The 123,370-nt window shown below is 35.9% G+C and overlaps 1 protein-coding gene across 1 annotated transcript; it reads left to right on the forward strand.

Moving 5' to 3' along the window:
* The first annotated feature begins 3,382 nt into the window (after positions 1–3,382).
* Positions 3,383–114,232, forward strand: LOC131143772 (nuclear cap-binding protein subunit 1). The gene is made up of 19 exons (XM_058092085.1): positions 3,383–3,770; positions 3,978–4,037; positions 5,020–5,076; positions 15,189–15,260; positions 35,210–35,272; positions 50,704–50,880; positions 52,027–52,155; positions 54,209–54,275; positions 59,485–59,684; positions 79,871–79,941; positions 83,893–83,977; positions 84,737–84,805; positions 84,902–85,020; positions 95,622–95,760; positions 108,204–108,704; positions 109,347–109,646; positions 110,405–110,583; positions 110,659–110,770; positions 113,344–114,232. The coding sequence occupies exons 1-19, from the start codon at positions 3,687–3,689 to the stop codon at positions 113,461–113,463; spliced, it is 2,604 nt and encodes an 867-aa protein (XP_057948068.1). The 5' UTR covers positions 3,383–3,686; the 3' UTR covers positions 113,464–114,232.
* Positions 114,233–123,370: the final 9,138 nt, after the last annotated feature.

Below are 123,370 nucleotides of genomic sequence, written 5' to 3' on the forward strand. Positions count from 1 at the left end.
TAAGTAAATGTAAGCTCAGTGATGTGTATTTTTGTGCAAGCTACACTTAACAAGATATGATCGTTAATATGCTCAAGAGTATTTTAAACAAGCAATACCTTGGAATTTAAATAAAGCACAAATCAATATTCCAAAGATATGAATCAGATAGTCAAACTAGTTCAGAAAGATTTTCCTCAATGAAATATGCACAATACTAGTTTGAAAATGTTTTACTTATTTGAAAAATATTTGCACAACAAAAAATCAAGCTCTTGGACACTTGCAACAAAGATGCAAATATCCTAAGCTTACTAGGTTATCCCAACACAAGATTTATAGTATGAAAATCTGTGGGATAAACCTAAGCTAAACTCCCTAAAAACTATATCTCAATCACACAAACACACTCGGAGTAATAGCAATACGAGCACAACCAATATACTCTCACAATATTAGAATGTATCAAGGGAATAGAAATTTGAGAGTATTTGGGCAAGAATAGGATTTTGAAGTAGAGAGGATTTTGTAAATGATTGTCTGCTAATCTCTCACTAATCCTCACAAATGAACCCATATTTATAGGCAGAGGTAAAATTATAACCGTTAGGGACCTATTGGGTATTATTAGAAAAGTTCAAAAATACTTAAGTACATTTAACCCCAATTAACTTAATTTTACCGTAGTTAAATAATTTTTAACCTGCCGAGGTTCGGGTGGTTGAACCTTGGTTTGATCGCCCGAACAGACTCATTTAGAAAAGACTATAAAAACAGTTCGGTAGCCCGAGTGAAGGTTCAGTAGCCCGAATCAAAGTCAGAAAGTTTGCTTCGCAAGTTCGGGTGCCCGGTCCTTTGTTAGGTCGCTCGAACTCTTATGTTCGGTCGCCCGAGGCTCATTTTGAACTATATAGTTTGGTCGCCCAGGTTGGTGAAAAGCATTCTGACATGGGTTCGGTCGCTCGGGGACGATAAGGTCAATACAGGTTCGGTCACCCGAAGCCTGGTCAAACTACTGACTTTCCAGCAGTTCAGGCGCCCGAGGAGTTTTAAACTCATGAGGTTTGGTCATCCGACCTCTCATATACTTACCCTATTTTGTCCAATTTTATTTCAATTCTTTCCCCTGATTATGTAAGTGATTATAGGGACTATTTTGTGCATTTTTCGTAGGGACCTAGGGTCTTTTCAAGTACGCCAAAAAACCTGGCGTCGGTCAACTGAAGGGTGCCCTAAGGTCATTTGGTCTCTATGGTTAGTCTATGGCATTTCTAAGCTTACACACCGACATGCATGACATGCAGAGATTATTACAGACCGATATACCTAGTTACTATTACAGACCCATATTACAATCATTGATTTGACAATACAAATTAAAGTCTTCAGGGTCTTCATGCTTTACTTTCATGTGCCATCAATTTGATCTTCCTAATATGGTCTTGCACACAAACTTGTCAAACGTTAAATACCAAGAGTATTTGTCATTATCAAAATTGGGTGTGACCCATGGGGTCAACACATTCCCAATGAGTTCAGTCTGACGGCTAGATCAGTCATATCAAGGACATGTTCGTTCATTCCTCGACTACCATTAAATTTCATGGTGATAAGTTCAACAATAAATCTCCCTGCAAGGGACTTGTCTGCTGAACGAAATTGATCTTCCACAGCCTTAAAATATTCCTTTACATTTTGAAGTTAAGGAAGTGTTGATTTAATATTGTTTTCTATATACATCCGCATGAATATAATACTTAATATGTTTGACCTTTCCCATGACCTATACAAAGCTTGCTACTCTGAACTGCTTGTTTAAGTAATAGCAACTGATTTATTTATCCGCAGAGCTAAGTCTAGATCCAGAACACCAAGGTGAAATTGAATCTGTTCATTTCAGTCAGAAAAATTTGTCTCATTAAAGATCGGAACAGAAGAAGTTAGCGAATGTAGTGAGATAGGAACAAACACTACGATAAAATGATCACAACATTAATGCTTTGAGTAAAACACTTTCATTAGTAAATTGTGTCCAATCTTTGGATTAACTTATGCAATATACTAACATTTATTGGTGATTTTCACGCACTTAGATATAATTTATAACCCTTTAAAGTTCCATTGGTCTGTCACCTTTGGGCATCCATCCCAATCTCACTACCATTCTTTCAATTATCTTGGCTAATTTAATGATTACTTGAAAGTTGGTGCACCTTTGGGTCAACCATAATAATCAAATAACCATTCTATAATAATTTTTGCAAAATCATATTTCAATTCAATGTTTATAACTTTTCTTAACAAGATCACTTTGGTGACAACATGCTAACCATAAAATAAACATTGATTGATACCTTACTCAACAAAAATTGTCCAAGCTCACAACAGATAAATAAAATCCCAGGATAAGATTTTCATCATGAAAGATATATAAATTCGACCCATAACATTTCAACCCTTGCATGCATAAATACATTTATTAATCCAACCTAAGTGAGTCCATACTAAATTCAAATACTAAAGCATGCATAATGAAATATTCCCTAATTGCTATAACATCGTTTGCTGAGGTGACACTGATGACATGACAGTGGGCCCAGTGATGATTGTGCTAAATTATACCAGGTAAATTTTCAAGTAAATGGAGGGTTATAATGAACCGTTTAAGTCTCACTTTCTTTGATAAAATTTTTTTCCTTAAATACGTAATTAGCACAATATATCACTACAGAGGTGATGATGATTTTGAAGTCATGATATAACAATCCAATAAATCCATCGACTATATGCCTCCATCAATATTTCATTAAATCTAACAAACAACATGAGAATTTTTCAAAATCAAATGAACAAACATTATGAACGCTAAACATTGCACAGTTAACAAAATGAAATTTTATATTAAAGGAAAAAACATGATAATTTCAACCTAAACTCTGATACCAAATGTAAGAATTTATTCTGTTATTTTTGTTGAAATTATAGAATGTTTAATTATCATGATATTCACATATTTTCCTTTATGCTGAAAACTAAAGAATCCATAAACAGACATACTTGGATGAGTCATGATGTAAACTAATCTTTGAAAAAGACTTGTAGGAATCGTTTCTCTCGCAAAACCTTTTTTCTATTTCTATTATTCACCAAATCATATGAGTAAACGAATGAGAGAAAGACCGGTGGATATATATATATATAGCTATTATCTTGCTTTCCATAAAAGTAGACTTTAATAGAAAAAAAACACTTCCACTTCCTCATTTAACTCATAACATTTTGAAAGTCCAAAACTACCTTATTCTATTCGTCCAAAATATCGATGGCTTTCCATTTCATGTGTACTTTGTGAATCGAGCGTAATTTGCATATATGTTAAAAAAGAGAAAAAAGACAAATTGGCGAATGTTGCGTACAATGGGGACCTTAGGGTGACGCTCTCGAATTCCAGCCCATTTCGAGCTATGCTCCGAGAACCAAGTTCCATAATAAAATCCATCCCGCGAGACGTTTAAACCCTCTCCGAGTCCCACCTTCCCTCCCTCCCTCCCTCCGCCCTTTAGGTTCTGTAGATTATCTTCTTGAAAAGGAAAACCAGTCTTTGCCGTCAATCTCTCTCTCTCTCTCTCTCTCTCTCTCTCTCTCTCTCTCTCTCTCGCTCGCTCTCTGTAGTTTTCTCTGTTGAGAGCTGTGGATAGCAGGTGGAGATGAGCAGTTCGAGAAGTCTTCTTCTACGGATCGGCGATAAATGCCCCGAGTATGGCACCAATGCTGACTTCAAAGAGCACATTGTGAGTACTGCTTTACTTTCTCTCGCTCGCCCTTCTGCTTCCTTTTCTTCTCAGTATTCTCAAAACCCTAGTTTTGCATAGTAAACTTACCGTGTGTTACTGCCGAACCCAATTCCATGCTCTCTCTGCGTTTGTCTCTGCTGCGGCATTACCATGTGCACTGCACGTGATATGCATGTCATTTATATTTCTAATATGTAATTGCAGGAAACATGCTTTGGCGTAGTTCGCCGGGAGTTAGAGCACTCCAAGGATGAAATTTTGCCTGTAATGTTCTCTTCTCCCCCCTTCTTATCGTTTTCCCATTTCTGTTTGCATTTATACTTATACATTAATATTTTTCACTGCACTGTACTATGATCAAGAAATAAAATTTATAGTTGGACAAACAATAAGTTATTTGGGGGCCCTTTATTAGGAATTTCTCTGTGATGCACATATATATTGTTGCACATGCATGAACGAATGTATGAATTATGCATGTATGTATGCCAAATAGTCCACTAACGCCTAGGTGGTGATACCTTTTTGTGTGGCTCAATTTTAAAAAATAATCTTGACCATTTGATTGAAAGTTCATCTTATTGCATGAAAAAATGCGGGCTCCATTTGATGATTAGTGAACCCCTAGTCAAGGTGGTCAAAATTCTATTTATATTTTTAAGTATACTCAAGGATTTTGTTTGGTAGTATAGATTTTGGGACTTGTATGTGGATTTGTGTGGATTTGGATGCAATGCGATTCAATTTTATATTGCATTCTGTTCAAATCCACAAAAATCCAAAATTAAGATCTAAACTCTAGATTCCCAAACTTTTGTTAAGTTTCATTGCATTGATCAAGCATCATCCAATTTTTATGGAACTCATATTCAATGAGAATCTAGGCATGGGATATACTTTCAATTCAATGAAGGACATCTTTTTAGCTGTAGGCCCTACAAAAAGGAGTCACCAAACATTGGTGACACCAAGGAGAGGTAATTTTGTTTTTAGTAACCAACAATGTGAAATATTCATATATATGAAGTAAACCTAGTGGATGTTCACCGTGCTTACTTCAGTTTTAATTGTTTGAGACTTTCTTACTAACGTCTTCCATTTTTTCCTTAAATTAATTTGGATTAGGTAAAATTTGTGTATGTCCTTCTTTTCGACCTCTTTTTCTATTTTTGGTTTGCATTGCGGGAATGTTGGATTGATTTGTTGATAATTGTTTTTGACGTGCTGATATCTTTTTTTGTGACAGTTCTTTCTCCAATGTGCTGAACAATTGCCTCACAAGATTCCTTTATATGGGACATTGGTGAAGTTCATATTCATCTTTATTCTCTTTTTAAATATTGTGGTTTTCCCCTTCTCCTGCATTTGTGTGGATATTTGGCTGTACGATTTGTGCTTTACATTTGAAATGTGCATGTTTGTGTTTGAAGTGAAATTGTATTGTTATGAAGCAGCTATATGCAGAGTGCTTTGAGAATCTTTTCACCTACTTGGTACCATTTTTGACCTCAGTCCCCTTGGCCCATTTTTTTTTTTTTTTTCAAAAAAAGTGGAAGGAAAAAATTTTGCATCTTTGGAACTTTTCAAAGAGTTCAAAATGGATTTGAAATTTTACTAAATGAATCATGGATCTACGCATGATTCGGCTGAAGTGTCTGATTCCAGGAGACTATGGAAGTTGGATTTGGATTGTAGTTTTAAGTAACAACAACATAGCATAATGGTAATGGATGTAGCAGGACATGAATTTATTTCAAGCATACACATACTTGTCTACACTCTGTTGTGATGCACTCAACATCCTAATCACTTTACACATAGTCGGTCTCAAGCTCGGGTAAAGGAAGAGGGTTGCGTTAAATAGCTGATAGCTAGCTTAAAACTTTTTAGATCTCTATGGTATGAATCCTTACCATTGGGGCATTCCCATTGAGCTATGTATTGCACTTATGCCACTTGGGTGTAGCAAAAAAATGGACAAGGGTGAGTTATGTCATCTTGAAGTGATGTGCTGTGTAATCGCTTGTGTATGGTGTCAAATATGTGAGGGTTTGTACATCATTTTGGATGTGGGCGGGTAAAGAAGTTAGTTCACTTGGGTTAGATTAGAATAGAGGGATTCTTATGGGAAAAGCATAGAGATAGTTGACTTTAGAAGAAAAATTAATGTAATTTTCCTTTAAGAAATTGAGTGGGTAGGGGAGAATGCTAGAGAAATTGAAAAATTAGGATTTTGAAATTGTTACATTGGAAAAGGGAAAAATGTAAGAATGGGTAGGAATTCTTGTAGACAAAGACCTAAAAGATAGTGTTAAAGATGTTAGAATCATAAAAATCAAGATGGTCTTAAGTCGAGATATTAAATGCCTTTAGTGCTTATGCTCCTAAAATAGGCTTAGTAGAAAACCTTAAAAGATAATTGGGAAGATATGGGCTTTATTATAGTTTATACCAAGTGCTGAGAAAATATTCGTAGGAGCTGTTTGGCGCCCTTGTCGCTTTTTAAAAGGACCTTTTAAGGAATTGATGAAAAAGAGATGATTGAGATTGTTACAAAAACTGTTACCCCCCCACAAAAAAAATGTGAAAAAGGAGTTCTTAGAAACAAAATGGTGGCTTTGGGTGTTAGGTAAACAATTTGTGAAGTTCTTAAAAGTACTTAAAATGACTGAAATGGATATGTATTTTTAAGGAATGTAATTAATGCATTGGTGATTTTGTTATATTGGGAACTAAGGAAAACAATAGAATTGAATAATTTGTGGGAAAGAAGGATAGCTTCTAGCTTTTAAAAGCTCCCCCTCAAAAAGGGCTAAAATATGGATTTTTAAAGCTGGAAAAGCTTTTTACTAAACACGTTACACTTAGATTTTACTTTTAAAAAGGAAAAGTTGAGGGAAAAAAAGGGTGGCCAAACTCACACTAGGTGGTGGAGTTTGAAGGGAGAAAATAAAGTAAAATGTAAAGATAAATTGAAAAAGGGTGATTGAACAATAGGGGATAAGATAGATGTGATCACTCCGTGGAATAGGATGGCTAACACTATTAAAATAGAAAAATAGATTTTAGGTGAATCTAGTGGAAGATTCTCATGTAGTAAAGAAGGTTTCTCCTGTAGTAAAGAAGGTTGCTCGTGGGCTCAAGATGTCCAAAAAGCTGTAAAGGTAAAAAAGAATTTGCTATAAAACATGACAAAATTGTAGAAATATAAAAAACCTTGAAAGCATAAAGAGACAAGAAAAGATGCAAAAAAGACCATTAATGAAGCTAAGCATGGAGCTTATGACAATTTATATGCTAGACTAGATACAAAAGAAGGGGAAAGAGACACATATAAACTTGCTTGAGCTAGAGAAAGAAAGTGAAAAGATTTAGGTAATATAAAATGTATAAAGGATGAGAACGATAATGTTTTGGTTAAAGAAGAAGACATAAAAGCATGGTGGCATAGATATTTTAATAAGCTGCTTAATGAAAACCAAATTGAAAGCTTAACGTAGAAGTGAAAAATGAGAAAAAGACCCCCGAAATTGCTTATAGCACTTATCACTTAAAATTAGTACTTTTACAAAAAAAGTGGCGTTTGATTTGTACTATAGCAAACATTTATTGCAAAAAGTGGTTTTTCAGAACTATTTTTTGAGAAGTAATCTAATATGACTTTTTGGCCATTTATAATTGGCACTATTCATAAATGGGGTCAATTTTGTAAATATAAACAAATTTAATGACTATTTTATAATTTAAAAAATACATTAGAAGCTAATGAAACGTAATTCAATTATAAAAATATATATTTTTTATTATTATTATAAACAAATTTAGTGGCTATTTATAAAAATACATTATTTCATTATGTATTATAATATATGAATTATTAATGAAATATAATTCAATTATGGAATGAAGAAGAAGAACCATCTATTAATTTAAACTAATGTTAAAAATTTAAAATACTAATTAAATTAATAATATTATTTTAACATAAATTAATATGATAATGATATGTTATAAATGTAAATTAAGAACAAGATTATTGTTAATCAAAGAACAATATTATATTATTTACTTATTAAAAATATTTAAATGTTAATTAAAAATAACAGTTAACATAATTATTATTTAAATTGCTACTTAAAAATTAATCGTATATTATTTTGTTACACATTATAACCTATTAATTATTACTAACATATAATTAAATTATGGAATGAATAAAAAAACCATCTATAAATTTGAATTAACATTAAATAAACTAAAAATTTTAATTTAGTTATTAATACTATTTTTAAGATAAATTAATGTAATAATCATATGTTATAAATATAGATTAATAACAAGATTATTGTTAATTAATAAATAATATTATATTATTTTAGTTAATGGAAAATATTTAAATTTTATGCTTGGAAGATCAACAACAGAAGCTATTTATCTTTTAAGAAGTTTAATGGAAAAGTTTAGGGAAAAGAAGAGGGACTTGCATATGGTTTTTATTGACTTAGAGAAAACTTATGATAGAGTACCCAAGGAAGTTCTTTGGTGGGTCTTAGAAAAGAAGGGAGTTTGCGGTAGATATACGAAGGTCATTAAGGATATGTATGATAGAGTAGTGATTAGTGTTAGGACTATAGGAGGAGAATCAAGAGATTTTCCAATCACAATAAGTGTACATGAAGGTTCTACTTTGAGTCCTTATCTTTTTGCTTTGGTAGTTGATAAACTAATTAGGAATATCCAAAATGAGATCCCTTACTGTATTTTGTTTGCAAATGATATTGTGTTGATTGATGATAGTAGGAGCAGAGTGGAATCTAAGCTAGAACTTTGGAGTGTCACATTAGAGTGCAAGGGGTTTAGGATAAGTAGGAATAAGACAGAATATATGAAATGTAATTTCAATAATTTAAGGAGTAGCAATGGAGAGAAGATTAAATTTGATAATCAAAAGATTAATAGCACTAATAAATTTAGATATCTTGGATTTATTATGCAAGCTGAAGGGGAAATTGAAGAAGATATAGTAAATATAATTAAAATAGGTTGGATAAAGTGGAGGAGTGCGTTAGATGTGTTGTGTGATCGTAGAATACCCTTAAAATTAAAAGATAAGTTTTATAAGACGGATATAAGGCCAGTTGTGCTTTATGGTTCATGATATTGAACAACTAAGTAACAACTTGTACAAAAGGTTAAAGTTGTTGAGATGCGAATGTTAAGGTGGATGAGTGGTTTAACATTAAAAGATAAAGTAAGAAATGAACATATACGCAATAATTTAGGCATAACACCGGTTGAAAACAGGATAAGGAAAAGACAGCTTAGATGGTTTGAACATTTGAAATGCAGGTCTAATAGAGCACCTGTGAGGAGTGAAATTGGAATAGCTTCCCAAGAGGGGGGGTGAATTGGGTTTTAAAATTTTTATTCCCCTTCTTAGTTCTTTTGAGTTGTAACAATAATGAAAACTTAAACACCATCACAATCAACACAATAAGATCAATCACTCAATCTTTGTAACAATAGCCCTATATAAATGTGAAAATTTGCTGAACTTGTTATAAGCCCTGTATCACAATTATTCTTCTTCCTAATGTTCAGCTTTTAAATAAACTTTCATATTAATAAGTCAAGGATGATCAACCAACGTAGTCCCTTTCGGTTTCCACAATCAATGCTGATCAATCCAAAACAAATTACCTTCCGGTCTATTTAACAACCAAACATTCAGAATTGAATTTTAAAGCAACCGCACATATTATATCTTTTGCTGAAAAATAAAGAGTAGGGTAGAGAAAGAAGAACACAGGGTTTTTTACGAGGTTCGGCTTCAACACAGCCTACGTCCTCGTCCTTGGAAAAACCACCAAAGGATTCACTATTACCGTTCCTTTACCAGGCGGAACAAGACCAGTTACAAACACTCCTTGGGTAAGGTTAGAGCCTGCCTTCTCCAAACAATATCCCCTTGTTTGGTCCAACGATTTAGCACTCGAACCGTCAATTAACCTGTTACAAAGATATAAAACAAGGCGTACAAGAACTTGTTCATCAAAGATCTGATTAGTACAAATTGAAACACTATGTACTTCAATAAATTCAGAACATGAATTTCAGAATGAAGCTCTTAGAAACTTATCACCGTAGGTATCTTTCAATGGATCAATGGATGAAAGAATCAACAACTTGATGCACAAACTCAGTGAGAAACTCAGCAAAGCTTTCAGAGAATTTCGTGAGTGATGAGAGCAATAGCACACTTTTAGAATTTTAGTAGACTTTGAGAGAGAATGAGAGCTGAATTGATTTCTTGGTGTCTAAAACAATGATCCTTGAGGGTATTTATAAAGGTAGAAAGACTCCTTGCTTGTTGCCTAAGTGTACTTAGAGTTGTTTCCAAGTTTTAAAAATATTTAAGCTTCAAATAATTTGAATTTCAAAAAATATATCCGTTGGAAATTTGAAAACTGCCGCGAGCCAGACGACTGTGAAGTCCTGGTAGTCGTTTGTCCATATATTATAACTAGAAAATTCATAGGCAAAGAGGTGGCAGTCGTCTGTCCCTTGATTGGCAGTCGTCTGTCACTAGAATAATGTAATTTTAATACAACTCAGTAGGGTGGCAGTCGTCTATCAAAACCTTGACAGTCGTTTGTTAGACTTCTGTCTTTAGTTAAAATACTCTAAGTTTGCCAGTCGACTGTCAACTGAATTTTCCTCATTCCGACATATTTTTAAGTTCTCTCTTCTTTGCTCAATTACTCTCGGAATATGAACTTTGTTTAACTTTGAAAAACTTGTTCCCAAGTTTTATACTAAGGTCTCTACGTCTCTTTGCCTAATGAGCTTCAAAATGAAAAATTCATATTTGAATACACTTAGAAGTACTAATAGAAACTTTATCCTAAGCTTATTTGACATTTTCTTTGAGTCTTTTCAATGCTGTTCTTCAATCTTTCAAACTTCTATGAGCTTTCATTGTGGATCTTTGGTATTCACATGTGACTTTCCTTGTTCCATAATCCTTGTAAGATTTTAGGTGAGATTTGAACAAATCATCTTTGCCTGTAATCATATCACTTGAAAAATCATTAAATAACTTTACTTTGTTATAATCAAAACCAAGAGTTTGTAAGCCTAACTAGGCCAACAAGGAGGAGTGAGTTAGTTATTGTTTTTGACATGAAAAGGGGTAGGGGTAGATCTAAAATAACTTGAAATGAGGTAGTGAGGAAGGATTTAGCAGTCCTTAGTCTCATAGGGGAAAATGCTCTTGATCAGGTGAATTGGCAAGAAAGGATTCATGTAGCCAACCCCATGTAGTGATACTTGAGGCTTGTTTATTGTTGCAGAGAATATTTAAATTTTAATTAGAAAATTAATATAAATATCATTTAAAATTTTAATTATAAAAGTAGTAATATTTTTATTTAAAATATATTTTAAAATACATACTAGTTATTATTATTCAATTTTGATTTGAACAAGGATTGTTTATCAACATTAAATAAATTAAAAATTCAAATTCAATTAATAATATTATTTTTATTATAATTTAATATGATAGTAATATGTTATAGATATACATTAATAACAAGATTATTATTAATTAAAAATGATAATCTTATATTATTTTTTAATAGAAATATTTAAATTTTAATTATAAATAATTAAAATAATTATTAATGAAATTGTTAATATATATTAATATTTATAATTAAAAAAATGTTTAAAAATAATCATATAGCATTCTATAATAAAAGGACGTATCCAAATACCACTTATTTTAAACACAACTAAATATCACCTATAATTTTTTAGCACTTTTCTAGTTCAACACTTATTTTCACTTATTAAATTTAGCACTTTTTCTGAAAAGCACTTCTACATAAGTGGTTCCAAAGTATCCCTAAAAATATGAGATTTATTTGCAAAATTAGAGTCACTAAAGTTAGGATGACTTTAAAGAAAATGAAAAGTGAGAAATCTATATGATTGGATAACATCCTAATTGAAGTTTGGAAATGTCTAAGGGATCATGTAAGTGTATGGTTAAGTAATATGTTTAGAACTATTATAAAGACCAAGAAAATGTTGGAGGAATGGAGGAAAAGCACGTTAATACCTATATGCAAAAAGAAAGGTGATATTCAAAATTGTAATAATTATCGTGGATTTATACTTATGAGTCATATGATGAAACTGCGGAAAAGGGTAGTTGAATAAAGGATAAGATTAGAAACGAGGGTCTAAGAAAAATCAATTTGGTTTTATGCTTGGGTGATTGACAGCAAAAACTATTTATCTTTGAAGAAGATTAATGGGAAAGTTCAGGTAAAAAAAAAGAGACTTGCATATAGTTTTTATTAACATAGAGGAAGCCTATAATAAAGTACCTAGGGAGGTTTTATGGTGAGTTTTAGACAAGAATGGACTATGCAGTTGGTATATTGATGTCATTAAAGATATGTATGATAGAGTAATGGCTAGTGTTAGGACTGTGAGAGGAGAGTCTAGAGAGTTTCCAATCACAATAGGTGTATGTCAAGGTTCTACTTTGAGCCCGTATCTTTTTGCCGTAGTGATTGATGAACTCACTACGAATAATCAAAACGAGATCTCATGGTGCATGTTGTTTACATATGATATTATTTTGATTGGTAAAAGTAGGAGTAAAGTAGAGTCTAAGTTAGAACTGTGGAGAATAGCTTTAGAGTCTAAAGGTTTTAGAATAAGTAGAAATAAGATGGAACATATGAAATGTAATTTTAGCCATGTAAGAAGTAATACTGAGTAATAGTGGAAATAAGATTATACTTGATAATCAAGAAATTAATAGCACTAGTAGATTTTGATACCTTGGATCTATTAAGAAAGTGGAAGGGAGAAATTGAAGAGGATATAATACATAAAATTAAAGCAGGTTGGGTAAAATGGGGGAGTGCTTGGGCATGCTGTGTGATCGATAGAACGCCCTTAAAATTAAAAGGGAAGTTCTATAGTACGGATATAAGACCAACCCTGCTCTATGGGTTAGAATGTTGTGCAATTAAGGAATAACATATCTAAAAAGTGAAAGTTGCTGCATGAATGCTAAGGTAGACGAGTGGTATGACAATAAAGGATAAAGTAAGAAGCAAGCATATTCACTGTAAGGCGTAGCACCAGTGGAAGATAAGATTAGGGACATGTGGCTTGTATGGTTCAAGCATTCAAAACGCAGGCCAAGTAGTGAACCAGTGAGGAGGAGTGAGCGAGCTATTGTTATTGGTATTAGAAAGGGTAGGGTTATACCTAAAATAACATGTAATGAAATAATTAGGAAGGATTTAATAGTGCTTAAGATGATTGAGGAAAATGCCTTCGATTGTATGAATTGGCAGAAAAGGATTCATGTAGCCATCCTCACCTACTGGGAGTCTAGTACATAAGGCTTGTTGTTGTTGTTGTTGTTGTTGTAAGATTATATTTTTTCTTAACTAAGAGGGTAGATCGTTAATCATGTAAAGATTGTAAAGTTATCCCAAGTAAAGGTCGTTGATTGCATTTTGTTTTTGGGAGAAATTTTCCATGATCATGTAAATTGATGAAAAAGGATTTGTGTAGCCGACCCCACCTAGTGGGACTTAAGGCTTGGTTTATTATAATTGTTGTTGTTGTTGTACATCCTTGTTTATATTGGTATATTTGCATGTTTTAAGCCCTTAACCATTCTTAGAAAGATTTTCAATGCATTTAGGGTCCTCTAGATCTACTTACTAACATGGTTTACTGAGGATAAGACATTTTATACTGGCTTTTGAATGATTTTGAGAGCAAATGATATATATATTTTTCTCATCTCAGAAATCACATGAGTGATAAGTAAATCAATAAAATAAAATATGTTAGCTTGTAATATGTCATAATCTATGAATCTATTAGGCACATAAAACAGTAGAAAACAAGTTCCATCAAAGTAGTGAAAAAATAATAAATTTTGACCAAGTATAACCTAAGATTTAACATTACAATATTATAACCACAAAGTTTATTGTTAAAAAATATGTTATTAACTTGAACAACACAAAAGCTGGGAAGGATAAGATTGTTTAAGTTGATCAATTTAAGAAAGGGAGATCAAGTTTCTAATATTATCAAAATAATAAAAGTGTTAATAGTACATTGTTCAATGTTCATATCAAATTGTTAATAATGCACCTCTTGTGAATTTTACAAAAAATTAATAATTTTGTGATTTTATCATCTTTGTTATGACCTTCGCCTGCCCTTCCTTTTCACATAGTTGATTTGAATTGGTTTATGCCCATGGTTTCTAAAATTTTGATCTGGATCATATGATCATATTTTATCAAAATGATCCTGAGCACATATAGAATCGCTAATTGGTAGGATTGGAGTAGGATCAGTAGAATTGTAGTAGGATCATAAGATCCTGCAATACATCATATTTTTAACCTTTTGTCAAATTACTTGTACCATAGCCTTGTATAACTTGTAAAAGGGTTGGACAAAGTGATTTAGTTTATCTATTAACAAAATTAAGGACTCAGAAATTTATTTTAGATTGATGTTCATTAAGTGATTCCAACATCAAACATCAATATTTAGGTTGAGCATATGCATAGATATTTAATACATTAACACATTGGGTGGTAATAATGATGATTATGCTGATCTTGTTGATATTGATGAATCAAATACTCGTTTGAATCTTGATACCAATTTCGAGCAAGGGTGATAGTTTTACTTTTGTTATTTGTTTGGTAATTTTAAATATATTTTAGATGTTCATGTTGTATGGTTGTTTGTTGACTAATATGTGGTAAAATGATGTTTTTTTTTAGTCCCCCAAGTTTTTATCCTGTTTTCATTGTAAGCTGATTTGATTGTGTGAAGAAATCAACAGCTTGAACTCTTGAGCTCTTTGTTACATGTGGCTCTACCTTATAAGCTACTTGCTATTTTTAGTCTTGGAAACTTTATGGACAATTTTTGAGGTTTATAAAATTTAAATTGTGAAAAATAAATATAAATGCAATTTTAATATTTATTTTATGTTGCCAGTAGAATCTTATGTCCAAGGATCCCATCCTGCCAATTAATAATTCTGTGCAGGATCCGGATTAGCAACTTTTTTTATTGCTGGGCTTTCTATTGCAATCTGCAAATGCCCAGAAAATTTTGAAGAGAGGAAAACCTATTTTCTCTTTATTAAAATGCCATCTCTTGCTATTATATATATGCATGAATCTTATATGCTTAGCATTTTATGGACTTTCCTTGTACTGTTTTTTAAGATCTCTTGAAATGGATTTTTTCCACATGTTAGCAAAGTGTAAGGATTCTAATGCTCTCTCTCTCTCTCTCTCTCTCTCTCTCTCTCGCTCTCTCTCTCTCTCTCTCTCTCGTCAGATTGGTTTGCTGAACTTGGAAAATGAAGACTTCGTTAGAAAAGTAGTGGAGAATACTCAAACTAATTTGCAGGTTAGCAAATCCCATCTTTACAGGCAGCAAGCTTGATTTTTCTTATTCTTGAATTTTTAGGTTTTTAGTCTCGATTCAGTTCACAATTTGTTCCTTTCTTAAGTTTTTCCAGCTGATTTTGCTATGTCAATTTAAAAGTAGGCTTGATGTAGGACAGGGAGAAAGGAAGACAAGGAGGAAGAAAGAGAGAAGGAGAAGTAAGGGGAGGAAAAAGAAGAAAGAAAAAGGAAGAAGGAAGATGGAGATTGAGCATAGAGAAGAAAGAGTCGATTGGAAGTTTTTATGATTGAATTTGAATTGCCAATTCTCAATTGCCAAATATGAACTAAATCTTCCTCCGCACCCACACAAGTATTTGAATGCTATTGCTAAGTGAAGGAAATTTTAGTAAAACAAATGTGGCAAAACAACTGTAGTTAACTAGATATTACAAAACAAAAATAGTTTGCACATTTAACTCATAAGTCATAGTTTTCCAATCCTGCACTTAAAAAATAGGTGTGTTGAATAGGTGGTCTGAAGCCTATGCCTGAAATAGATGTGTCAGATAGGCATTCTATGTGATTGAAAGGAATTCAACTTTGGAGAGTCCGACGGGAATTTCCATTCTTTATGTATTCGTTTTTTTGGATAGAGAGAGAGGAAGTACATTGATAGAGAAAAATGAACAAAACAGGAGAATAAGTATTCCTCCTAAAAAACAGAAAAAAACAAAACTAGAACAGCAAAACAATTAATACAAAACAACAAAACAATCATGCTGATCATCTTCAAAACACATTCCCTTGAAACAACCATCAGCAACAGCCCATAAAGATGCCAAATGTTGAATCTTATCCCAAACCAAAACCCAAGAAGTCTTCTTCCCCTTAAAAAACATCCAAATACCCCACGACAAAAAACAAACTGCATCTCGTTAGAGCAGACCTGTCTTTGCTCCTTCCAAAACCCAAAGAAATAGCCACATTTCCACTCTGGATTCTGGCTAAATCCAACTTTCCTCGGTAGGACAAAAAAGCTTGTTCCAAATCATCCAAGAGAATGAACAATGCAAAAACAAATGCGAGGCAGTCTCAAAACTATCAAAGCAAAGAAGACACATACTGAAATAATGCCGTAGAAGGCTTCCTACTTTGCAACATATTGTTAGTGATAACTCTTTTAAGAGCAACTAAAAGCCCTCATTTTAAAGGGAACTTTGGGCCTTCAAAATTATATGAAGAAAGAAAAATGCATGTTCTTGAGTCAAGGACTCAAAGAAAGAATTGCGAGAAAATTCTGTTGAAAGACTCCAACACCCTCTTCCTCACATCCTCCCTATTGGAAGGACGACAACCCTTCAACCATGTCAACATAGAGTTCAAGTGTCCTAAATTATCAGAATCCCCTTGCAGCCCTTTGGGAAGGAACTTGTACTCAAAAACTTCCTTAATGAGCCCTTTCTTCCTCACATCCCCTAGTCCTCTCACAGTCCAACTAATTATCTTCATAATTTAACAAGTTTACCCTTCTTCCAATACCCTTAACTCCCCCATAATTGATAGAATTGGCCAACTTATTCAAATCCTTTTGCACTTTATTTTTCTCCTTCTTATAGGTCCTAGGAAAGACCACCACTTTCAATTCCTCCTCGAAAGGATTCACTACCTTAATACCCCCATCCCTGGAAGGTGTTCTTGTGGGTCACAGTTTCCCCTCTCACTCTCCAATGGATTAGTGGTCTATTAGAATCCTCCCTTTGGCATAAATTATTTTTAGTAATTTGCAGCATATTAGGAACAGATAGAGTATCATTTTGAGAATTTAAAACTTTTATTTTTACCTTATTTGATTCAATCACAACATTATCCACATCATTATTAGAGGCAGACACAATAGGGACAATGAGTTGACAAAATCCTAGTGAGAAGGGACATTGTTGGAGTGGTCTCATGAAAATTCTTTCTGTAATCCATGTAGCATCTAAAGCAGGTTGGCCCTCCAATAAATCAAATACCATTGAAAGCCACCATGAAGAGAACTAGCAAATTCATTATCTAGAATAGCCTCCCCTTTATTTTACGGGTTTGAAAAGTGGGTTGTGCAATAAAAAATTTTCAGTTTGCTAGAAGATAAGTGAGAGGTTCAAAGGTGCCTCAATGATGTATTATGCCTCAAACAAAGGTCAATGATCATATGATTAGGGAAATCAAACAATTATGCATTAGGTCCAAGTTTTCTAATGATGGAGAATGGCCAATGGCACGTGCACATAGGTTTTTGAGGCATTTTTTGATAGAGTTAATGCCTTCTGCGAACCATGATATTGTCATCCGCATAAAATTCTTTTGCGCTACCATGCAACATCATCGCTAAGTTTATAGTCTATAATTTCATAATACATCTATGCCTAACCTTAGCATGCAACCAATGGGTGTGACAAATAGAACTTAGAAATACAAACATGTGGTTGTAAATGGACAAAGCCAACACATGCATGGATATCATAGGTCGAACACTTCACATGTTGTGAAGGGCCGTGCGACGCTAGCTAAGACACTCTTGCTTAACTAGTCAGCCAAAGTATGCCATGGTCTACCACAAGAATACATTCACAATAGTTGAATGAAAAGTAAGTGGAAATTGTAAACAATTCATGTAAGCAAATGACAAGTAGGTGGTAAACTTGAAACAATGTAATTCATAAAACCTCCATAGGCAATGTGTGTTTAGCAAGGAAGGCAAGTAGTCTAAATGCGTTTAACAAATGCTAGTGAGTTTTTACAAGACTGATGAACACTCACCTTCCCCTAAAAAGCTTTATATGCTATTTTAACTCTGATACTAGGAAACATCAAAATGACGGAGAAGTCATACTCCCAATTTACACTAGGTCATAAACATACTCAAAGGGTAAAACCTACTATGCACACAAGATGAGCAGTTACATGCAAGCATAATGCCTTGAACAAGCTTGACTCTCGACATTCTCGCTCACTTATGTGTACATTCGTTGTAGACTTTGACGTTAGGTACCCTTCAACTTTGTCCATGAATGGTTTCAAGTCTTGTGCTGACATCTAACTGATTTCTTCGTCTCCAAGGCCTTTCCACTTCACTGAGAATTTGTGTTGCTTCTTCCCTAATGATGTGAACTCTCTGTCTGCAAGAATGACTACAACTTCTCTTCTATCATGTTGCGCTCTTCAATGGTGCTTTGCTTGACTGACTTTTGCTTGTACCTTCAGTGTTGGTGTTGAACAGCTTGAGGCAGTTGACGTGAAACACATGATGCACTTACATCCAAGCCAAAGGATCAACCTTGTAGGAGGCAGTCTCGACTTTAGTCAAGATGGGGATTGGTCCTTCATATTTGCGAAGTAGTCTCCTATCTTGACCCCGTAGTGACTTGATCTATTTTGGATGGAGTTTAACAAGTACCAAGTCATCCACGTTGAAGTGCAACGGTCTTCTCCCATGATCTGCCTATTGCATCCATTTGGAATCTTTCTCTAGGTAAGCTCAGGCGATCTCTGCATTCTGTTTCCATTCTTTGATGAAGATGCATGCTCTTGGACTTTTCCTCTGTATAGATCATCCACTATGTTTGTGTGAGGTAACAACGACTGCTGGCATGTAACATGCTCAAAGGAGTCATGTTGGTTGTTGAGCTCTTTTGAGCATTGAAATAGAATTGAGCCACGTCGAGTAGTTGCACCCAAATTTTTTCGTTGGCAGTGACAAAATGGTGCAAAGACTCCTTTAGTAGCCTATTGAATTGCTTCGTTTGTCCATCTGTCTATGGGTGGTAGCTTGAAGAGATGTCAAGCTGTGAACTAAGTTATGTCTAGAAGTTCCTGTAAGTATGGCATCTCGGTCGCTGAGAATTTCTTGGGTTGCATCCCAATACTTCACAAGATGTTTGAAATACAATTATGCTATCTTCTTTGTCAAAAAATACTTTGGTGCAGCTACGAAAGTATAGTACTTTGAACATCTATCTATTATTATGAGTATGGACCTTGCGTCTCTAGCTCTTGGTAGGTTGGTGATGAAGTGAGACTCTTTCCCAAGGTCTCATTAGTACTTGAAGAGGTTCCAACAACCATGCCATCTTCTTTTGCTACACCTTGTCTAGCTGGCAAGTGAGACAAGTTCGGGTATACTTGATTACCTCATCATGCATGTGTGGCCAGTAGTACCGCTACTTTAACAATGCCAAAGTGCAATGCCATCCTAGATGGCCTGCTCACATGGTTCATGACACTCAACAGTGTCCTCAAATCACTAGCTCAAAGCACAAAGAGCTGGTTACCATGTGTCATTTGTGATTCATCTTCTAACTAGAATTGGTGTGCTTTGCCATTTTCCATCAACTTCACTAGGTTTTGGGCAACTAAATCTTTGACAAGGTTTTCCTTAATACACTCTTGCATCATCGTGGTAACCTTGCTTATTGTCAAGTGTGTTACTTTTTGTAAGACCTCACAAGCTTGACCCTCCTGCTTAGTGCATTTGCGACTTGGTTCATTCGACCGCCTTGTGCTCGAGTGAGAAATCAAACTTTGCCAGGAGTTTCTGCCAACGGGCTTGCTTGAGGTGATAAATTTGGCTATAGTGATTGACTTCTAAGTTATCTGTTTTCACCAGGAACTTTGATCGAAGCAAGTAATGTCATCGCGTGCGAAGGCAATGTGTCACCGCTAGCATCTCCTCTCTTGAGTTCTGTACTTTTGCTTTGTTTTATTAAGCTTATGACTCTTGTACACAACAAGATGCTCATCCTGTAATAAGACTCCACCAAGAGCATAGATTCATCTATCTGTACTCTTTACTTTGAAGGGCTTCATGACGTTCGAAAGAGCAAGTACTAGATCTCACATCATGGCTTCATTCAAGTTGTCATGACACTTCTTTGTCCAGTTCCACTAGTGACCTTTCTTTAGTAGTCCTGTTAACAGGGCAGTCTCCTCGAGTACGCCTCCACAAACTTGCGATGATAGTTGGGGAGTCCAGGGAAGGAATGCAATTCCTTCACTATCATTGGAATCTTCCACTCTTGAATAGCCCTCACTTTTTCCATATTTAATCCGGATACAACCTTGGTCAATCACATAATTGAGGAATTTGATGCCATTCATAGCGAAAGAGCAATTTCTCTCTCTTTTCACATAAAGGCTATTCTCCTTTAGCCAGTCGAAAACCTTCCATAGATGCTCTTCATGTTCCTCTAGAGTGGAACTGTAGACAACAATGTTATCTAGGTATGTTGTGACAAACTTGTCAAGGTACTCATGAAATACCTAGTTCAACAATGTGTAGAATGTTGCTAGCTTACTCATCAACCCAAAGGGCATCACCAAGAAATCATATGCCTCATACTGTGTCATCTGAGTAGTCTTTGGCTTATAACCATCATCTTCACTTGATAGTAGCTTGGCGGCAAGTCAAGTTTGGTGAAGTACTTGGCATGACTTAGTGGATCAAACAAATAAGCAATCAATGGAATGAGATACTTGTTGTGTACAATCACCTTGTTAAGTGCGTGGTAGTCCGCACACATCCTCATGTGCCCATCATGTTTCCTCTGAAATAACACCAATGCTCTGAATGGTGCTTTGGAAGAACTTATATAGTTTGCTTTCAATAACTCATCAAGTTGCTTCCTTAACTCTACTATGGAGGTGCTATCTAATATCACCTTTTAGTAGGAGGCTTCAACTCGGGTAACAACTCGATCTTATGCTCCACACCCCCTTGTGGAGGCAAGTCCTCACAACTTGATATTCATCCAACATAGCTTAGATAGCAGTAGGCACACACTCTTGGCCTACTTCTTCGTTCACCACCAATGTGGTGAGATTTGTCTAGTCACCCCTCCTCAGACCCTTCTTGAGCTGCATGGCTGAGAGGAGCTTCTCGTCGTCCTTTTTTTCTGCCTCTATAATTCCATTCCAAATATCAATTGGAAATCATCCATTAGCATGATTGTGAAATTTGCATGTCCCACCCAATGTCCAAGCTTCACATTTACTTACTTGGCTACTCCTAGAATAGGTTGAGCTTCGGAGTCATTCTCTAAGTTCAAGTTGAGTCCCTACACTTTTATCTGTGAGACAAAGTTGTGGGTAGCCTCCGTATCCACCATAACATGGGTGTTCTTCCTATTGATCCACAGATCCACAAACATTAACCCTTTTGCTTGGATAATTTTTTGCTTCTCCATTGCGTTGAGTAACTGCATTGCGCCCATCCTTAGACTTCCCTCCTCCTCCTCATCTCCTTGTGGCCCCTCCGCAATGGAAGCTTGCAAGGCATTGAACAATGATTTATGAGGGCAATCAACAACTCTATGTGGGCCTAGACATAAGAAGCATGCCATCTTATCCGTACCACTAGTTGTGTTAAACAATTGAGTCAATGAAGTTTCTTTTGAATTTGATGCCTTGGTGTTTGCTTCCCCACTTCTTGGTTTGCCTTTCTTGAAAGACGTTCCATTGTTTCACCCATACCACTCTCTTTGGACATTGTGGAACTTTTTTCATTGTAGTCAATTAAGCATTCTTTGGTAGCTTGCACGATAGGCAAATCTTGAACTCTTCATTGATGATGTTCTGCTCTTGCCCACAGTTTCAACCCCTCAAGAAAATATTGTCTTCATCTAACATGCCTCAGATATAACATCATAGTAGAAAATTATTTCACATACTCCCTGATTGTACTAGTGTACTTAAGGACTCGTAGTTTATGCTGACCATTGTACTCAACATTTTCAGAAAAGAATTGAGCTTTAGGCTCTCTCTTAAAGTATGTCTAACAATCGATGACACACCGTCCATTCTCTATTTCATCGTACTTGGTATGTTACCACACTCATCGTCACCACTCAAGTACATTGTTGTCACGGATGCTTTCACCTCCTTTGAGTCAGTCCTTGCAGTGTGGAAGCATTGTTCCATGTCAAATAAGAAGTTCTCCAACTCCTTAGCATCACGAGCATCCCCATATGCTTGGGGTTTTGACGCTTTTGTCTTCCATACTCTATCCCCACAAAGTTGGAATTTCTCATAGCACGAACCATTAGGTTCATCTTTGCATTTGGTTCACTTGTCTAGATTTGTAAAGCTTCTACTATAGTGTGGAAGTCTTTTTGATATCTCCATAATGGAATCCTATTGATGTTTTTGTCATTCCTCCAATGCATCAACATGGTCAGCAAGTTTAGCAATGTCCATGGGTACATTTTTGGCTTTCTCAACTCGTGCCTCTACCACTTCAATTCTCTTGGCATTGGTTTACATAGTCTTCTTTTGATGCTTCAGACAATCCCTAGTATGAAGTCAATTGAATTCACAAAGCAATTAACTAAGCTTTGAAACCAACTATCATGTGCTAAACACTTCACTCCTTGTGAAGGGCCATGCGACACTAGCTAAAGCACTCTTGCTTAACTAGTTTGGCTAAGTATACTGCGGTTTACCACAAGAACACATTCACAACAGTCAAGTGCAAAGTAAGCGATAGTAGTAAGCTGTTCATGTTAACAAATGACAAAAGTGATAAACATTGAAGCAACGTAATTCATTAACAAGACCTTCGTAGGCTATGTGTGTTTAATGAGGGCAGCAAGTAGGCTAAACATGTTTACAAATGTTAGTGAGTTTTACAATGATCGATGAATACTCACCATTTCCTAGTGAGCTTTCTATGCTGTTTTAGCTTTGGCACTAGGAAATGTAAAACTGATTTGAGGAGTCGTACTCCCATTTTACACTAAGGCATTGGCACACTTGATGAACAAACCTATACTGCTATTTACATGACAGTAATCCACCCCATGCAGGCAAGACAAGCAGTTATACGCATAATGCCTTGAAGTGACTTGGTTTTGTAGCTATGTATATATATGCACTCAAGAGGACTTGCTTGCGAGTCTATTCAGAGAGTTGTTATGAGCAAACTCAATGGTGCATTGCACTATGTTCTAATTGCACAATTTTTCTCTCACAACACGCCTAAGGAGATCTAACGATTTTAGTTTGACTGTTAGTTTGGAGAAGAAAAAAAGATAATATCAAATTAGTACTGTACATCTTTCAAAGTGTCTCCTAAAAATAGCCAACAAACTTGATATCTCTAGCAAACATTATGGAATTAGGCAAATCATGACAACCTCCCTAAACGACTTAGTTGCATGTGATGTATGGGAGGTCTTGTTACATGGAATAAAATTTATAATTTTGGATAATTGATCAACTGATATAGTGATTGACTCAGGGTAGGCTGTTCAAGATCGGGTGTACAAAGAGAACAAAAAAACTTTTTACTTTGTGGAATAGGAACGAGCCAAACTAAATTGCTTTGAAAATTGACCCCAAATAGACTGAATTTGGTTTAGTAGTGCTAAAAACTTAGTCGACCAGTTTGTATAGTTAAATCTACAGTTGCTAGTAAAAATTCACATAGATACAAATCTACAATAAAATCACTAAATAGTCATATGAGTAATGTAGTTTTCATGTAATACATGGTAAAAAGAATATTTCTTGTGACTATGTGGTTCAGGGACTTGTCGTTGAGGATGGCTAACTGACTTAGCTAATTAGCTGAATGGGGAGTTGAGGTTGAGGAAGTAGGAGGACTAAGAGTTTGAATTTAATGAAGAGAGGGGCTAAGGTGTTGAGGAGGCTAGTTGGGAGGTTGACGGAGGAAAAGACTAAGATTGAGAGTCAAAGACTTGAGGTCTTGAGGAGACTAAAGATTGTGAGAGTGATGAACTAATTGGAGAAGGAAGAGCCCTTAGCCCTAACCGTAACCCTAACCCTAACTCCTAAGATTGAAAGGAAAGGATTGTGGGGAGGGCCAAGGGGTTGGTCAATTGGGCCTTGGTTGGGGCATATTACATATACATATTCCATTTTACCCTTTTTTTTTTGGCAAGAAGTTCGACCTTTGGGTGGTCTAGTTTTCTAAAATCCAAAACCAATCATTGAGCCAAACATTTTTTGAATTCGAAATAGACAAATTGAACCAAATTGTTTTTTGCTTGGATTCAAAATGTAGACTGACTTAATTCGGTTTGGTTAGGTTGGTTTGAATTGATTTTTGAACAACCCTAAATCATGGTGTTGGCACTTGGACTTTGGGTAATTGAGGACCATAATCCATATTCAAGTCCCTCTTAGGTACTTGTGACCAAGAAAAAGGGGGGTATAACAACAATTATTATGTTTCCTAAATTTAGGTAACTGACGACACCTAGAGACTATGCCGGCTGCATCCCTCTTCAAAGAAGTCTAATAGAACCTATCTTGAAAGGCAATTGTCCTATCTATACCCAGTTGACTAGTTAACCCATCAGCATGTGACTCACAAGCTAGAAATCCGTGAAAAAAGTGTGGGGAATGCTTAATCTAATGCTCTGAAATAGGTAACAGTCATTGAGAAAAAGCCTTCTTTGTATTGTTGCCCCAATTCACTTCCTGAGAAATGATCTTAGAACCAAAGTTAAGTCAAAATACTCATGCTTTGTGTGCTCAAATCATATGTTCTCGACATTCATTGCATGAAGAATGTTAACAATTCTATGATATTCTCGACATTTTTGAATGATGTTTGAAGATAGAGGACAAGTGAAACAAATGTGTATTCATTAAGCAACTTTACACAACTTAGCACTCAACTTTTCTTTTCTTGTGAACTTGAATGCTGCAAAACTAGGCAGTTGAAATAGAGGACAAGGTATGCTCTAGGGTTTATCTCTTGACTTAGACTCCAGTTAACCTACCTATGAGGCATGCTGCGCAAACTTCAAGGACTTTAGCAAAGTTTGGATGCCTAAGTTAATCTCTTGAATTGCAGCTAAAGGGGTCCAATGAAACTCCCTTAGGGAGTTGTAATAGTGCAAAAACACCTACTCAATTATCTCTTGACAATTGCTAAGCCATAAAGGTTACAAACTTTAGAAATTGTCTTAGGTTGGGCCCACTTCTTAATGGCTCTAATCCTATCATACCCTGCACAGAAACTACAAAACCAAGAAAGAGAACATAGGGCTGCAAAATGGTGTACTTGAGGTTAGCATACAATTTATCTTGCCTTGGAGCAATAACAACCACTTGAAAAATGAACAAGTGTTCCTCCCCATTGATACCACCAACCATGCTTTAGTGGAGGTGTTTTGGCACTTGAGCTCTCTCTTTCTCCCTCTTCCTCACTCTCTCTTGGAAATAACCCATCTTTTATAGTTTTACTTGCTACTAGTAGAATCCTTTCACATACCGTTCCTCGCGCTTAAGCTTCTTAGGTATTGCCTATCTTTGGGTCCTCTCTAGAATATCTATTACTTGTGTATAATGAAGGCTCTCCTCCCTTCACAAGAACCCCCTCTACAGCCAAGCGACTCAAGTGTGAAGAGTGATTATGCTAGGTAATGACTAAGGGAAAATTAGGTACTCAACAAGAGGCTTCCAATGCTAACCTATTGCTAAACCTACCCATGATACTAAAAATGTGGTGCACTTGGATGTTTTTCTTGCTGAACTCCAAGAATCTTAGGATGTTGTTATCTACATGGACCAGATGATGCAAATGTTACAAATTTCTTAAGAGAAGGTGTTTGGTGTTGTCTAGAAGAAGGCGAATACTAAAATTGCTGATTGAACTATAAATATCATTAATTAGATAATTCTTGTTTCCACCTCATTTGACAATCTTGAGGGACTATTTTTGCTCCTTTGCCTACTTGTCTTTATGTGGGAACAATGGCAACTTTTCCTCATGGTTACTGGGACACGATAACATAATGTTGCTAGGCGAAGGAGATCTACTTCCTCAAATCTCATGATGGTCTCTTTAGACCCTCTTCTAGGTATTCTTATCATTGCTCTTACATCTACCACACCTTCCCCACAAGTTCAAAATGGAGGTTTACTACGCATGCTCTTATGAACCTCACTAATGTGCCTTTAATATTCTATCATATCAAATTTTGTCCCATACATTACTAAGGAGGAGTTGGGCATGATTTTGGAGAGGAAGTAGGAGCCTAGGAGTATGTTATCTCTAGTTTGGATTTTTGTTTTCCATATACAGCTTTGGTAGTTTCTAAGCCTTATTTCAAGTTTTAGCTCTTTTTTTTGTGTGGGCAAAAGAGATCAATATTATTAACATCCGAGAAGCAGAGTACATGACTTAAAGAGTACTGGGGGTCCTCCCCTAGAGGTCTAGAGTACAAAAAAAGCATAATGCACCAAAGGAATAAAAACAATACTAGTATTAATTACAAAAGAACTGCCTTTCAATCTCTTATGAGGTTGGACAATGATAATTCCCCCAAAAAAAATCCTAAGAGTGCGTCCAGAAGGAAGCAATAAAAGTCGCTCTATCCTATAATAGCCATGAGCAGGTTGAGCAACCTTTTAAAAGCCTAACATTCCTCTTAACCCACAAGGTCCAAAGGATGGCTAAAACAGCCACACTCCAAAGAGCTCTACCATTTCTATTCTTTCCAAAACCCTTGAAGTTAACCAAGTATAGTTCTCTCACCTTTCCTTGTGCCACTCACTCTTCCCATGCATATGAAAAGAGTGTGTTCCAAAGCTGTGATGCCACCATGCATTGCACGAAAAGGCGAGCATGTATTGCATTCTCAACACATGATGCACATGTCGAGATTGAGAGCCTTATAGGGCCTTCTCTTGTGAAGCAAATGGTGCATTTTAACTAGGGGTGAGCATAATTTGGTTAAAACCGAATTAACCAAGTAAACTCAGTCAGTTTGGTTCGGTTTGATTTTCATTTTCATTGAATTTTGGTTTTCGATTTGATTTTTGGGTTCAGTTAATTCGGTTAACTGAATTAACCGAATAGTATAAATTAATAATAAATAATTATATATTAAAATATTTTATATATTATATATATACTAAAATTTTATTTATTTATTTATATATTATATATATTAAAATTTTATATATATTATATATTATTTATATTATATATATATAATATATATTGTATATATATATTATAATATTAAATTGGTTAAAATCGGTTAACTGAAATTTAGTTCGGTCGATTTTGAGTTCAGTTAAATGTGGAATTTTGGTTGGTTAATGAAATTTTTTTAACCAAAATTTTTTGGTTAATTCAGTTAATTAATTGAATTAACCAAACTGACCGAATGCTCACCCCTAATTTTAACTCTTTGCAGTATCACAATCCAGACAAATGCCTGCATCTTCCTTGGAACCTTAGACATCCAAAGAATATGCTTCCAAGAAAAAAAGTTAGGTGAAGGGATTTCAAAAGGTGTGAGAGAAAGGATTTAGAAGTGAACATACTTGATGAATCACCCTCCCACCCTCTCTCATCCTCACCTATGGAAGGAATATGTTGGTCCAATAAAGAAAGAAGAATAGCGAGCTTGCAACCTCTCTTCCATTGAGATTCCTTGAAAAATTTTAAATCACAAGAACCCCCACAAAAAAAAAGGAATGGAGGAGTTGATGGGAGCGTTATGTAGTGATGAAAGCTTAAATAAATGAGGAACCTTAAGCTCCAACATGGAGCCTCTTGCCCAAACATTCTCCCAAAAACGATTTTTTTACCATTACCGGATGAAGGGAAAAAGCTGACTAGCTACTTGGGACATAGATTTTCGAGGGACATACGTAAGAGATAATGCCAATGTTTCTCATCTCCCAGCCATTCCATAGGATCCTATACTTTCTCTTAATCACCTTATGTCATAGGAATCACTTTCCAGAGGGAGCTCCCAACCACTTGCCTATAAGGGAGATCTTTTTGGATACCACATTCTTGATGTCCAAGGCCTCCTCGAGCTTAGGTTTGCTAACCATGGCCTAGTTAAGTAGATGGTCTCTTCTACCCTCTTTTTGACCCGACCAAAGGAAATCTCTCATCAGCTTCTCTGAAGACCTAGCTACTTTTTAGGGAATTCAAAACAATGAGAGGTAATGAAAAGGGATGTTAAAGAGTGAGGCACAACCTCTAAGTGAAAAGTATGCCCTCTTCTAACCCTCCAATCTCCTAGCCACCTTTTGCCAGTATAGGATCTCAAAAAGCTTTGGTGTTTGGGTTACCTCCAAGAGGGAGGCTGAGATAGTATAGGAGCCAATCACGAGAATTAGAACCGACTAGTAATTTGAAATTCTGAAATGCCTTGTCCCCCATGTTGATGTTGGCAATGTCACTATGGGAAAAGTTGGTTTTATAGCTCGAAATTTTCTCAATGATTTTGTGCAACAAACTAACTTCCTAGAATTTTGTTAGATTGTCCACACCTCAAGAATGAGTAGGTGGTCAGCAAACTTGAGGTGTGAGATCTCCACTCCTCCCTCCCTACATTGGAGACTGCTAATCACCCCACTTCCATGAGTGTGGAGAAGTATATCCTACTAAGGGTGTTTATAACTTTTGGGTGAACAGAAAGGAGAGAGTAGATCTCCTTGTGTAAGACCCCTAGAGGCCTTTATAGGTTGACCATGACAATGACAATCAAATGGGTCTAGCTTAGGCAACCCTTGATCCATCTTTCCCATGGGTCCCCAAAGTTTTTTTTTGGCTCATCACCTTATCTAAGAACTCCCATGATCATATCATAGGTTTTCTTAAAATCCAATTTAAAGAGAACCCCCTTTCTCTCCTCCTCCTAACAACATCCTCTACCACCTCATTAGCCACTAGCATATCATCCAAGATTTGTCTATGACAGATAAATGCGATTGTGCTATGGTGATAGCCCCCCCTAAGACTAAGTCCAAGTCTATTAGCAAGGAATTTAGATAGTATTTTATATAGTCATGTAACTAGACCGATCAGTCTGAAGTCCTCGACTTTCCTTGCTCTTTTGTTTTGGGGACCACAAAATTTTTGGATATCAACTTCCAGCAAACACCTCCCGATTATCTTGAAAGAATGCCATCATGAAGCCATCTTGTGTTTTGGGGGGGGGGGGGTCTTGTCTTTGCAAATGTCAAAGATCGTTTTTTCTAATTTCTTCCGCCTCAAAAAGCCTTTCCAACTATCAAGCAGGATTCTCTTGAACTCTAGTCAAGGCCTTCCACCTTCAATCTATTTGGGGTCTTCGTAGAAAGCAAAGGTTTATAAAAGTTAATGATCACCCCTCACCACCTGGCCTGAGCCTAAAATCAGCTCCTTGAGGTAACTTTTCCTCCTCCCATTTGCGACCTTGAGATATTGACCCTCACCACTTGGCCTAAGTCTAAAATCAGCTCCTTGATGTAACTTTTCCTCCTCCCATTTGCGACCTTGTTTGAAATAACTAGAGTCACAGTCTTCTCCTTAACCCATTTCTCGCTAGACTTCTGACACAAGCTCATGCCCTTTCTCAAAAAGGAACCTCAAACTTACTACTAAGATTGTCCCTCTTGCTCTCATCCTTCTCCTCAAGAAGATTGCACTCTTCTAACCTATCCAACCTTGTGATTTCAAATAGGATGCAATTTTTTGCATCTATGACGTTCCCAAAAGTCTCTTTATTCCAATATTTCAGCTTAGATTTTAGGAATTTCAACTTCTTCATGAATTTAGACCCTCCTTCCTACCTCTCTAGATGACAATTGCTCCACTAGTCTCTAACACTTTCTCAGAAGGGTGGGTATGTGAACCACATGTTCTAAAATGGAAAGGGTGGGACCCACCTCATTGGGTTGGATAGTAAGAGGAGAGGGTAGTGGTTAGGTGTGGGTCTAGGGAGGATTTGCTGAATGAGGGTGAAGGTTTGGGGTTGATTGCTTGAAGAGAACAGTGTAGAAATCTCTCTTCTCCTGCCCTAATGTTTTTTTTATATATATTGTGTGTGTGCCATATCATATCTTTTGTGTTTGTAATGCACTATTTTTGAAAAATATCTTTTTGGAGCTCAGGGCTGTGTTGCTTTATAAAATTTCTTACTTTGCATCACTTTTTCTTCTACATTAAACAAATTACACAATAATTTTTTCCGAGTATCCGAATGACTTCCTATGGGCCTAAATAAAATGCTTGAAATGACGAGTGTTTACTTCTAACTTGATGTGCACAATCATGAATTAATTGTTGACTATCTTGTTTTGAGCCTTTACAAAAGTTCAAATTGCCAGCGTGCGTTCCAGGATTGGTTGTGGAGACATTTGGTAGGTAGGTCCTTCCTACCGGTCTCATTTTTGAGATGTTTTAGACAATCATGGCTAGGTGGCTCGAGTCAAGGTTTTTTAAAGAACAGTTAGGACTCTGGACCCCCTTAGCCATTTCCTAGTTGTTGGTGTCTGTGTTGTGTTATTGTGAGATGTATTTTTTCCTTTTAGCGCACCCTAACCATGATTTTCACCACTCCGTTTGGCCATCACTTCATCTTTTTCTCAATGGTTGAGTCTTGATGGGCATTCTTCTGTAACGACCTCAAATTCTCAATATATATAATGTAACAAATAAAATGAAAAAGTCGACCCGAACCTGTGGGTAACAGGGACACTTGTTAATCACAGCGCTTAGGTTAGCAGCAGTAAGTATAAAATCTCAAACATCCAACCATAAAACATAATACCAGAGTTATCTACATTCCCAAATTACTGTATTTATTTACATTCTTCCAAAATATTTCAAAATACATCTAGGATCCCATAACCAAAATAATTCTGATCCTAGTACATCGCTTACCCTTCTAGTAGGGAAGCTCCAATCACTCAACGACGGCCCTGATCCGCCGGTCTCTCTGAACTTCCTGAAAATCGTGTAATGTTCGGGGATGAGACACTTCTCAGTAAGGGAAACTAAACTAAATACAGTTGTGTGGCAACATGAATATTTAAGGCACTTATACATATACAGTACATTTCATAACTCTATAAATATTCATCATATCATACTGGATAATCATATATTTTCATATTTGTTAATAAATCATAACATACATAAAACATCTGTTATAACTGTAATATTGAAAATATACCTTGGATGAATAGCTATCTGGTGTCATGTATTATCCCCCATGACGGGTTGTGCAGGCCGAAGGCGGGATTCGACAATGGTTGGCTGACCACTGCCGAGTCAAAAGTGTCTGTAAGTACGATGGGCCCGCTACACCCTAGTTCGGACTGTCAGGTGGACGTTCACACTCTATTGAAAGTCACATCGACTATCCATCTCCCACCCCTCCGTGGAGTGGTTAGCACTAATTTGATCATAAACATCTGATCTATGAGCTACGGTACCGAGCCCCTGAACTGAACTAAACTAACATCCGGGTTTTGATAACATATAATACATGATCATATATAACATCATTACGGTCTCGTGTCAAACATATCGTAATTACGGCCTCGTGCCAAACATAACATAATTACGGCCTCATGCCGAACATAACATAATTATGGCTTCGTGCCGAACATAATATAATTACGGCCTCGTGCTGAACATAACATAACTACGGCCTCGCGTCGGAATCAATTCAGGTATATACATTTTGAAAATAAATCAATTATCATGCATTCGTCAAAATCATCATAACATAACATATATTTTCATAATACTTGAAAAAATACTTTGCTCATAAAACCTTTCATATCATAATACGTTTCATGTTAAATAATATTTATGCCACACATGCGCTGTATAAAATCATACTTCTTATTCTAAAATTGTAATTCTCTGGCATCTCATACATACATATACATTTCAACATAATAGTAGTATTTCCTGAACATACATTTCATCCATAATATCCAAATATAACATATGCTTTTCTGAAAATAAATTTACTCATAATTAATAATAATTTGCACGGAAAGTAACTGCTTTAGTTTGTTCCCTTACCTGACTACTAAGAAAGCCCTTAAAATATCCTGGTCTACCCTCCGTAGGATTTCCTGATCAATACCTTGAAACTGAAAACTCTCAGTATTAAACTTCAGTATTTCCATGTGTACATCATTTCATAACTATCATAAGACCAAATTTGACTTAAAAAGCCTTACCTCAACTTAGGGATGATTTCCAACTTACTTTCACCAACGATCCGCTCTGGCAGATTTGGAGAGAACTTCTCTAGGAGCGTCGTGGTGACTTCGGATCGTCTATCCGGCATAAATCTGGCCCAAAATCAATGAGAGAGAGAGAGAACCGAACGGAAGAGGGAGAGGAGAGAGGTTGCTTAACAGTGAAGTTAAAAATCCGGATTTTGATATTTATAGAACAGGGGATTTGTCGACGAGCCACGTCATTCGTCGACGAATCCTTTAATAATTTTGTCGACGAAATTCAATCCTCGTCGATGAAATTCAGTCGGCTCAAAACCTCTCTCGGTATTTCCTCGTCGACGAAATTCAGTCTTCGTCGACGAATTCTCTTATACCCTCGTCGACGAATCCCTTGTGTTCGTCGACGAGTCCTCTGGTAATTTCCTTTCCTCTTTATTATTTAAATTCCATTTTTATTCTGGTTGTCACAATTCTTTTATTTCATGAAGACAACACAAGGGTGACAGCACACAAATGTTTGCCTCTCCCTAATAAATGCCACTAACTAGGCTTTAGTAGGGGTCTTTTTGGAACTTTAGCCTTTGAGTTCCCCCTCTCACTCTCTCTTTCTCTCATTTGCTTACTGTAAAAAATCAACTTAATTTTTGGAATCTCTCCAATTCAAGGATTTACTCCAACCAGCATAACCCTTCATTTACCAACACACATGCACTTCCTTGCAATTGCTTGGTTCTTCTCTCTGGGCCCACGCTAGACTTTACTTGTGGACATGATGGCACTTCTCCCCTTTCAAGAAACCCCTCTACAACTGTTATTTTTCCCCTGCATGAGAAACTTGGTCCTAAGAAATGCTAATAATTTTCCTAATCATCTAATATGAAGGGAGCCTAGGCGCAATGGTAAAGTTGTTGCTGTGTGACTTGGAGGTCACAGGTTCAAGGCGTGGAAACAGCCTCTTGCAAAAAATTCAAGGTAAGGCTGCATACTATAGACCATTGTGGTCTGCCCCTTCCCTGGACCCCACATACATGGAAGCTTTGTGCACCCGGCTGCTCTTTTTTTTTTTTTTAAAATCTAACATGAATGAAGTTAATAGGTGAATTTCTTACTCCGAATACTCTAAAGACAGCTCTGCAATTGCACTTTTGCTTTTTTTACAATTTTGCAGACATTGGTCCCAATTTTTTGTACTCTGTCTTCAATTTCTCATAGCAAAAATGAATTTCTCACAAAATTCGCTTCATTTTCTTGCAGACATTTCTCAAAATATCAGTGTAAAGTCTGAGTCGTGATGCTGACAGTGTTATTTTTTCTCTCAATATGTATTTGGTACTCTAGCACAGTATTTTTTTCTTTTGAGCAGAGTTAGAATCTTGTGAGGAAAGGTGAAAATAAATAGAGTCCTATTTCTCCTGGGTAGAGCCAAAATCTTGTGAAGAAAGTTCAAAATACTTTGTATGGTAAGCACAGATGTAGGTAAATTTATTGCACTTGGAACAAAATGAAACTTCAAATGAGGAAATGGGGCTGTCCCACTCTACTAGCAAATGCGTGGGTTGCGTATGCCACCAAAAATGAGCACTTTGATTCTGATGGTTGGGCTGTCATGTAAATTTTCTAGTGAAATGGTATTCAAAAGTAGGCTACCATCCCATCCCCTTTCGAGACCATGAACAGTGCTGTAGCCTGGGTCTGTTTCTATGATTCTGAAAGTGCTGTGTCTGGCTGTGATCCAAAAGATGCTTGTATGTGACAACAGTTTGAGCAGCAGGAGACTGGAAGCAAGTTGAATTGGCTCTGATTTGTGTTTATGATGGCAGGAGCAAGATAATAGTTCCAATTTTGTATTTAATACCAAACTTGATGGTAGGGCAGAGAGAAAGAAGGACAAGAGGGGAAGAAGAAGAAAAGGAGAAGAACAGAGGAAGAGAAAGAAGACTAAAGACGAGGAAGAAGGAAGATGAAGGTGACTGAATTCACTGATTGTTCCCCAACACAACTACAAGTATTAAACACCCTACAATTAAGTAAAAGACATTTTACTTAACAGCCCTGAATAACTAGAAATTACAAAACAGGCATAGTTTTCACTTCAATTGATAACTCCTAGCTTCATAAGCCTATGCCTAAAATAGGTGTGATGAATAAGTGGCCCGAGTAGCATTGGCAGTCCTCTGCCACTATGTTCTACAATTTTCCATTTGTCAGATACATGTTTACTTATATTTTGTTTCTTTAGTCACAGTAATTTTTATGAACAATTTATAGAATGTGAAGTATGATTTTTTATCTTTTCCATGGTTCTATTTATCCTGCATTATATCTAGCAGAGAATGTGAAGTATGATTTTTGCACTATTAATGCCGCACGCACGCCCATTTCTGCTATCTTTTTGGAATTGTGTAGTAGTGTTTGGAGAATGGAGGACCAGGTTAGAATGGAACCGTACAAGGGTTTTTGTTGACTTGAAACTTGTAAAAGAAGCTTGAATCTTTTTTAATTGCTGCCCCCATAGAAAAGAGACACTGTTTACTTCTGAATTGTCCATGTGATTTGAATTTGATAGGTTCCAAAGTTATTTTTATTTTTTATTTTTTTGCATACGTTCCTTCAGTATTGTTGTCTGCATGTATTATTTACCATTTTAAACGTGCTCATATAACCATCTTTTCTTCTAGAAATATCTTGCCTGTAGCTCATGAAGGTGATACGTGTGTGTGCACGTGTGTTTGTGTTCGTTAGTTGATGAGTTGATGATTTTAAGTAATTTGAAAATACAGTCTTTGATGTTGCTTCACAAGTATATAAGAGGGAATTTTTTTTCCCCCTGCTTGTCTTGTCCACATGTGTTTCTTTACCATTATTGTGCATCCTATTTGTTATTCTTCACTCTGCTTGTTGTGGTGTCTGCCCCTGCCCTTTATTGATTTCTCTCTGTCTGCTGTTTTCATCTTTGTGAAATTTCAGAATGCCCTAGATCTGGGAAATTGCAACCAGATTCGGATTATGTTGCGGTTCCTCACTGCTATGGTATGTATGATGCTGCAGTTTCTTGTTGATCAACAACTTATAATAATAATAATTATGTTATGGCGTTGTTCTGGAGGGATACTAAGCAAGATCATTAGTAACATTATTTATGCATTAGAAACTTGGGGTTTGAAGGTGAAAGTTAAAGCTTTTGAGTCAATCTTTGTGGTTTGTGTGGAAGCTGTGGATAGAAAGGGGATATGATATGAATGGCATCATTGTTTGGATTTTGACATTATAATTTTATATTTTTGGAAGGATACTACCTTATAATTGTTTTACCTATCTGTTCCGACCTTTTAATGCTTGAGGGGAAAAAAACTATTGTTTTTACAATCTATTCCTAGTTTCCCTCCTTTCTAATGCTGAAGGGAAAGAACTATCGAAAAATACACTCTTAAAATTCTTTTCACTTCTTTTAAACTCTTGAAAAGGTCACAACGGGAAGGATTGTTTATGTTTCATTTCTTTTCTTTGGAGTTTTAGGTTTGGAAGGATGCTACCTTATCATTGCTTTCACCTATCTGTTGCCACCTTTATTGCTGCTTAAGGGAAAGCACTGTCAAATGACATACTCTTAGTATATTTTTATTTTATTTTGAACTCTTGAAAAATAAACTAGGTGATGTAATTTTTTTTATCTAAAATTTTCTTTTAAATGTTTTTTCCTAAATCCATGTTTCAAGTGAAATTTAAGTTACTTATTTTTTTTATTTACCCCCCCCTGTTTTTTTTTGAAGGAATTCTGCATTATCATCTTTGTTATGTGGAACAATGAAGTCGTGCTTTTTTTTTTTGAATTTTTTCTTTGGGTTGGTTCATATAGCTAACATCTTACAGTACAGTTTAATGTTTGTTCTCAAGTGTGGTATTATGTTATTGAGTTTTACAAATGATGTGAAGTTTAAGTGTTTATGAGTTTGGTTTACCAATGCTTGATGTGTTAGTAACTTAGTATTGGGTTAGTGTTGTGTCTCTCAAATCTTCATTCTTTACTCAAATAAATTAATAATAAAACAATTGCTGGAAAATTTATATATAAATAACTTGTAGATTCATATGGTTGGTGGGTGAAGCTGGGGGAAAGAAACTTGGGGCACAAGGTAGTTTTAGCTATGCTTGGGTATATAGTACTTTGAGCATTAGGGCTTGGATTTTGGATATTTTTTTATTTGTCATTTGTTTGTGTTCATTTCTGCTGGTTTTATTAAATTATATTCCATATATTTTGTTATTGTGGGATCTTAACCATGGTGCAACTTCTCCATTTAAGGTTTGTTGGGATGTTTTCGGTAATGAATCATTTTATACTCTGAAATCTGTGGAAAGAAGATCATCCGAGGTGGGGCTGTGTTCCCTGGAGTGCTATTTTGAAGGTCGATAGTGGTGCTTTATGTCTCAACTGTTATGGAATGAAAGAGGTCCATTTTTGTGCTTAGAATGGTTAGGGAATTTGGATGGTATTGATCTATGCGCAGACTGGAGGGAGCTTTTGCACCTGCATGGTGCGCTTTATTTCAAGCACTAAAAAAATAGCATCTTTGTGCAATGAGGGTGGTTCCGTGAGTGATGGTATGTTTGCTGTTATGACTGGTTTGCTGATGATCAAAAGAATCACTGTCACAGATAAAGGGGGGGATTGATGTGGTGGAAGATGAATGGTTTCTTTATGTTTTGGTTTGTTTGTTTTTTTTTTTTTGTTTTGTTTTTAATAAAGATTAGCAGAGCCCATGTATGCTCTGGCAATATATGTTTGAATTTCTCCAATGCGGAGGGGGTGCATAATCGCGGGAATCTTGCTATAGATCAGCAAACGGTTCAACTGTTAAATATCAGTGATTTAAATGCAGTACGATTAAGGGGGAAGGGAATTTAATGAAGAAGAAGAGAGGGATTTGTTAATATGGAAACATTATAATAGGGGAAGGGCACCACTAATAGTTAAAGTTAAATGGGCTTTGCAGATTTAGGCTTGGGGTTTTTAGGGATATTTAGGGAGATTGGCCTACAACAAGTAATGCCAAAATGGGTCTGGGCCTAATGCATTTAATGACAGCAAGAGACCAACCTAGTTGTGGGTTAAAAAGGGTTGGAGTGGTCTGGTGTTAGTGGAGGGGAAAGGTCGACTTGCAAGAGGTCTTGAGTGGGTTGTTTACCGTAAAAGTGTTCTAGAGAGGAACTGTTGAGATTTGCATGGAGGACCCTCGGTTGGTGAGATTTTATCCAAATTGATAACTTGTTTAAGATGGTGAAATTGACAACAATTGAGTTTGGGTGACCTGCCGAATTAGCGTTTACCAATGGAATATAGTGGGTGGAAACCGCATTGTGGCCTGCGAGTTGTGAAATGGAGGTTGGGAAGGGCTTTTATCACTTATGAAATTGGGAATTTTGCCATTTTAGTGGAATGTGATTAGCTTGACTCAAGTGAAGTCCCCTGCCCCCAGAGGGAGGGGGTGCTTGGTTAGGAAGATTCGACATAATGAGAAGTCTGTTGCACTGAAGACCAATGGGGCGAATTTCTCCTTTGACTTATCCCTTTTGTAGACGAGGATGATGAATTTGGGAGTATGAGTGAGTTGGAGAGAGGATTATTGCTTGATTAGCTGATGGTCAAGAATGATTTTTAGAGATGAATTTGTTCCTTTTGAAGTTTTGAAGGAAACCGAGGCTTCTTGCTTGAGCTCAATAGATTTGGAGGACTTTGGTCCTGGGGAGGATTATTGAGAATGCTCTGGTTGGTGTTGGTCATTTGAAGGCAATTGTTGATCGTGTTGCTATTATAGTTGACGAGAAGACTTTGGCTATCATCTTGTATTGTGATGTTTCCTCTCATACTTTGCATGCTGTTGTAAAACCTGACAGTGTTTTGGAGTAGTTTGCTTTGAAATTTGTTAAAAAAGATCAATTTTTTAAAAATCTCTATCATTCTCCAAAAAACTTATCAATTTATCACATATATCTTTGTGGTAGAGGTAGGATGCTAATGTGGGAGGTGTTATTTCCATTTGTCCTTTATGGGGGCGTTTATTTCATGGCATCTTTTAAGTTTCCTAGGAATGTGATGCTCATGGCATCTCATTCCCACATTTGTTTGAGCATGGGAATTTGATGTGGCGGGAATGTTCACATTCTTGGGAATGAAAGGATTCCCGTGAAACATGGGCATCCTATTCCTACTTCCCCCTTTATGGGTAAGTTTCATGGGAATCCCATTCCCATGGAAATCCTAGTTCTTGGACCAAATTGCTCTCACTATTTTAGTAGATTTTTAGGCTGAAAAATATAAATTTTTTTTTTCATATATTAGTTACACATATGTCAAGGGTATAATGATCATTTTCTTAAAATATCTGCCAGGATTCTTGTGCTGAACCAAACATTGATATGGGAATCCTGTGTGCATTCTTGAGAATCTTACAAGTTACAATGTGAACCAAACAAAAATATTCCCATGAGGCAGTCATCCTATTCTCAGGAATGAGATTCCCATGAATGTCATTCTATGGGAATATTTTTGATGCCTCCAGCCAAACGACCCCTTTGGGGTTGGGAGAGGCCATGGACAACCTTAAGCCCTCTTGGGGGATGGGTATTAAGTTTGTTAGTTCTTTAGGATAGGAGGTTAGGTTGTTAGTTACTTGTACATTGTATGAGAGGAAAAAAAGAGAGTTCATAAAGAGCTTTGGAAAATCTTGAGATTTTTAAGTATTGCGGGGAGGTCAAGGGGGTAGAATTGTTAACTTAAGAGGGTGATTTGTTGGAAGGTCAGAGGCTTAGGTGATATTAAGAAGCGAGGTCTAACTAGGGATGTTTTGTCTAGTCTTTTATTGAGAGGTTTTTTCTTTCTTTCCTTTTTTTTTTTTTTTTTTTTTGGGTGGGGGGTGGGGACTATGGATATTCAGAATGTTAGGGGTAAGGATTAGGAATTCCTTCCCTCTTAGGGTGCAATTGAGAGTATTTTAATTGTGTGGGACCATAGTTACCAGAAAATGCTGACACCCTAGAGAACCGTGATGTGGTGTAAGCGTTCTGAAATGTGGTACATTTTTGTTTTGGAATGCTAAATCTAACGATCGTAAGTTATAATTTAATATTTTTCACATGGCATATTTTTTATTAGTTAGTCTTAAAGTGGGGAATTATTGTAATATAATTCCATTTTCTGTTGTTATTAATATATAACAAAAGAAAATCTCATCTAGATTCTGAAAAATTTCAACATCCTCCCCTAAATATGTAAGTGTTGGGACATATTTTTCACCAGTATATCTGTACAAGTATTCCCCTGATGTTCCACATTTTAGAGCATGTGCCAACAGTGACGTATCATGATCCTATTCCCATTTTAATGTTCCAGGCAACACTATGGGACACTAAATTGGTTTCTGAAGTTGATTGTTTAAGTGGTATTTTCTCACTCTCTGTGTTGCTGAAAGTTAGAGAGAGGGGTTAGTGATGGTTTATTTTTTATGGTCCAAATAAACCTACATATTTTTTTTCTTCCATTTTGGAAAGATTGTATGTTGTTTTTGGGTTCTGTTGTTGTTAGTTGATTGTCAGGAGGGACTTTAATGTAGTTAGATTTCTTGCTGAGAAAAAAGGGGTGTCAAAGTTATTGTGTATGGGGAGTTTCTGTAATTTTATAGGTAATGCGGGTTGAGCTTATTTTGGAGAATGCTTTGGATTCTTGCTTTGTTAGAGGGAAAGGGCAGTTTGGATAGGTTTCTATTTTGTAGATGGGAGGATGAATATCTTAATCTTACCCAGGAAGTGTTTTCTAGACCAGTGTTTGGTCATTTCCCTATTATGTTGGAGTCTAGGAAGGTTTTGTGGGCCCCTATTATGTCTTTTTTTGAGAATCTGTGGATGGTCCATCATTCTCTTCATTTTTTGGCTAGGGAGACTTGAGGTGAGTGTTCTGTGAGGGGTTGGGAGGGTTGTAAGTTTAGGAGCAAACTTACGGGAGTAAAAATGTTTTAAAGAAGCGGAATTGAGAGGTGTTTGTGGATATTAGAATGAAGAAGTTTCATTTCTTGGGTGATTTGATGCGTTGGATAGAAAAGAGGAAGTTTAGGAGCTTTTGGAATGAGGAGGTTGCTAAGCATGTATTTTTGAGGAATGAGCTTGAGGATGTGATTCTATAGGAGGTTAGGAGTTAGGGGCAGAAAACAAAATTCAAATGAGTCAGGAGGGTGATTTTGATTTGTTCTTTTATATATTGCCTAATGAAAACATGAGACATAACTTTCTTAGAGAATTGGAGTTGTGGGAGGGGAAGTGGTGAGGGACAAGGGAAACCTTAAAAGTACAACTACTTGGTAAGGTGTTGCTAAGAGACAGTACAAAGTAATACAGAAGCTATTCCTTTCACTTGGCTTGCTCTTGTAGCTCACTGGTTGGAGTCCTTTTGCTGCCCGCGAGCTCAAAGCAGCGGGTCGACACTGCCATAGGCCCGCAAGAATCCATTGGGACTCATGATAGGGCAGCGGATCGGTGGGATGATGTCGGATCCTATTCAAAACGAGAAAAGGTGGATTCGGGATCGGACTTGGGTAGTTGGCAAAAATTCCTCAACCTATCTTTGGATGAAGAGGGAAACTCAACTGATTGTGGATGAGATTGCTGGAGGTTTTAGGAATCTATATACTGAGGATTATTCTAGGTCCATGATCAAGGGTTTTGAATGAAATCTCATAATTACCCAAATGTCTTGGTTAGAGAGGCCTTTTGAGAAAGAGATAGTGAGGGTAAAGATGATGTGATTAAAGATGGATAAGGTTCTAGGTCTGGATTTGTTTCACATTGCTTATTTTATTTATTTATTTATCATAAGAATTAGGATGCGGTGAGGACTTCTGATGATTTTTCATTAGCTTTATGGGGATGAGGCCTTGGGGCTGCCTTTATTATTTTGGTGCCTAAGGGATACTATGGAACCGCTTATTAAAAAGTGCTTTTCTGACCGAAGTGCTGAATTTGATAAGTGCTAAACTGGAAGGTGCTGAAAGTCTTATGTGCTGTTTAGTTGTGTCTGGGAATAGTGGCTGATTATAAAAGTTAATGTTTAGATACGCACTTTATTGTAAGTGCTATGAATCTGCATTATTATTATATGAATAATATTATTATATTCCCAAATATAATTAATATATTATAATTTAGTTACAAAATAATATATGAAATTAAATTATGCTAATAGTAATATAGAAGTGCCTATGAATGTAGCCAAGGCTCTAGAGGCTGATGCCTGACTTCCACTGGTTGGGTTATTGGGAGAGTAAAAGAGACCATCTAATCAGTTGGGAGGTTGTTAGAAACCCAAATACGAAGAGGAGCTGGGGCTTGGCAATGTGGTATTCAAAAACATATCCCTAATTGGTAAATGATTGTGGAGGTCTGCCTTAGAAGGTAGTTCCCAATGGCATATGGTGATGAAAAGTAATATGGGCTCCATCAAAATGGGTGGGTGTCTAGAGGAAGTGGCATAATTTCTGATGCAAGTCGCTGGATTTTTGTCTCCAAGAAGTTTCTTCCTTGTTGATGACTTCAGCAAATTCTTTTCCGAGTGCAAGTCTTCTAGAACTGCTCCTGCATTAAGCCCCTGTTTAAGCTCATTGTCATCCAGCCCCTTTATGCTGTTGAGGACTACATTCTTTTTCAAGTTTATGTTGCTAAAAATATTCCTGTCCCACCATGTTTCAGTTTTTCTTTCAGCTCCTTCAATTTCAAGGCAACCACAAAGCTTCCCTTCCCTCCAAGATGCAGATCAAGCCTCCATTGCTTGACCTGTTCATCAAACCCGTCATACTTGAGCCACATATTCTCAAACTGGAAAGGAGTTGGCTTAGACTTAATTCTTCCTGTGCCAAGAAGGACGGAAAAGTGGTCCGAGATGGGTCATGGGAGCAATAACTGGGTAACCTTAGGGAAATGTTATTCCCAATCTGTCAATCCTTGAGAATGAGGGAGTTCCCCTGGAGTTTGATCACATGAAAGGGCTGCCAATGAAGGGGAAGGTCAATGACGGCACAACCATTGGTGAAGTCATGTAACTCCTGCATGCTAGTTGTCCGAGGTTCGCCCACTCCTTTCCATGTGGATATTAAGCCAAGTTGAAATCTTGCCCTTTGACCCAAGGTGCATCCCATTTGTCTCTAACCTCCAGTTGCTCATTCCACAAAAGATGCCTGGAAGAGCCTTCACCTGGAGCATAAACCCAGTGAAAATCCACATAAAGTTATCTTCTAAGTTCCTGAACAGACAGGAAGCCAAGAAGGCTCTGACAGAATGGTGCATCAGTTCCACTACATTATCATTCCACATTATGAGAATTCCTCCTGCATTACCAGCAGCTCCAATAGCAATCCACTTACAGTTCTTGATCCCCATAAGCTGCTGACTGTACAGTATTTAAATAATCAGTTTTAGTTTCCTGAAAACAAATTAAATCTCGTTTCCAATCTTTGAGGAATGAATTTTACCGTCCTTTTAGCTTTGTCAATAAGTTCACCTCAGCCACCCTGCTGCTTCCAGCCTCCACTAGATCTGAATTCCTTCCAATCCTGTAGTTCACAGAGAATTACAATCTCTTAGCTCCCTGTTTGATCCTTCTTTCCGCTACTGCCCTGAGGTTTTTAAAACCATGGTGTGTACACTGCCAGTATGTTTTTTAGTTAAGGTGTGTTCCAATCTTTTTATATCCTTGGTTATTTATTTTATCTTATTATAATTTTTTTAGGTTGTTGCATTGCTGTGTCTATATCTTGTGTTGCCCATGTTGCGGTGGTCAATTGTCTTTCTGATTTAGTTAGCTGCATGGATAATTATCCGAAGCAGAGAATAATATTACAGAACAGAAAAATACAGTCTTGAATCAAGCCCTAATGAAAAGAAGATGACCCTCTTACAGTCCAACCCTGTAGCATCTTAGATACCTTTTCTGCCAGAGGGTGATAGGGTCCTGAAAGGACAGCTGTGGGGGATTACTGCCTAAATGAATAGCTAAATATGTGAGGGGTCAATTTACATTACAAAGCTTTGTTAGAGAAAATTGAGAAACAGAACTCTGCAGTTCTCAGAGACTTATTTTTTTGGGTTGAAAAGAAATTTTATCAGAACAATTAGGAGAAAAAAAAGCACAAAGAAAAGGACAACAAGTCCTCAAACTGGAGAAAATAATGCAAAGTAAAGATAGAGATAATCTCTTTCTAGAAAAGATAATAGAATTCTGTTCCAGCCAAATCTCTCACAAAACAGAAAAAAGAGCACTCCTCCACAACTTCCCAGCATTGTTACCCTTCCGGAAAGTAACAAAAGTAATACTCGAGATCTGTTCACCCAATTCCTGACACGTCCAAACTTCACCAAGTGCTCTGAATGATCAACTCCACAGATCCCAAGCAAATGAACATGCAAAAACAAATGGGGAATGTTCTCTGAACTAAAATACAGAAAGCACACACTAGGGACCAAGCCTCATAGGGCTTCCTTCTTTGCCGCAGATTGTTGGTGTTAACTCTTGTAAAGGCTGTCTTCCGGACAGATGCCTTTATCTTGGAAGGAATTTTAGCCTCCCGTATGCACTGACGAAGCTTATCTTTCATTTTCCCCTCGCTTTGCCCACAACTTCTCTGGCCACTGTAGTTGCATCCACAATCTTATGCCTCCTATAAGAGGCTTGCATCCTAGAAATCATAATGATTGTGCATATGATCTGTAGATCACTTGTTCACATATGCCATTTTGTACTTTGGTGGACACGGTAGCTGCAGAGGTGGTATATTGACAAGTATTGAAATAATTGTTCATTTATGCCAACATTTTACAAAAGAGTGCATATTTATTTACGGAAAACTGAATCAAGTATATTCCTGCCAATTTGGATTTACATATTATGAAGCAGTGGCCAGTGGCTTTATAATTGGAATTATTCATAAACCACAATTCATTTTATTCATTTATCGCATGCAAAATGAATTATTACATGGGTTAATTTCTTTAGATTAAAAATTCATTACCCTCTTCATTATTTTTCTTGGTTTGTCTCTATTGTAAATCGAATCGCTTCTCTCTGATGTTACTAAATGCTCAAACATAAAAAAAATGGTTTTGCCCTGAGTCTAGACTCTGGGGAGTTGCCACATCCAACACCACCCTTTTGTCCATGTCAGAAGGTTTAAATTGTTCAGGAGCTTTATCTGTGGTATATGTAATAAATTTATGATTCCAAATTTACAGTAAGGTCAAAATGGGAATAAATGATTTTCCTATTTATTTTTTTGATGAGAAATTTAATTTAGTTCAAGAAGCAAAAAATGCTAGGAGTAGGATGTGATGCTGCCTATAAGATGTCAAACAAAACTTAGTTTCATTCTCTAGAACAAGCAGAGAAAAGGAAAAACAGCTTAAACCATCAAAGCTGAGGAACAGTTACCTAGAACGATGGTTGGAGACACCACTGGTCCATGGCTGATTCAACTAAATCAACGAGGGAAGAGAGGGCATTTCAAATGTTGTTAAACCCTCCCGCCAGAAGATCAGCTCTTTCATTTGCTGATGTAAACATCCAGTGAAATTCCCTTCCAAAAGACTGGGTGATGTTCAAGGACCTCCTATATTGTATCGCTAGTCGCACTTCCAAGGTCCCTGAGACCAAGTCTTAATGCAAACAACTGATGAACCCAAGCCTCATAAAATAACAGCTGTGATATAATTGGAGCATGTGTGTTGGGTTTGGTTGCTTTAAGGGAGTAAGTTTTTCGGATATTCAGCGAGATTGGAGGAATCTTTTGTTCTGAATTTTGTGTTTTTTTTTCCAGTTTTGTTTCGTTATTTTTTTTTTCTCAATTTTTCCATAGTTTTGATGGGAGAAGTATTTTTCTCCTTTTTTTAAATTCTCCTCTTATCAATAAAATCCATTCTTTTGTTATCCAAAACAAAAACCTGAGGATGTATGTGTTAATGGTTATTTAGTCATTTAGCATTATTATTATGTGTCAGATTATGTTAATGCGTGTGCTAGTAAGGGTATTATGGTCATTGGTACTGTACTTGACATATATTATAAATAGAGGGATAGACTTATCATTATAGTTAGTTCTTCCATTTTACCCAAATATTCAACATGGTATCAGAGTAAGATCTGACCTAAACCCTAATTGCATGACCGCTGCTAAATCAAATCCTAAACATCATAATACCATGCAGCCTGCTGCTGTAGAAGGCTCATCAGCATCCCCAAAGTCCAGGAGCAGGCTCAGCAGTTGCCAGAAAAAACAGCAGTTGCCCGAAAAATCCTGGACACTGATGTCCTCTTCAACACTTCAAGGAATACCTCATATTTTGAAAAACTGACCACATAGCAAGCCACAGAACCTGCCGATCTGCCAGCCCTCAAAATTTCATAGCCAGAGGAGCTGCCATGCGCTGGCTGAAAGTCGGCAGTGTCGACCCCAAGCACTGATGCGTGAGACACATTTGAGCAACCATTTTGCTCTGATTTCCTCCCAGATGTCTTGAATCCTTCCTCACACCATAATACCAAGTTGTTTGTCATTTTTTAGTCCAAAGGTATCACCTTTTTTAGTTGCTTATGTGCAGCATTCTGGGAATGATTGCTTGCTAGTGCCTGAAGCTGTTAGTCAATAATTCGTTTTTATTTTTCTTGTTCATTGTGCGCTTGTGGTTTTCTCTGGTTTTTGAACATTGTGTTGGGATGGCGTCCATAAATTCCAGGAGGATGTTGTTCGCTGTGTTCATCAGATTTTCTACTTTTCAGAGGCTGTTCGGTACTGTTAGAGCTGTGTGTTGGTTTCTTGGGGCTGTGTCTAAGTCTCTTGGATCAGTGGCAGCATTTTTACATTGATTTTGTAGGGTTGGGCTGTGTGTTATAGGCCGACTATTTTCACACCTTTGTGAAAGGGCCGAGCGGCGCTAGCTAAAACACTCTTGCTTAACTAGCCAGCCTATCGTTTACCAACATTCATCCACGAAACACTTTCATTAGCATTCAATCAAATAGCAGTGGAAACAGTAAGCAATCATGATAGCAGCGGCAAGCAAACAGTAAACATCGAAGCAATGCAATTCATTAACAACACCTCCGTTGACATTGCGTGTTTAGCGAGGGAGGCAAGTAGACTAAACATGTTGACAATAGCTAGTGAGTTTTACAAGAGTGATGAACACTCACCCTCCCCTAAAGAGGTTTTTATGTAAATATCATCATCGCACTAGGAAACATCAAAGTGATTGAGGAGTGATACTACCTTATTTGGCATACAAAGAAACTACTAGTAGAAAATAACCCTACACTAGTATTTACATGATGGAAACCCATCCTAGCACACGAGTCAAACGGCCATAGGCAAGCATAATGCCCTAAACAAGCTTAGCTCGTGATATAGTGCTATGTCCAGTTGTTGGTGACTCGTTCGTGGTTGAATCAGTGGTTGACTCATTTGTGTTTGGTTCGGTTGGTCTGGAAGCTTACTTGTGGTTGTTTCGTTGGTCCAGATGTTCACTTTTGCAATTCCAAGAGCATTTGTTTGTTGCTGTATCGGGGTTGTGTGTGTTGGGATGGCATCCTCAAATTCCAAAAGTGTGTATCTGTCGTCATGCATTTGTTCAAGTGAACACCAATCTATAATTATCTTGGAGGAAGAGTATTCAAGGTTCCTACAATATCAAACATCCCAATAAGCATCTCATCACATTGCGTCTTTTGCTCAGAAGGATAATCCTATAGTTTTGTATGTCATTTGCTATCTCTCCCACTAGTCTTTGGATTACTGACTCTACTGCTGACCTTGTGACAAGTGTAACCAACTTCTTTTATACTCTCCAGTATCCTAAAATTCTACATCAAGTTACCCTTGCTAATGGGTTGACAATTACAGTTAAAGGGGTAAGAACAATAAATCCTACTCCTTCCATCCCTATTTCTTCAGTTTTATACATCCCTAAGTCTCCTTTCAATCTCATGTTAGTTTGTAAGCTTACAAAGGCACAAATTGTTTCATAGCCTTCTTTCCTGATTTTGTGATTATTCAGGATCTGAAGATAAGGAAGACAATTGGCCTAGGAAGTTAGGCTCGTGGACTCTACTACTTTGAGTCGCTTTTTCTCCTATTGCCTACGCAATTGCTACTAAACTGCTTCAAATCCATTGTCGCCTTGGTCATCCATCCTTGAACAAATTAAAATTGCTAGTTCCTACCTTGAGTACTTTGTCTAGTCTTGAGTGTGAGTCTAGTTAGTTGGCAAAACATCATCGTGTGGCCTTTGCTTTCCGAGTCAACAAATGGGAAGATAATCCTTTCATGCTCTTTTATTTTGATGTTTGGGGTTTGAGTCATGCCATGTCGAAATCAGGGTTTTGGTAGTTTGTTAGATTTGTTGATGACTACTCCAAGATGACTTGGTTGTATTTAATGAAAGATCATTTTGAGTTGTTTAATATATTTTGTGCCTTATGTTCTGAAATAAAGACACAGTTTGATATGCCAGTTAAGGTACTTTGTAGTGATACTGCTAAGGAGTACTTTAGTACCAAATTCAGTACCTATATAACTAATTCTGGTATGATCCATCAGTCATCTTGTGCCCACACTTCACAACAAAAAATTGAGTTGCAAAACAAAAAAAAAAACATATTCTCAAAGTCACTTGTATCCTATTGTATCAAATGAATGTCCCCAAAGTTTTTTGGAGTGATGTTGTGCTCATTGCTTGCTCTTTCATTAATAAATTGCCATCCTTTGTCCTTGGTGGTAAAATCCAATATTCAGTTATCTTTTCTAAGATTCCTTTGTTCTCCCTTCCTCCTTGTATATTTGGTTTTGTGTCTTTTATTAGTCAGTTAACTCCAAGAATGGATAAGTTGGATCCTTGTGCTATCAAATATATTTTTCTCAGGTATTCCTATACTCAAAAAAGATATTGATGTTATAGCCTTACTTTACATTGAGTCTTTGTTTTTGCTGATGTCACCTTTTTTGAGTCTACACCATACTACTTTGATTCATTGAGTTTTGTTTACCTTAATGAGTCCCTTCCTTTGCCCTGTCTTCTAGATCCTAACCTAATATCTATGCCCAATCCTCCAACATCTTCATCCAGTTTGAGTCATCTTGTTGCTTGGATCATCTCAATTTGCAGGTATATACATGACGACTCAAGAGAGGAGAGCCTCCTCTAGCTTCGACTTCTACGCATTTAGTTCCCTCATTAGATGATCCTATTTTTCAAAGATGTTGATCTGCCCATTGCTGTTCAAAAAGGTAAACGTAGTTGTATTATACCAAACATCCAATCTCTAATTTTGTTTCTTATGATTTCTTGTCAACGTCATATTACTGTTTTGTTAGTACTTTGTCTTCTGTTGCTCTTCCAAAATCAATTTATTAAGCCCTATCCCATTCTGGGTGGAGGAATGCGATGATAGAAGAGATGCATGCGCTATAGGATAATGGTGCTTGTGTACATCTTCCTCCTGATAAGTTTGTGGTTGGTTTTCGTTGGGTGTGCAATATGAAGGTTAATCCAAATGGTTCCCTAGCTTGATTGAAGGCTTACCTTGTTGCTAAGGGATATACTCAAGTGTATGGTTTGGACTATTAAAACACGTTCTCCCCTAGCCAAACTCACCTCAATATGTTTGTTCATCTCCTTAGCCACCACCTGTCACTGGCCTCTACAGCAGTTAGACGTGAAGAATGCTTTCCTACATGGTGATCTTCATGAGGAAGTCTATATGGAGCAACCACTTGGGTTTGTTGCTTAGGGGGGCTTAGGCTTAGTGTGTTGTCTTAAGAAGTCACTATATGATTTAAAACAGTCTTCGAGGGCATGGTTTGGTCACCTTAGTGCTGTAGTACTTGAGTTTGGCCTTCAACAGTGTGCAATAGATCATTATCATTTTGTATTTTATTGTCATACTCCATCCGGAAGGATTCTTCTTAAAATGTATGTGGATGATATTGTGATTATTGGTGATGATGATCAAGATATTCAAAGACTAAAGCATTTCTTGAACACTAAGTTTCAGACGAAGGACTTGGGACCATTGAAGTACTTGGTTATAGAAATATCCATATCTCATATAGGAACTATCTTGACACAGAGGAAGTATGCTCTTGATTTTTTTAGATGATACATGGCTGTTGGGGTCCAAACCTGTTGATAAACCCATGGATCCCAATAGTAAGTTAATGCTAGATATGAGCAATTTGTTGTCTAACCTAGGATGGTACCAGAGACTTATTGGAAAGTTGAATTATCTTATAGTCACTCGACCATATATAATCTTCGCAACAAGTGTTGTGAGTCAGTTTCTCGATTCCCTGATAACAAGTCAGTCGGATGCAGTAATTCGTATTATGAGATATCTCAAGGGTGCATGAGGGGGAGGTCTCTTATATTAGGATAGGGGGCACACCCATATTTAGGGATATTCAAATGTAGATTGGGCTGGGTTGCCTTCTGACTGAAGATCCACAACCAGGTACTATATCTTTGTCGGTGGTAATTTGATGTATTGGAAAAGTAAGAAACAAATTGTGGTGGCTAGGTCAAGTGTTGAGTTAGAGTAAAGGGCTGTGGCGCACACTACATGTGAACTTGTTTGGTTGAAGAACATGTTGAATGAATTAGGTTTTCCACATTCTCAACCTATGGAGTTGATGTGTGATAATCGAGTTGCTGCTCATATTGCCTCCAACCCAGTCTTTCATGGGCTGAAAAAGCACATTGAAGTTGATTTCCACTTTATTTAGGAGAAACTTGTACAGAAGTCATTCCAACCACTCATATGAAGTTTGAGGTTTCAACTTGCTGATTTGCTCACTAAAGCTTTGGGTGGTGTTAGTGTGAAATTCATTTGTAACAAGCTAAGAGCAGATTATTGAAATAGCTTGTCCTTATTTCCTATCCAATGCTTCTGAATGCAGTCTCAATAAGTAGAAATATGTAGCAAAGACATCAAACTAATTTATATTGCCAAAACAGTGTACTCTGGTGCATATGAGAGGTGGTAAATTGGTTAATGATTTCTGTGAAAATTCATTTGGGATAGAACCATCTGCTCCAGTAACATGTGGACTCTTAGCGAGGAGCCGCATCTGGTTGTGGCTTGCCTTTGCGACAGTACTACATCTACATGTGTTTTAGTGCTTATGGATCCAACCATGAAAATTATATGCAAAAAAATTACTTTTATGTGATCATTTTAATTAAATAGAGATATCACCATGCATGTGTCATACACCTCGGGATTTTTTTTCTATTGCAGTCAGTTCCAGAATATTGGCTGTTTTTGATCATTTAGGATGTCAAAGAAATAACCCTTTTTGACCTTATTTGGTTATATGCGTTTTGCTTATTGGTAATTCGGTTTTTATTTATTTGTTTGTTTATTTTTGTGTACTTAGATGTGCAGTAAAGTTGTACAACCAGGCTCTCTTGTGGTTGTCTTTGAAACGTTATTATCCTCGGCTGCTACAACTGTGGATGAGGAGAAAGGAAATCCTTCCTGGCAAGCACGTGCTGACTTTTACGTAACTTGCATCTTATCCTGTCTCCCTTGGGCTGGAATAGAACTCGTTGAGGTAGTGTTGTTTTTATTATTTTGATAAATAAAATCCATCATTGAGGTGATGTTATTCGAGTGCTTGTCAAGTACGAGTGTGTGTGTTGTTGTAAGTGGCAAATGAGATAATACTATTATACTATTATTATTGTTTTGATAAGTAAAAATCTATCATTGAGGTAATGGTATTTGGGTGCTTGTCAAGCAAGACTACGCAGTTGTGAGAGCATTTCGCAACTCTATTTGTAAGTAAGATAGATTGTTGACCAAAAGTTTATTTTCACCTCAGAATTTTTTTTTCTTCATTGTGCATTTCTTGTTATTAGTCATTGAGATAGATTATAGGATTTGTTTTTTATTTGCAGCTGTAGTGTAATCTATCTTGCATAAATTCTGAAGTTGGGGATGGAGCTTCTATATTCTTTCTCGTTAATTTTTAATTTGGCTGCTCATGAATTAGTTAAGACGCATGAGTGGAAAGAAAGTGAAAAATGCAAATGCATGAACAAATTGTTAGTGAGTTTGATAAAAAATTTGATGCTCTTGGGTCCAAGATTTCCACTCTCTGAAATACTATTGTTTGGAGTAAATGCTAGAATCTTTAAAGGTACCAGTTCCAGTGGCATGCTTTGGGGCAGAGTGGTGGTCCTTGCATCCCTTCGCTGCTCAGAAAATGGACTATTTCATCATGTTTCTTTGGAAGACTTGCAATGAGATAAATCCCCGTCAGTCATGTTGATAATATGGCTGGAGCGAAACAGGAGGGCTTTTGACATGAGTATGAATAATTTATTGAGGATGATAGTGAAATGATATGTAACATTTCACTTTTGTATATGACTTGGGTAATGCAGATGGCTTACTTTTTGGACCCTTTCCAATGAAAACAAGCTTACTTATCAAAATCTAAAAATTCCTTTCCAATGAAAGTTGACTTGGTCCAATAATCAGTGTGTATTACATATTTTGAATATTGACTGCATCATTTATTTGGAGTGCATGGAATCAATATTGGTCATTCTGTGGTTGGGGTTTATATTTTTCTTTTTTCTCTCCCATTGGATTCAAATCTCATATCTGTGTGCATTTTCATGGTTATTTGTTTGAATGTGCTGATTTATAGATCTGCAACTTCTGTTGGGTAACCAATCACATTGTTTTGCAGCAAGTTCCTGAGGAGATTGATAGAGTTATGGTTGGCCTAGAAGCTTATTTGAGCATCAGAAGGCATTCTTCAGATGTTGGATTCTCCTTTTTTGAGGATGAGGAAACTGGGAAAGCTGCTGATGGGAAGGTATAGTTGTCTTGTAAGGTTTGATTAAGAAGTGAATTTTTTAGCTGCACGCATATTTTGTTATCTTTCTGCTCTCTTTTCTTGAAACTTCATTTCGCTTTTGAAAATTCAAAGATCAGGTTTATCGTTGCGGTTTTATGTAATTTCTTGTAATGAGACTTGGCTTGTGTCCTGCTAGCTATTGATTGAACACTATCCAACAGTGTACACACTGAGCAACTGTGCAGTCTATGGATGGGAGTCAAAAGGTTTTTTTAATGCTACAGCTTGAGCCCACTCTAAATGCCATTGAAAGGGTGTTTTACGTTATCTACTTCTTTTATATTATTCAGGATTTCACGGTGGATTGCTCACATGGGTTACTAGGAAGTTGGATTCTTTGCATAGATTTTTTAGTTATATTTTGCATTTATCTGTTTCAGTTCTAGTTTAAATCTCTGGACATCAGTACTCAGTAGCAAGCTAGAGAAGCTCCTTAAGATGCTTGTTTTGCCTGTTCTGTAAGGCAAAGAGAATGTGGCTACCTTATGTTTTCTATTCTATTGTGTTGATATGTGATTCATCTTTTCTGGGGTGTGGCGCCTAGGGTTCTGGCTTCATTGCCAAAATCTCTCTTCTCTCTCCTCTCATTTGTGTATGAGCGTGTAAACAAATTTAAGCTCACTGCTGCACTTATCCATTGCAAACTGGCTCTTATGCCCAAACCATTGGTTGACTTGGTTCCCATCTCTATTGCTGATACAAAAATTGTCCTAAGCTGGACTCCAATCCTTGAATACCTGCTACTCTAGCATTTACAAAAAAAAAGCACTTCAGAGGTCTCTGGTAGTCTCTGGTGATCTTTCTGGTACTTGGGACAGCTTTTGTATCAGTAATAGAGATGGGAACCAAGTCAAGCGATGATTTTGGCATTGGAAAGAGCATTCAGAAAAACAAAAGCACTAGGAGGTTTTCGGTCGTCTCTGGTGATCTTCCTGGTGCTTTAGTCTGCCCCTATTCTGAGCAAAGTAGAGAGAGTTCTAGGGTTTAGAGGGAGGGTAGATGCTTTCTTTTATCTCAATCTCTTATCACATAATGTTATATTAAATTATTTTCTGCCATGAAATATCAATTACTTGCTTTACTAACTTTAATTCCATAATTTTTGCGTGGAATCCTGGGTCTCAAGATGTTTTAGAGAGGTTTGGCCTAACTAGGGTTAAGCTTTCCTTTGTGAGCTAGTGTAGCCCATGAAATGTGCCATTTCTTTATTTTTTTTATTTTTGGTTTATGTTGCTAAAGCAATGGATAGTGTGAATCCTTTTCCTTCTTTTGGCTCACGTTCCTAATCAGAGGCTAGCTGTTGGACTTTTGGTGGCAGCCCATCTTATAGAGCCCTTCTCTCTCTCTCTCTCTTTTGTGCGCATGGACTAGAGTTGGTTTTTTCCATTGGTATTTGGAGTGGTACACCTCAGTCTGAATTGTCACAGAGAAATGGGGTTCCTTCGATGAAATACTGGATTGAATGTGTGATGTGGTATCTCTTAAGTAGGTAGACAATTATTATGAGATGTATTATGCCTCATTTTTATGGAAACAATTTAAATGCATAAGCATTTTCTAATCAATGGATGACTGATACAAAATGTAGCATCCAACAAATTCAATTCTTAATTCAAATGTGAACAAAACTTTGAAATTAGAGACCCTGTCATCCAATTCTGCTGCCACTCAATGCACAATCTAGCATTCACTTACCTAATTTTAAATTTCACTGTAAATAAAATTGGCATATAGGAGCCATTTATAGGCTAACGGTGCTAGGAGAACATGAAAAATAATTTTAGAAACCTAGGAAACTCAAATGCTACTTTCCCTAATATTTGATATTAATAGCCTAAAGTAAAAATAAAACTGCCCAACTAAAAATACCCTAAAAAAATAAAAATGAAAATCTTGCATACTCTCAATAACCTAGTTATATTTTTCTGTGAATTGATGCAAAATTTTTGTTTTTTTTTGGGGTTTAGCTGTGGTCTTGCTTAATTTTTGTTCTTATCTTTTTTATGTGCAGGACTTCTTGGAAGATTTATGGGGTCGTATACAAGTTTTATCAAACAATGGGTGGAAACTTGATAGTGGTCATTTTTTAAACCTTTATTTTTCCTTTTTACTTGACTGATTTCTTTCCATCTGGCTTTATGGAGTTTTGAGCTGGCATGTAGCAAGTGATTTACTCTCTCTCTCTCTCTCTCTCTCTCTCTCTCTCTCTCTCTCACACACACACACACACACATATACATACACACAACAGACATATATTTATTAGTTCGTTCAACCAAGGTAAAAATTTGAAAAAAATCTAACACTCAGGGTTAGCATTGAACTTTTTCTGCTTTAGATCAAATTCTCTTGGTGAAACAACCTTGCCAGTTTGTGAATAGTTAAGTTCTCATCTTTTGGTAAACTGATGAGAACTTTGTGAATTTTTTACACTTTTGTTTGGTAACTTATGGCGAATTTATTTTTTGATCATTATGGATTTTTAATTTTACCTTGTATAATGGTTTTTGGATTCATAATCGTTTTACTTGTACTATAATTTCTTAGGAAATCAGATATCATATCCTAAGGACTAATACTTATCACTAACAGCTCTAGATGAAACTTAAAACTGGGTTTTATCAGATACCAATCAATAGTTTGAAGGTCTATTAGTTTTTTCAAGGCTTTGAAAAATAAGAAATTGCTCATTTGATAATGCAATGCAATGGAAGCCCCTCGAGGTGGGTTGGCTTTCCTGATATTTTATACATTTCTCTGTACTAATCCCTAAATAACTAGCAATAGGTCCATGCTTTGTGGTGGAGTGAATAAAAATTGGATGCTGTCAATGAATTTATCAAGTGTGACATGATAAAATTGTTTATTTATAAAAATTGCATAAATGATTAGCATGAAGTTCAAATCATTATTACTGATAAGTAAAATAAAATTAATAATGTACTTAATTATTTATTTTTTTCCTAAGAGTTAACTCATCCCATTAACTTTAAGTCACATGAGGTGCTAAGCCTTATGAAGAATAAAATAAATTAGTTAATAATTTTAAAGAGCTTTGTAAAGCTATGCAAAGATTTGTTCATAACAATACAACGGTACCTGAGCATTCTTCAATGAATGCAATATTCTTCTGTTTCACCTAAATATGTTGAACTTTTAAAGAAACAATATCCAAATTTAAAGATGTTATAATATGTTAATTTTTTCCTAGGTAACTGGAACTGCATGGGCATTTTTTTTTATTCACCCATTTATAAGTGTGTTAATTCAAATCCAAACCCTTTAAATACTCATTAGATACCTGGCCCAGTAGCTTATTTTGCCACTGTTAGGGGGAGAGAATGAGTAGGATTGCAGTAAAAAAATCTCATTTGCAAGAGTGCCCTATAATATAACATGCACTTATGGAAAGAAAAAGTGCAATATTTTTCAAAATTTACACCTAAGTATGTTGAAATATCAAGAAAAATGTATAAACTAAATTTTTTATAATTTGATAACAGGTTGTTGGACGTCCATTTTCGACTTGGTTAAATAATTGGACGGGTAGGGACATTTTTTTTATTGACAGGATTATTTTTTTTTTGATAACAAAAGAAAAGGAGAAATGCAGGCCAAGCAGCACACTTGTGAGGATGAGTGAGTTAGTTATTGTTTATGGTTTGTGTTCAATCATGGCTTATGTTTTCAGTGGCTCTCATTGGACTGTTCAGATGGAAGAAAAATTTTCCTATCTTCGTTTATAGAGTGTAGGGACAGTGATTTCATTTTGTTGTTTGAATGAAATCCTCTAAGCAATCAATGGATTAGGGTTTCTTGGAGGTAGCGTAGTGGTTCGCTATGATCTGTCTTCAGTGCTTGGTCTGATAGGGAGGTTCTGTTGTAAAACAAGATATTCAAAGGTGGATTATTGGATGGAGGTTATGTTGAGGAAGGTTAAGTACTTGGGATTAGGGTTGGGATGGAGGTTTGTTTTGGGAGTGAAAATGAAAACCTGAAATTTTTTGGTTTTGAGGGAGGATGAACTGAAACTCTTGAAAATTTCTTTTCAGGCAGCCACTGAACTGACCAAATCTCTGCATGCAAGCTGCGTCAAATGTGTTGATAATTTCATTGTTTTTTCGGTTAATACATGAACCATCTTATAGATGCATATATGCATGGAGATAATCATGCATGTGGGTATGCACGTGAACTTATTCTCATATTCTTTTTCTTATGCATGCTTGATAATCATGGAGTTGCCTCTATTTGCCGCAATCAGAATCATGGCTTGTGGAAGGAGAGTTGGACCTGTGAGTTTCATTTGGGATGGGAGCTGCAGCTACATGGAGGAAGAGGAGCAGTCCATGTCATCAACAGACTCGTTAGGTTGTCGTTACTCAGCAGAGCTGATGGAGGCTGGAGGGATGGGAGGCGCAGGAGGAGCATCCATCAACGAAGAAGATTGGAGAGTGAAGAGTCTGAAGGACTCCAAAGGGCTTAGAATGAAGCTGGGGCTGGGGGCTGGTATAGGTTGGGCTTGGGCTAGGAAATAGTTCTCAAGCTTTCTTAGCACAATCAAAAACGAAACCAAATTATTTTCAGTGACCATATTTTGAACAGAACTGAACTGTATAGACCAAATTGATTTATTTTGGTATGGACCGAATCTTGTGCAGTCCTAACCCCAGGTGGTGCTTGTGATGAAGGTTGGCGGAGTTTTGTGAGGGAACTTCATCCATTGGGGGTGGATTCAGGTAGTGAAGGTCGCCATACAGTGAATGGAACTACTGCTTCAGGGAAGCAGGCATCTCGATCTTGGAAATATGTCCTGTTGGCAGTGAAAGAGCTATATGAAATAACCAGAATATGACAAACTGAAGAGGTTGGTATCCGGCCTAGAACAGATGTGTCTGGCGTTTCGCAAGAGCCAATCCAGGGTTTGAAGATGGGATGGTCAAGTCTGTGCCTGGTCTCTTACTATTGTGTTAGATTTGGCCATTTATTGAGTAATCTGGTTTCTTCAGGTTTAGGCCTGGTCTGCCTGGATTGGGCTAAGGTGTCAGTCTAGGAGTAAAATGAGGCTTGTTGTGCCCAAGATAAGTTAGAACTAAGCAGGCCTCCTATGAAGCCCAAAATTCAAACCAATGTAACCAAGGTACTAAGCCCTATTTTAAGGTGAGGAAGGGTTCTACAAAGCAGGCCCATTTCCCTTTTTAGGGTTTCCAAGTTGGTTCCACTAGCAATCTGACCCAAAGCTCATGTCATAATTTTGGTGGGCTGCCTATGGACTCATTCCCTTATCCGAAATAGGCCTAATTCCGATCTTCTATTTCACAACCAGACAAACAGCAATCGTCGACTCCCCCTTCACAGGGAACAGATATCAACTCAACTTCTCTTAAAGGACAAGGGTCAATTAAACCTAGACTCAAATCAAAGAACCTAGGGATTATGGTTGATGTTTCTATACCTTTAGTGAGAAAGGAGACTTGCGTAGAGGAGGAAACAATCAATGAGCCTCCAATGATGGCTGTTTAAAAGGGGGATCTTACAAAGGACCAAGGACCTTGTGTGGATGAGATTCAAGGGAAAATTGATGTTTTGGGAGGGAAGTCTTTTGGTATAGGAACCATATTTGATAAGTTTAGAGGCCATAAGGTTTATGCTTGTTGGAAGCAGGTCCAAATGGGTGTTGAAATGAGAAAATGATAAGGCAAAGCAGCAAATTTTGGGGGATAGTACCAAAGATAAGGAAAGAAACAAAATGAAATTTATGAGTTGTGGAAGATCCAAATGTTCATAAGGGTGCTACAAGCGAGAGGGCTAGCAAAGGTTAGTAAAAGAAGATGTGCGGGGATCTCTCAGATATTGAATTGAAGTCGGTAGTGCATTTGATTGTGATGGGGGGTTGTTTTTCAATGACTTGAGAATTGTATGGATATGGTTCTGACGTTCTTTTTTGATAACAAAAGTTGTTCATTGATAGAATAGGAATGTGCAAACAGGAGAATAAGACATTTCCTTCAAACTTTGAGTTACCCCAAAGAAAGCAAAAAGGGAAGACAAAAAAAAAAAAAAAACACACACACACAAGAAACGATCCAAAATAATCAGCATGCGCTATCAATTCAACAAGGAAATGCGTGTATGCATCATATGTGGCACCATTGTTGATGGAAGGATTGGAGGGGATTTCTATTTTTTGAGGCTGATGGAATGGATGAAAAGCAACAGTGTGAGAATGGAAGTTCTGCCTACCCTGGTGGAGGAGATTTCTGGGAACGATTTAGAGGCTCAGCAATTGATGGATAAAATGGGTTTATGGCTGTCTAGTGTAAAGATGGAATTCTGCCTACCCTTGTGGAGGAGATCTTTGGGAAGGATTTGGAGGCTTAGTAATTGATGGTAAAATGGGTTTATGGTGGTCTGATCTTGTAGGAAACAAAGTTTGACCCAATGGTGATAAAATAATGTGAAGAAGGATGAAGGGAACTAGCAAATTTGAGTGCTGTGTGAACTATGATTTGAAAGGATTTACATAGGGGTTTTCTTGGTTAATTATGGTTAGATTTTTATTTTTTTTTGTTTTTATTTTTTAAAATTTTTTGGAGGAAATCTGTCGTCGCCTAGGTTGTATTTTTTATTATTTCTTTGTTGAAACATCTTTCTTACCCAAATAAAAATTGAACATGTTTACCACTTACTAGTTGAAAATTGGTGGAAAAATTTCATGTAGCTGGCCTCACCTAATGACACTTAAGGCTTGGTTTGTTGCTGTTTAACACCCACTAGTTACTTTGCCGATCCACCTATTTTGCTACTAATAGGGAAGAGACTATGATTTAAGGGGTTTTTTTCTTTCTTTCTTTATTTTTTTGATAAGGAATGCTGAATATAACATGAACTCATGAAAAAGGAAAAAGAGTAAATAAGACTTACTGACTGCTCTATGGAGAATTGCAACCGTTCTTCTTCTTCTTCTTCTTCTTCTTCTTCTTCTTCTTCTTTTGTGGTCTTTTAAGATAAATATGAACTAATTTGTGAAATTGGTGATTTTTAACGTGAATTTGCTTCTGCTATACACTCAATTAATATATTTCTTCATGTGTAACATGACTAAGTTTTATCAAGACCAGCCAAATTCTTTGTATCCCTTCTTCTTTCTGTTTTGTAACTGGAGTGGCCATAATATTTGAAGCCTTGGCAGGCCAACTTTTCCCACCTGGAGATCTTTAGGTTTATTATTTTTTTAATCTCGGTTTTGTTGCTGGACTAATATTCTACTTTTTAAATTATTATCAGTTCCGAGACCACACCTCTCATTTGAACCTCAGCTAGTTGCTGGAAAGTCACATGATTTTGGTCCAATTAGTTGTCCTGAACAACCAAATTTGCCTGCAACGCTTTCTGGAATCACTTTTGGGATACAAAAGCATGATGCGGAGTTGAAATATCCTCAAAGATTACGAAGACTTAACATATTTCCTGCAAATAAATTTGAGGTAGTTTAGTAGCTAAAGGAATTAACAATACTTCTATTGACAGTTTAATGTTTAGCTGTTCACTATGGTGTTTAAGTTGTGTTTTAATCTTATGCTCTGTTGGTATGTATTTCCTGTAGTCGTTGTTTTTGACATAGCCATGCCCCTATTTAACGGATAAATTTTATTGAGTTGCAGATGTCGTTTTATAAAATCGCGGGTGTCTGTGTAATGGTAGTATTGTGATCATTTTGAACAGTATATAACACATAATGGATGCTGCAGTTATGGATTTGTTTATTAGACTACAAACTTTTTAAAATTTGTACATTCACAGGTGTAATCGAAGACAAACTAAAAACTACCCAATTTACGTTTTAATCCATTTTTTTAGCAATTGAAGGATGTAGATGTAAACAAAAAACAACAACAAACCAAGCCTTATGTCCCATTAAGTGGGGTTGGCTGCATGAATCCTTTTCTGCCAATTTATACGATCATAGACAATTTCTTTCGACAAATTTAGGACTATTAAATACTTACTATCTCATTCCAAGTTATTTTAGGTCTACCCCTCACCCTTCTACTGCCCCTCATAGTAACTAATTCATTCTTCCTCATTGACTCACTATGTGGCAAGTGCCAAACCATTTAAGTCATCTTTCCCTTATCTCATCTTCTACAAGAGTTACGCCTAACTTACTGTGAATATGTTCATTTTTTAATTTATATTTCAATTTTATACCACTCATCCATCTAAGCATTTTCATCTCGACAACTTTTACCTTTTGGATATGTTGTTTCTTAGTTGCCCAACATTCTGATCCATGTAACATGGTCTTACAACCATCTTATAAAATTTTTCTTTTAATTTTAAGGGTATTTTACGATCACAAAGCACAGTCGAAGCAATTCTCCATTTTACCTAACGTGCCTTAACTCTATCCATTACATCATTTTCAATTTCTCTTTCAACTTGTATAAAAGATCCAAGGAATCAAAACCTACTAGTGCTATTGATTTCTACGTCATCAAATTTAATTTTTTCTCTAATATTCCTCCTACTATTACTAAAATTACATTTCATATATTCTTGTTCTTATTTCTACTTGTCCTAAAGTCTTTAGATTCTAAAGCTTCTCTCCACAATTCTAAATTAGATTCTATTCAACCCGTAATTTCATTAATCAAGACAATATCATCTACAAACAACATACGCATGAAAGCCCATTTTGGATACTCCTAGTCAGTTCATCAATTAATGAAGCAAAAAGATAATGGCTCAATGCAAATCCTTTATGCACACCTATTGTGATTAGAAATTCTCTAGTCTCTCCACCTATAGTCCTAACACTAGTCATTACTCTGTCATACATATATTTAATGACATTAGTATGCCTACTGCATACACCCTTTTGTTCTAAAGCCTATCATAGAACTTCTCTAAGTATCCTTCCTCTATGTCAAAAAATACCATATGCAAGTCTCTTTTCTTTTCCCTAAACTTTTTCATTAATCTTCTTAGAAGACATATAGCTTCTATAGTGAATTTCTAAAGCATAAAGAGCCAAATTGATTTTTTAAGACACTCGTTTCTAGCCTTAATTTTTGTTCAACTACCCTTTCTCACATTTTCACTGTATAACTCATAAGTTAAATTCCATAATGGTCATTACAATTTTGAATATCTCCTTTGTATATGGGTATTAAAGTGTTTTTCTTCCATTCGTCTGACATTTTCTTTGTTTTTATTATTTTGTTAAATAAATTAGTTGACCATATAATTCCATTATCACCTAAGCATTTTCAAACTTCAATTGGGATGTTATCCGATCCTATAGCTTTTCAAATTTTCATTTTTTTAGTGCAAACTTAACCTCGTTTACTCTAATTTTGTGAATACATTTCATATTTTTAGTCTTTTCCTCATTAAATAGCTTACTAAAGTAACTTCGCCATCTTTCTTTTATGCCTTTCTCCTTAACCAAGACAATATCATCTTCACTTTTTATACATTTTACATTGCATAAGTCCTTTCTCTTTCTTTCTCTAGCTCTAGCAAGTTTAAATGTCTCTTTCCCCTTCTTTTGTATCTAATCTAGCATACAAATTATTAAATTATCTATATTTAACTTCAATAATGACCTTTTTTGAATCTTTCCTCGCTTCTTTATACTTTTCAAAGTTTTCCATGTTTCTACATTTTTGCCATTTTTTATACCAAATTCTTTTTGTCTTTACAGTTTTTTGGTCTTGATCCTACCAACAACTTTCTTTGCTATTTGAAAATCTTAAAATCTCTTTTGCTATCCTTTTAATAGAGCTTGCTATCCTACTCCAAAGAGTGATTGTGTTTACACCATTCTCTATAGTCCAATCGCATCTTTGATCATTTTATTTTAAATTTTAGTATATTTTCTTTCTTTATATTTACCTTTAGAATTATTTTTCTAACCAGTAGAAGGAAAAAAATTTTCAAATATGAATTTTGGTCTCCAACAGAGCAGGCAGTTTCTCTTCAAGTAGTAAATATGATGAATGCAGTTTATAAATTATGTTCAAGTTTTAAAAGCTTGATATGTTTTTACAAGGCACAAAGTTATTGTTAAATTAATTGACAATCAGTTTGAAGGCATTAACAGCCTTTAGCACACAGTAACAACCAGTAATGGACCATAATGGGAGTTATGATACCATCACGGACCATGTTGGGTGATACAGATGTGAATCAGGACACTGATGAAATATTGTCCCGTAACAGTATCAGAAAGCATCAATACTGTTGTGTATCTCCAATGACCTAATTTTTGGAACAGTGACTGTAGATCAGCTTGTTTATGGTAATCATCTGTAGTCTAGTCTTAGCTATGTATCATAACCACAGTTGTTAGAATCTTATGATTCACAATTTGTTCCATACAATTTTTTTCAATTCCAATTTAAATTGGTTTGAATCTTACCAGTGAATCTGAAAACAATTGAGTCGATGCCACATATATTGGTTTACCTCATGAATCTAACAATTCGATCTGTATCCATTGTTTCACACGATTCTAGACCTATCATAAAACAGAATTTCTTTTCATTATTGCTTTTATTTTGCACAATTACCTTCCATTCCTTGTCTATGTCAGTTTTTTGCTAAAAAAAGAGGAGAAAATAGATCTTTAGGTCTAATTTTGCCTTTGACAACACCACTCTTCATTCTTGGATGAGTATAGTGTTGTGCCATTGGAAAATAAGGGGCAGAATACTCAGTGGGTAAAGTTGTACTCATGTTTCGCTCTGTAGTTAACATTCAAAAGTTGGTTTTTTAGTAGTTTGTTTAAATTTGATCTTTTTTCAAATTTAATTACTTTTTTCTTTTTGATTCAAGAAAGAATATGCATAAAAGTTATTTTTTTTAAAAAAAAAATTATTGATAAACACCAAAACTTGAGTTTTTCTTATTATTCTTGATCCCTTCCCTTAAACATTTCATTTTTTTAGATAATATTTTTTGATTCATTCCCTTACCTTTCATTGTTTAGGGAAAGCTTATACATGAAGTATGCTTTTTTTCTTGTCAAAATTAAATTTATTTTCTTATTTTCTTCTTGTTTGTAAATCAATATATGGATGTTGTTTAGAATTGGTTTTGTAAATTTGTACCAAATCTTATGATTTGATTCGATTCTTGATTCCCTAAATTGGAATTTCATTTCATGATTTGAATCTCGATTTGACAGCTGCGATCATAACTTCTTTCAACTCAGTGCTGTTAAATGAAAAACATGATAAGTGGCTGATACAATGAATTCTTTAACTTGATTTGTGAAGGGCAGTGAAATTCTTTATATAGTTTCCCAAACCTTTTATAGATGCGTAATTGATCTTGTCTGTAGAATAGGCAGTAGTGTGTGCATGTGTATTTGAAAGATGCAATCTCCTTTAAAGTGATACTTGTAATAAATTGCGTTTGCATTATTTTATAGTTCTTTTACTTCTTTAGAATATTTTTTTCTCTTTCTGGTTTTCCCATTAATCTTCTTTGACTTTTTTAAGGATGTTAGTTTTAAGAATAGGAGCTTTAGGGCTCCAATATTTTGACTGGAAAAGATCAAGGAAGTATTAAAAGTGTCTAGATATGTGGAAATATCCTTATATTTTTCGGAGGAGGTTGAACTACCCTTGCCTATGTTATCTTGCTGGTGTCTGTTGTATTATTCTATATTTAGTGTGCCAATCTATGTTGCCAAGCTGATTCAGGATACATAGGTATTTTTCTGTCATCCCCAACCACAAGAAAAAAATTGGATAGAGAACATTTAATTGTTTTTTTGATAGCCCAAGTAAGAATTCATTCCGCCTATGTACAAGCAAAGGCAAAAGAAGAAACAAAAGTATTGAAACAACTGTGTGACAGGGTGTCCAAGAAAACAAGATTTGTAAGGCATAAGCCATCTATCCTTGAGGATTGTGAGAAAAGTAGTTTTTACTTCAAAAGGTCTAGCATTTCCCTCTTCCTGTCTCTGCACTATCCAAAATATAGTGAGTGGGATTGACTTTTTCCTTTCCATGTTCGTAGGTATACTCTTCCATGTCAAGATTTTGTTTCCCACAGTATCAGCAATGGCCCAGAACCCGCCTGTAAGAACAGTAGCCAGATTCCAAAAAACTACTGGTGCATGAGCAGTGAAACATTTAATACTATGGTTACAGCACCTTCTTTGCGCAGAAAGCATCTGTTGACCAAATTGAAATTCCTCTTCTTAAGGTTATTAGGAGTGAGGATCTTTTTGAAGTTGCTGCTCAGTTGAAAGGGGATAGTGAGGACCATCATTTCGACCAGAGAATATAAGCCAATGGATCAGTGCATGTAAAATATCAAAATATAGTTTCTCTGTTGTGGAGGTTCAGTTCATTACAGGATGTAAAACTTCTTGGATGAAGAATGGGTTGGGTAATTGTTGTTATGGCGTTATGGATTTGTAGGAGAAGAATTAGACGCTGAGTATGGTTATGATGAGGAATCATAGCTCTTTGTAACCACAATTTTAGATATGAGCTACTAAGGGTAAAGAGGCGGAGATGGGTAAGGATGGGATTAAAAGTGTTGAGGGTTGTATGTGGTGAGTAGGAGATTAGGGAGCGGAAAATAAATACTAGAGGTGCTGGTCTTCTTCTCACTCATTTTCTAAAGTTGATTTTTCTCTTGTTCATAATAAAAAAAATCTTGGATTGGGGCTGAAATTGTTGATCTGCCCTATTTTATATATTTGATAAGGTTAGTTTGCCTTCAAGAAACGAAGTGGGTAGGGGAGAATGCTAGAGAAATTGAAAAAATTAGGATTCAAACTTTGGTATACTAAAAAAGAAAAACATAAGAATGAGTTAGGAATTGTGGACAAAGACTTAAAAGATAGCGTGGTAGATGTCAAAAGAGTAGGGGATAGAATTAAGAAAGTCAAGATGGTCTTAGGCCATGAGATAATAAATGTCATTAGTGCTTATGCTCCTCAAGTAGGCTTAGTAGAAAACCTAAAGAGATAATTTTGGGAAGATATGGATAGTATTATACAAGGATATTGGGGACTAAGAAAATGTTCATATGAGAAGATTCGAATAGACATATTGGAAGGGATAATGAAGGTTATGAGAGGATACAGGATATGGATATGGAGATAAAAGTGAGTTTGGGGATATGATCTTAGACTTTGGCATGTCATATGATTTTATTACAATTAATACTTGCTTTAAAAAGAGAAATGAACACTTAAATAACCTTCAAGAGTGGACAAAATAAAAATCAAATAGTCTTTTTTTAACCAGGAGGGTAGATCGCTCATTGTGTAAGGATTCTAATGTTATCTCAGGTGAAAGTTTAACTACAAAAAGTTTTATTGTTAGTCGTTAGATATATGTATTAACAAATGGAAGAGAAAGGATAACATAAATGAGTGCAAAGAGAATGACGTGGTGGAATCTAAATAGAAAAAATATAATAAAATTTAAAGATAAAATGATCAAATATGGTGATTGGACAATAAAGGATGGTGTAGACACAAACACTCTTTGGAGTAGGATAGCTAGCTTTATTAAAAAAATAGCAAAAGATATTTTAGGTGAATCAAGAGGAAGATTCTTGGATAGAAAAGAAAGTTAGTCGTGGGATCAAGAAGTCCAGAAAACTATGAAGACGAAAAGAACATAGCCAAAATGTAGAAACGTGGAAAACTTTGAAAAGTATAAAGAGGTGAGCAAAGATGCAAAAAAAAGGCTGTTAATGAAGCTAAACATAGATTATTTTATAATTTATATGATAAATTAAATACAAAAGAAGGGGAAAGAGACATATTTAAACTTGCTAAAACTAGATAAAGAAAGAGCAAGGACTTAGGTAATGTAAAATGTCTAAAAAGTGAGAATGATATTGTTTTGGTTAAGGAAGAAGACATAAAATAAATATGGCGAAGTTACTTAGTAAACTACTTAACAAAAACAAAGTAGAAGGCTTAAACCTAGAATTGATAGATGAGGAGAATGCTAAAAATATGCGATTTATTCACAAAAATATAGTTAATAAAGTAAGGCTTGCATTAAAAAAAATGAACAATGAAAAAGCTATAAGATTGGATAACATCCCAATTGAAGTTTGGAAATGTCTAGGTGATAATTGAGTTATATGCTAACCAACTTAATTGATACAATTATAAAAACTAAGAAAATGCCAGATAAATAACTATCATAGAATTAAACTTATGAGTCATACGATGAAACTATGGGAAAGGGTAGTTGAACAAAGATTAAGGTTAGAAACGAAGGTCTCAAAAAATCAATTTGGTTTTGTGCCTGGGTGATATACTACAAAAGTTATATATCTTTTAAGAAGATTTATAGAAAAGTTTAGAGAAAAGAAGAGGGACTTGCATATGGTATTTATGGACTTAGAGAAAGTGTATGATAGAGTACCTAGTTAAGTTCTATGGTGGATTTTAGAAAAAAAAGGGTGTATGTAGTAGGTGTACTTATGTTATTAAGTGTATGTACAATGAAGTAATGACTAGCATTAGGACTACTATTGGAGAGGCTAGGGAATTTCCAATCACAATATGTGGACATCAAGGATTTGCTTGCTCTAGTAATGGATGAACTTACTTAGAGTGTCCAAAATGAGGTTCTATAGTGTATGTTTTTCACAAATGATATTGTCATGATTAATGAAAATATGGGTGGATTAAAATCTATGTTAGAATTATGGAGGGAAGTTTTAGAATCTAGAGGTTTTAGGATAAGTAGAAATAAGATAAGAATACATGACATGTAATTTTAGTCATAGTAGGAGAAATATTGGAGAGAAGGTTAAACTTGATGGTGAAGAAATCAATAACACGAATAGATTTCGGTACCTAAAATCTATTATGCAAGCTAAAAGAGAAATTGAAGAAGATGTAATGCATAGAGTTAAAGTAGGTAGGGTAAAATGGAGAAGTGCCTCGAGTATTCTTCGTGATCGTAGAATACCTTTAAAATGAAAAGGGAAGTTCTATAGGACGATTGTAATACCATCTATGCTATATGGATTAGAATGTTGGGTGACTAAGAAACAACATATTCAAAAAGTAAAAATTGCGGAGATGAGAATGCTAAGATGGATGAGTGGTATAATGTTAAAAGATAAATTAAGGAACATATTCATAGTAAGTTAGGCGTAGCTCCTATGGAACATAAGATAAGGGTGGGACAACTTAGATGATTTGGGCACTGGCAACGTAGGCCAAGTAGTGCACCAGTGAGGCAGAGTGAGCTCGTTACTGTAAGGGTAAATAGAAGGGGTTGAGGTAGACCTAAAATAACTTGGAATGAAATAGCGACTAAGTATTTAATTACCCTAACTTTGTTGGAGGAAATTGCCCAAGATTGCGTAAGTTGGCGAAAAATGATTCATGTAGCCCACCCCACCTAGTGGGACTTAAAAGCTTGGTTTGTTGGTTTGGTTTTTAGTCTGAAATTGGTCTCTTCAATTAACTAGACAACTAGAAATGAAATCTAGCAAATATTTGGACTAAAACAAAAAATGGTAGGAGTTAAATAAATTAATGAACTATATAAATTATAAAGCAGGGGATCTCTTAACAACTTATTTTTCCCCTTAATTTGAATGTCATCTTTTCAGCATTCATTTATTTTCATTTTTTTCCTCTCACCGGTTCAAAGTGGTAATGGCTATATTGGGAGGATGTTTAGGTTGGTGAGAGTTTGTTGCGATTGGTGATGCCCTGCCTTTCTAAGATTTCTACCCTTCACATTGCATCTCTCAGTTCTTTCTTTTCTTAAGAGTGGTGCTCTCTTTCTTGGGATTCTGTCGTTTTTAAGAATCTCAATGAAGGAGATCTTGATGAGCTCACCACTATGGATAGCACTCTAGAGCCTTTTGTTCCTTCTAATAAAGGAGTTGACATAGTTTGGGAGGGCGATTCTTCAGGTATTTTCTCCATGAAATCCTTTTTCCTTCTTGTCCTTAAAACCCCTTCTCCTAATGTTTTCCTAGTCATTTTCTTTGGAGCTACATCATTTGAAAGGCTAAGGTTCCTTTTAATATCAAGACATTCATTTGGACTGGGTCTTCGAGTAGGCTTAATAGGCACGATATACTTCTATGTAGAAAACACACGCTATAAGGTCTTGAGTCCTGATATGTGCTCCCTCTGTCTTGGATCAAATGAAACACACACCTGGTACTTCCTTGCCACGTTGCTAACTACCTTTTATGCGCTTTCTACTCATGTTTTGGTGAAGCTTGGGTGGCTTTGTGAATTGTGAGGGGACGAGGTTCTCGCAAGTGAGCTTTTGGGGTTTTTTCAAATCCAAAATGGGTAGGTCTTTATGGAGATGTGCTGTTTTCGTTACTTTTGGACCCTTTGGGTTGAGAGGAATTTGTGAATCTTGAAGGATGACACAACTTCTCCTAGTTTGTTATGGGATAGTGTTGTGTTTCTTGCCTTTTTTAGGGCTCATTCTTTTGGGTTTTGTGGGGGATATTGCTGCTTGACTTGCAAAGGGATTGAAGGGTAGCTTTTATTTGCGTTTGTTTATTTCTTTGGAGGACAAATGGTTCTCCTCTCTTTGTACTTTGTTTTTTTTGTTAATTTATTTTCCCTTATTCCAAAAAAAAAAAATTTATTTTCTTCTTATTTATAAGTTTCTTTTAGCCAATGGAAGGTGTATTAGAATGAGATAAGAGTTCTAATAAATGAATATTAGATTAAACAACAGTAACTTCTTTTTATTTTTTTATTTTTTTTAATGTTAATAATGAAGGCTTAGCCGGAAAAAAAAAAAAAAAAATACAGGGGAAAAAACCATTAACCTGAGTTTTCATTGGGCAGAAATCTTGGGTTTTGTCAAGAAGTAGGTGCATTTCAAGTTAAACGGGACTTTGAGGAATGTCGATAGTAATCAGATTACAGCTCTATTAACAAATTAGTTCAACAAAATTGTAAGTACCTCAATACAAGAAAATTTAGAAAAAGCTTAGGTGAGGACATTCATGATGATTGAGGCATGAATTACAATAACAAGAACAAAATTGCTTTTAAAATTGACTTGTGATGGTTACTATGGATTTTACAAAATCTTAAATTATTAGGAAGTGATTTTTTTGGGGTTTATGCTTGCAAATCAACAATGGAGGCTATTTACTCTTTTATGGAATGGTTTAGACAAAATAGATATTTTATTGTAATCCGTATTGACCTAGAATAAGCTTTTTAGTGTATTGGGTTTTAGAAAAGCATTGCTTTTAGAAGAATCTAAATTGAGGTGTGCCTCAAGATGAGGCATGCCAGAAGATTCTCTCTCTCTCTCTCTCTCTCTCTCTCTCTCTCTCTCTCGTTCTTGCTCTCACTTGCATCAATTTGAAGAACGATACGGAGGATGATCTCCTCAAGTCACAGATCAAAAGAAAGACTTTTGATCTGCATTTGGAAAAGTTTGGGGACGGGAGTTTTGTTCATATGAAGGAGAAAGATCCTGAGTCAGAAATCAATGGATTAGGATCACCCTTCGACCGTAAGGTGGATCCCTTGATTTACAGCTAGGATCATTCCTCTTGCCACAAAGCATTTGGTAGATTGCTTTTTTGGGTGGCGAGTAGATCAAATTGCAGCACAGTCGAACAACAGGAGAAACTCTATATTCATTCTAGGGGTTTGAAAGGGGAAAATTTGCACAGCTTCGTTGAAGCCTTGGGGTTGGTGGGAGGTAAGCAGAATTTACCTAATCCCAAAGGAGAGTTTGGGAAGGAGCCTACCCAACCAAACAGTTGTTGGAGTTGGAAGGATTCCTTGGCTAGAGAATTGTTGCCAAAGGTCTGGCATGGTGGGGGGCACTGCAGCAAATGTGGAGGTACGACGTGATTTCTGACGAGCATGGCAGCAATAGATGGCCCAGTGGACCGCTCTTCGGCTAGGGTTTGTGATGTGGATGGTTGGGAGTCAAGCCCATGAATAAAGGATTGGGCTTAGAGTTGGGTGGGCCAGGGGTTATACATATTACTTTGCACTTGGGTCTGTTGTTGCCTTGTGGGTGATACTGGGCTTGATCCAAATGTATTTAAAGGGCAATTGACTTCAACTAATTCTTTAGAGCTTGCCCAAAACAAACGTTTGGCTTAGAAAAGTCCTTGTAAGATATTAGACTCAAAGTCCATCGGAGAATTCCATTGAGCAGCCCTTGGCACTTGGTGGATCACCTTATAACCAAGCCTCAAGAGATGGCTCCGGAGATGGGTGATGACACAGATGGGCAATACAAAAACTAGTTTCGGTAGTGCGATAAAATGGAGGAGAAACATCATTGTGGTACCTATTCTACAATGGGGGAGTTTGTGTGGTTGAGCAATTTGAGAAGTTAAATAGTAGGTATATGGATGGGGGAAGAGAGTTATTGAAAATAGATGAGTTTACTTGTGGTGGTGTTATAGAGGATGGGTGTGAGGAGGCTCTAATGGAAGATTATGGTTTGATTGTTCGAAATGGGAATCAAGATGATGCAAGCTTTAGAGATGACAAGGCAAGGATGGATGGGGTACTGGAGTCTCAGTTTGCCGATCAGGCAACATCATTAAAGGTTTATACTCGTGAGAGACAGAAGAGTGAGGATATTACCACTCGTTTGGTTTGCAGAATGAAATTGAAGTAGGAAAGGAATTGAGGGAGGAACGGAATCAAGGTACGAATGGCATTAATATTATTTTTTATTGTCATATTTTTTGTTCTTTACACTAATTACTATCCTTAAAATAATAATAGTAATAAGTACTTTTGCCATTGCAATTATTATTAGTCATTATTATTTATTATTTTTATAATAATTATTGTCTTTAAGGCAATAATAATTATTTTTTTATTTTTTATTATTGTTATTGTTCTTTTTGTTATTATTATTTTCATAGTAATAACTATTATTGCCATTATAATTATTATTAGTTGTTAATATTATTTTTTTACTATTTTATGATAATTATTGTCTTAAAAAAATAATAATTATCTCATTTTATTATTTTTGGTCTTGTTATTATTATTATTTTAATAGTAATAAATATTTTATTAGTTGTTAATGTTTTTATAATAATAATAACAATTATTATTATTTTTTGTTGTTCTTATTTGATTGTTACTTACATAATAGTGATTATAATTAATGTAGTTATTATTTTAATTTATTTTGTTTTTATTACTTTTTTTGTTTTTTATAATAATTATTATCCTTGAAATAATTATTATTTTTTCTTTTTTTATTATTATTGTTCTTGTTGTTATTATTACTTTACAATAATAAATATTATTTATTGTAATTATGATTTGTTGTTATTATTTTTATAATAGTTATTGTTTTTTAAATAATTTCTATTATTTTGGCCTTTTTTGTTGTAATATTGTTCTTGTTGTTATTATTACTATTTTTTTAAGAATAAGTATTATTTTTATTGCAATTATTATTAGTAATTATTATTTTTGTTATGATAGTAATAATAATTAGTATTATTAGTATTTGCTATTGTTTTTAGAATATTTTTCATTATAAAATGAGTCTAATTCAATTGAATGAAGATTGATTCTAGCCCATCTGGACTGGAATCATGATTCCCTCATTCATAGGAATCGTATTCTGGTCGAAACGCAGTTCCACTCTTGATTCCACTGAGCAAACGCAGGAATGCAATTTCAATTTGAAATTTGATTCCATTCTAGGCTCAATTCCTCAAGCTAAACCCCGGACGGGGGGTTAGGGATGATATAATTGTGAAGAGCCTTAGGACAGATGGGAGGCCAGTTAAGGTGCTGTTTGGTATCACTATAAAAAAATTATGAAAACAAACTAAAAACGAAAATTAAAAACACAAACCAAAAATTTAAAATTGAAGACCCGTAACCTCTTTTGTTAATAATTGTATAAGATTAAACTGAATTAAAAACTTGATTAAAAAAATGATAGTTTTTGTCCTTGAATCAAATAACAATTACAAAGTATGATTAAATGATAAAAGTACAAAGTAATATTAGTTAAGAATACTATAATAAATGTAAAAATTACTATAATTATTTTATGTAAATTATTGTATATGATAATTGAAATATAGTAAAAATATTTTGTAAATGACTTTTATAATTTTTTTATTTTTTGAAAATTTTTTGTACGTTGTTTATTTTAAATATATTTTATATTCATGTGGTCATTTTATTTTAGTTTCAATTAAAAAGTATGGATAAAATGAATGATTTAAATTAAAAAAATTTAATTCTGGATACTAAAATTTTTTGGCAATTAGGTTGCCAAAATAACTGAAAATCATAAAATTTGGTTTTTAGTTTTTTGGGCAAACAATTGAGAGCCGTCGATAGAAATAGAAAATTGGTAAATAAAGAAACACATTTTGATAATCTATTTCTTCACTGTAATGAAACAAAAACTGGAAATTGAAAACAATAATGATACCAGATCGGCCCTAAGCTCTTTGAAAAATGCAGTGGGGGTAATTTTTTCATGGGTAAAAGACATTAACTTCCCTTGAGGTTTAGCAAAAAGATAGGGACCTTCCCTAAATTTAAGAAATTTTAGAGACCTCCCGTAAGGTTTCAAAAATGCCATATACCTCTTTTGACTTTTGATATTTGGGAGTCTGGGACACTTACGCCCTTCAGAAGACTTGTTTTTTTTTGCAAAATACAAGGTGAAGTTAGTGTTTTTTTTGGCAAACCTCAAGGGAGGTTCGTGGAAAATCTTGAAACTTCAGGGGTGGTCCCTAAAAATTTTTGAAACCTTAGGGGAGTTTAATGTCTTTTACCCTTTTTAAGTTGTAGACTCAGACAGATTGAAAACAATCTTAAATAGAAAATTTAGTATGGGAAACTTCATTGGGGAGGAAGTGGGTAGATGTGTTAGATTAGGAGGGTGACATGGATAGTGATCTTGATTGTCATCAATGGCTTTTCTTAGATAAGGTTGAACAACTTGGTTATGGATAAGATGGTTCTAAATTTATGGGGGCTTATTCTTCATCTCCAATGGATGATCACTTGGAAGTTGTTGGCAAGGTCTTAAATTTTGATTTCAATTCAAATTTCGAAACTCCAAAAGTATGCAAATTTCGATTTCGATTTGAAAAAAAAAAATGGAAATCATTAGTAAAACATGGAATTCTTTTATGAATCTTTAGAAATGATTAATAGACATAATAATGTAAGTTTTAGGACGAATATATTACAAGTAAATACATCTATGTTGTGTATAAGGGTGAAGAAGTTGTAATATAATATGTGCGTCAAACATATTTGTAAGATAATGTACATGAAACATAATTAGTGAATCAGTTAATACAAATGAAATTCATAAATTATTTAAATATAATTTATTATACAAATAATGATAATTTAGAAATGAATGGTTAAATAAAATGTTGTTTTATGTTTAATTTCAAAAGCACTTGTAATAATCATTTGTTTCGATAAATATAAATAAAATTTATTAAAAGAGAAATTTCATTTCACTCCTAAATCCCTAATTTGAATTTCGAGGAAATTTCATTGTGTGGTTAAAATTTCGACAAGTTTCACCAAAATTTCAAGATTTCAATAAATTTCGGATGATTTTTTGAGATTTCGACGAAAATTATACAAGACGGAAATCAATTGCCATTTCGATTTTGAGGGTGACAGAAATCGGAAATTTCAACAATTTCATAGAAATTTAAGACCATGGTTGTTGGATTGAGGAATGATGATTTAGAGGAGGTAGAAGATAAGATTTAGAAGAATGAAATAAATATTGATTTTGTATGTGGTATTCATCATATGCTGGATAAAAAAGGTATGCAGCTAGTTGATTCAGAAGGAAAGGAAATTTGCTTGGATGAAGACATAATCAAGTCTAGGAAGGGGGCAACGGGAATTGGCTAATTTGCAATGTTCCATCAATTTCGATGGGAAAGGTCTGAAAAGAGTGTTTCTTAGGCAGTGTTTTGTTTAAGCTTTGTTAGGGTCTTGGGTGGACGGTAATAGTGGTTTGGGGTGGTCTTAATTTTTTGTTTTTTTAATTTTCTTTGTTGATTCCTTATTCTCTAATGCTTCTATCTTCTTTCTCTCTTAATATAACTTATTTTATTATCAACATGACAAAAAAAGAAAAAAAGATGAGGCATGCCTTTAACTTATTGAGGCACAATCTAATTACCAAAGTCCAAACGGGCACACACTGAGCCTTATGCATTTGCACAAAAAGCATGTCTTTTTGCAGCTTTTTAGTTGAGGCTTGTGCATTTTGGGTGTGTGAATCCAAATTAAGGCTTGCCTCAAGAGATTCACATAACTCCTTGAGTCACATTCTAAGAAAACAAATCTCAAAAAGACCGGTGTATGCTGAAGCTGATGCATTTCTAGGAATGGCATGCATTTTTATGCCTTTTTGGTTGAGGCTTTTGCATTTTAGGTGTGTGAATCTCAAGTTATATTTGACTGGTTTTATAGGGCAATTTGAAAGAAATGTCCCAATATGAGTTGATTTCGAAAAGTCTTGAACTTTGACTTGTCCAAAATAATTGAGAGATGCACTTTAGATCTTGAAATTTATTTGAACTTTGTAGTGGTATACTACCTTTTGACATGATATAAATTTGAACTTTATAGTGTTACAGTATCTCTTGGCATGATATAATTAATGAATTCAAGTATTATTCTTAGAATAGCCAACAAGTAGTTTACAATTTACAAATATATATTATTTTTCAAATTTTATTTGTAATTTTTTTCTTTTATGTTTATAAAATATATGTAATTTATTTACACACACACACACACACACACACACACACACACATATATATATATATATATATATATATATATTCTAAAAATAAATTTCCCTAAAGCCTTACATCTCTACACCTTCTTTATGGTTACGCGTCATCTCATATAGATTAAAATGCCTCAGCTCACGCCTTTGTCTTTCAAATCATTGTAGAAAAGAAACTGGTTTCTTGTAGTTATGGGATGCTCTCAATGGTGTGTATGATACAGTTAGTGTGAGAATGATTGTTGGCGAGATAATTGCCTCAGTATTAAGTCCTTTTTTTGTGTTGGTTATGGATGAATCGCTCAGCGCAATCAACATGAGGTCCCATGGATATGTGATTTGTGAATCATATGGTGCTAATTGATGAGAATAAAATGTAGGGTCAATTTGTAATTTGTATTTGAAGAGGAATCATACAATCTCAAGGTTTTAGGACTTGATAGGACTGGGATTATTTTATCCCTTCTGTTAAGAAAAGAAAGAAAAATGCCTGCTTTGGCATGAAAGGAACCCCTTTCCAATTGTAAAAAGCTGAAATTCAATAGCTTTATATAATCTATAATACTCTGGCCATCCATCCTACACTGTGTACCTACAATAAAATTGAATTCTTTGACCACATATTTCTGAGATCTACAAGGGCTATCCTTTTTATAAGGATATAACAAAGCGCAACACTGGAGAATGGTAGGCGTATTTTCTTCGGAAATAAATTTGGAAGGCAGGAGGTCTGAGAAAGTTGCCTGCTTTACTTGGGAGGCAGCCTGGAAGAGGATATAGAACTTTCCGAAAAGTGGGAAGATTTTGGTGAATGAATTTTTTTTTCTGGCTAAGAAAGAGAAACTGTCTGCTTTCCTCCTTTACTGATCTTGGACCAAGGAGCTTTGGGATAAAACACTCTCAATGATTGGTCTATTTTTAGGTAAAATCTGATTGAATTTTCTGAAGTTTGTGCTTGTTAAGACATAAAAATCTGTACAGAACAGTTACAGCTGTCGCAATTTAGCCCGACAATATTTTTGGATTGTGTAGAAGGAGAGACAGTAGAGATTTTGGTGGAAAGGAAATCTTTCTTTCTGAGCTCAAAAAGAATTGATAGCTTAAAAAACCTTTTTGTACGATGGTGCAGGTGAATTTGATGTAAACACATATTAACCTTGTTGATTTTAGGACAGTGGATGTTTTGTATATGGGTTGGTGACCTTTTGGTGCCCCCTTTTGTTACATCTTTTCTCATTTGCCATTAGAATAGAAATTCTTAGAAGGGAGGTTCCGTCCCTCAAAAGCTTTTGTATATCTCTCCTATCAAACTAACAGAAAACTGGCGATAGGATTGAGTGTGGTAGCTTTATTTATTTACAATTATGAACACCCATGCCTGTAACTTGACAATTGAGCCTGTAGCAACCCACTGAACTCTCACTGTATTGCTGGCCAGGCCTCCAACTGTTGAATCCAAGAACAATGTTACAAGAGTTGTTGCATCATTTCTGTAGTACTTTTTTGCAGAGAACATCTATTCACTTAGCTCTTTCCCTTTTGTTGGAGGTTGTCAATATTCAAAGAAATCTTCATTCTCACACTTTAGATCTGTTATCAACTAGAACAGAGACATTGAGAGGGTTACTACACAGAATGAATGAAGGATATGTCATCTAAAATGGATATGCTCTTACGAGCTGTTATGTGATTGTAGAATACCTTTTAGGTTGAAAGGAATCTTATATACCATGATAGTAAGATGAGGCATCTTATGCGGGGAGAATAATGCTGGGTAATTTGGACAAGTTCTATGCTCAATGAATGCTTGAGGATGTTAAGGTGGATCAGTGGTTGGGTGGCAATGGTAGGAAAGAATAAAGTGGATTGCATTCAGGTGGTGATAAGGGTAACTTGGTTCGAGGATATGGATATTCCGTGCCAATAAAGCATGAAATTGCATAACATTGTGATGTAAGATGTCAAGGAAATAGAGTAGAGAGAGAAATTGAAGAAATTAGATTGAGAAAACAAGGAATAGAGAGAGAAGTAAGAGAATTAGGAAGAAGAAGATGAAGAATAGTAAGGAAGAAGAAGCAGATGTGCGAGGGAAAGGGAAATCTGGAATTCAATTCATGACCGCATACTAACTGTGCAGTACACAAACCTCCAAGCAAAGTACTGATACTCCTTGCATTAAGAGTAAAACAAATGATTATGGAAGAACTTTTAAAGAAGATGAAAATTTAGACCCTACATCTATCAAAACTTCTAAAATAACTAATTTTCCAAAATAAGTCAAGAGTTGTATCTTAGATCATGAAAATAGTTTGAACTTTGTAACAGTATAGCTATCTCCTGTCATGATTTATGTCATGTATTCAAGTTAGCAAATTTTGAATGGCCAATAAGTAGTTTGCAAAGTACATATAATTTTTCTTTTTTACATTATATTTGTAATTTTTGTAATTCCCTTTTTTTTTTTAATGTATAATTTATTTACATATTTTTATCTTAAAAAAAAATTCTCAAAAGGCTTATGCCCCAACACCTTAAGGCTAATGCCTTGCCTTCTGAGGGTTAAAATGCCCCTCCTTATGCCTTTGCCTTTTAAAACATTGTCTTGTAAAGATCTTCAAATTTTGGACAGAATTGGACTATAAATCAGTGTTTGTTACTCTCACTTGCAGCAGCGATTTATCATCAATTTGCTAGGGTATGGATTTGATCACAGATGGCTAAACAGGTTGGGTAATAAGGAAAGAGGAATGCTTGCAACGATTGCTTATTGCAATCTATTTGTACATTCCTTATGATTGGGCACTTGACCATTTTTTCCAACCATAATATGGGACAACCACTTCAAGGGGTATTGGATTCTCAATGCTACCTTTTTTTTCTTCCTCACTTTCATAATTTATGCTGAAGGGTGAAACAGTTAGCCCTTCTTTTTTTTTTTTTTCCTCAAAAAAGGAAGCCCGATGGCTCAATCATAGGAGATTGTATGAGGAGGTTGCATGGAGTGACAGCTTGTAGCATCCCTTTGAAGGTAATCAATTGGGTACCTTGACCTGTTGGCCTGAAACTTGGAAGTCATGAAGTGGCTGGGGGTTTCACAATTTGGAACGACTGGGGGTTGCAACAATGGCAAGGGGCTATGACAGTGGAAAGGCTTCAGGGGCAGGTAGAGGGGCTAAGACCATGGAGACTTGTGACAGACGAATCTGATGTGGCAGGCAGCACAATGTTCTGAATTTTCTGATAATATTTCTGGCAGTTCTGGGGAGTTCTGGTGAATGTTTGATGGGGAAGAATTGCTCAGCACTGGCTGTGGTGGTTGGGTTTCTGGCTTCCAACAATACTTGCTGGCAATGACGATGAAAATGAAAAGACACCTAATGTTCCTGATGAATCAGATCTGAACGAGTAATTTCTCCTAATCTTTACAATCTCATCTGACCTAAATCTGCTAGATGTAGGCAAACTGTGTCGCAGATGTTGGTACTTGGTTTGCAATGTTGAGCAAAGTTATAGGGGGCGGGACTCAGATGTGCTGTAAGAAACTCTTCCTGAGAGAAATTGTGCTGTTGACAACTGGGAACAGAAGAGAGAATAGAAGTAGGAGAAGATGAAGGAGAAGAAGGAAAGAACAAGATGACGATGATGAAGGAGAAGCAGCGGAAATAAACAGAAGTCTGAGTTTGATTAATAATTGCATTATAACTGTACAATTGAGTAAAGTCAAAACAATTTTAGGAAGCATGTTTTCACTACTTTTTTACAATAGGGTAACTCACATATAAGCACGTTTAATATATAGTTCTCCAGAAACATGTGTGGTGCACGAGAGATGCTCTGCAATGCTGCAATAATTAGACAAATTTTGTTGCTGCTTTTGGAAAGATTCCTGTCAGAAAAACTGATGAGAAAAATGGAAATTTGAGGCTTTGTACATCTATTGGCCAGCACCTGTGTAATTTGGGATTCCTTTGGATGAGTTTCTTTGAACTGCAATTCTATGTTGGTGCTTTTACTTGCAACTTGCAATGACTGTGAGTAGTGAGCGTATAAATTGTAAACAATTACTTGTAAACTAAGTGACGGCTTTGAAACCCAATTTTTGGCTCGAAGAAAAAAAAAAAAAAAGACAACTTGATGCGTCTGTCAGATCCAATTTTACCAACCCAGAATTTTGTGCTCAAATACATATGGCCTGATAAGGCTAGTGTTAGGAGATGGTTCGACAGCCATGAAATTTTAAATCACTTGGTTGGAATTGCAAATCAGTGCTCACTCATTTTTATTGTAAAATTGTGATTTGTAATCTGAAGTGAGAAACCATTGGCACCAACTTGGGGATGAATGCCATTTTCTCTGTATTTCAAGTTCATGATGAGCATTTCCTAGGGCAACATCCAGGAGAAAATGAACAAATGGGTGCCAATGTACTCGCCAGAAAGATCCACCTTTTTTTTGTTCCTTTCTAAGGCGTTTCCCATTTTTTCACACCTGACCTGCCTGCCTAATCCACTCAACCCAACTGCGCAAGTTGACCACATCACGGTACATGGTCAGTTTGGTTAGGATTTTTCAATTTTCCCAATTGACCTCCACGGCATAATTAATAACTTATTATCTAATTTACATTATCTTAAACTAATATAACTTTTGGAAGTTTTCAAGAGGGGTGTTTAATGTTGCTACTTTAATTCTGATTCTGTAGCCGTATTATGGGTCAGTTTTGGCCTTGGGGGAACTCTGTGACTCTTCTTTTTTTCTTTTAATGAAAAATGCATATATTTTTGGCATTGAACTTAATTTATTCATTCATCAACCTCAAATCTTTTGTAGTTCTTCTGTATATGGAGCATTTCATTAATTTTCTCTGTCGATGGCAGGATCTACAGCCTATTGATCGTTTTGTTGTGGAAGAGTATTTGCTGGATATACTGTTGTTCTTCAATGGCTGGTTTGTAATCTCATTGTCGTGTTATTTCCATACTTTCCTATTCAGTTGTTGTACTTTGTCTGCTTTAATGACACCTAGGAAGCACTGATAACAATATGCAATTTTGTTAGTCATGGTAAGGGCACAGGGATATGATAATACTTAAAAAATCTAGGATACTTGAATTCAGTAATTTATAAATATATATTTATACACAAAATATTAGTTTATAGTCCTAGAGTTAATGGAAATAGAAAAAAGAAAGAACTTTAAAATTAGGGCCTTCTGGTTTATTGTGATATTTCATATTTTTTTTTGTCTGATAATCCTTAATCCCTTTAGCCTTTATCTCCCCTTTTCAATTATAGCCCATAAAAATTTTAAATTGCACATAGAATCCCATTTTTTATTTTTATTTTTTTTGAAACTACGAAAAAGCTTAAATATATTCTACCTATATCATACCCAAATTTTACCCATAATTATAAATTTGAGTTGTTGCAAAAATGCATATTCTCAATTTTTTCTAAGATGGGTTGCTTTATTTTGTTGTGTGATTAGTCATGAAGTATTGGTTGTATCTTTAATAATTGTAGGATTTATGTTTAGATGAAGATTTGAAGCGCGCTCTTTACTTACTTAGGAGTGAGTTGGAAAATTAGCTTGATTCTCCTTCTCTCTCTCTCTCTCTCTCTCTCTCTCTCTCTGTTTGTTTTCCTTCTGATTGATTTTTTTGTTGTAGTACCTGACCACATATTGATATGAACGTTCCAAAATGTTGTACATTTTCGTTCTAGAACGCTAAATCTAATGATCCAAAGTTTTAGTTTAATATTCTTCATACAGCAACCCTTTCTTTTCTCAACAGATCATCGTGAGTAACGATTCGAAGCTTTCATTGACATCTACTAAAGCGCTGAAGCCTCTACTGGAAGGGGGTACCGGAGTTTCCATGAGGGTATCATGTAGTACTCGATGTCGATTAGGTGGACGAATGTGGGAAAGTTTATGGAGTTAGGGTTGGGATGGAAAGGAAGGAAATTTCTGTGATCATTCCTAGTGGTGCAAAGGGTGAGAGTTGGTGAAACTTTGCGAACGACTTCTGAGAGATTGCAAAGGAATTTCAGAAGGAATCTGTTGCTGTAGTTGCAGATGACACTTCCCGTCCCCAATTGTGGAGTCAGGTGGTGCTGGAAGGTAAAAAGGGCGAAGGCGTGTGGGTCATGGTAGTCAATCTTGATCTGGAAATCAGGTTATGGTGGGTGGGAGAGAAGATTGGTGTTGTAGATGTGGAGGTGTGACACAGTCGAGGGAACCTTGGTTTCAAAGTCAGGACCCATTGCAGAATGACTGGAATCGTTTGACCAGGTGGTCAAGGAAGCTAGGGTTTCGGCAGGAGCAGCGATCTTTTCAGATGCAGTTAGGCTGCATTCAGGGAGGAGGTTGCAAATAGGGATGGGTAAGGTGGTATTTTTCCGGTTCTGGACCTGGCCCAAATAATAGAAAAAGAAGGTACGCGTTTTTTAATAAATTAGGAAACTTATTTGATCAGACCCAATTTTTAGGAAAGTCTGAAATGGGCTCAAAGGGAGGATCTCATTCTTTGGCCTTCATGCAAAATTCTGTTAGATCCCAGAAACCGAGAATGAGGAAAGAGAACACTGTACCTTTTGATAGTATTTTACATTCACAGTCCACATATTCCCAAGATATGAGTTGAATTGATCGAGTTTTGAAACAAACTCAGATTAGCAACAGAGAAGATTTGAAACAAGATTGTGTTGATAAAAAAAATGCAACAAGTTTAGAAGAGGGATTTGAAAGTGATGTGGAAAAGTGTAAGAAATTAGAATTTGCTTTGTGGGGGAGGAAGTCTGATGGTTTTTGTCTTAATTATAACAAATTTGAGGGAAATAAGGTTTATGCTCATCGGAGGGGGTTTCTACGGGTCTGAAATGTGGAAGGTGTTTGAAGATAAGAGAGAAAAATCTGGTGATTTGGTGGCAAATTTATTAAGAGGGATTTTAAAGGAGAGCTTAGTATAGTGGAAGATTCACATGTTAAGGAGGTTGGGTGTAGTTATGGGGTAAGTAAAGAAAAAGGGAAAGAAATGGGGGGACTTTTCAGATTAAGAAAGTTATGATATTGGTGAGTTTATTAGTCATGGGGGAATGTTGTTGGATGAGATTCGATAAGAATATGGGTATGATTTGGTTTCTCGTTAAGAGATTGGGGATTTATCTTATGTCCATCCAACCCCTGTTGGAAGGACTTGAAGGAGTTTCTATATTTGATAATGATAATTTGGTTAACAATTTACAGCAAAGTGTTGGAATTTTGCCTATACCTGTGGAGGAGGTTCCCAAGAAGGACCCAGAAGCAGAAGATCTTCTGGATTAAATGGGCTTAAAATTGACTGATTTTGGAGGAAATGAAAAGTGCATGGGTGGTAGCAAAAGTTGAAAGTTGAAGGGACGAACGGAAATAGCGAAATTGAAGAGCTCGGTAAATTATGATGGAAAGGGGTTGAAAAGGGCTTTCGTTGGTTAACATTATGTGGTGTTTTTTGACTTACGAGTTTTGATGGTGATGTGGCAGATACCTATCTCATTTTGCACTGAGCTGCATCTTGGAGTTTGTCTACTAGGATGTTTATATTGGTGAAAATTGAGTATGGGATTGTTGGAGGCTTTCTTTTGTCTTTCTTTTGGAGGATTGTGGAGGGTGATGCTTTTATCATGTTGTGGCATTGTGCTTTCTTTGCTATGTTTTGAGACTATGGTTGGAGTGAACACCCACATATATATTTTTCTTTCTTTTATTATTTTATTTTTTTAATGGTTGTTCTCTGCTTATGTAGCTGCTTTCGGATAGTATTAGCTTTCTTACATTGTCAGCTACCCCTTTTCCTTGACGCTAAAATTGTCAAAAAATCATCTCTCTCTCTTTTTTTTCTTTCTTTTCTTTTTTTAAAAAGGAAAAATCAAATCTTTCAGGCTGATGAGTTTCCAGTGTGAGATATGTCAATGAAAGTAGAAACCATCACTTAAGCTTGTTACTATAAAATAAAACCTATGGAACTGTGGCATGCATCATTATGTGTAGGAAAGGGAGCAAAGACTCTTTATAAAACAGAAATTGACTCCCTTTTATTTAAAGGTGGTGACATCTGGGAATTTTTATGGAAACTTGAGCAATCGTGTGAAAACTTACGACCATGATCTTGTGCAAAATGATGCAATACGTTGCATGGTTTGATAACAGTGGTTTTGATAGCAGGCAACCAGATAATCTCACATCTTGACTGGAATTCTGTACTATATTAGAAGGTTTTTAGCATATGGAATGAAATGTATCAACAGCAAAAAAGAAAGGATAATTATGTGTTGGTCATTGTTGAATGACATATTAAAGAAAATGAAGATTTGCATGTTTACATTCTGAAAATGGACTCCTTGAAACTCTGTAGTGCTTTCAGATTTGAAGTTGACACGAACTCCAAGAATTGAATGAATACACCTTTTTTTGTCCATGAGAAATTTGATGCAATCTGAATCATTTAATTGTCCAAATAATCAAGCTTGCACCAGAAAGAGTTCATGCATATTATTATATTAATGCTTATGCTTTGAAAATGAACCAGAAATATTTGTTCTCCATTAGCAAGCGTGCTCATATTCTCAAGAAAATGTTTTAGCAAACACATTATCATTAATAAAAAATCTAATGTGTATGCAAGGGAAATAGTGTATTAATTGATTTGTGTTGGATATCCATAAGTGCTGCTTATTGGTCTTTATATGTCTCTGGTGTTGATTTCTTGTCAGCTCAGATGTGAATCAAGCCATATGACTGCTTATTGTTGGCTTTTATTATTTTCAGTATCTTGGTGAATTTATTTCATTTTTTGTGTTTTTCATTTTTTGGGCTTAACTCTTCAAATTTTTTGTTTGTTGGTTCCTGCAAAGCTAGTCGAAAGGAATGTGCTTCGTACATGGTCGGTCTGCCAGTTCCCTTTCGATATGAATATCTAATGGCAGAGACTATATTTTCTCAGGTATAAATTGGTTGTGTACCTAACTCTATCATGTGCTTCTTAGAGTGCAACTTGACCACAGTGCCCTTCTTTCTTTCCTTGATGACCATCCTCCATCACTTAATTAGCAACTAATATAGCATCCACAATCTGCCTCTTCCCCCAAACACACACAAAGCACCCTGGGCAAGATAATAATATATTTTTTCCATTCTTGTACTGCCATATGGATGGACTGTTGTGCTATTGCTGTCTGTTATAGTACCTAGGTCCCTCATCAGTCATCATTCTGAATTTTTGATAACCTTGTTGGCACTCTTTTCTTCAGAAAATAATTTTCATCAATAGAACTTGCCTGACAATATGCCTGAGATATTCCAGGCTAGCACAGAATAAGCTGCCTACAAATTAACATTCTCAGTGAAACAATAAAACTTGATGTGCCTTGGGTTGTGCAACTCATGGGATTTTTAATTCTGCTAAATATGCAACATTTTGTTCTCTTTACCTGAAGAATGTCGAGCCATTCTCCTCCTTGTTATACTTTCCTGACAAATTCTGCTTCTTATGAAGGTGTGACAGAAGAAGTGTATGCAGCTGAAATATGTGCCTTGCAAAGTGACAGTTTTACATTTGTTATAAGATTACAATTCTTAGCGTGTGACTTTGTTTTTAATAGTCATTGCCAGCATTTGCTTAAAAACTTTCTAGTATTATTTTAGTTTACGCATTTAATGTGATGGTGTGACAAACAGTGAGTTTCTGATGCCTCCATTGCAGTTACTTTTGCTACCACAGCCCCCATTCAAGTCGTTATATTACACTTTGGTTATTATTGACCTCTGTAAGGTAGTATTGAAACTTTGCTCTCTCCTCTTTTTTGATAAGTATAGATTTTTATATACTTTTTGATGTCAAAGATTCTGATTGAGGCTGCATTCTTAGGCTCTTCCTGGGGCCTTTCCTGCGGTTGTTGCTGGTGCAGTCCGTGCTTTGTTCGAAAAAATATCTGATCTAGATATGGAGTGCCGAATGCGACTCATCCTTTGGTTCTCCCACCACCTGTAAGCCAAAGCTTCATAAAGTTTAACATAGTATTTTAGGGTGCATTTCTGGGACATTTGAACCAGCCAGTCATAAAACTTTCTTGGGTCGATGTATTGCCTTTCCTAATTATTTTTTATAACTTGGGGTTCTTGTAATATTATTTTCTTTATTTTTTTATTTTTTTTCTTGTTTTGTTGTGTATTTGTTAGTTTTTTTCTTTTTACACACACAAACATACAGATGCATATTTGAAGCTTGATTTGCAAATAGGCATTTAACCTGAACCCCATCAATTTTCAACCATTATGCTGATATAATTGTAACTTGCCAATTCTTGAATGCACACTTGTTACATTCATCTAGCATACTGCTTTGCATATGCTTTGCTCGACCCCAATAATTTGAATACCATCGGATCCACTACTAGAAAATTGCTGAACTGAAAAAAGTGCTTAATTTGTTTAATCCTAAAACTGCGCTGAATGTCACAAGTACAGATTGGTTCTCTGAAAAATAAGTGTCGATTATTAGTTTTTGTTGACAAAAAAAATTGTTTATTAAGTTAACAAGTTTTTTAGTTTTTTCTAATTAATATAATTCATCACTATTATTTTCGAATTTGAAATGATCATTAGTTTATGTCAATAGTAATATTATTTATTAAATTAACATTTTTTAAAATATTTTCTAATTAATATAATTCATTGTTATTATTTCATAATTAACAATAATTTATTTTAGTAAATAATAAAATAATATAGTAAATAACAATGTTATTAATTACACTAACAGATTTAATTAATAATTTCTGACTAATATAATTCTTTATTATTTTTTATTAACAATAATATGTACTAATACATTCAAAAATAATGTATGGTCATTAATTTATGCTAACAATAATATTATTAATTAAATCCACAGCTCTAATTTATGTTTTCTAACTAAAATAATTCATCACTATCATTTTTGAATTAAAAAATAATCATTAATTTATGTGAAGCATAATATTGTTAATTAAACAAATAGTGTTAGTAAATATTTTCTAAGTAAATTGCATTTTTTGATTTGAAAAGAATTATATTAACAACAGAATCAGAAAGTACAATGAGGAGAGAACAAGCTGTCCTCCCAAAAAGAGTGAAATACAGACTAAAAAATTTCAAATACAGAACAATGACAAAAATAATTAATTATTACAAAAATGCTGCCTGTCAATCTCTTACAAGTTTGGGCAGCAGTGAGCCCCTAAAGAACGCAAAAGAATGGACCCATTGGGAGGCTATAAATATTGCTCCATCCCACAACAGAATTTGTGAAGTTAAGTTGTCATAGAAGGTTCTTGCATTTCTTTCGATCCATAACCTCCCCAAAATTGCAAATACTGCACTACATTATAGCAGTTCTCCCTTCTTACTCTTTACAAAAATACTACCTGTCAATCTCTTAAAGGTTTGGGCAGCAGTGAACCCCTAAAGAACCCATAGGAATGGACCCATAGGGAGGCTGTAAAGATTGTTCTATCCCACAACAAAACTTGTGAAGTGAAGCCATCATGGAAGGTTCTTGCATTTCTTTCGATCCCTAACCTTTGCAAATACTGCACTACATTATAGCATTTCTCCCTTCTTACTCTTTACAAAACCTCAATATGTCACAAGGAAAAAGTTGCCCACAGCCTGAGGCTTCCTTGAAGCAAGAAAAGAGGGTTCTCCAGAGGTGGGCAGCAACCCCACAATGTAGGAAAAGGTTCCTCATTATTATTTTCTAATTAACATTGATTTGTTAAAATATGTAATAAAATAACGTGGTTAATAATATTATTAATGAAATTAACATCTTTAAATAATAATTCTTAATTTATATAATTCATAATTATTTTTAAATTAACGACTATATGTTATGATATGAGATTGTATTAAAAATAATATTTTTAACAGATTTAATCAATATTATATAATTAATATCAGCCATCACTATTCTTTTTACTTAAAAAGGATTAATTAAATCATCAGATTTAATTAATATTTTCTAATTAGTACAATTCATTGTAATTATTTTATAACTATAAATAATATATTTTATGACATAATAAAATAATATTTGATTGTTAATTTATGTCAATAATAATATTGCTAATTTGCTAACAGTTTTAGTTAAATTATAATGATAATAATATTACAAAATTGTCACGTGCATGAACAGCACCCACTTTAAGTGGCAACAAGCAATCCTTCTTTGCTTTTCATAATCTACCTAAAAAAGTGGCTCTTTTTCAACACTTCTTTTTATAAGCACTTTTTTGAGATCATGCCAAATGTCTCTTTTTGCCCAAGCACTTATTTTAAATGATAAACGCTATAAACACTTCTTTTTTTTTTCCCATTGCTGCCAAATGATATCTAAATGAATTTTTGATAGATATATGGCCAGCTATGTAGCTGTTATTGAATTGTCTAGGATAACCAAAGTTTTTGAATTTTGATCACATTTTTTTAATTTATGAACAACAGGGATTTAAGTTTAACAGCAGAGTTTTATAATAATAGTTTGCATGATGAGTCTTAATTTGAAAAATCCTAAATGATTACTATGAGTGTGTTAGCAGTTTATATTTGATGAGTCCTCCATTGCTCATTGCAAGGCCATGGAGGACCTGGACACCACCCAAGAAAACATCATCAGTGGTTAATCTTATCAGAGCATGGCTATCATGAATGGCTATAAAGATTGGAAGAATTGAAAGTCGAAATGTCACCTTTTGGATTGGATTCAACTTGCTTGACTAGGTAAAGTGAATAACTTTGCATGATACCTCTTTGCATTATTTGTGAAGCAATCTTATTTAAGTGGGTTTGGTGGCAATTTTGGAAAGGGCATTCTTGCAGCAGAGTTGTGGCTTGGAATATGGAAGGATGGGTGTGAATGCTGGGATTGTAGGTCCAAGAGCTTGTGAGTAATCAGTAAGCTACCGGATTTGTTTTGGAAATCATGTGTGCATCCAGTTGAAAAATTTTGTAGGGGTGTTGTGTTGGTTTGAAAGCATGGAGCAGTGGAGACTAACTTTTAGCGCACAACTAAAAGGTGTTCTTTTGTCATTTACACTAGTAGGAGAAAATTTTCTATTTCTGTTCATTTAATCAGGTTGGTTTTGATAATGCTAGACAGATGCTTGATCTGCAAGTAAATTATAGAATTGGTATATCATTTGTTTCTTCATTTTAATGCCCTTGGAGCTTTTGACTTTCTTAGCATATTTGGTGATGCCAAATTCAAGAAAGCAACTATTTCAATAGTTTTCCTTAGCTTCTCTTCCTAAGGTTCTTTATGTGCCTTTCTTATCGCCAATCACTTTTTTTTGGTTTCTATGGATTCTTTTATTCACAATATAGCCATGTAAGACCTTTGTATGCTCGTGGGTGTATTGCTTACAATGTGATAGATCATGCCCACCTAGACATGTAACATGTAGGTGATTGGATGCGATGCCATGTGGAAGGTCATTCTAGATGGGAAGGGGTTTTATAATAGCAATGGTGATTTTTCCTGTGCAATTTTGGAAAGAGATGGAGAGATGAGATGTTTTAGGGAAAAAATGTTGTTGAAGATTGATCCCAGACATCTACTAGTGGGATTTGTGACAAGAAGTTAGCCATTGGTTGAGGAGGTGATTTGGCATGGGGAGCCTATGGAAGGGGGTCACCACCTCATTTGTAACCATCTCTCGAACATCCATTTGGAGTTGTGTATTAACTCCTTGCGAGTACAGGGGAATGCTGCCTCAATTCTCTTAAATTTGTCTCTTCTTTCTTAGCTTACCTTGGGTTTCCTTCTTGATGGATGAAGGAAACACTCAAGTAAGGGGTTGATTACCTTAGTGCCACACGTTGTTGGCTAAGGACAGAGCAAAATCTAGGCACATGAAAATCTTATTAGAACACATCTCAAGCAATCATGTGAGTAACCCCAAGGAAGGAGCATGGCTGAGGTAGACGACATGGTGGATGGCAATCATGGAAAGTAGTGGATGCAAGGAAACAATGGATGAAGCAAGGAGGATCCAAAGTGAAAGAACATGCTTGGAGTTATTGATGCAAAGTTGGTTAAGTTGCAGTTGGCCATTGAAAACATGCAAGATCATGGTGAGCAATCTTGATGATAGATGGGATGGCCTGCCAAGCAAGCAATATGATGTCAAGGGTTTGGTATTAACTATATAATGATTTAACTCATAATGTGCACTAGGAGTTGGCCAACTTGCAAAAATATTTACTAAAGAGCGTTGAGATGCTTAGGGCTATGGGTTTAGGTTAGGGAAGATTGGACTGTGTCTAGGTACTACTCAAGACACTCTAAAAGTGTGTAGATTGGAAGCCTGAACCCTAAGATGGCACATGGAATGTGAAAAATTTGGACAATTTCCCTTGGCACATGTGTGGTGGATGTAAAGATAGACTACTATCCATCATATAGACATGTGAACTCTTTGTTTAAAGAGTAGGCATGGGAGATCGAGAAAGATTGTGCATGATCGATTCTTGGAAATTTTCAAAAGTCCAAAAGTAGTCCTACCCCGAGATTGCTGGCTACACTCAAAGAAGAAGATGTAGCTGCGACAAAAGAGAACAATTTGGGAATGCATGGCGGAATTCTTTTTTCTTGTCTTGGAGATCTAGAGCTTGTCATAGGATAGTTCCTCAAATTTCAAGATAAACACTAACATCATGTGGAGACCAATCTATGTCGTAGGGAATGTGCATTGAGAAGCACAATCGTCATTGTGGAGTTAATGAAGGACAATATCATCTAAGTCTCACCCATCCGATGGCAATGGATGGAGTGTGGGAGAAAAGGATGATACTGATGGGGATGAAAGGAGTCATTCACTTGATAAGAAAGAATAAGAAGGATTGAAGGGGTAAGAACCATGGGAAATATCAAGGTGACATGAGTTGCTTCCTATTTGAGTGGCCACCTATGGCTAAGGATTGCTCCAAATGAAGTAAATTGAATGACATGCATCTCTCTTAGAAGCATGGTTTTAAATAAAGGCCGCGACCATTACGTAACGCCGTTACGTAATCATTTTTGGGTTACCGATACCGTTACACACTGTGAAATCGGTGGGAAGAAAAATCATGGCCGTAGCGGCCGTTACGGACCTCGACCATTACGTAAAGGCCGCTACGGCTGTTACGTAACCGCTACAAGATTGTTACACCAAAAAAATTATTTTATTTTTTACTTCTCACTTTTTCCCGCTCTTTCATATATCATTATCAATATACCAAGTGGAAAGAGGGGGAAAAGATTATAAAGAAGTTGACAATGATACAAATTTTACTATTTCTTTAAGTACTCACAATAGATGCATTAATTAACAATTTGAAAATACTAACTTGTTAGGAAATTATTTTATTTTGATAATATTAGTAATGTGATATTTATGCTCTATATTTTTCAACTTCAACCTTATTTCTTTTCTAGCTATTTTATATTTGTATTATTCATACGTCTTATCTGTCTAATAGATTAATGGAGTGTAAAATATATTTTGTTTTATTAATTAATTTAGCACACATAAGAATTTATCACAGATAAGAACAATGAGAAGTATAAAGACGCGCACACACGTAATTTTTCTATCAATGGTGGTTTAAAACAAAAGTAAACTTGTTGCCCACACCAAATAACTTAGTTACTAGAACTAAAGGATCCAAAATACACTAAAACTCTTTCTAAGAAGGGCTAAAAGCTTAAAACATGCAAGTACGCTAATATGCACAAGGTTCTGCGTGCTTTAAAAAAATTCACGGTGGCTACTCCCGCTTCCCGTTATGTAACATCCGCTACTCCCGCTTCTCATTACACCCGTTACTGTTACGTTACGCTACCCACTACCGCGATTTAAAACCATGCTTAGAAGATGAGGAGGCTAAAGATCGTGTAGTGGAGAACAACGCATGGGGATTGATTCTTTGAATCACATTGATTTCTTGGATACTAGGGAAGCTTGGTGGAGAAATAAAATTGGGACTTGATGTTTGTGAATTGATTTGAATGGGAGCGACCCAATCTTTGGTTGACATGGGAGCCAATAATAACTTAGTGTTAGCAAAGGAAGTTAGGAGATTGGGAATTGAAGTCTCCAAGGAAGAGGGATATATAAAGCTATGAAAACATGCAAGGTACTGTTTCACATGGGGGGACTGTGTGTTGATGATTGGAGCTTCACCATGATAGATATGGACGATTACTTGATTGTTCTTGGGATAGATTTCTTGAATGGCTCAAAGGCTATGATAATGTTTCGCAATGGGAAGATCCTCCCCAGATCTATGGGTAGTGCATGTATGATAGGGGCATTAAGACATGGGTATCAATGCCATGTAGACATTACAACTTCAAAGATTAAGGTGGACAAGTCAAAGTCAGTGATCTTTGAATGCTTGACAAGGAGGGTTGGTGCATGATCATGTCTCCAACACTACACCACGAGCATTGTGATAATGGTTGGGAGAGAATATCATGCGCTAGACAAGTCAAAGGCAACGAGCCTAGAACATTCGACAAGGAGGGTTGGTGCATGATGATGTCTCTAATACTACAACAAGAGCATTGTGAGAATGATTGGGAGAGAATATCATGCACCAACAACATGATGCAGGATCTTGCCATGTAGGCATAGGCCACACACCATATTGGCAGCATATCTAGAAGATGGTTCTAGATTGAAAGAGGCTTTACTAGAATAAAGGGGCTTTTCTCCCATGGAGTCGTGTAAAGTTTTAAATAATATTCTTGTTAGTTGTTGAGATGAGATGTTTTTGGGGGAAATATTCCACGGGTTGATCTTAGCCTTCCATAAAGTAGATAGGCAGCAAGATCTTATGCATCGGTTGCAGAGGCAGTTTTGCAAGTGTAGTCTATAGAACAGGGTCGCTACCACTTTTGTAAGCATCCATCTGACACCCATAAAAAGCTAAGAAACAGTGATACTAACACGGACATGGATCCTAATAGGTTCATTGAAAAAAAGATAGGAAAATGGGCATACTATTACCATTTGTTCGTATACACAAGACATACCTATAGAAACAAGGGTTCTTGGGCCATATCGCATTTTGCACCTTAGAAGGCAGTGACATTAGATGAAAACTAATCTACCCATTCCAACTTCTCCTCATGGTTCTTCATCATCTTTTTCATGCACTCTTAAAACTTCCTTGTTGACATATCATTGCCGTATCTTTCCTTCTCCTTTCTCAGCAGCCAAAAAAATTTGTCTGTGGCCTTTGCAGCCATTGGTTCAATTGCCGCGCCATCCCTTGATTTGTTATCGGGAAGAAGCTTCATCCCCTGCACTCCTTTGTTTGTTGCTGCTCCAGCAAGTCCTTGTGTAGTCATTGGCCGACAGTGCAAAGAAGCTTGGTAGATCCATTAGTGCAAGGTAGAAAGGGCCTAAAGCTCTAACTCTCTCGCCTTTGCAATTTCTACTCCATTTTTTTTTTTCATGGGATTTTTGTTCATCATTTTATGTCCAAAACCTATCCTGACATGTCCCAGCTGTGTACTGGAGTGTCCAGTTGTGCCCCAAACCATATGTGTGTGAAATTTAAAAAAAAAAAAAAAAACAATTAAATTGATTATCGAAATGGTCAAACATGTGTTGGGTGTGTGTGTGTGTGTATGACATGTCTCAGATATTGATGCTTGAGGTTTGCAAGAGGCTTATAGTTTCTACACCAAAAGTTGTGTCCTCATGAAAAGCTTTCCATTTATCTTCAGCTTGTGTCTTCTGCCTTGGTCCTACTTGCTTGTAATCATAGGGTCTTTCTTCTTGGTTTGAAAAGGAAAGGCTGACTGGGGTTTGCTTTGGTGATGGATTGCTTGCCTTATTATATTTGTATTCATTCATCAAATAAAATAAATGAACATGTGCACTTATGTCGAAAACCCCCTTGGGTGCATTTAGCATTTCTCACCTAAAGTGGGCAAAATACTATAATCTCTCGTTTGGTTTGTTGGATCCTTTAGGATTCTAAAGAATGTGATGCCCATAGGATCCTATTCTTGTGTTTGTTTTGGGGCTGGAAAGTGACTGGGTGGCATAGTTGTCAATTGAGATTCAAAGCGTGAATCGAAATCTCAATTTCATGAGTCAAGAATCAAGAGTCAAAATGAATTGTAAGATTAGGTGCAAATTTTGAAACATCGATTCCTAATGACTTGTATATATGTGCAACAAGTTAGATAGTAAAATACATTGACATCTCGACATATATGGATCATCCATGTTGATACTTGGAATGGCGCTTGCCTTCGAAGCAAGTTTTGTAGGTCTAAATCCTACCATGGTCTATTTAAATCATACAGGTATTAATATAAAAAGAAAATTAGCCATATAAGCAAGATATACCGTGATCTAACCATTCCACCTTTATCAAGTATCAAGTTAAGCTAGCTTCTATGAAACTATAACACTTGTTCTTGACTCAAAACTAAAGCACCAAGTCTAAGAGTTCAAGATACGCTAAAAAGTAAGATAATGACCAACGAAAATTTTTCAAAAAATTGAACTTCATGCTTATGGTGTAAGTTTACATGTTTAACAATAAAAAAATAATGTGTATGCTTAAAAAAAAGTAAGGAGAGGAATCAAGAAAAACATAATGAAAATTTGAACTTTATGGTTTTTAATGAATCAATGAGAAAAATAAAAGTTTAAACTCTATGGTGTTTAATGATAAAAAGTCATTTTTAATGCTTGGGCTTGAAAAAGAAGAGAAAGTAAATAAAAAACATAAATGAAACTAAAATATAAAAACTAATGAAAATTAGATATTTAAATTCAGAGGAGTGGAGAGGGCAATGTGGCAACCGTGATGTCTCGATGCTTGGATTTATAAAAACCCCATGTGCCCATATACCTGCAAACAGTTTTTCTCTTCTCTTCCTCCCTACTTCAGGGCTTATAACTGCCCTTCCACTGGATGCCGGCTGGCTGGGAATTTTCTCTTTTCTGCTTCTTGTCCTAAGAAAAAAAGTACTTGACTTTGATTTTCTTCTCTAACTCTGGTTCTCTTCTAATCTTATCTAATGGCAGAAATAAGACACACAGAATGAGAGGGCTAACAGACTTCTCCCCTCTTGGAACTCATGTAAATAGAAAATAAAAGGCTACCATGAAAACAGAAAAAGGTTTAAAGTTGGGTTTTAGGGAAGTTGCATCCAAATCTTATGATTTGGACAATCCTTGATTCACTGCCTTCTGCAATTCTCCCATGCAATTTGAACCGATTTTATGCCTTTCTAGACACGAATCATATGACTTAAATTGAGAATCGTACGATTCTAAGAACTATGCTGGGTGGTCATATTACATTTCCTGGAAAACTAATATCCTATAAGAGAAACCAAGCTAAAATATTCTCATGATAGACATTCATTTTGAGAAAACAAATTCCTCAAATATCTCATTCCGGGGGGCATCTTATATTCTGCAAGCCAAGCAGCACCTTAATTTATTCCAACTTGGAAGAAATTTGATGTCATCGTCAATTAATTTTTCTAAAGCATAACTCCTTTACTCTCATAAAAGCTTTTTCCTTTATTTTTCCTATGTTCTTTTTCTTTGCTTTCTCCTGCTTGTGTTCTCTCCTCCACCGGCAACTCACTAACTCAGAGAGGACCCATTGGATGGCATTGTTTTGGGAAAGTTATTTTTCTCCAGATTAAACTTTTCAATTACTTCCACAGAATAGACTTTGAGCTTGCTGTAAATTATTTGAGTCAAATATATTTTTTTTGGAAAGAATTAAGATACATTCATTTAATAAATTGTTGTTCAATCCAATATTTGCTACCTTGTATTTGATATAAACTGTCCCAATAATAATCCTGACAAGAAGAGTGACTACAACAAGTTTGCAGTTAATGTAGAGCCTGATTCTGTGGTAACATAGCCAACGCTGCCATAAAAACTGATCAATACGGTCACAAAAGTGAGATTCAGTTGGTTGTTTTGTGAACTAGATGTTATAGAAACAGAAGAAGAAATGTGCTGCTGACAGGGTGTTTACTTTCATTTTTCATTTGGGTCTAGATTTGTGTAGTTAGATTTTTCTTTGGGAACAACTTAGTAAGGATTGTTTGTGTACATGTGAGTGTACATGTGAGCTGGCAATTGTTTAGTAGGATTTAGTGAGAATTGTTTGTCAGCTTTTCATACAGTGTGTTGACCCTTTGTCAGATTTTTTTCTGGGTTTACATTTAGTTACCTTTTTTTGAGTAAAGATTGCGTATATGTTAGTGCATGTGTGAGCTAGTGAAGAAGTACAAAACAATAAATACAAGTATGTTTAATAAAAAAAATAGACGTCATTAACAGAGATGTTAGTAGATTTTCTAAATTGGGAGCTCTTTGTATTTATATAAACAATTCAAGGTTTGTCAATTTTTTTTGTTCTTGAGATGAAACAGAAACACAATTTTGTCAATACGCAAAAAATTGTAGGGGTTTACTGTGATGGTTTGTTGATTGATCTCTTTAATTTATTATAATATCGAATAATTTCTTTTTTTCAGTTTTGTGATTTTAATTTTTCTAATTTTGCAGGTCAAACTTTCAGTTCATCTGGCCATGGGAAGAGTGGGCTTATGTTTTAGACCTCCCAAAATGGGCCCCACAGCGTGTGTTTGTTCAAGAAGTTTTGGAGAGAGAGATTCGTTTGTCATACTGGGATAAAATTAAACAGGTATGATGTGCTGAAAACTAGATTATGAGCTTCACTAATAGCACCAGACTCATACAAGAAAAAAAAAATCCCAGAATTATCTAGGCACCAGACTCTAATTTACCCAGAGTGAAAGTTCTTAAAAGAATCAAACAAACCTAAGAGAGAGGAAAGCTCCTCGGTTTCCTCATCATTCATACTTCTACAAAATTTGAAAAATCCCAAGAAAATCCAGTGTCATGAATAATGTGGGAAGAATAAATAAGTGCATCAGCACACAAAGTAGGGGAAAATATTGTAGGAAAGATGGTTGAAAAATATAAATTCCCTGCTTGAGATCCTTCCTAAACCCATCTCTCACCTATATATTGATAGAAGGTAAAAAGAAAGAGGATCCCACCCACCCATTCTCCCAAAATCCAAATTTACTTTTATTGACACTGTGCCATAGTGAATCTATTTCCAAAGGAAGATATCGTAACCATTTACCCATCAAGCAATGTTCTTAGACACTAACAATGACCCATGTCCCCCTCCTCTTTAGACTTACAAACTACCTCCCAACTCACAAGTTGATACCTCCTCTCACCAACCCCTGACCAAAGGAAATCTCTCCTAACTCTTTGTAGGTGCTTAGCCAATTCTCCCAGAATCTTAAACAAGAACAGAAAATACGAGAGAATTTGAAGAAATACCCCCCTGTATTAAAGTAACGTGAACTGACTCCCCCTCCTCTTCCACCCATCAAGATGTTTAGAAACCTTACGGCCTGTTTGGCTAAGGCTTGAGTACAGTTTTCGCAGAAATGCGGGTTGCAAAAAATGCATAAAATTCACATTTTCAGATATGTTTCCAAAAACACTTGTAAAAACTACACGTTTTCAGGAAAATAATTCTAAGATTTTTCCTACGTTCTCGGATACAGATACAATAAAAAGTGAAAACACGGGCTTTCATTTTCAGAAACAAACTGCTTCTTGCATCAACCTTAAACAAATGCAGTTCTACTGTTTTCATTCCAAGAAACAATTTCAATCAATAGCCAAATGTGTTTTGCGTTTAAAAAAGACATGATATAATCTCTTGTTTTCATTTTCAAATAACAACACGGGATTTTTGGATCCTTAACAGAGCAAACCCTTAGCAATCACTGGGTTCCAACCTAAAGGAAAACAAAGTAGTGACCTTCTGGACTCAGATCATTAACAGCTAGGTCGCACTCTCATCAGGAATTTTTTTTTTAAATAACAAATAAAAAATCAAAATAAAAAGTAAAACATAACCGAAAAGTATTCCTAACCAAGAAAACTCCTTTCTGTCATAATTCACTGAGCAATTTAAATTTGCTTGCAAGCTTCCTCTGACACTCCTTTGCTTTAGACTTAACTCCATCAAAGCGCACTTCAGTTCCACCAGCATCACACATTTTTTAGTCCATTATATCCTGGGCTTCTTAGTCCTTAGAACTTACCCCCACTGGTATAGGTAAAAGTCCATCACCGCACTGCAGTTTATCATCCAACCCATTGTTCTCAACAATAGGAAACCCCTCCAATTCCTCCATCGGAGCAGGATGTACATATTATAGATCCCCGAAAACATCATAGGAATCAGAAACTCAACCATATAGTTCCCGAACCTCATCCAAAAGTGAACCATCACCACTGTTGAACTCGATGATGTCGTCACCATCATTATCTGGAAAATCTCCCCATTTCTTAGCCTCCTTTACTTTGCGAACTCCATGACTTGCTATATCCTTCATCTTAGCAAGTGTATCTTCCACAATGCTCAACACTCCTTCAGAATCTCTTATAATCTTTGGCTTTATCTCACTGGCGCTGTTTCTGCTTCATATAATTTCTTCATTTCCGCACTCATCATTGCGTCCTTTCAACGAGCATACACCTTAGGACCCTGAAATTTTTCAGAATTAAATCCTGAAATACCTGGTTTCCTACCCATTCCAGCATTTTCTTTTTTATTTGACCTTTTGACACCAGCCTCTAATCCCTCTGCAAAAACAGAATCAACTGCCATTCTGACACTTACATCATTATCATAACTTTCTTCAGAAACAGATTTCAAAACCAAATTAAAATCATCCTGATTACACTCTGAATGTTGATCCATTCTATGCTTATCTTAGAGAGCTGGAGAAAGATTTTGTATTACATTAACATCTTGCTGAATACCCACCCCTCTTGTATGTAAATTTTGGCTAGGAAAATGGGCTTGTTTGGAAACAGGGTCGTGTGAGGGAAGGGCCTGAACACCCATATCCTTGCCCTGGGCCTTTTTAGATATGAGGCCTATCTGTGAAATCCCCTGTTTATAAGAGACTTCTTTTGAATCCAGAGAAAGACCCATAGCATTCTTTTCAAAACACTGGGTCTGTTCTATTAAATGGCCCACCTTTCTCACAAACTTGACCCAAATCCAGGATGAGCACCAGAGAACCAGGCCCAGACTTTGTACTCTCATGGCCCTAGCCACCTCTGCAAGATTAGCAGCAACTACCGGAACCCTAGTTCCCTGCACCTTATGGCCATTCACCTCTGATCAAGCGGCATTGTAATCTGGTAACGGCACCCGTGATTTCTTCAATTGCAGATCACCCCCGCAACTAAGACGCAATTTTTCTGATTGTGGACTACTTGAGCAGCCTTTGCCTATTGTCCCTTCCATCACCACCTTACTCCACGATCTTGGTATTGAAGTGCTTGCAACGCCTGCTCCTTCAAAATTGTATGGAATTTCGCAGAACTCATTCACAAAGCTTCACCATCCAATTCCTTTTACACCTCCAGGAATGAACACCAAAAAATTCTTACCTTTCCCCCTCAGCCCAAATTCCAAAAATTTCCTCACCCTCGTCCATCTAATTGCCATCCAGAAATGGAAGTTTGGCTTTTGAACACTTCTGGAGCCCCTTTCCAACTGAATGAAAGTGTATAGACCATCAGTGAGCCAGGAAACAGCTTCCTTCGTGAATATAGCCCACCTATTTTGAGAAATGTTATTCTTGAGCACGCACAGTAAAGGGGCCTCCCCTTCATCAAATCTCAGATCAAAGGATTTACCTTCAATCTGCACGGAATGCTTTAACATTGCCTCCTGCTAACACAGCCATGTTTGTGTTCGCATGAGGGTGAGAGAGTTGTTACACGTGAGAAAAAGAGACCTATCATTCAAAGGCTTAAAGAGGATTGAAGCCTTCCACGAAGCGACGTCCGGCAATGGAGGTTGCACCACTGCAATGTACGTGATGGCTGGGGTTCGAAGGTTGCAATGCCCAGCGATGGCTCATTCTGAAGGGAAGAGACGAAGAGACTAGGCCACTAGGATTTTCGGAGAGCCTAGTGGTCTCCCATGAGAGCTAATTTTTCCCTCTAAGCTAAGTCGATTGCTGGGTCTTCCTAAATGGTGAATGCCAACCTAAGCAGAACGTGACCTCCACCCCCCCTTCCCCTTCCCCTCCCCTTCACCACACCCCCCCAAAAAAAAAAGGATCACTGAATGATCATCTTCTTCTGGTTTTCACCTAATAATATGAGGGTCTATTCTCAGTGAGCAATTCATCGTTTACCTCAAAAAGACTTACCAAATCTTCTTCATTATCATCAACATCCAATCCTGAAATTTCTTTGTCCCGATCCTGTTTATGACCACCGGGCACTGATCTTAACATTAAAAGGACAATTAATCAGAATTAAAGTCTTATCCCTCCAATGTTTCATACAAAGAGAATCTTGTCTATCCGGCTGTTCTTCCTGTACCTTTATGAGTGAGCCAAACCCTTTTGGCAAGCTTTTGTTTTTCCCAAAGCCACCATCAGAACCTAAAGTGCCTTCTTGATATCCCATGTTGACCTTCACTTCAATTGTGATGAATCAATTGAATTCTCAATTGGGTGTTCCATATCACTTCGATTGCAGCATCCTATTTGTGAAATTCCTTCATCTAGTGACTGAGACTGAATGTCAAATAACCTCTTGCAGCCTTCAGCCAAACCTCCCTGTTTTCCTGTTTCTCATTCATTGAGTGGGGCTGAACTGTTTGTTGCAAGATTCAGATCTCCCATACCAAAAGGACGCCTGGGCTTAAGTTATTTTACTCTAGTCTTGCCAGCCTAAGCTGGATTTCTATTATAAGGCTCAGTGACTGGATAAGCAGACCTTGAAATAAGATTTTCAGGCTTAAGTGAAGTAACCATAAGCTGGTGTCCTGGCTCAGAATCTTCCTCCCCATTTATCTTCCTCTCCCTCAGCCCAACTTGTTCTTTAATCAAATGAGATTGTGGCTGAGATTCTTGCACTAAATCTCTTTTTCTAGAAGCAATTTCCAATGAAATTCTCTCCTTCATTCTGTCTGAATGAGCTCCCGATTTCAAAATGTTGGCATACTTGGGTTTATAGCTATGGTAGTGGAAAATGGACCCTCTCGTAGCCTTGGAACAGAGTCTTTGCACTTCAGCTGTAATCCCCTCCCCCCCCCACCAACAACACACCCTCACCCCTGACCCCACTCCCCCGGTGCAGCCCGATTCACGTGGAGGTGACGCTTCACAATATCATCCAAAACTCAAAGGAATTACCACCACCCTGAGGCTTCTTCTTCATATGGAATTCTCAATGATAATCATCTTCCTAAGTTCAAAATTTTCTCAATGGATATTAACTTTCTCAATTTATTTTCCAAATATTGCATAAGAATGAATACATTCAGGAATCAGAGTTTCTTATTTTCTGATTTTGCTGACCAGAACTCTAGAAATTGGTCATGAACCCATCCCCTGGGTACAGAAACACCGATATTCTTCCATGCTCTTTCTAATTCGTAGCACACTTAGGGAGCAAATTATCTCAAAATGAAGTTTTCCTGTCTGCTTTGACTAGCTGCGTGAAAGCCATGATTCTGATTAAATAAAGCTGGTTTCTTCTCTGATTCAATTACATGCCACCTGAAAATTCCATTAGATGAAAAAAAGACAATGCTGAGAGATGGGTCAGCTATGGGTTGAGATTTGTGAATGAGAATTGGGATATAAGTGATGACAGGTTCAAGGGAGGACAGGGATTTTTGGCCATGGATCTCAGAGGGATGATTGGCAATGGAGTTCAGGGGATGTTTTTTTATGGGGTTCAGCAGAGTTCAGAGGGATGATCAGCAATAGGTTTCAGGGGATGTTTCCAATGGGGTTTGGCTGCTCAAATGAAACGATTGCAAAAGCTCCAGTAAAATCTTTCTCTATAAATATGTTGTGTCTGTTAAAAGTGGGAAGGGGGGCTTTGATTGCAGTATTGACAGTACTAATTTTTTTTTTTCCTAGTATTATCTTTGAAGGAATTGTACCAGAGAATAATGATAGCAGTAGGGTTTAAACTTCAACTTCACATACTTTGGCAGTTGTATGCATGAAACAGTTATCGTTATGAATTCCAGAACTGGTTTCTCTTCTCTCTCTCTCTCTCTCTCTCTGTCTCATACAGTCCTAATGCAGGGCAGCATGAAGGATCTGCAGCCATGGGGAGAAATTAGAAGAAATTCAAGAGAGGAAGGGGAAGAGAGGAGAGAGGAGATACATCATACAAGGGGGAAGTTTCATGTTCACTTCAAATTCAAATTCATCAACCAACTTTTACATGGCTTTCAAAGTTAGATACTATTTATAAGAAAGTCTCTTATATATGAAATTACACGTTTACCCCTGAAAACTAGATGAAATTACAAGCATACCCTTATAATAACAAACAAGCCACCAAAATGCATAATCCTAATACAAGCAGACTAAATACACATAATCAAACAACTAACTAAGCACGTTTGGATTTAGGACCAAATAAACCATTGAGCCTATTCTTCTTTTTCTTCAGTTTCCTCTTCTTTCTCCTTGTTCTGCCCTTACCTTTTCTCTCTCTTTCCCTCCCTTCAAATCATCATTTTTTAGTAGGTTCTGATTAATGAAGTTGTGAGTTATTTCACTTATTGAAGGCATGTATGCCTGGAATTATTTCTGTTCTCTCTCTTTCTTCTTCTCCCTTGCCTCTTGGGTACTGTTTATGCATCTGTCCGCAGCACAGTTCTTGCCACCCTAAACATGATTCTGCCCTCATACCTAATAAATCCCTCAAACTTTTGAATATTTTCCTGCTTTTTACCGTAAAAAAGTCCAGTTGCTTGAATGGCAATACCCTAATCTTCTAGCTGCCAAAAGATTCCTGTTACCTGTTTTCTTGCGGCTAGCCACTATTTTTCTTTTAGTTACCCGTCAAATGATGTCCTACTTCACCTTGACCCGATCTCATCTTTCTTCCACAATTATGAACCATTAAAATCCTAATTTTGTCTAGCTCAATCCAGCACAAACATATGTTTCCCTTCTGTCCCTAACCGTGCTGCGTTGTCATACCTCTCCAAAATAGTCTTGTTTAGATTTGGGGCAGGGGGACACAGGAAGTTGGGAACCATGTTTGGTAGTGGACTTTTAGGAAGCATAGAAATAGAAGGAAAAGAGGAAAAAATGACACAGAGCCACCACATTTGATAATGTCGAAAATTGAAAAGAGTTATGTATTGATCTGAACATTACATGTGAATATATAGAACAATCCTAGCATTCCTAAAAAGTAAATTAATAAATCAAATCCCATGATTTATGGGACACTCTAATAGAATAGGAAATCCCATGATTTATGGGACACCCTAACAGAATAGGAAACTTAGCTGTATAGGCCTAATTCTAAGAATACAATCTGTTATTAAAAGAATATCCTAAAATAGCTAACTAATTATACACGGTTTTCCCGCACTCCCCCTCAAGCTGGTGAATAGGTATTCTCCATTCCCAGCTTGGAAAAAATAGTTTGGAAAATAGAGCTACTCAACCCTTTGGTAAGGACATCAACAACTTGACCATGTCTAGACACGTAAGGTGTACAAATCAATCCACTCTCCAACTTTTCTTTGATAAAGTGTTTGTCAACTTCAATGTGCTTCGTTTGGTCATGTTGTATTGGGTTATGAGCTATGTTGATTGTAGATTTGTTGTCACAATAAAGTCTCATTGGGTCATCTCACTTAATCTTCAAATCTTTAAGGATGATCTTCAGCCAAGGTAGTTCACGCACACCTTGAGCCATTGCCCGAAATTCAGCCTCTGCACACGACCGAGCTACAACACTTTGTTTTTTACTTCTCCATGTCACAATATTCCCATCAAGAAAGGTGTAATATCCTAAGGTTGATTTTCTATCAACAATTGATCCAGCATAATCAGCATCAGTGTATGCCTCAAGTACCAATCCTCCATTTCTTCTAAACATGATACCTTTCCCTAGTGTTCCCTTGAGATACTGTAGTACTATATGGGTTGCTTGTAAATGAACTTCCTTCGGGCTATGCATAAACTGACTAATCACACTCACTGCATATGCTATATCTGGTCATGTGTGAGACAAATAAATGAGTCTTCCTACCAAGCGTTGATACATTTCTCTATCTACTGCGACATCCTCCTCAGCTTTTCCAAGTTTAAGATTAGAATCCATGGGAGTACTTGTTGGTTTGCATGCTGTCGTGCCAGTTTCCTTGAGAAGATCTGTGGCATACTTCTAATGAGAGATAAAAATTCCCGAGAAAATACTTCAATCTCCCTAACGCTTTAATTTGAAACTCTTTAGCCAAATATTGACTCAAGACCTATTTCTCCCTAGCATCATCTCCTGTCACTATTATGTCATCAACATACACTAGAAGGACTGTAACTCCCCTTGAACAAGAGTGTTTAATGAACAATGTGTGATCCCCTTGACTTTGTTTGTATCCCATGGCCAACATAACTCTTGCAAATCTCCCAAACCATGCTCGTGGTGATTGCTTAAGGCCATACAGTGCCTTTTTCAATTTACACAGTGGTAGAACCCAAATTCTTCCCATATCCCGGTGAAACCTGCATATAAATCTCTTCCTCTAGTTCCTCATGTAAGAAAGCATTCTTGACATAAAATTGTTGCAACTCCCAACCATAATTAGCTGCTAGTGATAATAATACTCTAACCGTGTTCATCTTTGCAACAAGAGCAAAGATCTCTAAATAATCAATCCCATAGGTTTGAGTATACCCCTTGGCTACCAACCGTGCTTTCTATCTCTCAATCGACCCATCTGCCCTATACTTCACTGTATATACCCACTTACAGCCCACCGGTTTCTTTCTTGCCGGTAATTTCACCAACTCCCAAGTCTTGTTCTTTTCCAACGCCTCCACCTCCACATTCATAGCTTGTCTCCATTTTCCATTGGACAAAGCCTCAGATAATGTGGTAGGAATGGTGATGGTATTTAGGCTTACAAGAAAGACTCTATGGGATGGTGAAAATTTCTTAAACAACAAAAAATGTGCAAGAGGGTACAATGGTTGCATTGTGCATATTTGAGTTCCTTTCCTAATGGCAATTGGAAGGTCCTGATCATCATTATCAACATGAGATTTAGTTTCATCTTGTAATGAATGGTTAACAATTGTTACCTCATTCAAACGATCTGAGTTGGACTCTTGGACTTGCATTGGTTCAGGAACAGCCATCTTCCTTCTTGTGAACACCTTGCCAAATATGGTATTTCTAGGAGCAGAATTGGTCTTTTCTTTGGGTTCATTTGGTGTTTCAGGCACAGGTTCAGAAGAACTCTCTGGTACATGGTTGGAACAAGATGAACAAGGAGGCACATGTATAGGGTTCGAGGTTTTAGACATAGGAATTGATGGCGAATCAAGCAAAAAATCTTCCTTATCTTCCCTAGTTGAATTCTCCCCCTAAAGATAAGGATTAGTGAAATAAGACCCTTGTTCATTGAATGTAACATCCACCGAGACATAGAATTTCTTTGATGGAGGGTGGTAACACTTATATCCTTTTTGAGTCGAAGAATAGCCCACAAAGACACATTTTAGAGCCCTCGGATCTAATTTCCCCCTATTGTGACTATGAACATGGACAAATGACACACACCCAAAAATCCTAGGAACAAGGTTGTTTGTAGTGGTTAGGTGTGGGTAGAATGTGGAAAGTATGTCCATAGGACTCTTGAAACCCAAGACTCTTGAAGGCAAACGATTTATCACATGAGTGGCTGTCAGAACTGATTCCCCCCAAAAAACCTTAGACACACTTTTTTGAAACAACAAAGCTCTGGTTTTTTCAAGCAGTTCTCATTTTTCCTCTCTTCTACCCCGTTTTGCTGTGGGGTATTGACACAAGATGACTCATGTACTATTCCTTCTATCTGAAAATATGGGGTAAGAATTTGATTGAAATAGTCCCTGGCATTATCTGACTTAAACCTTTTGATATTGATCCCAAATTGGTTTTTGATCATGGAATAGAAATTTGGGAACACAAAACTAACATCAGATTTATGTTTAAGTAGGAAAATCTAGGTAACATGAGTGCAATCATCAATGAAAGAAACAAACCATCTTGCCCTAGACACATTAGAAACAGTAGATGGACCCCAAATATCACTATGAATAAGATAGAAAGGAATTGAGCTTCTTTTGTAACTAATTGGAAAAGGTACATGCTTGTGTTTAGCAAGTTCACATACCTCGCACTAAAAGTTTTCAACATCTAAATCCTTAAACAAGGAAGGAATCATAACTTTAATAACCCTAAACGATGGATGTCCAAGTCGAGAATGATGAAGTAAAATTTTTTTCTTTATTGGATAAGACAAACTCTGACATAAAGGAAGAAGATAATCTGTCCTTGGTCATGTGCAATTAACTTGGTTCAAGATAGTAGAGGCTATTCATTTCCCTAGGACATCCAATCATCTTCCCCGAATCCTTGTCCTGAAGTATACAATTACTACTGTCAAAAATCACATTACAACATAAATATTGAGTGAGTTTATGTATAGAGACCAGATTTGTGGACAATATAGGAACATAAAGGACATTTTTCAAAGTTACTGATGGTCTTATTTTCACATCCCCAAAATTAGCTACAGTGGTCAAGGATCCATCTGCTGTGGCTATTTTCCTACTGCTTGGGCATGGAGTATAGGTTGAAAAAATATTGGATAAATGGGTCATATGATCGGTTGCTCTTGAGTCCATGACCCAGGAGTTGGTAAAGGTTTTATCTAAGACATTTAATCCAATAGAAGATGGAAGCTCACCTGAATATGCCAAAGAATAAGTACCTGGAGATCCTTCAGGTTTTCCAAGACTGTTGATAAGTGATCTCAGCCTCTCAATCTCTTCTTGGTTGAAACTACTCAGTTCCTGCGATGTCAATTCACCTTGTGGTCCTGTAGCAATGTGGACTTGTCCATTGTTCTGTGGTTGTCCTCCTTTTTGGCCCCATTCTCAGCTTGGAGGCTTTCCATGAAGTTTCCAGCATTTTTCACAGGTGTGACGAGACTTCTTGCAGTAAGTGCACCATAATCTGTCACGATTTTGGGTTTTCAGTTGGCCTCCTTTTTCTCCTTCAAGTGTTGCTCCTCTCTCCATGTTTGTGGTTGATTTATTGTTACCACTAGCCACCATAGCCGAACTATCAGTGATTTGTGGTTCAAGCATCAACCCTCTTCTACTTTCTTCACTTCGGATTATAGCCACTACTTCGTTAAAGCTTGGAACCTTCGGCTTCCCAAGAATCTGTATCCTCACTTGATCAAATTCTGGATTATGTCCAACCAGAAAATCATACACCCTAACTTGTTCAATAAAGGCCTTTAGAACCGCTGCATCATCAGAGCATGTTGTTTTATCACCCAGTAGTGATCCAATTCCTGCCACAAGGATTTCAGTTGATTTGCATATTCAATGACTGTTTTATTCCCCTGTTTTGCAGCCATAGTTTTTACCTTGACCTCATACACTTGTGCCGCATCATTAGCTTTGGAATAGGTTTGCTGAATCGCATCCCAGATGTCCTTTGCAGTAGCCAAAAACATGCATGTGTCACTTATTTACGGAATCATGGAATTCCACAACCATGCCATGATCAAAGAGTCTTCTTCATCCCATGCTTCAAGCTTAGGATCCCCTGGTTTAGGACTTGTACCCGTGAGATGCCTAGTCTTTCCCTCCCCTTTCAACACTGTGGGAATGAGTCAAGACCACTTAAGGTAGTTCTTCCATCTAACCTGTAGGAGGCATGAGTATTCTGCAATTCTCCTGCTTATTGGGGTTAGATTACCTCTTCTGATTGGGCTGTAGTAGTAATCTCCATGATTTTTGACATCTTGAAGGCTTGAACAATCAGTTAATCAATGATGATGTCAGCCGGAAGCAGAAACGGTGATGATGACTGGGCAAAAGTGAAACCCACAGAAGAGAAAAATTGGCAATGAAGGCAAACAGAAGTTTTTAAGGCTTTGACAAAACAAGCCCTGTTTGGCATAAACAGAGGTGCACGAGCTCAAAAAATAGAGTAGAACAGAGGTCTGCAAAGACGGGAAGAAACCAGCAATGAAGGCTGGAAATATCAGCGATGAAGGCTGAAAAAAAAAAAAAAATGGAAACCCTAAAGAGCCTAATTTGGCTCTGATACCATGTCGAAAATTGAAAAAAGTTATGTATTCATCTAAACATTACATGTGAATATATACAACAATCCTAGCATTCCTAAAAATTAAATTAATAAATCAAATCCCTTGATTTATGGGACACCCTAATAGAATAAGAAATCCCATGATTTATGGGACACCCTAACATAATAGGAAACTTAGCTGTATAGGCCTAATTCTAAGGATACAATCTGTTTTTAAAAGAATATCCTAAAATAGCTAACTAATTATACATGAGTTTTCCCACAGATAATGTAATCTTACAAGGTAATAGGAAGAATGTTTTTGCTTAAAAAATATTGCTATAACACACATCATCTACCATGAACAAAAATGCAATCAGGCCCATCACAAATGCTGCTTCAACATTACTGTTTCCATGGTTATCATTGTATCGCTATTTATGATATTGCAAATTCATTGATATCTCCATCAGAAAAAACCACTGATACCAATATCACCTATACAAACATTACTTACCTGTCGCTGCCACTTTTACGTCACCAACTCTCCCATTCAGCACTGATATTGCCACTATATCCCATCCTTTCAATTGTCATTCCTTTCTCCATTTGCACCAGCCCAGACAGCGTGCTATAAACTTTTGCAAACCAATCAAGTGGACATACAGGTGACTTTACTCTTGTAACAGAAACTGGTAGGCTAGAGAATTAAAACTGCAAGGATTTGATGATGCTATTCTCCGTTCTCTCCTCAGTTGCACTTGCACATGTGTGCGCACGCATGCATCTTGATATGGAAGTAGAGCAAAGTTCACGAAAAAAGCAAAATTAATGTTTCCTTCTTTTAAAAGTAGCTTGTTTTCCAACTGTTGGGATTATGATCACTTGTATCTACATCTTCATTTTATATTATTGACCCTGCAGAGCATCGAGAATGCACCTGGTTTAGAAGAGTTGCTTCCCCCAAAGGGTGGGCCAAATTTTAAATATAGTATAGAAGATGGTAAAGTACAAACTGAACAACATGTGCTTTCTGTGGAACTCAATGGCATGGTGAGAGGAAGAAAAAGTGCCCGTGAAATTATTTTATGGATAGAAGAAAGTTTATTTCCCCTTCATGGTTTAGACATTACAGTTCAAGTGGTTGTTCAGACACTTCTCGACATTGGGTCAAAAAGCTTTACTCATTTGATCACTGTCTTGGAGAGATATGGCCAAGTCATTGCAAAGATATGTTCTGATCAGGATAAGCAAGTCATGCTCATTTCTGAAGTAAGTTCTTACTGGAAGAACAGTGCACAGATGACATCTATAACAATTGATCGAATGATGGGTTACCGGCTTATATCTAATTTGGCTATTGTGAGATGGGTGTTCTCTCCAGAAAATGTTGAGCAATTTCATACATCAGATCGTCCATGGGAGGTACCCACTTCAGTTACCAAACTACTGAACTGTTAATTTTTTACCTTGGTGATGCAAGCCCTTATTTCCTTTTTTTTAAATATATAGTTGGTGTCTTTGTGCAAGTCATGATCATAGTGTCAGGCTGCAGATGTGCTTTTTTATTGTCTTATGTGCCAAATCCTCACATTTGAAGATGAAAAAAGAAGAGACTCCCAAGAAAATTGGATGACAAAACAATTGCTACTGTGTTTCTCTTTGGAAAAATGTTAATGTCATTGTCACATGAAATATTCTTCCACACAGTTCAGTAGAGCATGACTACAGAAAAATTATATTTGATATGTGCACTTTTTGTTTCTCACTACTTATAATGTCTGGGAAGGTTCAATATAGTAATTTCATTTTTTTCATTTGATGTCTTTAAAAATTGATCATCACCATTTATTTGTTTACGTAGGTGCTTTGCCATGGCCTATTTGCACAATTTCATTATGCTTGAAATGACAGCCAGAAATGCAATAGAAAAGAAAGCCATCCTTAAAATTTTTTAATTGCCAAAGATTTCTTAGATTTGTTCTGTCCGTCAATGTTATTTTCCTCGAGTTCTCATTATTTTTTGACTCATTTTTGGATTGCTCTTGTTGCTTTTTGCTTTGACAGATCCTTAGAAATGCAATTAGCAAGACATACAATCGTATTTGTGATCTGAGGAAAGAGATTGCGTCCCTCCAGAAGGGTGTTGTGTCAGCTGAAGAAGCTTCAGCAATGGCTAAATCAGAGTTGGATGCTGCTGAGTCAAAATTAATGCTTGTGGATGGTGAACCTGTTCTTGGTGAAAACCCTGTGAGGTTGAAACGATTGAAATCGCATGCTGAAAAGGCAAAAGAGGAGGAAGTGTCTGCACGTGAGTCTTTAGAGGCTAAAGGGGCTTTACTTGCTCGAGCTCTCGAGGAAAATGAGGTATTCTGTATTAATTTTGCCCCCTCTCCCCATCCTTTCAAATGTATCACTGAATCATTATGTTGTTTTGTCTTTTTTGTTAAAATTGTCATTAAATCTAAATGTTCCATGTGTGTATGTGGGTGTAGGGGTTTGAGAGAGAGAGGTACACTGTTAAAATTAGTTGGAATGATTTCAGTAAAATGCAGGAGTCACCGAGTGAAAAACGTGGATTCAGTAATTGAATGAAGTCTTTAAATTTTGCCCTATTTGGCATAATTTTTGGTACCTTGGGTGTTGTATATAAATATGGCAGATGCTTGATTCTGTTATCGTGTCTGCTGCAACAAAGTGAATGCAATGAATATATGTCAACTTTCAAGACCACACTCCCATCTTTTGTGAACTCCATCTTGATCCATTCATCCAGCTGGGACAGTGACCTGTGCCTGGATCAGCAACATTGTTATTTGTGTTGTTGATTGTAGCACAAAGTGCTGTCAGATAAGGAAGGATTGCCACAGCCCAAAATATTGGTTATTTTTCCATTTAGGATGGTTCTGTATATTATCATTACCAATATTAATCAACAACAATTACTTGAAAAGGGAAAGGTGTTTCTGGCAGCAACAGCATTAAGGCACCCATAGGCATGAGGATTTTGATTGCGGGGTAGGTGGGTGGGTGGGGAACTGGGGGGAAGCATCATGTATTAAACGCACTGTTGGTATCATGCCCTTATTTTGTTTCTGTACCTAAATTATGAATGGCATGTGCAGGCATTGTTCATCTCTCTGTACAGAAATTTCTCAAAAGTGCTGATTGAACGCTTGCCAGATGCATCTGGAGATCAAACAGCGTGGAGCCTACGATCTACTCAGACAAATGTACTGGCTGTTGACCTTGAAAGTTCGTCAGTGATGGATGTTGACAATGAGAATGAAAAAATCAAACGAAGGTTTTTTTCTGGTTGCTGTTTTTCTCTGGAATTTAGGCAGTCTTTTAGTTGTAACCTTTTCCCCCCACTTTGCAGCCAGCTGAATGGCGAGAAACCAAGTAGTGGCTATAATTTGGGTGAAAAGGAGCAATGGTGTTTGTCTATGCTGGGATATGTCAAGGCTTTCTCCAGGCAATATGCTTCTGAGGTAAAATTTGTTCTTGGAACCTCACAAATCTTTGTAAATTTCTTTGTGATTTATCATTGATCCCTCACCTGCTACAAAAACATTATAATAAAAAAATGCACGCAGACTTTGTTTTTAAATGCATTTTCTGTTCTGCTCAGTTTCTTTGTTGCTTGAAACCTGGAGTTATTCCTCTTTTAGCTGCAAATGCTCCAATTGAACGATCTCAACGAGCACAGCAGAGTACAACACATGTTGTATACACTTTTCGTTGGGAATATTGGCACAGTAACATTCAACTAGCAATATATTTTCACTGGAACCAACCTGGCATCAATGAATGTTTTGATTTTGGTTTTGGTTATCTTACCACCCCCCAGGTGTGGTTTGGTTTGCAGAATCAGACCTGGAATCAAATCAAATTTTAAGAATGGAATCATATTCCTGCAATTGGTTTGCGAAATCAAGGGCGGAATACGATTCCGGCAACTGGTAGAATCATGATTCCAGTCTAAATGAGTTTGAATTCATCTTCATTCCATGGAATCAAATTCATTTTGTAATAAATATATTATAAAAATAACAACAAATAATAATAATACTAATTATTATTACTATTAAATAAAAATAATGAGTAGTAATAATTGCAAAAACAATAATTAGAACAAGAACAATATTAATAATAAAAAATGCCAACATAATAAATATTTATTGACTAATTATTATAAAAATAATAATAACAACGAATAGTAATTACAATAATAGTAATTTTTATTATTATAAAATAATAGCAACAAGAACAATAATAATTTAAAAAAAGGAAAAATAATGATTATGATTTTAAGGATAATAATTTTTATAAAAATAATAGTAAATAATAATAATTATAACAATTATAGAATTTATTATTATAAAAATAATAATAACAACAAGGACAATAATAATTACAAAATCAAATATTTATGAATTAGGGGTATTTGTAAAAAATGGCTTATTTTTCATTTCATTATAGAAGTCATTGAAGGATACCAAATGTTGGAAAGAATTCGAAATTGGGATTCCTATAGTCATTCAATGTTGCTAACCTAACACGGTAATTGCATTCCAAAAGCAATTCCACTCTTGCCTTGATTCCATTCCTCCCTCGATTCCTTTCCTGCTTCAATTTCACAAATCAGATGGGGGGTTAGGGTGTAGACTCATTCTTGGATGTTTCAAATAACTAACAGGTTGCTCATAAGGTCACCCACTTGCATGTCGGCATAGTTCACCTGTGAGCAGAGTGGTGATGAAAATAGATCCAAATTGCCAACTCCATATAGTTTGAAATAAAGTCTTGTTGATATGAGTGCATCTAATTTAATGTGGTTTTTCCTGGGGCCAAACTCCATCTTCCAGTAACTGATGTGTTATTATTGTGCTAATGAAGAATGAAACTACAGCCATCATAATGTTGGTTCAGCTAATGTAGATACCAAAAGGGCGATGTTATAAAAGGCGGAGGTGTAAAGCGAGGCATTTTAACCCTTAAGAGGAGAGGCATAAGCCTTAAGGCATTGGAGCGTAAGCCTTTTGAGAATTCGTTTTTAAGATAAAAATATGTAAATAAAAATATGTATTGTAAAAATAAAGAAAAATTTAAGAAAACCACAAATATAATGTGAAAAAGAAAAATTAGATATACTTTGCAAACTACTTGTTGGCCATTCAAAAATTGCTAACTTGAGTACATGACTTAAATCATATGACGAGATAGCTATACTGTTATGAAGTTCAAATTATTTTCATGACCTAAGATACAACTCTCAATTATTTAGAAATTCAACTCATATTATGGCATTGCTTCTATATAAACATGTAGTTAAAATTTTCTGACCACATCTAACTTGAGAATCACACCCAAAATGCGTAAGCTTCAACTAAAAAGGTGCAAAAGGCGTGCAATGCGTAAGCCTCAACTAAAAAGGTGCAAAAGGCGTTCAATGCGTAAGCCTCAACTAAAAAGGTGCAAAAGGTGTGCAATGCGTAAGCCTCAACTAAAAAGGCGCAAAATGCCTGCCTTTTGTGAAAATGCATAAGCCCTAACAAGTAATGCATTAGCCTTTTTGGAATTTGGTATTTTAGATTGAGCCTCAAGGCATTTTAGGCATGCCTTGCCTTGAGGCAAGCCTCAATTGAGCCTTTTAAAACACTGCCAAAAAGCAACCAGATGCAGCTGAGTCGATACCTTTTGTAAGAGGATTGTTTTTATCCCCTGCAAGGCTTTCTTTCTGATGTGCTTATTCCGTGTGGTTAAGCCTTTGAATATTTTTTTTTTATTGAATAAATCCTAGAACCTCACACCTAGACACACATGGGGCTTGATTTTTTTTAGTGTCGTACTAAATAAAGCAACTTGTCTTGTTTCTTGTATTCCTGAGGTAATGTCTTGGAACCTTAATCCACACTCATCCATTTCATTATATGCTATTGCTTTGTAATATAACTTGAACAACAATGTTACCTGTTTATCAAACAAATGTTGCCTACAGCAGTTATTTCAAGTCATGTCTACTATGTCCTTTGACATTTTTGCATTGATATGTGGTGAACAGATATGGCCTCACATTGAGAGGTTAGATGGGGAGGTTTTGACAGAAGATGTGCATCCTCTTTTCCGAAAAGCAGTTTATTCTGGTCTGCGCCGACCAATCAGTGATGGTGTAGTCTGTTAAATTTTCTTGGAACATAAAATGTCTTTATTTTTAGTTATTTTATTTATTTTATATCGTTTTCTTTCGAGCTTTGTTATTGCATCAATGTAAAATAGGGGAAAAAAAAAAAATTTTTGTTTTTTTTTTGAATTGCGGCAGAGCTTGTTGTCAAAGCGACTTCTATACATTTTTATTTGAGAGGAAAAGTGCAATTTGACAGATGAAAAACCAAGTGACTGTCTGGAGGCTACAGGGGGTGCTGAAAATCCGCTTCTTTTTCTCCAGGGGGATGCTATTATCAAGCATTATATTGCAACTCGTTAGGCTGCTTTTATGATTGTTGAATCAAATTGGCCCATTGTGGTTCTGGAAGGACAGCCCTAATGCAGTCCGCAATTTGATGCTCATTGTGCCAGGAATTGGTCGTGATTTAGTATTTAGCTTTAACTGTTAGCCAAGCTAAATGAAATTGAATTTATTTTATTTATTAGTTTTGAGACAGCAGTGTGATCTGTGTTTTAAATTTTTTATATGAGTTTGATTTGATTTGGTTAGAACTCAAAAGAAGCAGAAAGCGAGACAGATTTGACCAGGTCGCACTTTGCCTTGCATGGTAGCTTTGACGTCAATGCTGGAAGAGGGTGCTGGACCATTGGATGGATTGTTTTATGTTCAAGGCATTTAATTTTGTTTCTTTTTCTCATGTATTAAGAGGGACTGATTGGGAGAAGTGCAGGATTGATAAGTTTGAAATGTCAAAAAAAAATAACTGGCTGTCTTTAATTTTAAATTTGAACTGTTTAAATTTTGATAGTATGTTATTAGTTTTATTAAAAATATGTGGATTATTTGAAAGTTATTAAAATACAAGATTAAATATATTTATCTATGTTTAAATGTAGAACTTTAGAAGGCTGCTTGCTATTCGATTGATTGCTCGAGTCTTTTTGCAGTCAATTCATCGGATTCACTTTCAAATAAAGGATATAGATTTGGATTAGACGAGCAACGGTACTGGCTGAGTATATTTTCAGGGGAAAAAAAAAATTTTAATATGCTTTTTGAAATAGGTATTATTAACTGTAGATTAAATGCTGATGGATACAAGTGTCTATAAAAAGTATTTTCCCAAAAATGGAGGGCTTTACGTATAGTACTTGAGCTTGATATTTGGGTCTACCTCGACCTTCAAAAGAATTCAGCGCATAATTTGTTGAACATTTCAAAAGAAATCATTCTAAGGTTGATTAAGATTCACCAAAAGTTTCTGAAGGAATACCGGAGTGCTTCAATCTCAAGGTGCTAGAGGTGTTGAAGTTAGAATACGAGGGCCACATTCGTGTACAGCCTTACCTCCTCCAAGATCAGTTTCGTGCATTCCAGAAAGCTATCTAGGAGCCTAGCAATGTTGCTAAAGAAGGCCAAGGGATATTGCTATGTTGATGTTTTGAGAAAGTCAAGAAGGAGATTGAGGATGGCAAGTCTTATTTCTACTACTACTACTACTACAACAATAAAAATAATAAACGAAAAATCAGGCAAAGAGTCTCTTGTGAATCCTTTTGTGCCTCCAAAATGATCATTCTTTGAATAACATGGTAGGCATTGTCCCCACATTGAGGCAGTCTTGAAGAAATGGTATGAAAAGAAAGTGACTTTAGTTTAAAAAGCAATAAATAAATAAATTAAAGGCAAAGAAAAGAAAATGAAAAATTAGGGTTATATCTCAAATAGGAGGTGATCCCTAGCAAAAATTTTCCTTACAAAGCCCAATTTTTTTTTAAGCCTTGAAGATCCTTTCTCTCTCTAACCAATACCTCTTGTATATTTGTTCAACGGGAAAGTCTTGACTTGATTGTCATGCAATTTCACACCTCAATGTGTTGGCAACATGAGCCATGTCTAATCCATAACATGACCTGATCTTGGAAATATATGTAGGCAGTTTGTTCTCTATAACAAGTTCAGTCAACCCATGACATTGACAGGCAAAAGTGTCATCTTTGGGAAGGGAATTTTGAGCCAAAATTTTCATTTTTCTTGACTCTCATCCGTGCCTATGTTTCGAGTTATGTCTTAAAATCCACCTTGAAGTTAGATTACAAATTAAAACACTCGATAAAGACATGGATCACGGTCCAATATCGACAAATTGGAAATGTGCCAATATTCACAATCACTAGATTGAGCATCACTTAGAAGGTTGTCAAATCCCAAGAGGAACAACGCAACTATTTTAGACAATGAAAATCTAAAAGGATACTATTTGAATAGTGTCATGAGATGCACTCATAAAGAGCATCATAAGAAGCACTATAACATGCACTTGTAAGAAAAATTATTAGATGCATCATATGAGACATTGAAAAATTATTATCCAAGTCAAAGAGTTCATTGGAGTATATCATACATGATTTGAGTATCATATTTGTTAAATCACAAGTAATTATTGAATTATTATCATAGGATTTATTTATTTATTTCTAATCAATTTTTTTCATTTAAACATAACTGTGGATTAAAACTAGGAAGTTTTGACTTGGCAAGGTTTCTTGGGACTTGTTTCTTCTTAGAAACAAAATTCTTTTGAGAAAGTAAATCCTAATGATTCATTTTTCAAGCGTTGCCTTAAAATTTGTCTATTGAACAATTAATGAAGTAGTTGGCCGTTTGAGGGGGTGGAGTTTCACGTTTTAGATATTATGGACTCGTTCTACATAGAAAAGCATCTGGGAAGCATACTTCGGTGCAAAAAGACTTTCAAGTTAAGCATTATGATGATTCTCTTATTATAATTTTTTTTAAAAAAATTGTATTTCTAATTATTATGCTCATTGCAATATCTTATTTCTCAATAGGTTGAGACTACAATAATCTCTCTGTTATCGCCAAACTCATTAAGAATATTTTTGATCAATCTAGAAATGGACCTGAGAATCTTTGTTCATTTCAATTTTGTACTAAAAAGGTAGGTAACTCAGAGAAGGGCAAGTCGCCTAAAAATGTAAGGTGGCAAAATGATATGTTTTTTAACTAAGAAAGAGAGAGAGGAAAAGAAGAAAAAAGAAAAAGGAAGTTATAGAGGATAGGTTGTCCTGCTAAGCTGTGAGCTAGTCATTGTATTTATTTTATTTGAGTTTAGTGAAAAATCTTAAGCAAATTTACTTGAAGACTAGATGTAGGCCACGATTGACCAAACTACTATAAAATCTTGTGTTGTTCTTTTCTATCGTGATGGTTTATTTACATTTTGTATCTTATCTTTGTTGCATGCTTGTACTCTAATCACTTGATTATTAAAGAGGTTAAAAAGGAGATTTTAATCAAAGAGGAATATTAAGAAATTGATTTCTTAAAGTCATTAAACATTTTTTTTATTTATATCATCCCATTCATTGCCCCCCTCTTGGGTGTCATATAGGACTAACAATTGGTACAAAAGTAAGTGTTCTTGTACTTTTTCTTATCGTGCAATAGAGTAGGATCCAAATAAATATAATAAATACAAATAAAATAAATGAAAAATAGAACTGAGACTCGATGGAAGTTCTAACATATGGATTTGACTTGAATTTTTTTTGTGTTAGTAAAGGAATCTTTCCTTCCATCAAAACTACAAAAAGTAGAAAGCATGAAGGCTAAATATGTACTAATAGTATATAAAAAAATCATATTATAAAAATATGGTTAATGATGACCCAAATCTATATTTTTTTAGAGAAAAAAAAATGAAAGAATTGTTGTTCATACTCCAAGTTGATGGCATTTGTGGCAAGTCCTAGTGGACAATCAATTAATAAGTCTCTTTTTTCTAATGGATTAAATTATACATATGGGAAGGCTCGCATTAAAATTTATATTCAAATCATTGATGTTAATATTTGGAAAGATATCTAGAATGGACCATTTATATGCATGTTCCTAAATTTGAGGATGAATACGAGTTCAGCTAAATGCTAAGGCTATGGATGTACTTTATATACTTTCGATCTAAAAGAAGTCAGTAAAGTATTTGGATGTGATTTTGCCAAAGAGTTTTGGAATAGACTAGAAGTAATGCCCAAATCAAGTTAAAGAATCAAAGATAACTTTCTTAATGGCTAAGCTTGAAATGTTTCAAATGAAAGATAATGAGTCTATTACTTATATGTATTCTCGTTTTATAGATATCATAAATCTTATGAAAGGACGTGGTAAAGCTTTCCTAATAGTGATCTGGTGAATATATATATATATTGAGATCATTACCCAAGAAGTGGGAAGCTAAGATTGCTACAATTACAGAAATTAAAAATCTAAATACACTATCAATAGATAAGTTAATAGGATCTCTTTTTACTCATGAGATGACTGAGTATAACTTGTCAATCTTCTATGCAAGTAAAAAAGAACATAACTTTTAAAGCTGAAGAGACTACCCATATAAAGAGCTTAGAAGATGAAGGTGATAATGAATTAGGAGCAAATGTAGGCTTTACTCTAGGAAAATCTCTTGGAAAATTTTCAAAGAGGATGATTTGAAAAAAAAAAAAAGAAGAAATAACCTACTATGAATATAAGAAAATGACACAAGAGAAGGAAAGGTAAAGAGAGGAAAAAGGCTATGGTTGCAACATGCAATAAATCCTCAAAGACAGATAATGAAGTGAATGAATAAGAAACTGCTAATATGTGCTTAATGACATAAGAAATAACTTGCTTTGAATGCAAAAAATAAGGACATATGAGGCTAACTGTCCACTATACAAGAAAAGGAAAACAAAAGGGAGGAAAAAGGCCATGATTGTAACATGCAGTGACTCATGAAAAACTCCAATCTAGCCTTTTCTGCTCCAACCGGGTTTTGATACCACTTGTTAGGATCTTGTACGCAACCAGAAAAATTGAGACACCAGAAATTTACGTAGTTCGGTCAAGATCGACCTACGTCCACGGTGCACACCACAATTCACTTAAACAGTCAAGAAAGAAATACAATTCTCTCAGGCCTCTCTTCTCTCTTCCTTACACTCTCTTCTTCCTCTCTTTTCTTCTCTGTACATACCATCTCTCCACAGTTCCTCCATTTATAGGTAGCTGGTAATCAATCACAATAAATTACAATAAATCAAATTTGAGGAATTACATTCATTAAAATTAAATGGCAGCGAATAATATCTCCAACTTGCAGCTCACACGTCTCCAGCTCAGCTTACGCATCTCTAGCTTAGCTCCCGCATCTCCTAATGGAGCACAACAGACAGATAGTGAAGTGAATGAATAAGAAACTACTAATTTGTGCTCAATGACAAACCTCTAAGATGCTCTTGATGTGATGAATGACCCTCCATTTTTAATTGATGATATACTTGATGACATTGAAAATATGTGTATGAAATTTCTTAAACTAAAAGAAAGAGTTAAAGATTTGGAATTGGAAAATCTTGAACTAAAGAAGGATAATAAAGAAAAATTGGAAGAGTTTGAAAATGAAAAGGTAGAATTTAAAATTGAAAATAAAAGAGTTATAAAGGAACTTAAAAGATTTTTTAAAACAAAAAGAAGAACTTGGGTATGAAAATATAATGCTTTTGAAAAAGAGGAGAGTTCTTAAAAAAGAGTTTGAATGTCAATTGATAGAATTTGAAAATGAGAGAGAAACTTTGAAAAAGAAAATAGAAATTCTGAAGGAAATGATGGTTTGCATAATCAAATAATCGACTTAAATGAATCCTTTTTGAAAATTTTTCCATTGGATAAGAAATTTTGAAAACGCCTATGAGGAATCAAAAAACTTATTTTGACAAATGAGGAATTGGATATAAATCTTCAAAATAAACTAATATATATATATATATATATATATATATATATATATATGAACCCAATTACCACTGCTTACCAGAATAAAAGAAAGATTGTGTTCTTTTTGAGGAAAAGACAAAGAGAAGAGAATTGGTATCTTGATAGTACATGCTAACTGTATATAATGAAAAAAAAAAACCCAAATTTATCATTATTCAACCAAGAAATTTTGAATTGTGACATTTAGTGATAATAAAAACAAAAGTTAAAGTACTTGGACAAGGTATTATTGTAAGAACTCTTAACATTCAAGCTGAAAATATATTGTTAAAAGAAGGATTAAAGCAAAACTTCTTAAGCATTAATTAGCTATGTGACAAAGGTAAAACAATTTCATTTACAAAAACTAAGTTGTATTGTGAATCTAAAGACATCATACAAAAATAATTGCATAGTTTTTGTTCATGCTTATCTAAATCTTTGGCATAAGACATTGAGACATTTTAATTTTAGAACTGTTATGAATGCCTCCAAGTATGGATTAGCTATGGATTACCTTATTTTGATTCAAGTACAAATATAATTTTTTATGCATGTTTAAAATGAAAATAATCAAAGAATTCTTTCAAATCTAAAAGTATGGTTTCTACTAGAAGACCCCTTGAGCTGCTTCACCTTGATCTATTTGCTCTAATGAAAACTACAAATTTGGGATAAAAGGGACACTAATTGTTGATGATTTTTTTAAGATATACTTGAATAATATTTTTAAAACCCAAAGATAAAACATTTTCTAAATTTTTATTTTTTTTTCAGGTTCAAATCAAATTAACTTTTCATATTAATTAATCTTTGAAAAGAAACCCAACATTGGATATTTTTGTTCTTGTTGGACATAAGTGTTCTATGCTAAATGAAAAACTTGGAAAACACACATTTGATGCAAAAGGTGATGAACACATTTTTCTTAGACACTCAACATCAAGCAAGGGATTTGGAGTCTTTAGTAAAAGAACTTTAATTATTGAGGAAAATATAAATGTTAGATTTGATGAAAATTGCTCTGTATAAAGAAAAGAAATTGCAGATGAAGAAGATTATACTTCATCAAATAGACTAGAAGCAAGAACAAAAGGAAGAATAAAAGCAGAAACAGATGCTAGAATATATATGCAAGAACATATTAGAGAACTTATGCAAGAATATACATCTAATCAAATATAGAACTTCATGACAAATCAATCTATAAGAATAATGAGGATTGCTTCGAAGGTTTCAACGGAGCAGCCGGCCGCCGCCACCGCCTCCGACTCAGCAACTGCTAACCGACTCTGCCCACCGCCTCTCTCGCTGGTCCCCACTCGGCCAGGCCAGCGACGACCATCTCTGCATCCTGCAAATCGTTATGAAAGGTTTCAGGAAGGACTACTTCGAAGGTTCGACGGAGAAGCCAGCCGCCGCCACTGCCTCCGACTCGGCACTTGCTAACCGCCCCCGCCCATCGCCTCTCTCACTGGTCCCCTCTCGGCCAGACCAGCGACGAACATCTCTGCAGTCTGCAAATCGGAGTGAAAGCCTCCAAGTCTCCAACTCTGCAAGAAAAAGCCTTGATCTTGGCTTTTTCTAGAGGCTCGAGGGCTACCGTCGTTGCCACGCCGCGGATCTCCCTCCTCCCTAGTCCCCACTCAGATAACGGTTGTTGAGGTCTCTTCCTCAGGAGGCTTTTGGGGATTTTCGTGGGTTGCGCTTGATCTCTCCAAAAATCAGTTTAGAGGACGAAGACACTCATATTCAAGGCAATCTTCTCATCTCCTGGCTTCTGAAAGTTGCAAGTCTACAAGACGTGGTGTCGGCGCATAGGGTCAAATAAGAAGCTGGAAGCCTGGAAACGGAGAACGCAACAACCTAGGTTCATTGAACCTGGACAGGCTGAGAGATTGTGGCCCCAATATGCGGCTTTGAACCAGAGAATAAACGATTTGTGACAAAACTGTGAACCGTCGCCGTCAAGAACAGATCATAGAAATTGTACGTCATCGCTGCTCAGGGAGTTATCGAACAATTCAAGTCAGTCTCTTTTTCATTTAAAAAAAAAAGTTTAATTTAATCTCAATATATTGCAATCCAATTTAGTCCCCGCCGATGGCTACACCGTCAGCGGGGAATGCCGTCCAAGCTAGTCCTGGGATGCGGTCGTATGTGCAAGTTGTAAGTAAAAAAGTAAAGATGTCTTGCATTCAAAATTCCTATGAGAATAGCTGCTAATATCAATGAGGAGTTGGGATTTATTTTCTCATAAGCAAAGATGGTTAAGGCTGAGAAAGAATTTCGTTTTACAATAGTAATGAAATTTCTGAGGAACGGTCATCTATTGATAAAATTCGATTATCGATTGTGAAAACGTGAAGTTTGACGGAAATTCCAATGATCAGTGTTATGGATGATTATCACGTGTTAATTCACATGAAAAACGAACGTGACTTTTTGCATGGTTGGGTAAGAGAAGGTAGAACTATGGAAGACAATTCTTTTCGGCTGTTTAAGTGGACGAAAGATTTTGATACTAAAAAAGAATCTTCATTGACTCCTCAATGGATTTTCTTACCAAGGTTACCAATGCATCTTTACCGAACGGATTTTCTTCAAATAATAGCGACTCGATTTGGTCGTTATCTTGGAACTGATAATGCAACAATCAACCGTACAAGAGCATCAGGGACACGTATTTGTGTGGAAGTTGATCTAACAATAGAGCCAGTAAAGGGATTTTCTCTTGTTTTATCTTTGAAATAATGTATTTGACAAGAGGCCAAATATGAAAAGATAGATTTTTTCTACTCTAAATGTTGCAGACAGGGACATACCTCGATTGTTTGCAGGGTGGGAGAGAAGCAAAGGAAGGATGGAAAATATAAAGAAAAAAAATTATAGAAACCAAAGACAAATGATGGTGTAATAGAAACCAATACTGACATAGATAAAGGGACAAAGAAGGTGGTGCAAGAAGCAGGACCTAGTAATGTGCATATGATGAAGCAGATTAATGATAGGGGCAATGAAATAGCAGAAATTCCTGTGTTTCAAGGAAAAGAGGATCATACAAGGTAAAACTCTGATATACGGCAAGGAGGATTAGAAAATAAGGGGAATGAAGGTTCAACAGAGAGGAATGAAAGGGAGTATGAGGAAGTCAGGTGTGATGATGATCCTCGAGTTTCAAATGATGAACCTATATTTCAAGAGGAAGTGGATCATGTGGATAGTTTCAAACTGATTGAAGGTGGGGACCAAGGTTTGCATCAGGAGGAATTGGCTCGGGGTTATTCGTCCAAGAGGGAGGAAGGTGAAATATCAATTTTAAAGGGTAAAGAAAAAATGTATGAGTCTGATACAGAGCAAGGATGGATTTCCGTAAAAAATTCTATGAGGAAATCCTAGAGGGTTCTCATTTGACGCATAAATTAAATTTATGACTGATACAATTCTTTTTTAGAATATTAGGGAGTTGGGCAAGTCTAGAGGTAGGTTAAAGCAGCTAATTAAAAAGTTTAATGTTGGGTTGTTTGCTATTTCAGAACCTTTCGCGGCTGAGGAACGAATGGAAATGCTTGCTAATTTTCTGAATTATCACCATTATCTAATGAAAATCAGGGAGGTCAATTGTGGCTATTTTGGAAGGATATAAATGCCTTTGAGGTGATTTCAATCACGACTCAGAAGATTTTCGGGTGGTTTTCTAAGGACGGTCAAAGAATTTTGGTGAGTTTTGTCTATGTCAAATGTTCTTATGTTGAAAGAAGAGAGTTATGGAGGCAACTGGAGGAGTGTCAATCGGATATTCCTTGGTTGGTCCTGGGTTATTTTAATGTTATTCGAACGGATAACAAAAGAATTGATGGAAATCCAAGACCACTATTACCTATGATGGAGTTTAATGACTGCTGACATCATTGTGGTCTCTTTGATTTATCAAACACAGGCTCACGATTGTCGTGGTGTAATGGCCATGAAGGGGTGGCCCGTAGTTGGGCTAAGCTTGATCGTGTGCTTATTAATAATGTTTTTTCCAACCTATATGGTACGACTCAATTCAAATATCTAAGTCGGAAATTCTCATATCATTGCCCTATGGTGGTGTATACAA

The sequence above is a fragment of the Malania oleifera genome, chromosome 12, assembly GCF_029873635.1.
Source record: "Malania oleifera isolate guangnan ecotype guangnan chromosome 12, ASM2987363v1, whole genome shotgun sequence".
Classification (NCBI taxonomy): domain Eukaryota; kingdom Viridiplantae; phylum Streptophyta; class Magnoliopsida; order Santalales; family Ximeniaceae; genus Malania; species Malania oleifera.

Coding starts and splice junctions, on each gene's coding strand:
- LOC131143772 (XM_058092085.1), top strand. CDS start 3,687: ATGAGCAGTTCGAGAAGTCTTCTTCTACGGATCGGCGATAAATGCCCC. Junction 59,685..79,870: donor TTCCTGCAAATAAATTTGAG/GTAGTTTAGTAG, acceptor TGTCGATGGCAG/GATCTACAGCCTATTGATCG. Junction 108,705..109,346: donor CATCAGATCGTCCATGGGAG/GTACCCACTTCA, acceptor TTGCTTTGACAG/ATCCTTAGAAATGCAATTAG.